The sequence below is a fragment of the Aricia agestis genome, chromosome 1, assembly GCF_905147365.1.
Source record: "Aricia agestis chromosome 1, ilAriAges1.1, whole genome shotgun sequence".
Classification (NCBI taxonomy): Eukaryota; Metazoa; Arthropoda; class Insecta; order Lepidoptera; family Lycaenidae; genus Aricia; species Aricia agestis.
The window spans coordinates 23489819-23611714 of record NC_056406.1 but is presented as its reverse complement, the minus strand read 5'-3'; the positions used below and the strand labels follow the sequence as shown (position 1 = coordinate 23611714).

Sequence of the window (121896 nt, the reverse complement as noted above, 5' to 3'; positions counted from 1 at the left end):
TATTTAATAACGTAAATAAGATTGTAGCAATCGAAAAAATCGAAAATTTGATGCAAAATGATACCACCTCTTATAGAAAGATGTTTGAGCAAGCGTCAGCGCGATGTAGGAGATGGCACGGCGCCATCTATTATGAATTTTTGGAACTAACTTAATTTGAACAAATTTACGCATTTTCATTATCTTACAACCCCTTTTTCTAGTTAAAAAGTAGCCTATGTCCTTTCTCAGGCTTTAGACTATCTGTGTACAAAATTTCATTACAATCAGTTCAGTACTTTTGGCGTGAAAGCGAGACAGACAGACCGACAGACAGAGATACTTTCGCATTTATAATATTAGTATAGATAGCCTTTTTCAATAACTGGGCTATCTAATACTGAAATAATTTTTCAAATCGGACCAGTAGTTCCTGAGATTAGCGCATTCAAATAAGCCCTTTCAAATATATTTCCTCCCGTTTTTTTCCACATTTTCCTCTATTTCTTCGCTCCTATTAGTCGTAGCGTGATAAAGTATAGCCTATAGCCTTCCTCGATAAATGGGCTATCTAACACTGAAATATTTTTTTAAATCGGACCAGTAGTTCCTGAGATTAGCGCGTTCAAACAAACAAACTAACAAACTCTTCCGTGTTATATATAATATTTAATAATAAGCATAGATATACCTACATCACTACAGAAAACAGTTTCTTGTCAAAATAGCAATTAGTTGAGTAATTAGGTAGGGCCCCTAAGCAGCATTAGCCCAGGGCCCCACAAATTCAAGATCCGCCCCTGCGTGTATAGATATGGTCACTCACACGACTAACGGCGGTTCCCAATATTTGATCTATCTCTGGTTTTGCCCTACTAGAGATAGGAATAGCTCACATTAGACATTAGATACATATATTTTATGTCAATTGTGAGCTATTACTATCTCTAGTAGGGCAAAACCAGAGATAGATCAAATATTGGGAACGGCCGTAAGGGCGCCGCGAGCTTGTAGATTGCAAGAACTATAGAGTGTAGAGTGTAGTGTCCACTGTCCAGTGTATCGTATATATATCATAGAAGTCAGTGCTTATGAAAAAAAAGTGCCAAATGTCAGATGAGGATTTTCGTTTTTGTCAAATGTCAACTGTGACTTTTTTTTTTTACTTATGCTTTTTGACAGTTGAACTGTCAAAAGCATAAGTCAAAAAAGTCAGAAGATTGAAGATTGTTGAAGATTCTCAAGATTTTCTGTGACTGTTGGTTGTTGGTTTATTTACCAAGTATTACAAGTAATTAGTATTTTTCCTTGTGCAGTTTGACCAGCGAATTTCTATATATAGATCATAAGTTTATTTGATTTGCTCACTAAACAGTTCACTTATCGTGTTACGAAGTAAAATGGAAGGATTTATCGAAGTCAATGAAATATCTGACTTTGTGTCATATATCCGTAGTGTAAGTATTTTAAAACCTATAATACCGGTCTTATAGGCATCGTTTTTGAATCCATATTCTATAAATTGTCTACTTATTTTGATTAAATTGTGTAAAAGGGCTACGACGTACCGAAAGCAATTAGATTAACTGTAGGTTAGAGGTAGGTTTAAACATATTTTGGCTACTATTACAATCTATAAGGTAGTAGGTACACCGCGTTACTATCAATAGGAGTTCAAAAATATTAAATTATTACTTTGAGTTTTCTGTTCAATGCATAGTATTATTAAACATGATATTGTGAGTTTTGCTAATTTCACGCACTTATCAATATGCGAACTTTATAACTTAAATTGTTTCTAGCAGTATTATTTTTGAATTTGTTACTTAAAGTATGATTTTTATTACTGCACTCTTAAGTTTTTTTTATAATAGGGTATTTATATTTTTACAGATTGAGTGGCAAGACCCCTGGCTAATAGCTTTGATCTCCTTCCATATTATTGTAACCATTACCTGCTTTTCAACAAGAAATTATGGAAATTTCCAAGTTATTCTCTTCATAACTTTGTGTAAGTTGTTTTCACATAATATTTGTAACTGAATTTTGTAGCAATGCTATTGAGGCAAACAATTTGACATGTAACAAGTGAATGTTATCATATTGTGTTATATTAACTAGAGATCGCTCTATGGTCGAAATTCGACCTTAGTTTCAACGACATTACAACTACTACCTTTAATTTGTAAAAAAAGTATTGAACTCTTGTCTCTGGGACTTAGCTGATCTCAGACTGGCCGTGTAAGCATTGTCTAATAGTATCTTAGATTCAATAAAAAAAACTATAATCCATTTTCAACTTGTCAACTCTGTTAACACATTGATGGACAGTAACGTCCACGGACGTTCAGATAGTAAATAATGATACGACAGAACGCCTGTAGACGTCATAGTTATTACTCGTGTCACGGCAGTACGTCTGAGGGCGTGTGATTTTCAATACTTTTACAAGGAGGAACATGTTGTAGTGTCACCGCAAAAGTAATGCGGCTTTCCTACTGTCATCGTACATAGTTCTACAACATGTCAAGTTACACACACATTGACAGAATTCCGGTACCCCTCTCCCCGCACAGTACGCTCGTGGGCGTCGTGTTTTCATACATTTAGTCACGTAGTGCGCGTCGGCGGGAGGATTAGTGTCACCTCATACTTACGCGCGCAAGTAACGGTTCGAGTGGTAAGTTATCAACGTATTTTTGTGTTTTTATTTATCGAAACATTCAAATTTAATTCATGTAACTTACGTATAAGGTAATTGTGCTTCTAATATTAGTAGTTGCTTGTTTTGAATGCAGTTTTTTGGTATTGAAACAATAATGAATTTATCTACAGATGGCGCCTGGAGATCCGTACGAAAGGGAACAAAAACGGTTGTTAGAATTGTTCAATGAAGTTGAAACTCCGGAATCTAGTGAAGATCCATATGCTGATGATGGGGAATACGGGTCCGACAAGGACTACTATCCTTCAGGCGACGAGTCGTTGAGTTCTGACGATGCTGCTGGACGCCGCCCACAAAAACACGCTAGTGACTCATCTGGTGAGTCTTCTTCGTCTAGTGATTCGGATGATAGTGAAAAAACATTTTGCCCTTCCGAGGACGAACGACGGAATGAGAATATTTCAGTTACCCAAAACCTTCATGTTTCGGAGGCGACGTCATCTGGCATTCCTTTATCGTCAAACGATCGGCTTATAAATCAAGATGATCGCCCCAATTCACCAGATATTTCTGATCAGCTTACTAGCCCAATCAGTCATGCTCCCAGGACATCTGCTGAGATACCTTCAGTAGTAGAAGGTTGGTCTGACACGGTGACCGATATACCTGATTTTAATTTTGATAACGCTGCTTCTGGTATTCAAGTAAACATTGATAACATAGAAAATGTTATGGACTTTTTTCATCTAGTTTTTCCACGGAATTTCGTTGAATATCTGGTAATATGTACTAATAATTATGGTAAATCTTTGTGCCAAACTAACAAACCACATACAAGATATAGCCGCAAAGCTGTCTTTCGTGAAACCAATTATGAAGAAATGCTGAAATTTCTAGGACTTAGCCTTCTGAAAGGTCATATAAAATGTCCTAAACAAAGGAACCTTTTTACTTTAACCAAAGCAATGTATTATTATCCGATATTTACCTACACTATGTCAGGGCGACGGTATGAACAATTATTCTAACGCTAAAAGAGTTTTAATGTTTTATTTGAATTTCAATACAGGCAAGATAAAAAGATGATTATATTAGCAACTTGTTAATTATAAAAGAGGCTGATTAATTTTGTGATTATTATTAAACAAATTTATATATAAAATACTGGTTTTATTACTATTATCTGTATAATCAACTTTACGGCTATAGGCGTGTAGTCCCTATGCGTAGTTTTCATGACATGCAACATGACAGTACGCTCATAGACGTAAGCGCCTATAGGCGTTCTGTCACTCAACAACATTGTACATACAACCGCATTGACACTACGCCCATAGGCAATGTATGAGAATAAGAAGTGTCATTTAGGAAGAAATTCTTAACTTGTACTGTCCACCAACGTGTTAACAGACTTCAACCATAAATAAAAGAGTATAATTCGTATGTATAAGCTTGTCACTCAAAAATCTGTCATTTCTCATGTGTGTGTGTTGTAGTGTGTGTAATGTTTTATTTGTTAAAAAAATGTATGATAAAAGCATAATTTCAAAATAATATTAGCTCGATGCACTCCTTCACCATATAAACTATAACTGTGCAAAATTTCATGCACCTACATTTCCCCATTTTTCGTAAAAAGGGTTACAAAGTTTTTCGTTCGCGTATTAATATTATGATGATAAGTTGCTATGTTGCTATAGAAACAATGGTTCAAAATAAAAGTTGTAACTTGTAGCTTTTAAGAAAATTATAGTCAAAAATTATTGTTACTACTTAAATTGTTATTGCTGCCCTGCCAACAGCAATTTTATAATAGTCAAGGGCGTAACGAGGTACAAGGGGGGGGCAGCTGCCCCATGGAGCGGAGAGAGTTGCAGGGTGAGAGGGAAGCCTTCAATCTTAAGTTTCTTACGCAGGGGTTCTTCTCGCGGGGTTAGTTCCCGTGTTTTTAATTTTTACTTCACAATACTATTGTGATATATTCATTATTATGTTAAAAATCACGAATAAAACAATATACTCTAGGATTTTCTTAATTTAATACCCCCTCCTCTATATAGAATCCTCGCTACACCCATGCTTATAGTTATGTAATACTATATCGTATAACAATTCTAATTAATCACATAAAGACAAAATACCTATAAATACAAAAATCTTTATATTACTAAAGAGGTTTAATTTATGCATATCAAATTTAAAAAAAATGATTTATGTGTATTTTTCAGTGCTACTAGTTTACTTCTCGGCAAACATCAATGAAATTGCTGCTAGAAATTGGAATCTTTTCTCTAGACAGCAATATTTTGATAGCAAAGGTCTCTTCATATCAGTTGTTTTTAGCATACCAATACTGCTAAACTGCATGATAATGGTGGTGAGTATTTTTTTTATGAAAACACATTTAGTGATATCATTATCTTCTTTGATTAACACTTGTTATGGTTCAAAATTGTTTGCTATCATAATTTTATAACAGAAAACAATTATTATTAATAGCTAACTTAGCATAGTCACTATAGAAACGGTTTCTTTCTACGAAATAATAGACAAAGTGACAGTTAGACAATGGAAATCCGGCATTTTGTCGATAAACATTCAGGATGACAACGACAACTTCCCAAAAATCTGTCAGTATGTCGATTCTTCCATAGAAAGAAACCGTTTCTATGGTGCCATGCTACGCAGGAAGGACACCGGTGACCGCGACAACAATAGAATAACAATAGATTTCCAAGAATACTCATAGGGTTAAGATAATGTGTAATGTTCTTAACCCTATGAGCAGTTTGAAGATAATGGCAAAAATATTTTCATTGTTGGTCAAGCTGGTTTTAAAAGTTAATTATATTTTAACATCATATCAAGTTAATGACAATTGACACGGAAAATTCTTGAACAAAACTTAATGACAGTTTATTAAAAGAATACATATTGAGAGAACCAGTTATGATCATATAATTTAAAGTAAGTACATCCTACTTCCTACTAATATTATAAAGGCGAAAGTTTGTTTGGATGTATAGATTTATGGATGTATGGATGTGTGGATGTGTGGATGTATGGATGTTTGTTACTCTTTCACGCAAAAACTACTGAACGAATTTTAATGAAACTTTACAATAATATAGCTTATACATCAGAATAACACATAGGCTACAACTTTAACCGACTTTCAAAATGGGGGGATTATGTTCGTTTTCTTATGTTCAACGATTACTCCGCCGTTTGTTAACCGATTTTCAACATTTTTCTTTTGATATATAGGGTATCATCCCAATTTGGTATTATATGCACAAAAGTGGTGATCTGATGAAGGATCCATAAGTAATCGAGGGAACTCCTCAAAATTTATAGGGAAACATGTGGTGACTTCGGTTTCGTGAAAATTATTCTAAGCATATGCTACCAACATAGCTGGGCACCGTTAATCAAATAGTTAACTTCGCTAATCGTTAATCCGTTAAAAAAAATGTTAGCTTCGTTAAACTTTAAAGCGTTACATTTCGGACGAATTAACGCAAGTTAACGTTAATCGTTAATCCGTTAATATGTGTAACTAGATGTCCCGCGCGGCTTCGCCCGCGAAAATTAGGAATTTCACAGAAACCGTACATTTTCGAATAAAAATAGCTATAAATACTCCTTTCACGTGGTCTACTCTATATAAGTACCAAATATTGCTATAAAAATTGCTCCAGTAGTTCGTGAGATAAACCCTTTCTAATATTTTCCCCGTTTTTACCACTTTTTCCTGAGTTTCTTCGGTCGTATTAGTCTTAGCGTGATAATATAATATAGCCTACAGGCTTACTCGATAAATGAGATACCTATCACTGAAATAAGTTTTTAAATCGGACCTGTAGGTCCTGAGATTAGCGCAGTCAAGCAAACATACTCTTCTGGTTTATAATATTAAGTAAGTATAGATTTTTTTTTAATTATCGCTTGACAAACTCGAGCCTCGATCTAAAAGACTATGAAAAGGCTCATAATCATGGGACGATGCATGGTATAATATTATGGTAGTGATGATGATGAATGTAATTTGCATAGTAGCATATGCTTTCCGTTCTTAAAACAACGCCGAAACTCCCAAACTTGTATCTATAAAGAATCAGGAGGTCTCTCAGCACCTTCCGAACCACGGTATACCAGGTATACCTCGGTGCAAAATCTTACTTGTTTGTAGCATATGCTTAGAATACTTCTCACGAAACCGAAGTCACCACATGTTTCCCCATAAATTTTGAGGAGTTCCCTCGTTACTTATGGATCCTTCATCAGATCACCACTTTTGTGAATATAATACCAAATTGGGATGATACCCTATATATCAAAAGAAAAATTTTGAAAATCTGTTAACAAACGGCGGAGTAATCGTTGAACATAAGAAAACGAACATAACACCTCCCCCATTTTGAAAGTCGGTTAAAATTGTAGCCTATGTGTTATTCTGATGTATAAGCTATATTATTGTAAAGTTTCATTAAAATCCGTTCAGTAGTTTTTGCGTGAAAGAGTAACAAACATCCATACATCCACACATCCACACATCCATACATCTATACATCCATACATCCAAACAAACTTTCGCCTTTATAATATTAGTAGGATTAGTAGGATATGGCCTTGTTGTAACTTATATCATTGCGTTAGTGTACATACAAAACCTGCTGGTTTAAGGTTTTGGAAGTTAGCAGGTTAGGGACAAAACAAAATACTTCTATAATTATCTAACTAAATCTAACTAGATTATCTAACTAAATTATATTGCACTATTCTTTATCAACATGCAAAATATGATTTATAATAACAATAAAAAAATCACTCTCTCTATAAGCACCGGCGCTGAGTGACAAAATGATAAAACGAAACAAATCTCTTCTCACTCGCATGCGCCTGAAAATGTATCTAGTATTGTTTTTGTTTCGCTGCTGCAATGCCGCGGCGCCGCGCTGCCGGCCCGCCCGGCACTTGTCGTTTCATACTAACTGTCTGAACCTGTTTTCGCGCCGCACCGCGGTGCCGTGCGGTAAATAGCAGGCATTGGATTAACGATTAACGGACTTCTGCATATTAACGGAAGTTAACGAGTCCGTTAATATTTTTAAAAGTTAACTTAAAAGTTAATCCGTTAATCAAAATGTTAACTTCGTTAATTAACGATTAACGGATTAACGAGTTAATGCCCAGCTATGGCTACCAACAAGTAAGATTTTGCACCGAGGCATACCTGGTATACCGTGGTTTGGAAGGTGCTGAGAGAACTCCTGATTCTTTAAAGATACAAGTCTGGGAGTTGTTTTAAGAACGGAAAGCATATGCTACTATGCAAATTACATTCATCATCATCATCATCACTACTATATTATACCATGCATCGTCCCATGATTATGAGCCTGTTATTGGTATTTTTCATAGTCTTTTAGATCGAGACTCGAGTTTGTCAAAAATCTTTACTTGTAATATTATAAACCTGAAGAGTATGTTTGCTTGGACGCGCTTATCTCAGGAACTACAGATCCGATTTAAAAACTTATTTCTAATTTCAGTGTTACATAGCTCATTTATCGAGTAAGGCTATAGGCTATATTATTATCACGACACGACGACTCAGGAAAATGTGGGAAACACGGGGGAAATATTAGAAAGGGTTTATCTCACGAACTACTGGAGCAATTTTTATGGCAATATTTGGCACATAATATGTACATATATAGAGTAGATCACGTGAAGAGAGTATAGCTATTTTTCATGGGAAAATGTACGGTTTCTGTAAAATTCCTAATTTACGCGGGCGAAGCCGCGCGGGACATCTAGTAGATCATAATTGCAACAAAACTACTTTGTCATTCAGTTATAATGTTAGAATTCCTTTGAGAATAATATGATGTTTCATTCATATTTTGGTGTCATGGACAGATGTTATGTCTTGAATATAAATATGTAATGCCTGCATTGCTATGATTGAAAAATTTAATTAAGGCTCTAGTGCACAGTGTATATTGGATGATTACGGTCTTACTACAAAAGATTTAAACACCTGTTGAACAGTTGATTAGACAGTTAGAAAAGTATGTACTGTGTACATAATGGCCTCAAAACAACTGTTCAACAGGTGTTTAAATCTTTTGCACTAAGACCAATAGATTTTATTTTTGTATATTGGCTAAAAAGATCATCAGACTTGTATATAATGTATCTAAATAAAATCCAAATATTACAATGTAATATCTTATTTACATTAAAATGGTAAGATTAGGATAAAATGAATGAAAACATGTAATATTATGTTAATCCTCAACTACTGTTATCTTAAGTAGACATTGTTTATTAGATTATTACTATTTATACAATTCTCTCAGTGTCTGTTATAATAAAGTAGGTAAATCAATAAAGATTAACAGATAAAAGCATTACCCAAATTTGTAATCTAAGATCAACACTAAGGTCATCTACACCACAATATAAATAATACACAGTAGTGAGTAGACCATTTCATACCATAATAAATAATAATGTATTACGGGCGCACGCAACATATTTAGCGTGATTTCGGAATACTTAAAGTAAGTAAGTACCAAAAATATGAGTTATTATGATATTTTACTACGTAATGGTTATTCTGAAAATGTGTTCCGTTGGGACACCTAACATCAGCGAAGTTACGTAGATAAGTAGTATCTATCAGAGAAGTTGATTCAAATCAATTTCTTCGATGGCACTATATACAAAAACTCCACGAGTACGTATTTTATTCATTTATCGACCCGTGTCAATAAGCAACGCTCGTACACGTTAAAACGTTCAGTCTAATAAATTATGCAAATGATTAAACTACTATTTCGCCTTGAACGGTAATTATGCTTAAACTTCGCTCCTAGGTGTTGTTTCGAATTCAATATGATGTTCATTGTATCATTAAATTACAAAAGTTGATTATAAGTGAAAATCGTGTCTGCGAATTATAGAAATCAAAGGAATTTTTTTCCGGGCACAAAGGAGGCCCAAATTTTTGGCCACAGTCCGCCTGAAAACCCGTTTAGCAGTTTTTTATGTTAAAAATTGCTAAAAGTCCAGGACACTAAACCCCGAAATACCCTTTAACAGTTTTTTGTGTTAAAAAGTAAGAAACATAGTTACATAATAACTTTAACAAGGATTCCGTTCCGTCGCATAAAAATTATCTACATTAAGTAAATCGATTTCTGTTTATGAGTTATAGAATTTCTCGAATCTTCTATCACTATCGTTCTGCTATTCATATCATAATTAGCTATAGTCTTCTGGTTAAAATTATCAACGAAACTGGTTACAAAAGCGAGGTCAAAGTATGATATATAAAAACTTGTTTATATGTATTGAATAAAATACCTTCGTCCTACAAGGAAACTTTTAACCCTGACTAGTTTTTGGCTACAGTTCTATTCTCTCTTATCTTTTCGTGTAGGTATGGAACTCTTTAGGAGTTGCCTGAATGTTGTTGCAAATGTTACCACGACCATCCTAAATGTTGTTATTTTTTACTGCCTTCAGCGTTTCTTAATTTTTTTTGGTGGCCCCCAGAAACAAGTTCAAGAAGTTGTTGCAAGAAATGGATATTTATCACAGATTCTACACCAAAAAACCTAGGCCGGTATAAATAGTCAGTACTCAAGATGCATCTCGGTCTCGAGACACGGTTCAGGCTCTGTGATTGGTTGGCTGTCAAAATTTGGACCAATCACAGAGCCGAATCGCGTCTTGAGACCGGATCGCATCTTGAGTACTGACTGTTTATACCAGCCCTAGAGTGGCATTGTTTTATGTGACTCTATGCTGCAGCTGGTATCTGATAAGTTAGTAAAAACCGGCCAAGTGCGTGTGGTGCCACGCGCAATATTTAAGGATTCCGTAGTACCGCTGGTTTTTTTTTATAATTTTTGTATGGTCAATGAATGAACATTTATAACACGTGTTTTACACTACTAACAATATCATCTCAGTTACATTCAAAGGATTTTGAACAAAAAATTTCCTTTGTATTTCTACGAATACATTTTTTTTAGTTGATCGACTATTACCCAATAACTTATGAAGTCTTCTTAGCCGTGATAGTTTTCACGATTTTTTCCACTTTAAAACTTCATATTTCACAAATGGATCCCTAAATCGGAAAATGATCTTTGAAAAAACCTATCCAATGACACCACAGACGCGAAAAAAAAATCGCCCCCGCATTAATGTGTAGGGAAGGTACCGTAATTTTTTTTTAAGATTTTTATATACTATTTTGTCGGCATCATTAAGATGTACATTCATGCCGAATTACAGCTTTGTAGGCCTTATAGTCTTTGAGCAAAACCGCGGACAGACAGACGGACGGACAGACCTAAACTATAAGGTCTTGGGTCAAAGGGTTGTTGACTACGGAACCCTAAAAACGATACATATATAGCTCGTGAGCCTTTGGAAGGGGTCCAAAGGCTTTGCGGAGCCGCAATAGCGCACAAGCGGCTAGGCCGCAGCGGCTATGTCGCGGCGGCCATCGAGATAGATACCATAGTATGAAACCGTCATAAACCACGCGCATCTGGCCGCGACGCGGCCAGCGGCCACACCAACGCCCGATCCCGTATCGACCGCCGCCGCCGCCACCTGGCCGCTAGTGCGCTTTGCTCGGGCTCCGCTGAGCACACTTTAAGTGTAGCTGCCTTATGCCTGTTAACGAGATCTGCAAATCCTATTAGGTACAATAATTTCTATGTACCTAAATTAAACGTATAGCAACTATAGATTCTAGAATGACTACTGACTATAGTTTGTGCGTTCTAAGATGATATGGGTGACAGTTTTCATGTTCCTTGCTACGGGTTTTTTTTACATGAAAACAAAAAAAATCAAAATGTACTTAATAAATTATATTCCATCTACAAAAACAAATGTTTCCTATAATTGTAAATGAATAAAAATGAAAAGATGCTAAATGCTAACTTATTAATAAAAATTATAAATATTAACTGTGAAATAGGAGTATAAAATATTGTTACGAAAACATTTGAAAAATGTCATTTGCATGAAACGGAACTTATGTCAATAGAGATTGACTATGTTGAATCAAAATCAAATCGATAAAAAAGGGCGGCCATCTTAAATCGCCGGCACCACTGAAATGTCAGTACGAAATCGATAATTTCGATTGCAATTCCTTTACGAAGTGATTCGATATTTTTTAAACTATCGATTAATTTTTGTTAGGTAACTTCCCTACTATTGTCAATTATAATGTGTCACGCATATCATCATAAAACGCACAAACTATAGGTATAATATATTATGTAGTATGCGGTATCTTTTGAGGCTACAACGAGGAAAAAATTTAATATTTAATTAAACTTGGTCACATTCGAAAAAACGAGAATTCAAAATTCCATTGTCTTGTTACTGGCGGGTTCGCCATTCACACTCATCTGTTATGATTCAAAAAATCATAGTAAAGAATATAAATAACCAAAGAATTTAATCTGAAGATTGTCCAGGGGCTTTAGTTATTTAGATCTCTATTCTCTATTATTATTTATATATCTACCTATTTGTTTATTTATAGCTCTATCATGCATCAAAACCATATTTCCTTTGATTATATTATACTACACTAGATAGAGCGTCGCCTAAAAATTACAGCGCAAAAACAGGCCAGCTCTTCTATGCTTGTGTGCGTGACCGCTTTGTTTTACACTCGCGTTACGTCATTCAATATGTCTATGTGTGTGTGCAAAATGTTGCCACCTATTAACATACCTCCCGATAAATAGGATAAATCGATCGGGATTGATTCGTGTGTACGATTTGAGTCGAATATTATAATTGTAAATATATTATGTATGTTTGTATTGGCTAATGTATCTAATGTATTGGCGGCGTTTAGTTGCATCTCTGTTTTATTGTTTACGTTGTAAGAAGTGTAACAAGGAGAGAAACAATTCTAAGCTGGCTTATATAGTTTATTTATATTAGGTGATAGGTCGTATTATGATTTATGAGTGATCTACGACTACCATTTCGGGCGTCGTCTTGACAGACGAGAGGTAATATGGTGGAAAATTTTCAATAAAAAAACTGACAACACTGGCAAGAAAGTCAAGTAAGAATAATTGTGAAAAATTACTTAAAACAATAAATATTTTGCTGCGAAATAAATGACTTCAGGATTATTTAACGATGATAGGTGACTTTTTTATTCGTTTTTTACCGTCCTCTGTAATCTCTGTGGCGCAAATCGCCATTTTCAATCACTTTTTTAACAACTTTTATCAAGCGCATGGCGTGCGTATTCAGTGATGTCACAAATAGCACTGACGGGCGAATCGCGGCGTTGTGTCCAACAGTTGGGCACAATTTTTTTCGACGGAATCGCGCGGCTTAGGTTCTATCTAGTGTAGTATATAATCAAAGCATATTTCAAATAATTATGGCGTCATGGTCCTTTGAGCTGGATTCCTGAACTCAAGAACTTATGGATATAATCTTGTATTTCCAGGGCTCATGGCTCTACCAATCCACCCAGCTGATGGCAAACCTGAAGAAGGCGCAGCTCAGACAGCGCCTAAAAGAGCTCCACATGAACAACGAACAGCGCCACATCAAATCCGACTAAACGCAGGTTACTTAACGCAATAGTCTGGCTAATTTTAAGTGTTGCAGTTGTGTTGTAAATATTTTGTACAGAGTACAAATTCGTTCACGGTTCGCGCCTTATATCGTGTGTATAGTATTTTTTGCAGGTGCAATAATTAATCTTATCAATCTTACCATTTGACTTGTATTAATGATCTTGACCTTAATAAGCAAAAATGCTCGACATTTAAAAATTGGCCTAGGAATACTTTTGTTCGCCTGATAACTGTTAAAAATGTCCCGAATTAGAGATACAATTATTATGACAAGTGTGTTAAGTTTAGACTCTGTTTTTAAAACATTGCTGTAGGTAGTTTTACTATAGCAAAGTCTCATGCTACGTTTCTACGCTTGCCGAGGCTTGGCAAGCGTCCACAATTCTGTAGGTATAACGTATATCCAAGCATGGCGGACACCGAACTTGAGGTCGGTTATTAACATCTTTGGGGTTCCAGATACATTTTTCGGTTTGCTAATATTCCAAAAACGATAAACTCTCTTCGTTCGACCAACTACTCATTTTTGAGTCAGAACTAAACGTGCGTTCGTCGCGAGATCACAGCGGCTACTAAGTGCGCGCCAACGTGTGAACTGTGAACGCGTCGCAAGCGCCTGCTGCAAGCGCCCTTTGAAATGGGCGTAGCGAAGTACGGGCAGGGGGGCCTAACCTAACCCCCCCCCTTACCGTTTCGCCGTAAAAAAAAATTAAAAACTAATTATTTGGACCTTTGACCTTGAATAAAAAATTTAGCACACATGGGAATTATGGGGAACTTTCAAATTTTATTCGTAATCACTTTCTTAACAATATTACCGATTTTCAGCTTGGTGCGAATTTATTCAAGGTAACAGGGGTATTTTTTTGTCTAAGTTGACTGGGGTGGCACTACTCCGGATCGGATACAAGCGTCCGCAAGCTCACGCAAGCCAGGGCCCGTACCACGAAACGGTTTTGAGACTCGTCCTGCTCTAACAACGTCATTTCACGTTTGTTAGAGTAGGACGCAACATTCTCATACGCTTGTTCGAGTCTCAAAACCGTTTCGTGGTACGGGCCCAGATACCTTCTTTACACGCTTGTGCTTATGGACGCTGGCCAAGCCTCGCCAAGCGTAGAAACGTAGCATCATAATATTATTGTATTTTATAATGCTATAGCTGCTAAGTGCTATGTAGCAACGTTTGAGTAGATGGCTTTTAACGCATTAATCACCTATCTTCCCTGCTGTTATGTTCGATTAAAAAAATATTTCATATTCCCTGCGAATATTTTGTATATTATTTATTTACGCGTATTTATATTATAAATATAAAATTGTGCCAGTCGTTGCCTTAATTATAAACTGTTTCCAAACGAGCTGCATTTATAACAATTTTTTGTGCGTATTATTCTTGCTTCACGGTCAAAGTACTTAAATGGTTAATTGTAAATTTTCAAATCATAAAAATTTAAAATATTTAAGTAACAAAACATAACGATCATATTTTTGTATAAAGGAACTTTGTTTTACATATTATTTTAATATATAAATGGGACATGGTGTAAAAAAAATATCGTGAAAATAACACCTACCATAAATCCTACTAAAACCTAGAAAACGATCAATATTTGTATGATTAGAAATAATAACAGTGTACAAAAATAGTGACGTTGTTGTACGCCTTTTGAAACATTGCCATAAACTCATCAATTATTAAGTTACCAGTAAGATAAGTGCAAATAAATTAGATGTAAAGTTAATGTTCTAAAGTCTCTTTCACCACTTCTGTGGACTAAGGCTCAGCTAAAACGTAGCAATCATTTATTTAATTGAACTTTATTTACTACACTAGAAGGTACAAGATTCATTAGAACAGCAGCGCGGTGCAGCTTGCACCTTAAAATTACTCTTGCAGTGAAAGATGTATATTGTTGTGTACAGAATAAAGTTCAGTTTTGTATGGCTATCTTAATAATGCAGCGCCGCGATGCGTTTCAATGTGGGCTGACGCTTTGTCGATAATACTGTTTACTATAAAAATTGGCCTAAATATTGTATTATTTATCTTATCGCCTATAATAATAATCAAAAACTGCCATATATTATCGTCAATTACATAATAATTACAAATTGTATCATGTAACTTTTAAGCAAAATAGTTATTATATTGTATTGCTTTTTAATATCAAGTTGATTTTAATGTTACATTTTTTTACGTACTGACTATTATAAATAAATAATTATTAAGATTTTTAGGAGGTATAAGGCCTAGAAAATCATTAAGGGATATTTTGGGAAAACGATCTACTGATCTATTTATAGTGTATGTGATAAGTGATTTATATTCTTATCAGAAAAAATATGTCCCGGCATATCAATGGAGCTAACGTATTTAAAATGCAGTAGAACATTTTATATATGAAATATCCTTTATTGTTTTTTCAAACCTTATAATCAGAGACGTTTTATGTGCAATTAATAATAAATAAGTAATGACTCAGTCACAGAAATTAAAAGCCTACTGGCCCCAGTTTTGTTTATTGCCAACGGTTTGTTTAAATGTCTATGCCTATGCCTTCCCTTTCATAAAATATGTATATGAGGCGTGTAAGAGACAACGAGATACTTAATTCTATACTCCACAATTAACTTTGTCCAGACTGGTGCTAGTACGCCTTAAATTTTTTGTAAGGTGTACAGTGTATACTGTATGATGTATATTATAATATACATCATACAGTATACAAAACAAAACTAAGTGATAATACATGGTGCTATAATAATATATCGAGTTCGCTGTGAAAGTATCAGCGGTGATAGAGCAACTTTCTTTTTACTTTTTTATGGGAAAATTCATGATGCTCGGGCGTTTGCTCATACAATTTACAAATCACAAAAAAATAATTATTGAACTTTCAGCGCTGCTACTTTCACAGTGAACTGTATATAAAGGACAAACCCTAAAGTATTAGACATCGGATTACATGCATTTGCATACTTGCATATGCAAATGCATATAATGGCACTTGTTAGGCGATATTGCATATTTTGGCAATTTTTCGTTGATAGTGCATATTTCGGTAGTTTTATGCCCTCGTAGTCTCCAAACTAGCTAACATGACACACACCGAGGCCACAAAACAGAGGTACGATAGATCAAAACACTTAAAATATATTGTGGCTCCATCCCCATTTCAAGAATGCAATACACCAAATAGGTACAATATCTTTCTAGAAACAATTTTTTTCTTTATAGTTGGCAACATTAGTAAAAAATTTGAATAAAGTAGTTACCGATTTATTAAACTTCCATGGGCATTAAGATTGCAATCGGAAAATGTTGGTAGAAAATTATTATTGGTGTTGTATAAAAAATGAAAAATCCTGCAGGATTTGATGAAATTATAAAAATTTACGCTTTTATAAATGATACCACCGGAAAGCTCTTCAAAAAATAATAAAATTTTAATAATAAGTGACTTTTGATTGTGTATATTTTGTGCATATTTCGGCCATTTATCGTGCATACTTGCATGCATATTTCAGCACTTTGCTCGTGCATATAATCCGATGTCTAATTATCACTTAGTTTTGTTGCACCTTGTATAAAGTGCGAATGCGAGCACATGCCCATTAGAGTTGTAAATTTTACTCGTACATAGTTGCTTGTTGTATAAAATAAATCTGCGCTCTGAATCGCCGATTGTGTTGCGGCCGCGCAGCCATTGGTGTAGTAATATTTCATACAAGCGCGTGATTTGTTAATCTCATTGATTTATCAGTGTTAAGACAATGACGTGTTTCGAACATTACACCTTTAACCGATTCCGTGCGAATGTCGCCGCAGAGGGTATCTTTTCTGTATGGCGTGTGACGCCCGAGAGGAGATAAAATGTTTACCTGTAAAACTATGATGAAATTACATTTTTCAGAGGTTTCCCCTCAATGAAAGTGGCTTTATTTGTCACGTATTTTACGTGTACAGTGTTAGTTTTAGGATATTGTATAAAAACTCACACTTCAGAAGTCTTAAACATTTTCAACTGGTGATTAATATGGCCGACGAATTAATTATTTATTTGGCGTTGGCGTTATATAATTTATAAATATATAACGCCAACACCAGCAAAATCTCACATTTATTCTTATAATTAACTAGCAGCCCGCCCCTGCTTTACACCGGTATAAAAGAAACATATTTCATTCAAAAACTACAACTTATACAATGTTTATTTGTTTATAAAATGCTATAAAAAGTAGATATATATATGTCGTAGGATGATTTGATAAATCCGTGTTTTCGCGAAATCCCTAGAATTTTCGCGAAAATTCGATTTATCAAATCATCCTACGATGTCGTAGGATGATTTGATAAATCGAATTTTCGCGAAAATTCTAGGGATTTCGCGAAAACACGGATTTATCAAATCATCCTACGACATATACATTTTTTGGCGTTATACATGACTAGCAAGTAGCATGTAATATCCCGTTCTACAATAAAACGAAAAGAAATTGATCAATATAGCCAAAGGTTTACAACACTGATAAAATATAGCACTTACCTTCCATTTCTGTTTGTACACGTAAATAATCACTTATAAATACTTGGAATGAACTATAATTCCATTCACGTTCGCTTTGGGTCGCTACTAAAAGAAAAGCAATTGAAAACAGACGAAACAACGATAAATTACAATGTTAGCAGACAGACGCAAAATATTGCAAATAATGACACCGCACTGAATCGGTTAAGGGGCTGTTTCACCACTTCCTGATAAGTGCTGGATAGACATCAACAACTTAACTTGACAAATAGAGTATGGAGAATCTCTCAGATAAGTTGTGGATAGCCTATCTGGCACTTATCAGAAAGTGTTGAAACAGGCCCTAAATTGGATATTTAATTACCTATCACAAATTATTCATGCAATTATTCTTATGTTAAGTTTTATTATACAAATGCTTTTTTCACTAAAATGTACATATTCTTATTACATTTATTTACTAATTTAATCACTGTATATATTCACACAGAAACAGTCTAATGATTGCCATATTAAAGTCAATTCATATGAACATGATTTTTAAGTCTACACACAAAATAATACAAAAATACTACAAAATAATTTCTCGCTACTTGACGACAACATGGCTTACGGCCGTTCCCAATATTTGATCTATCTCTGGTTTTGCCCTACTAGAGATAGGAATAGCTCACATTAGACATTAGAGACATATATTTTCTGTCAATTGTGAGCTATTCCTATCTCTAGTAGGGCAAAACCAGAGATAGATCAAATATTGGGAACGGCCAATAGTCAATGACAAAAAAAAGACTCGTCAATGAATTTATTTTAAGGTGGCAAAGTAGGGTAGAATAAAAATATTTAGATGGGATATGGAGTGCATTTCGTAGAGTGCTAGTTTTAAACGCGTAGCAAATTGTATTACTATTTATTATGTGTTACAGTAAGGAGCAGATTGAACACTAGTTATGTTCTGTCATCTCGTGATATTCACTTTTATTACAATTTAGGAATTGCAAGTATGTTAAGTATTCCTCACAGAACACAAATGGAATATTTGTAGACCTGGGCCCTGGCTCTCGATGCGCAATTCAACTCGGATTCGGAAACTTTATCGCGCGAAATCCAATCGACGCTCGCCGCGCTAAGCATAGGCCGATTTACGCACGTAAAATTTCCGAATTCGATTCGAACGGAAATGGTGTATCAGCCCGCTGGTTCGATATATCATTACGAGTCCTATTATTTACCAGACGAGTTCACATTCGTTCGGGTATTGTTGGCACTACATATAGGCGAACGCCCGTTCTACACATTGGGCCAGCGCGCCGGCCAACGCGTTTGCCTAATGCCTATATGTAATTATGTAGTGCCGACATATCACGAATAAAAAGGTTACATTCTGATTTCTTAATACTTAGTTGTAATATTTGTCTTGAACCGTAATATTTTTGTATTGCACGCGTCGGTGATGATTTAAGGAAGACTGATTGTATATTATAGGGTTAGCAAGTTGTTGAATATCCAACTACCAGGGAAGTGATGTGAAACACATTTTTTGGCTTAAATGTCGTCAAGAAATGCAGGTCAATTAATAAGGAGCAATACCTAACTGCCGAAAAAGGGAGCTGTTTTCTTTGTGTTGACGTTCTTATGGGCGAAGCCAAACGAGCGTAATATGTGAGCAGAATTTCGGTTCGGCAGAATTCTGCTGCATTCAGTTTCATACAAAAGTCCTGTTTGGTTCACACGAGCGTAATTTTGTGAGTCATGATTTGTATGAAAAGATATTTACGCACAACTCACAAATTGAGCTCGTTTGGCCCTTAAGTACCATCGAAGAAATTGATTCACAGGCATATAAAGGACCTATAATTCAGGGGTCACCAAATGGCGGATCGCGGTCCGTATTCGGACCACAATCCGGACCGCCTGCCTTATGGTGTGCGGACCTCAGGTGCGGACCATAGCATTTTTGAAAATAAACATCGTTAAAAATAAACTTTGTTCGCGACTTACTGATGAATATCTATAGAATTTAATATCAATAGCTTGCACTAATTTCACTCCAAACATCAGAGCTACTATCTTTTAATTTTTTTTTTTATTTAATACTATCTTTGTACTGCATTCTTGTGAATAAAGAATTATGAATTATAAATCATACCTTTTTTTTCATAAAATGTGTGGACCGCAAAGGTCATTTCATTTCTTAAAATTGACAACGAGCAAAACTAATTGGTGACCCCTGACCTATATGATTAAAGGTCACAGCACACATATCAACTCTGAAAGAGATCGTCACCGTATCGCCTTTCGCCTCGCCGTCAACCAGGCGTCAACCTAAGGTATGCACGTAACCAAAGCGTATAAGTAGCGCCTGCACGTCAACTCGGCTACGGCTAGGCGACGCCTCGCTTACGGCTCGGGGAAGGCGAAAGGGGCAAGGGTGGACGTAGAAACGTAAGCTTGAGTACGGAGAGACGTAAGCACGGGGACGACGAGCCGTAAAGGGGGGACTGCTAGTTGACCACGCGTCGCATCCCGGTTGGGAGCCTGTTCCGGGGCGTGGCAATTAAGTTACAGTTGCAGTAGGGAGTTTCATACAAACAATATTGAGCGGCTCGAGGCGATACGGTGCCGATCCCTTTCCGAGTTGATATGTGTGCTGTGACCTTAAGGCAATTCAATGTTAGCTCGATCTTTCGGATGGGTTTGACACATAAAGTTAATATACCTAGCGGAATAGAGCAACAATCTCGAGCTGTCAAACGAAACCGAAGTTGGTTTTCATCTGTGTGAAAAATATATGTACGTATACACTTACACAAGCATGATTGAACATGAATTCTATGAGATCAAATTGTCAACGTGCGGCACGTGCCGACTGGACGTCAAAAAAAAGAGTGCAGCTGCATGTAGGTATCACACGTCTCTTTTTACTACGCAGTGTTACTGATAGTGACATCTCTCTTGCTCAGGCCTTTGTTTCTCTATTCCGCTAGGTATATTAACTTTATGGTTTAACATAACGCAAACAAATTACAAAATCCATCATCTGCCTATGAATCAATTTCTTCGATGGTAGGTACATTTACCCTCATACTAATAAAATTATTAACGCAGCGTTTAACTATCAGAGAGCTTTATCCGATATGCCAGACAAAGATAAGCTGCAGACAGATATAAGTTTATTCACTGTGTAAATATTTTTATAAGTAATAAGGGGGTTATTGGCTAATAAGTTAAGGTATTGGCATTTACAAACTAAAGTTTCCCATTTCAATTTCCTGGCATACATGTGCCAATAAAGATACGACTTTATCACTGAGGCCCACCTGCCACTCTCCTATGCTCCACTCGGGCTAACTTGTTGCTAGCGGTCATTGACCTGTCAAAAACTTGTCATTTTCCATACAAACCGCGATTGACAATGAAGTGTCAGATATTGTTTATCGTGGTTTTATATGGAAAATGACAAGTTTTCTTGTTCTGGTTTTTTCTGTTTCATTATTATATCTTGTATTTGCATGGTCGCATGAAGTCATCACCCGTGCCCACTGCATGGCAATCAGTTTACGTTATAAGTTAATAACTGTTCACATTTTTCGCCTGAACTCTGACGCTGGCAACTCCTAAATGGGGAGGCTTACGCCAAAAGAAGAAGAAGAAGTTTTTGATAGGGAGTCAACGACCGCTAGCGACAAGCTAGCCCGAGTGGAGTATAGTTGAGATCTTAGATTAAAATATAATATCATGTCGTCTCTTTCGTTTTTCGTATTTATGAAAGAGAAGGTGTCGATTTGCGACAACTCAGACTGGCGCCAGTGGGCTAATTGCAATCCCAAAAGTTGGGAGTTCTTCACAGTCGCTTTTTATTGGCACCTGTAGTTTGTTATCCATTTGAAAGTCGCTACAAATGGAATGAATAAACCTCTAATATTTCCTTATTTACTTTTTGTATTTCTGTTGTAATCACAAATATTCATTATACTTAATAGAATAATATTTTTAAATACTAAATAATCATATTATGTACTTATAATGTTCCATCTATAAAAGTAACTTGTTGGTACGCTGCCATAATTATAATAATTATTAAGTATTGCATTTTGTTTGCAACTACAATGCTGACCAACTTAATATTATGGTAATTTAATTATTATTTAATATGAATAATCAAAATAAAAATTTAACTGCTATTTAGTGTTGGTATTGTTGTTACAAAATAATATGCTTTTTAATCACTAAAAAATTCATGATGAATTGCTTTTGTCTGTATACTTAACTTTTTTATTGTATTTGACTCATTCAATATTGTATGACGTATAGTCTGTCAAGAAAATTAAGAAATTAAAAAGTGGCAACATTGTAGTGTCATCCCTTTTTCTTAGATTAATTTGATAGGGATGACACGACGACGCGATGTTGCCACTTTTAATTTCTTCACTTTCTTGACGGACTATACTTATATATCAATTTATGAAATCGATGTAATATTTTGTTTTGCACAAAATGTTACCTTATTTGCTTAAAAGCTGTCCATTGACCTTAGAAAATATATGGATACTAATTTTATTATTGTTTTTCATTATTTCTGGTTAGCACCCATCTGTCCATTATTTGCTCTAATTGCTAATTGGGAAGTTATTCACTTACGACAATGAAGGTATTCTAGTTAGCAATACTTATTGATAATTGACCTTTGGGGAGTTATTTCTATGATAAAATTTGGTCAATTCTCTTCCTCTTTGCTTATTGAACTCGTAACAATGAAAATAAGTGGCTTATTTTGGTTACCAAGTCGTCGACGAAAGAGAGGCACAACCTTTTATATGCAGTCAGCAAGAAACCACGATACGCGATTTTTGATGAAAAGTCGGTTTTGTCCAGAGATGTCAGGTGCTACATGATAGTCCAGTAACTAGAATGATTTTTATTTAATATTTATATTCATTAAAAGTAACAAAACCACTGGAATAAATAACTTGCAAAACTAAAAATCAATGAACGCAATGGTAGCCGTTGGCGAGGATCTTCTCCTTGACTTCCCTGATCATGAGCTCGACCAGTGTGTCCAGGTCTACCCGTGGCTTCCAACTCCAGTCGCGCTGCGCCTCGCTGTCGTCGAACACCTGGGGCCACGAGTCCGCTGGAAAAAATTGAGAGATGAGTTGGTTATGTTATTCGCAATTTGAATGTTCTAAAATATTGCTTTTAAAAAAGGAATTTGAAATAAATAAAAAACAAGAATTTTACTTATTGTTCTATCGAATATCCAATAAAAACCGACAATATATTATTTAAAGTTTATGATAAAAGCCACCAGGCAAGACACGAATTAGCGACAGGAAAATGTCGCTTTAAAAATTTTACAAGGAGAACATTATAAAATATTATTACAGAACACAAAAACAATATTTAAAACGGAATTTCCTGATATTTAAAAAAAGTCTTAGAAAATAAGTAGCTGTAGGTAAAATACCAAAATTTAAACTTTTAACACTTTTTAGCACTTTTTACATTACAATTTACAACTTTCTTTAAATTATAACTTACCAATTTCCTGTCGACTATCAGGTCTGTACGTTATCTTGAACTCTGGCAGATGTTTCACCATCCTGTCTGACAGTTCTTCGGGTGTGAAGCTCATTGCTGTCACATTGTAGACTCTTCTAGTGAGTATTTCGCTGGGCGCCTCCAGGAACTCCGACAGGGCGCGAAGGGCGTCTCTGACGTGCATCATGGGTAATCTAGTGTCAGGTTTCAGGTAGCATTGGTAGTGTCCCTTACGGAGTACCTCGTGGAAAATGGCGATCGCGTAATCTAAAAATTTAGAAAAAATATGACTTGATATTAGACACTAATATTATAAACCGAAAGTGTCGCAGCCTTAGCAGAGACATAATATGAATGCGTTTGTCTGTTTGGACTTTGGAATGTCTGGTGCTTTGAACATTCCGTGTATTTTGCCCCTGAGCCCGACCTCTACGCAAATGACACAAGTGACAAGACTCACTCTTGCTTATTGAATTACCTAAGTGGTTGATGGAACTGATGATTATTACTATCAATCAAACTCAATTGCAATATTGCAGTGAAATATTAGATTCATATTAATTAGGTACTAGGTAATACTAATAATAATTATTAATGACTATACAGTAAGTATGTTATAGTGTAAGTACTCATATACAGTTTTGCTCGATCGAGCAATCATGTAGAGTAAAAACCACGGCTCGGGCTTTCGTACACACATTAAGCATTGCTCGATAGTTTTACTCCTGTTCGAAGGAAATTAGCTACGAATAATAAAAACTAGTGTCAAAAAAATTTCAAGCCGGCTCGATTTGAGCCTTGAAACTGGCTCAATACGAGTCTTCGAGCTGTGAGTTTTGCGGTCCACGCGGTGGTTTTTGCTCGATTTCGAGTAAAACTATCGAGCAAAACCGTATGTACTTAGCAATAGATAACAAAATGGCCAAGCCACCCATTTTGACTAATGTGTAGAGTTTTAAGATTCTTCTCGTGCGGCTGAGATCATAAATTATTATACTTATCAAGTATTTTGCCGCGACTTAAGTGTAAAATTAAGGTTTTTAGATTTAGGGCTGAGTATGCCACCTGACGGAAAGCAACTGCCGTCGCCTATGGACATTGTAAAATCAGAAGAGTTGCAAGTGCGTTTCCGGCCTATTTATGAAGAATAGGCTAAGGGAATAAATAGAAGAGAATAGGGACAGGGAATAAGGTATAGGGTACAGTTGGGCCAAGCGCAAGCCAAAAACAGCGCAAGCGCTGTTTCACGCCGGTTTTCTGTGAGTCTGTGGTCTCTCAAGGCTAACACGTATTTTTTAGGGTTCCGTACCCAAAGGGTAAAAACGGGACCCTATTACTAAAACTTCGTTGTCTGTCCGTCTGTCTGTCTGTCTGTGTGTCTCCAGGCTGTAACTCAGGAACCGCTATAGCTTCTAAACACTTCTAAAATTTTCACAATTTTAAGGGGGGCTCCCATACAATAAAAGTATTTATACGCGGGAGAGCCATGCTTCGGCACGAATGGGCCGGCTCGACCGGAGAAATACCACGTTCTCACAGAAAACCGGCGTGAAACAGCGCTTGCGCTGTGTTTCGCCGAGTGAGTGAGTTTACCGGAGGCCCAATCCCCTACCCTTTTCCCTTCCCTACCCTCCCCTATTCCCTTCCCTTCCCATCCCTACCCTCCCCTATTACCCTATTCCCTCTCAAAAGGCCGACAACGCACCTGCAGCTCTTCTGATGCTGCGAGTGTCCATGGGCGACGGAAGTTGCTTTCCATCAGGTGACCCGCTTGCTCGTTTGCCCCCTTATTTCATAAAAAAAAGTGATTTTTGTGACCTTTTCTGCTCTAGATATCAATAATGGCAACAGGTAGGTACTTGAATTTTTCTCAAAGTCGTAAGTTATATGTGTACTTTATCTTAATATATATATTTCTTGTGTGCGTGTGTATGTGACTGAACTCCTCCTAAACGACTGGACCAATTTTGATGAAATTTTTTGTGTGTGTTCGTGGAGATTCGAGAATGGTTTAGATTTACAGTTTGGTCTACTGGAAAATGTTTTTTCAATTAATTTCTTATTTATAAGGAGTTGTTGATTTTGGAATGTTTTACATTAGATCCGGCGGACGGCGCTATCATCGCATTCAATATTATTCTATTTCAATTTTAGTTTGTCCTGACAGATGGTGCTACGATTAATTTGAAAAAAATTTTGTTATTCAATTCATGTGCTGATTAAAATATTATATTATTTAGGCATCAGCTAAAAATGAAGTTTTCAAAATTCCACCCCTAAAGAAGGAATTAGGTAAAAATAGTATCAAAATTTGTATGTCCACGGGGAGGGCGGGAGAATCCTCATGGATTCCTTATTGGCCGGCCCATAAGGATATGTCCAATTTTACTGTGCTGTTACCCAGTAACCTACGGACTAAACTCCCTCCTGGTTACAACCTGCTGCTGTCAAATTATCCTACTAATATTATAAAGGCAAAAGTTTGTTTGGATGTATAGATGTATGGATGTATGGATGTGTGGATGTATGGATGTTTGTTACTCTTTCACGCAAAAACTAATGAACGGATCTTAATGAAACTTTACAATAATATAGCTTATACATCAGAATAACACATAGGCTACAATTTTAACCGACTTTCAAAATGGGGGAGGTGTTATGTTCGTTTTCTTATGTTCAACGATTACTCCGCCGTTTATTAACCAATAATATCATCCCAATTTGGTATTATATTCACAAAAGTGGTGATCTGATGAAGGATCCATAAGTAATCGAGGGAACTCCTCAAATTTTATGGGGAAACATGTGGTGACTTCGGTTTCGTGAGAAGTATTCTAAGCATATGCTACAAACAAGTAAGATTTTGCACCGAAGTACACCTGGTATACCGTGGTTCGGAAGGTGCTGAGAGATCTCCTGATTCTTCATAGATACAAGTTTGGGAGTTTCGGCATTGTTTTAAGAACGGAAAGCATATACTATGCAAATTACATTCATCATCATCATCACTACCATAATATTATACCATGCATCGTCCCATGATTATGAGCCTTTTCATAGACTTTAAGATCGAGGCTCGAGTTTGTCAAGCGATAATTTAAAAAAATCTATACTTAATATTATAAACCTGAAGAGTATGTTTGCTTGAATGCGCTAATCTCAGGAACTACAGGTCCGATTTAAAAACTTATTTCAGTGTTAGATATCGCATTTATCGAGTAAAGCTATAGGCTATATTATATTATATTATCACGCTAAGACTAATACGACCGAAAAAACTCAGGAAAATGTAGTAAAAACGGGGAAAATATTAGAAAGGGTTTATCTCACGAACTACTGGAGCAATATTTGGCACTTATATAGAGTAGACCACGTGAAGGAGTACTTATAGCTATTTTTATTTGAAAATGTACGGTTTCTGTGAAATTCCTAATATACGCGGGCGAAGCCGCGCGGGACATCTAGTATATTTATATATTTCTGTACTTACTAATATTATGTGACATACCAAATTTCAGATTTCTAAGACTTCAGGAAGTAGTAAGTACCCTAACAATTTTGATGATCGGTGAGTCGGGGACAAAATTGTGGGTTTTTGGACACCTATAAAATCTAAAGTACAATAGCTACGATATTCACACTTTGCGCATTTGATTATCATACTCATGTCACTATATCTTAAAAGTTTGAACTATCTAGCATTATCCAAACCAAAGTTACGAGGATTCAAAAATACGACGAAATTTTTCCAGAAAGGGTAGGTAATGCCCTTGCGCTTCGCTTGGCTCGTCTTGGCGGGGGCACTACCGTGCCCTCAGATATTATTTTAACGATATTTAACTGCCGCACTCTGTGGAACATAATTAATTACTTAAATAATATTATGTAGGTAATTACATTTTGAATTAATTAATTCAAAATTTTGACATAAGTCCCATACACTATCTGTCAAACTCTTCATTAAATTAAAGGTTAATCATAATTAAATGTCTGTGAGTACGGCGGTAAGATAGCAAAATCATATCTAGGATAGACAACAATATGTATTATTTAATAGATAGCTGCATCACAAATTACCATGATTATAGACTAGACGAGGGAAAATCCTCTTAAATATAATAATTGAACGCAATAGCTACTAAAAGAACGTAGTTAAACGTAAATAACAAAAACATGTTGACGATGAACATGTAAACACGAGCTCTACATTCCTATGTTTTAATGCTTAATGGTACGGTACAATAGTCAATACTCACAAACGAAAAGCAAAAACCTGATAGTAAACGATATCTTTTAACTATGTATAAGTAGTAACCCTAAATGCAATCGGATATAATATTATAAGTTATAAGTTATAAGCTACAGGCAACAGCCCATGTTACTCGCTTTCGTCAACAAATGGCAAATACTTATAAAAAACGTTATCTAAGATAAAAAAAATACGAACCTGTTGTGCCACCTCCTGGCGGGTCGCTGGAGATGACTCCCGGGAACCGGAGACACCTGAAGTCCAAACCAAACTTGTGATGGTAGTACTCCCCTAACAGCTCCGCGTGCACTTTAGAAACACCGTAAATAGTCCTCGGTCTTTGCACTGTAATGTTGGGGGTAGGGTTCCTCGGGGAATCGGGGCCGAAGGCTCCTATGGTGCTGGGTACGAATATCCTGAGACTGTACTGCTTGGCCAGCTCGATAACGTTGTGCATGCCTTCTATGTTCACTCTCACCGCCAGGGGCACATTCTGTTCGCCGATAGCGCTGAGTAGAGCAGAGAAATGTATGAGCCAGTCCACTCGATGGTCTACGACGATCTTCTGAAGGCCTTTGAAGTCTAATATATCAGCGAATATGTATGGGCCGTCGTTGAATATTTCCGTCGAAGGTTTTATGATGTCGGATAGTATTACATTCTCTCGGCCGTATTTAGCTCTCAGGTACTTGGCGCATTCGACTCCGAGCTGACCTAGGCCACCTGCACAAGAACGGTTGGTTAGATTTAAGATTTTAGAAAGGTCTCTTTCGAGTCATATTTTCAAGGGCCTAGGCTAGGGAATTGGTCTTGGATAGTCTCTTTGCTTTAAATTAGCTGATTAGTAAAATGTAAATGTATTATTGGAAGTATTATTATGTTAAAAAATAAAGTTGATTAACCGGTCAAAATCTTGAGAATTATTATGTAAGATTAAACAAATTTGCTAGATCAATATTATACCTAATATAAACAGGAAAATATACTACTATTTGGCGGCAGCTTTGTGTCTGCGAATTTTTAAGTACCTACAGCTTAAGATCAACTTGAGGTAGGTAAGACATCTAACAGAATCTTAGATAAAATTTTGTGACCTTGGTTTTAGCATAGAACTTTACTCTCTTGGACTGTTATAGAGAAGTTAACAGCGAGTAGTTTATAATATATAATAATAAGTGGCTAGTAAAGTGGGTCAAAGTAATATTTTTTTTTATAATAATTTTCTCGCTATCCTTATCGTGACTCGTGAGCTATGTAAGGCCTTTAGGAAGCAGTCGATAGGCATTAGGTTAACCTACTGTACGTCTTATTTTTAGCAAAATTACGTGTCATTTTATTATGTAGTATAGGTATTCATATGCAGGATTTATATTAATAGACGATTTTTGGATGGCTTGAGGCTTCTCTGTATTGTAGATGTGGATATGCTATGGCACGGGAAAAATGTAACGGAAAGCGCCTAATTCGTGAGAAACTGACCTGTTATCAAAATTTTCGGTGGGGCTTTTTGCACGGCACTCACTCCATAATTTCTTACACCTACTACTACACTGCGAATACTTCTCAATAAAGCCATGTGGGTCTGCCCTATGAGACGTTTTAACCACGTGTATCATTCAATATTACTGGCGTTGGATTCTGTCGAGTTGAGATTTCTAAACAGGTTCTCATGTTGCTCACACAGGAAACTAAACCTTATGTACATTCACCATCAAGGCTCGGCGCTGCTATTGGCGCAGAAAATGGGTGTGCGGGTGTTTTGATGAATTTCGGATAATGAACCTTGAACTTTCAGACGTGTTCTCTTAGAGGTCCAAATGGAGGTAGGGCATGGAATTTTTGGTATTTTTATACTTACTTAAATAACGGATCTGCCATTTTTATTGCATTGATGTTTCAACGCTTTATACTTGATAGGGTTATTTTTATCAAAAAGCGCATCGTAGAGGCTCTACGGTAGAGCGCAATACAAAAACGAGAAAATCAATTAAATTAACGGATAAGGTGCCTCAGGGCTCAATTCAGGGGTACGGGTAGCTCAAATACCTATAAGGAGTTATTAATTATTATGGGTATGGTTATACTTCCCAGGCATTTAAAAAAATCAGTAGGTAGGTACTTAAGTAATAATAATGGCCAGTCTGATCAAGTCATGCCTAATAGTCTAGAATCTAGATTGTTCTGTTAGGATTTTATTTAATTGAAAATTACCTCATACCTGCTTTTAAATCCTAATACCTAATTTATTTCTTGTAAACTAGTTTCTCGTATCAGTCACCTACATAATTAAAATATTTACAACACGTCATTGAAAGTACAAGAGTCTGTCTAGATTCTGTCTATTATGTAGCTGTACCTTTATTTACTTAAGTTACAACTTTTTTAGTAAATACATATTTTTATTGATTTAATTAAGTATGTACTTAATTAGAAGGAAATTGCAGTTTTCAATTATGTTTTTTTTCATGTCTAGAGGCCGTGTGACCAAACCCTTTAAATTTTGATTTTCCTCCTTAGCGACAAGCAGCCAAAAGCTCCAAGGTGAACTAGTTAACTAGTTTCGTCCATGTACTTAGACATTCTTCTAAATTTATTACATTTACATAGCTATAGGTTGTCAGCATTAAACTAAGAAACCGAATATTGGGCATTAACCATTGCAGTGATTACTTAGAACGGTACGTTACCTATTTCCACTTACTTACCTACTTAGGTACTAATAAAATATTTTATCTACTGTTTAGTTATTTCTCGTCCTTCTAGTTCTATCAAACAAGACAAAGATAAACTAGCGGTATAATTTTAATAATTTATCGTTTGTTTATTATTTCAAGCTTCAAGAATTTTCATTGCAGTTCCATTGTAATATTATGTAAGTATCTGTTTTATCGAGTTTCCTCTATTCTATCAATATAAATAAGTAAATAGCTTAGCATTTAATGGATTGGCAGACTTTTATAAGTATTGCAGGCGCAGGCATTTTCAATTTTCGACTGAGGTTCCATCCTGTTTTTTTTTTTTTTTTGCAATAGAAATATTAAAAGCATCAATTTAGTTATTTTCGCAGTCGCCGAAAAGAAAAACTGAAGAATTACATAAAATTAAAGCGAATTATGTTTTAATGGTAGAGTACAATGCGATTTACTGAAACTCATTGTTAGAGCATTTCCTAACACTCGTTACAATTTTATTGTATTGCAAGATTAGGACTTAGGAGTGATTGAGATAAGCCCGACAGGCGCACTTTCGTAACTTTACATACATTATGTGCATGCGAATTTATGGAGATGTAATAATATATTATGCTATTCATAAAATTATACCTACTTATACAATACAAATGTTTGCTGATAATCTTATACGAAGATTCGATAGCTTGGTAAGCAAGATCAATTGAAAAATTGGACAAACTTAGCGCCTGACGAAATGGATAGTCGAGCACCTTTTAAACTACTACACTAATTACCAACAACCAAGACGTGGTCTGCGCAAACAGCGCTGAAAAATGCCGTGCCCGATTACCATCATCGCGACCGATCGTAAATTACACACGTATCTGCAAATAGAGTGAGTTACGTGGAGCACAATGGTGAAAGATAAGTTACTTGGAGTGCATCGGAGCATGAACCGAAAGTGTGGAGTTAGCATGCGAAAACCCCGCGTCCCAGTCTGGTCGCGCCCACACCGAACACCGCTCGTCCAGGGTTCTTTGAAAGTGAGTTACACAATCGGACATTTCGCAGGTCGCTGGTCTTCTATGTCAGTGGCGATATTGGAGTACCGAATTATCAGAAGTGGTATGTATAAACAATGTGTTTCGTCATTATGTTGATATATTTTATTGCAACCGTTTAGTTTTATGCAAATTAAGAAAAATGTAAACATGGCCCAACTGCTTGGCGATTACTCAATTACTCCACAGTTTTTGGTCGTTCTAACTCTCCTATAAGAGTCATTGACAGGAAAACTCAATTTTTATAAATTCAAAACTCAGCATTAATAAAATTATGAAAGTCTGGCTATCGCTGGGCTCTTGGGTTAGTGATGAAATTTAATAAAGTCAAGTTAAGCCCAGAACTGCAAAAGTTGTATCTAATAATTGCACTATTAGTTTGCTATAACTTCTACAGTGTGTAACAAAAATAAGTGATAATACTTTAGGGTGGGTACGTGTTCCTTGTAGGGAGCTCACTGTAAAAGTAGCAGCTCTGAAAGACGAAAAATTTTTTTCGCTTTAGTATGGGCAAGGGCCCAAGCGTCACGAGTTTCCCTATACAAAAGTGAAAAAAAATTTTGGTCTTTCAGCGCTGCTACTTTCACAGTGAACTCTCCACAAGGAACACGTACACACCCTAAAGTATTATCACTTATATTTGTTACAGCCTGTATAAGTATTAAGTAGGTAGGTAATGGCCAATGGATCATTACCTGTAAGAGTACCAAGCTGTAGTATAAATTATAATAAGATCTAAGAGTTCATCTCAATTAAGTAGGAACAATATTTTTTTCCTATAGCCGGAGCCGTTAAAACTCTTTACCAATTAGTACCTACTATCGAGGACATAGTTGACCCACGTTAGTTTGTTCGGCTTATGTCAATTCAATGTTAGCTTAGCTCATAGCTGCTGTGAGCGGTCAGCGGGGCTAAAATGGTCGCTTTGAAGAATCATATTATCATTATGAAGCATGTTATGATTCATTCTGTTAAAATCGCAAAATGCAAGTCTGCTTGCAATTCATATCTAGTAATTCGTACTAATTTGTCAGTTTGACAGTTTTGACAAATCATTTGCTGAATTGATTGAGAGGAATTGCTAAATGTGACCATTTAAGCCCCACTGATGGGTTTGACAATTAAGCCACAGAATTTGAAATTATTTTGTTCCGTTTCTATTACATTTTTGGGAGTAGGTAGATACTGGCACAAGTTAAAGTCAAGATGGAAACTATAGGTCTACCAGGATCTGATGGCTTTATTAACGCGACCAAATTACTTAGGTCCGCCCGCGCCAACTGCCTATGAATCAACTTATCTGATAGTACCTAAAGACTACAGATAAGCATCTATTTAGGTCCATATTATGATATTATTTAAATATTTGAAATTTAAATTTTAACTATCTATTACATTGCTTAAGTATTTATATTCTATGCAATACTTATATTCTGGGTCTATAAAATTGTTATCATAGAAATAAGTCGGTTAACTATTCTGCAACTTGGTCTTCATCCTGTGATAAAATCAGAAATAATATAATCTACTCATGGCTACAGTCTGCGACATATTGTTGTAGATTTGTCAAGAATTATCTTACCGTAAAAAATTACATTCATGCCTCAGAAGATATCTCGTCTACGCATACGAGAATAATAGAAAACGGAGGATGTAGTTAGGTACTAGCACCCAAACACTAAGCGCAGTCATATGCTTTACTCTCGAGGCTCTACGACCTAATAAGTTTAGGGCCTGTTTCACCACTTCCTGATATGTCCCGGAAAGGCTTTCCACCACTTTACTTGACAGATAGAGTATGGAGAATCTGTCAAATAAGTTGTGGATAGCCTATTCGGCACTTATCAGGAAGTGGTGAAACAGGCCCTTAGGCTTTATATTTTAGAACACCTGATAAATAAGGTATAGCCGGTAACCCGGCAACTTTAAGAACAATGCAGCTTAGGCTAGTGCCTCTAGTCTAAAGAGTCTATAATTCTAGAGAATAGAGTCTTAAAGCTAGATCTCAGAGTAAATGCAAAGTTACCGTGTCAAGGTCAGGAGTTCTCGACGTCACTCGCGGCTCAGTAAGTAATTTCGGATTTACCGTACACCGACTGCACATGGTAAGAGGACGAGACAGTTATGCGCGACATAATTGCGTAACTGGAAAATAATGCTCGTCTCGATCGCTGATCTCAAATCATTTTACTGGAATTCTTGGTAGTTTTCAAAGTAGGTAAAAACAATTGATAAAGTTATTCAAGTATCCATGTATACTCTACAATGTTCTGCTGTCGCTCAAAAGGTTTAATCAAAAGAGATGTGCTAATTCAGAACATTAGCACATCTCCTTTGCCTTTTGAGCAACAGCAGCATCAATGACAGATCATTAGCTTAGGGAGCATACCCATACTACGTGACCCATTTAGGGGGGGGGGGGGGGGGGGGGGGTCTTCAAAATACTACGCTCGGTCACGAGAGGGGGGAGGGGGTCTAGAGTTTTGTCACGTAGTCAATTTCGCCGAGAGAAACGTCATACAAAAAAAAAAAATCTCGTCATTTAATACTCAACACTGGCATTTATTATGGTTATTTATAGCCAACAGCCATTAAAAAAACAAGCACTGTTGTCACTTATCAGGTATTTTGAAGTTTGGTGAAGCTGTCAAGCTTGGTGATCATATTTACTATATATTTTAGTGTTCGATTACAATTTGAACTACAGTCGTGACTAAAATAGTAGGTGCCATCGAGGAAATTGATTCCTAAGTAGTTGACATACCAACGTCATGTAGTCGGATCATGTCAATTCAATGTTAATTGTGATCTGTCGGTTGGGTTTAACTTTTAAACGCGACCAAATTACTTAGGTCCGCCATCTGCCTAGAAATTAATTTCTCTGATTGTTCTATTGTAATTTTAGACTATCACTAAATATTATAAAACAAGTTTTTCGCCCATATCCCTTTGTTCCCTTTAAGCTTTAAAACTACGCAACGGATTTTGATGCGGTTTTCTTTAATAGATAGAGTGATTTAAGAGGAAGGTTTATAAGTATAATAACATTCCTTAAATAGTGTTATTGTTGGGGTTTCTAATGTGATGTCGTAAATAATTAAATTTTTTTCCACTTACATTGCAAACGCAGGCTGAACCCTACGAGATTTATCAAAATAATGTACCAAGTACTGTACACATTGAAAAGGTCTACAGAAAACTAGCAATGGTATATGTCTACCTCTTATGGATATCCCACAATAACAGTTTTTTGTCATTTACTTTTAACGACAAAATATTATAATGGCTAATTTTCGAAGTGATTTTAACCAATACTGCATTAATCCTTATTCAATAAAACCACTTTAAATACATTGTAAATTGAATATATTCTATACTAATATTATAAATGCGAAAGTACCCCTATCTGTCTGTCTGCCTGTCTCGCTTTCACGCCAAATCTACTGAACCGATTGTAATGAAACTTTGTACACAGATAGTCTAAAATCTGAGAAAGGACATAGGCTACTTTTTAACTGAAAAAAGGGGTTGTAAAGGAGCGTTTATACGTAAATTTGTTCAAATTAAGTTAGTTCCAAAAATTCATAATAGATGACACTGTGCGTCGTCCTACATCGCACAAGCGCTTACTCAAACGTGTTTCTATAAGAGGTGGTAAGGATAACGAAAGTTTTTCGCGAGTTTATTTAAAGCTATAAGAAGATTTTTGAAGTTTCAAATAATCGTACCGCGGAAGCATTTCTGTAGCCTACATGGAAACGGGAACTACCGCACGCTACAAGCTGAAATCCACGCGGACGGAGTCGCGGGCAACAGCTAGTAGATCTATATGGCCCTTTATAGAATATGATTTTAATAAATATATTTTCGAAGATATTACAAATTTAAAAATTGCGAGACTTAGCTTTTGCGGCGGTACCGACTAATGCGGGCCACCGGCCACGGGCAGATATAGATAAGTAAAGAATATAAATCAAAACTGCTGAATCGATTTAAATCATTTTTTCAGTGGCTATATATTTTATTATACCCGGGCCGTGCGAAGCCGGGGCGGGTCGCTAGTTATTATACAATATTATACATAAATCTAAGTGATAATACTTTAGGATGTGTATGTGTTCCTAACATAGTGTTCACTGTGAAAGTAGCAGCGCTGAAAGACCATTTTTTTCACTTCTGTATGGAGAAAAAAAATTTGCTCATTCAACACTGCTACTTTCTAACAAAACAAAAATCTTAAAAAGTAGATCACGTAGTATGGGTATGCTCCCTTATGTTATGGCAATAAATGAAAAATTCGTGAAAATTAGATATGCATCTTTGTGATTTTTTTCTATCGAGAAAATTTTAAGATATCGTGTTTTTGCTCAGATCGAATTCTCGGAAATATAATGTAGTATCTAATTTTAGAAAATAAAACAATTGGGGGCTTATTTTTAAGTATAAAAATGAATTATAAAATCGACACTTTTGGGTTAGTCGCCCCCTTAAATCGACCATTTATTACATTATCAAATATACGTAACCTTCATAACTGAGGCGTCAATGACGTATGCGGGAGTTACAGATAGTAAATAAGAACAATAGCAAGTAGTGAAAGTGGCTGAAATACCGCTCCACCATATTTCGCTGACCATTGTTGTGATAACATTGTGTGCAACGGGTCCTTGACGTAACCGGATGAAAAACTATTGTCAATGAAAGGAAACACGATTATGGTTCGCAAAGTTGTACTAATTGCTGGAAAAATTATTTTCCGGCTGCCAAGAAACAGTTGCGATAGGAAAAGGAAATCAAGATTCGGTTGTATCCTATTACCTATGCCATTGTTCTAAATCGACTTGGGTAGGGTGAGGAGGGGACCATTATTATGGTGCTATTATGTTATTTTAGGCATCAAGAGTGTTAACTAGGGCCTAACTATTATTGTTAAATACTTTCATTTTATGTTTTTCAGGTTCAAAGTTCATTTTGATAAAACCATGCAACAATGTTAGTCCATAAGGAATGGATTTCAAAAGTGGAGGAACGCTTTTGTGGATAGTATGCTTCATCATAGTAGAAATATATGGTCAAACAACATGTCCGCCTCCAGAAAATATACACCCTTGCATATGCACACATCGGGGATCGGACTTACAAGTATGGTAAGGATGTCATTAAATTTAATATTAATAATATAAAAAAAAGTAACTATGGTAAATCCTTTTATCATTTTAAGAAAATAATTATCAACTTATTTTACTCTAAACTAGTCTATAAAATTAAGCTATTGCTTTTACCTAATATAATATGTTACTGTATATTTTAAAGGTGCACACACAGCGACCTGATGCAGGTGTCAAAGGGATTACAAAATACTGGGAAATTTATTGAAAATGAAGTTGATGAAGTCATAATTGAAAACAACTACTTACCGTCCTTACCTGGTAAACTATTTCAAAATATAAAAATCTTAAGGCTGATGCTGAGGAACAATGGAATAGAGCGTGTATCCGCTGCATGGTTGGAATCACAAGAAGATAGCCTAGTAGAAATATACATCGTCGAAAATGACCTGAAAAGTATTCCAGCGGAGAGCATTATGAAGTTACGAAATTTACAAGCGCTAACAATAAGATCGAGCAGCCTGAAAAGAATCCCAACTTTAATGAATATGCCGAGGCTTGTGTATATAAACGTTCAGTCCGAAAGCTTTAACGTCATAAACGAACATACGTTTGAAGATTTACCAAACTTAGAGAGACTTTATATAAAAGGAAGTCTAAATCTTCATGCACTGAAAGAAAATGCTTTTTATAATCTACCAAAACTTTCAAAACTAGAGATATCTAGCTGTGGAATTAATACGATACATATGAGAGCTTTTTCTCTTCTTCCTAATCTAAATGAGCTGTCACTAAAAGACAACAAAATTTCAGAAGCGACAATGATCAGTAGAGCAACGAGAGATTTGCCCCTGCTATCTATTATGGATTTGAGTAACAATCAAATAAGCAAATTAAACGAAGGGGCATTTGTTGATCTACCAATGTTAGAATCTTTGTATCTAACGAATAACATTATTGATGTTGTTCATCATGGCGCATTTCACCGAGTTCCTAAGTTGAGAGTAGTGGATTTAAATCACAACAGAATAATAGGAATACATCCTGAATCGTTTTTGCAACGATCTAGTAGTGGTGTTGAAGAGCTATCGCTTATCGGAAATAGGATAATGCACATCTCAGAGCTTCGTTCTATTCTTGACGCTTTGCCACGACTAAAATCATTAGATTTGAGTGACAATTTACTACAAGAAATTCCCAGAGGGGCACTCAGAGGTCACCCTAATTTAGAAATTTTACGTTTAAACAAAAACAACATTAAATTCATTCAAACTGACGCATTTATTACAATGCCTGCTTTACGAGAATTACATTTAAATAACAATTCTTTGGGTGATTTCAATGAAGGAGCTTTTTGGAACTTACCGGCCTTAAAAGGTCTGGATTTATCAAACAACTATTTTCGAAGATTGCAGCCTAAGCTTTTGCTGAATTTACCATCGTTAAGAAGAATTAATTTAAGCAATAATTTACTTGCAGTGATTGACCCTTTAACTTTTATGGAAACTCCATTTTTGGAACACGTTAATATTTCTGGCAACAGTTTAGTATCTATTCATCCGGCGACATTCAGAAATCTGGCCAATTTGTACGAAATAGATGCCAGTACGAATAGACTTATAGAGTTTATACCAGGATTGCCGAGGGGAATAGAACAGTTATATTTAAAAAGAAACCAAATAGCAAACCTCCCTATGCCACCATCTCCAGACATGGATTTGCCGTCCTTACGAACGCTAGATATTTCTAACAATGGAATTCAAAAAATCCCGTACGGCGCTCTAAAGACACTGCGCAATTTACGTCGAATGTACATGACAAGAAACGGTTTAAAACAGATCGAAACCACTACATTTAGTGACTTACTAAACATAGAAATATTGGATATTAGTGATAATCAGATTATTAGTATTCATCCTAAAAGTTTTACAGAGCTGACGCATCTCAGAGAAGTCCATTTACATGGCAATCACATACAAGAATTTTACCTGATGGCTTTTCAAAATAATGCTGCTTTAGCAACTTTGGATATAAGTAAAAATAAAGTGAAAAATTTAAATCCCAGCACATCTACATTCAGTAAACCTTTAAGTGTAAAAGTACTAAATATATCCTCAAATAATTTGTACCATTTACCGACGACACTGAATGTATTCTCGAAATTAGATATTTTGGATGCTAGCAATAATCATATTAAGCAGTTTGACGAAAATGCTATCAACAATATAAATACATTGACCGAAATACAAATCCACAGCAATAAAATAAGTGAGCTTCGACCCAGAAGTTTTCAGGATCTTACTAGCCTTAGATCTATTAACATCGAGAATAACCACATAGAAAGTATCGATCAATTAGCTATTACTAATCTTATGAGCCTCATAACGATACAATTGGGAAGAAATCACATCGTTGATATACCAGATAAAGCATTTTCCAATCTTCCAAAACTAAAAGTATTAGAACTACAAGGAAATCGTTTGCAGTTCATTTCGATGAAAGCCTTTGATAACGTTCCAATACTTCAATATTTAAATCTAAGTAATAATCAATTGAGCAACTTGGAAAACTCGGGAATAAGGCAGCTCACCTCTTTAGAAGTTCTAGACATGAGTTTCAATAGACTGACGAGAATCAATAAGGATTCTTTTCTTTACATGGAATGGTTGGTGGAATTAAATTTAAACAACAATATTTTATGTTATATCAGTGGGCAACCGTTCGACCTAATGCCTCGGCTCAAAGTCTTATCATTGCAGCGCAATAAATTAACAATTATAAGCGAAAATACCTTTTCAAAGCTAAGGAACAACATAGCTATCTTAGACATTGATGGTAAGTTAGTTTTATATTTTTTATGTAATAATAAATGTGTTAAGTCTTATAACTTATAAGTAGACATCGGATTATATGCACGATCAAAGTGCCGAAATATGCATGCAAGTATGCACGGTAAATGGCCGAAATATGCACAATCAAAAGTCACTTATTATTAAAATTTATAATTTTTTAAGAGCTTTCCGGCGGTGCCGTTAATAAAAGCGTAATTTTTTATAATTTCATCAAATCCAGGATTTTAAAATTTTTATATAGCACCAATAATAATTTTCTACCAACATTTTCCGATTGCAATCTTAATGCCCATGGAAGTAATTTTTTTTACTAATGTTGCCTACTATAAAGAAAAATTTTGTTTCTAGAAAGATGTTGTACCTATCGGGTGTATTGCATTCTTTAAATGGGGATGGAGCCACATATTTGAAGTGTTTTGATCTATCGTACCTCTGTTTTGTGGCCTCGGTGCAAAATATGCACTATCGCCTAAAAAGTGCCAATTGTTTATTTGCATTTGCATATGCAAGTATGCAAATGCTTACTTGTTTGCATCGGATTATATGCATTTGCATATGCAAGTATGCAAATGCATATAATCCGATGTCTAGTTATAAGTTTGATTATTACATCACATTACTTATTATTGTTGACTAATGAAAAGATAATGTTCTCACTGCTAGGTTAGTAAGTCAAAATTCAAAGCTAAAATTTAGGTAAAATTAGAGAGATAATAAGAATAAACACCTATTGAACAGTTGATTAGAAAAAAATTCAGTAGCGCCGCACCGCACCGCACCGTGTGGCATATCATTTATTTTTTGGACACCGCACGGCTTCTCCCTAATGGTCTCAAAACAACTATTCAATAGATGTTTAGATCTTTTGTAGTAAGACCATACATTATGTTTGGTTAAAAACCAAACACACAAAAGATTATTCAGTAACAGAATTCACTAACAAAAAAACTTTTTTTTCAGATAATCCCTTAACTTGCAATTGCCAAATTATTTGGCTCAAATCATGGTTACTGGAGTCTTCGTCGATCGGTCCAAAATGTGCTGATGGTACTTATGTTAAACAAATGCCATTTTCAAGAAATGACTGTTTAAATTATCCTACTGAAGATGTTGGAATTCAAACATGCTCACCCTTAGAAAACGAAGCCCTGCAGCAGCCTAATTTGGCGACATCCCAAGTATTCTCAACCCGGGATAAAATAAAAGAATATGAAACTCAAATAAAGAATAATTACGGTAACAGAAACAACAACAGGCCATTGCCACAGGAATCAGATTACTTCTATGATGATTATGTTGACTACCCATACAATGAAACTATTATTGATCACATGAATAATGAAATAAACCAAACCAGAGATGTTAACAAGAATGTTAATCATAATAACATAGGTAACACTCCCACTCTATATGCGGCCATCAATAACACAAATCATAAGACTGGAGTGGCTTTAAAAGTACCTCAAGCAAATAGTGGCTTCACATTCTTTGGGTATCCCCTACCTTCTATAGACATGGGTCAGTTGCTAGGTAATGGTCGCAAAATCGATTGGACAGACCAGAAAAACCCTACAGCAGTGAAAAAGTTTCCAGAAGTAGATGAACCAAAATTTGAAACAGGAGGATTTTCACCAATGCTTCCATCCACAACTAATGGTTTTACTCCTATAATTAATCCTTTGTTAAACACGTCTCGTCCAACCAAGGAAAAGAGTACAAATTTACCTCCCGTAAAATCTATTAAAATGAATGAAACAGTAATTTTGATGGACAAGAAGTTGCCGTCAAAAATAAGTCACAATACAACAATGCATAAAAAAGTACAAAGTGAGATTCATGAACTAGAAGCTTATCATGATGATAATAACAAGACACATGTAGCATATAACAAAACCAAAAATATACAGGAACAGAATGCAGATCCATTTAATGTAAGGAAATATAATTTAATGGAATCAAATATAACAATAGCTGAAGTAACCGAGAAAGAGCATATTATAACGACTGACAGTAATGATATGACTTTACAAGACTGGTTAGAGACAAGCAGTGTCCGTCCGACTACTTCCACATTTAATGAACGCAAAATTGAAAAGATTTATGACAACCAACCTTCTGTGGTATCTTCAGTGTTTGTAGCAGACGGTGATATAGTCAGTAAGAATATGAGCAGAACGGCCACAATAACAAAGGTGAACATGCCACATGCTGAACATTATGACTTAAGAAATAATAATTACTCTCCAGTCGTAAACAGGGAACCTAAAAATTTTTTTGATTTACATACAGAAAGTTCAAAAGCCAGACAAACTGAAAATAATGATTGGTATTATGAGAATTATAACAAATCAAATTTAGAACCATACATAGAACCCGGTATATATAGTTCCTCAGCTCATGCTACTTGGCACCAACATGCCCTAACTACGATACTACTTATACTTATTAGAATTAAAGTGATATAAATAAAGACCAAATTTTAATAATTCATGTGTTTATTACTTACTTTTTACACTCAAGGCAGTGCATCTGGATTTAAGAAATGTTGTCTTAATTTATCCAATGCCCTATATCTATGTGATATTTTGTTCTTCTCTTCCTTTGATAGTTCACCGTATGTCTTATTGTAGCCCTCAGGTTGGAACACACAATCCCATCCAAAATCTCTGGAACCTCGAGGAGGCACAATAGTTCCTTTGGTTATACCTTTAAATAATAAGACTTCAGAGTTAGGTTCACCAGAACTGTATGCAAAAGTACACACTGCTTCAGCCGATTTATCTTCCCAGCCTGTTAGAAGCTTGTTAAGCCCTTCGGGCTTTAATTTTTCTAGAAACCATTTAATATAAGGTCCCGGTAAACCACCTAAGGCATTAAAACACAAGCAGGTGTCTTCAATGAAGACCGGCTTTTTAAGTCTCAAGCTGGCTTCTTGACATTTTTTAATGGAAACTTCGTCTATTTCGCCTTGAAGCTCCGGTAAATCTAATTTGTGACTTATCACTTCAAAGGGAAAGGTGGTTCCCAAAATAGCTCTAACTTCTTCCAATTTCTTGATATTGCCAGTGACGAAAGTTAAAGCTGTTCTGTTAGACATTTTCAATCAATCTGCAAGTCACTTTTGAGTTCTAAGTTCTTAAAAACAGATTTAGAGGTGTATAAATGCTTGAAAAGTAAAACTTTTTAAAATAGGTTATATCATCAGTTTAACAAGATCAGTTTAACAAGGTTAGGTTAGTAAAGCATAAAAATGTTATCATTTTATCACGTAGATATATTCATTTATTGATATACTCAATAATTTAAGGATAGTGTTTATTGAAAATTTTGAAATTTAATAAAGAAAACCAAAGAAAACCAAGTAGAAAGTAAATCAACATTTGACATTGACATAGATCACAGATTTTTTTTTTTCATATAATGGCACTTCGGCTATAACCATGGCCAGTGTCGAGTATAATATTATGGCGGGAAAACAATATTCTTTATACAATTTTTTCTATATTATCGTCAGGTCAGTCAGGTCTAAAGTCTAGTCAAGGTCTAAGGTCTAAAGTCTAGTCAAAGTCAATACAGTCAAGAAGTCAAGTCGGTCGATTCAGTAAAGTGGTAGGACGCTTTACTGAAACTTTTGATGGAGTTTTGGAGGGAACACAAAAGAGCACGTTTCTGGTTATTACATCACTTTCCTACATTTGTGCACGATAACGAATATTTAATGGTTAATATCCTACCAATATTACACATTAAAAACCCAGATAACACAATTTTAGGAAAATAATATAAAAACACAACATCACTCTTTCACATTCTTCCAAAAAACCAGATCACAGATTAATATAATATGTAGCAAGCATTGACTTTTATAAGTTTTTTAAGTGGACGCGGCATAATATTGGTCTCTAGATACCAAATCCATGGAATTAATATGTACTACGTACAACGTAGTAAAATATAATATTAATTCCATGACCAAATCAAAATACTGTGGCCGGTCCGCCATTTTATGTTCCGGTTCTCCGAGGTACATAAACTGTCAAAGTGTCGTATTATTGGAATTGAAAGAAAATATCGATACATCGATACATCGATATTTGAAAAAATATCAATATCGGTCTCGATATATCGCGAAAAAAATATCGATATATCGGTCAAATTTTTCGACCAATTTGCTTTTTTTAAATTAATTTATAGTCCGTCAAAAAAGTGAAGAAATTTAAAAAAGTTTGATCGGTACGTTTATATTTTTACTAAAATGTTTGTTATTTTGCCGATGGCTTGACTTCGTATGTGCCAATTTAGTTAATAATTAGACAATAAATAAGATTTGTGATAGAATAGTAATATAACATGGCTTGATTTTCGATATTATTTAATCAACATAGAAATTAGTAGATTTGACGTTTAGTGATGTACTTTTTTATCGAATTTAAAAAATATAAGGTGAAGAATCTGATTTTAACCTTACTCTGACTTTAAAAGATTTTAACCTTAATAGCTCACTTATAACACCTTACTTATCGATATCCTCGACAAATATCAACCGAGTGTCCATCACTATAGACAATGTTTAGTTCTTGGCAATATGGCGCCGACCACACTTTTTTGTAGTTATGTCGCTTCCATCTATTTCCTTATTCATTGGTAGCAAGCTAACATAGATTCAAAAATAATATGACCATAGATGATAGAGTTGACAACTTGACAGATTGTGTTCTGAAACTGAAACTGACGACATCAAACGGTTGCATGATGCATCAAACACGTAAGGTTTGAATCAAACCGTTTGATCGTCTCGGGAGGCCTTAATAGTACATACTTGCGTCTTGACTCTTGCCAGTGAAACTGCTGCGATTTGACGAGATTTGATTGGCTACAACTCATTAGGTGCTGTACCAAGCATTTCAGATTTCAGGCGCACCGCCGCGCCCGGCGCCACTGACCTCCAATAATGTGAAGAAATTAAAAAGTGGCAACATCGTTGTATTATCCCTTTTTTCTTAGATTGATTTGAAAGAGATGACACTGCGATGTTGCCACTTTTTAATATCTTCACTTTCTTGACAGACTTATTCGGTATAAGTGCTCACTGACTTCGTGCTCACTGACATAAGTTATGTCAGCGAGCGTGAAGCACTACGCATGTGCGGCCGCGGTATTAGAAATGTCATTCGAGTTTAGAGTCTAAACTAGAAAAAAAGACGGGTTGCACTCCGGGAGTGCCGGCAGAAGTGAAAACTTGATTATTAACGTTGTGCATAACTTTTTTTAACCCATTTTTATTTACTTAAGTACGTTTTTTTTTAATGAAAATCGTTTTTTTAAAAACTGATTTTCATAAAAAAAAAGTTATAAAATACCCATAAATAAAATAAAATAAAATAAGCCTTTATTCAGACACTTACATTTGTTTCTTTTACATTTCTGTACTTTATACATTAATTTTTCTTAACTAAATCTGATTGCCTTATGGCAAAGGCCTCCCCTAAACTCTCCCACAATTGTCTATCCATAGCCTTCCTGCTCCATGTTGTACCTGCTATTGCTTTTATCTCATCCTCCCATCTTTTCTTTTGCCTTCCTCGTCTTCTTTTTCCTTCTCGTGGGTACCATAGAGTCACATCTTTGGCCCATTTGTTTTTTCTATTTCTTATAATATGCCCTGTCCACTTCCACTTTAGCCTCTTAACCGTATATGTCACATCTGTTACCCCAGTTTTTGTCCTTATTTCTGTCAGTTCAATTTTTTATTTTAGTTTGACGCTTAACATACTCCTTTCTATGCTATTCTGACATACCTGTAGGGATTTACGTTGTTTTTCCGTTAATGCCCATGTCTGGCAGCCATATGTCATGCATGGCAATATGCAGGTGTTAAAGATTTTCTTCTTGTCTGTCATTGAAAACTGGGGATTTTTCATTATCTCTTTAAACGACCAGTACCTCTTCAAGGCATTGTTTATTCTTAAATCTATTTCTTTCTGTATGTGATCTTCTGGTGAAATTATTTGACCTAAATATGTATATTCGTTTACATATGCTATTGTGTTGTTATTTACCTTTATCTCCTTCTGTTCTCCATTGGTCATCAATTTAGTTTTTTCTGTATTCATTGAAAGACCCACTATTTCGCTCTCGTTTGCTAGCTGCTGAATCATAATTTGTAGATTTTCAGGTGTTTCTTCAATAATAATTAAATCATCTGCAAATCTTAAATGGTTAAGTTTTTCTCCATTTATATTTATTCCATACTTATCCCAGTCTAACTTCCTAAATACCTGTTCCAGCACGGCCGAGAAGAGCTTAGGCGATAGTGGGTCTCCCTGTCTTACTCCTTTTTCAATTCTGAATTCGTTTCCTACTCTTTCTGTTTGTATCTTAGCTATGGCATTTTTATAAATTTTTCTTATGACCTCTATATGTATTTTTTCGGGACACCCTGATTTTTCAAAGCTTCCGATTTATATTTATGTTTTATGGAGTCAAATGCCTTGTTATAGTCAATAAAAGCCAAGTAATATATTTTGTTATACTCATTATACTTTTGTACCACTTGTCTTATTGTGTGTATAATTATGATCTAGTGTAGAGAATTCTCTTCTGAAATTCTTCCGGCCTGTTCTTTCGGTTGGTTCTTTCTAACGTGTTGCTTATTCTGTTTAGAATTACTTTGGAAAATATTTTGTACAAGTTAGGTATTAAGCTCACTGGTCTATAATTGTTTATTTGATCCTTGTCTTCTTTCTTGTGCAGCAGTACAATAGTGGATTTTGACCATTGTTCTGGTATCTCCTCCTTTTCTAAGATTTCGTTAAACAAGTTTGTAGTGAATTTGATTATTGATTCCAAACATCCTTTTATTATTTCGTTCGATATTTGGTCGTCTCCTGGTGCTTTACAGTTCTTTTGTGACATAATTGCTTTTTGAACCTCACTTTCTAATATAGCTGGAGTTTTTTCTTCTTCCGTTACAATTTCTTGACAATCGTCCATTTTACTTTTATCTTTATATAGATCTCTATAAAACTGTGTTGCTATTTCTGTGATATGATTTCTAATAGTTGTCTTTTTCTTTTCTTTATTTCTCATATTTGGTATCCATGTTGTATTTTCTTTTAGTCTTTTAAGAGCTTTCTTTAACCGTCCTGTTTTTTCTATATGATATTGAGTTATCTTTTTCCTGTTTTCTTTTTTGTGTTTCCTAATCTCAGACGTTATTTGTTTACTTATTTCTGCTAGATCTTTCTTATTTACTTTTTTGTCTTTAAGTAGTGTTTTCCTCTGCTCTATCAATTGTTTTGCTTTCATACCTATTTTATCATTTTTTCTTGCTGCACAGTTTACCTTTTTTGTTATTTCTTTCAATCTTTCTATCAATATATCGTACTTTTCTTCTATAACCTTTTTGTTATTTCTTTCTAGCTGAAGTTCTTCTTTTAAGATCTTTAAGAGTTCCTTAGGTAGTACTGACGGTATTATTTTAGGTCCAGTATTTTTTGTTATGTGCTTCCTTCCTGCTTTTGGCTTTTCGATGTGTACTTTGGCTCTTACCATTCTATGGTTTGTATTAAAATTGAGTTGGTTAACAGTATCAACGTCAGAAATATACTGTGGTTTGTTTCTAATGATATAATCTATCTCATTCTATATTTCTGCATTTGGTGATATCCAATTATCCACGTCCATTTTTTGTTTTTGACTTTTTTAAAATGCTGTTCATTATTTTCAAATTGTTTCTTTGTGCTAGGTCTACTAGTCGTTGTCCATTATTATTTCGTTTTCCTGTACTATATAGTCCCAGTATTTTGTCCTCATTTGTTTGTCTTTTTCCTAATTGACTGTTGAAGTCGACTATTAAGAATATTGTTTTATTGGACGTTTCTAACGTTGATTGTAATTGTTCATAGAATACGTCTTTTTTTTCTTCGTCGGCTATTTCTGTAGGAGCATATATTTGTATAATGGAGATTGGTTCGAAACCTGGTAATTGTATATTCAGTTCAGCTATTCTGTCTGATATTCCTTTAAGTCCAATTATGTGTTCCTTGTAGCATTTTTTAATCAGGAAACCCACTCCATACATTTCTGGTATTTTTCCAATGTGATAGAAGACGTATACTCCATATTCTTCTATCTGCTCTCCTACTCTTCAAACCTCACTTAACCCAATTATGTCCTAGTCAATTCTTTCCAAGGCATAATCCAACTCCATTAGTGCTTCGTCTGTTCCAAGGATTCTTGTGTTGAGCGTTGATCTATATGTTAGTCGGGCTAAAACTCGAAAACGGCTGGACGGATTGGGCTGATTTTAGTCTTAAAATATACGTAGAAGTCTCGGGATGGTTTTAAAGTGACACGAACTTCACCGGGACAGCTAGTATATTTATATATTTTGTTCTTTTTTCGTGTTTCTTTGATGTTAATATCGAGTTATGATTTTGATTCATTTTTAGGGGGTGATGGTCTAGTACTCCCACGGGGACCGGCCGGGTTGGGAGACAGTTTTTTTTGTGTTTTATGTTATTTATAATAGTTGTTGTCTTCCGGGTGCCTTTGCCATTTCGTTGCTATTGTTTTGATGATATTTGTGAGTTTGTCTTTGGGTGTTGCATGTATTCAAAGGCATTGGTTTTGTTTATTTTGCTTGCCTTCTGATTCAGTCCTATTCTTCCATAAGAATCTGCTGGTAGTTGGGATGGAGATCTTTTCCTCTTTTCATTCTCTCTTCCTTTAATTATTATCTTGTCGTATCTTGTAAATGCCCTGTTTCCTTTTTCAATCTCTTCCTTTACTTTTTTATTCAGCTCCTTCCTAGTTTTTAGAACTTCTTTTGAGAAGTTTTGTGTATCGTATATGTTTGTATCGTTTATTTTTATAGTATTTCTATTTTTCTCCATGCTAGGGTCAATCTTATTAATATTGGTCTTTGTTTTCCGCTGATTTTCTTTCCTAATCTTCTGACTTCGCTTATCTCCCATTTGTCAAATTCGTTTATATTTTCTTCTGTCCTTGCATCATTTAGTGTTTCTATGACTACATTCATAAGATCAGCCTTATTTTCATTTTCTTTTTGTCCTATCCCATGCAGTATGATGTTATTCTTTTTAATTTCTCTCTCAAGATATAAGACTTTCTTGTTTAATGTTATTACCTCTTTCTTCAGAGTTAAATTTTCCTCTAGTATGCATAATATGCAGTAAGTTTTAATTTATAAGTTTAATAATCCCTTAATCATGCTATATAAGGCATTAGTGATAAAAATGTCACATCAAGTAATAATTTGGCTACAAATATTGCATAGCTTTTCACGTGTACTTTAGGGATGCACCTTACTTGAAGTATATATTATTTATATCGATAAATAAATTGTCATCCAGGACTAAATGTTTTTTTTTTCAGGATTTGAAAATGCTTCAAAATAGACGACGAACAGAAATATTTAGACGCAAGTTTCATGCAAGTTTTTAATCCTTACTCCCTTATAAAGGTATCACAATATTGGGATTATCATTTCAAACGTAAGTTTGAAATAATGATTTTATTGAAATAAAAAAGTTTTAATGGAGAGTATAAATTATCAACACCTCTTACACCTCCCCCCTGTAAGTAGGTACTCAAATCGTTATTTGGATTTGCTTTTTGAAAATTTATCCTGGCATTACTCTTTTTTAATAAATTCCAGACACAATAGATATTCAGTTGTTATGCGGCACCTGAGTTCCGCTTGGGGCTTGATGGGTTAAGTATGGAAAACTTACATAAAGCATAATATTGCCCCGTATACAATATTATATATGCATAATATCTTTTATAGTATTACGTACATTTAATGACACTAAACCAACTATTTTTTAGGCTTTGGAATGCTTCTAAAGAAGAATTCAATATGATGGTGATGACGGGGAGATCTATAATGAAGATAATATTATTTTTAATTTTATATTATAACCAAGTATTCTGATGGTGAGATGGAGTGAGGAGGGATAGTCTAAGTGAGGAAAATCCCCCCTTATCACTACCACCCTCAGGAGACCCCCCCCCCCCCCCCCCCCGTTAAGGAGACTGTTGTCAACTGTTTTCAGTATAATTTTCGAGGCATACTAAGGTTAGCTAAAGTTTCTATTTTTATAATATGAATTTAAGTATTCAATACTCGTATACTCGCAGTTAAGCATTAATTGTGGACCAACCCACATTTTTTAAGTTATGGATGCCATTTTAAATGATCTAAAGAACATGACTGAATTCATATCTCAATATGTAATTTTTTGTAGCATGATACACAAATGCAACAAATTAAACAGAGTCTAATAATTATAAAGCAGACAACCTTCCCCGTAAACCATATTTAAAAATTGCTAATTTCATATTTTTTCATTTAAATCTTGACATGTCCAAATTTTGTAATGTGCAAAAAATGGAATAAATACTTTTTGAATATTGATACTAAACAAAATATTTTTAGGTTAAAGAAATGTTCCTAGAGAAGAGGTCAATGTGATGATGAAGACAACTGAGAACCTATATGGAAGTTAATATTATATTTACTTACTTCAAGTGTTAATTGTTGTTATTTTTCAAAATTGTTGTTTAATAGTAATTAAGTATAATAAAGTATTTTTGTTCTGCTGTTGTTTTTTTTTATAAAAACTGTTGATTTTATTGATTACACCCCGGACAAGCCTTCGTGGCTTATAGAGTATACATAATTATTATGTATATTTTAAACTATTTATGTAATTATATACTTAAATATTTCATTTATATAAAGTATTTTCATATTATAAACGTGAAACAGCGCTTGCGCTGTGTTTCGCCGAGTGAGTGAGTTTACCGGAGGCCCAATTCCCTTCCCTATCCTCCCTTCCCTTCCCATCTCTACCCTCCCCTATTACCCTATTCCCTCTTAAAAGGCCGGCAACGCACCTGCAGCTCTTCTGATGCTGCGAGTGTCCATGGGCGACGGAAGTTGCTTTCCATCAGGTGACCCGTTTGCTCGTTTGCCCCCTTCTTTCATAAAAAAAATAAAATACTTTTGAATATGCGGGCCGAATTGACAACCTCATTTTTTTGATGTTGTAAAAATCTATAACATAAAATTATGACTATTGGCCGATAGCTGTAGTCTAATTTTATATTTTTATCGATATACGCCCATCCCTACACGCACACTACGGCAATTGCACACAAGCATAAAATGGCCACGCGCTGGCGAGCTTAGAAGCCATCTACCTATATCCTTAATCTATGTGTCTTGTAATGCAGAAGATGCCCTAGAGCCTAGACTCTAGAGTCTTGATTCTAGAACGAGGGTCGCGATTTTTTTATCTTATGTTTGTAACGTTAATGTCCTGCGTCAGAAGAGCAAAGAAAAAAGAAAACGACTTTGGTCCAAATTAATGGTATGGCCTATCGACTAAGGTAATAATTATCGTTTTACCCACGAACATCTACAGAAAGTGCTAGAAACTGCAGCTTCTTTTTTTCTTCTTCATATTCTAGCACTAAACAGCTAAGCGGGTTTGATCAAACGCGTCGTAACCCATCAAACGGCGCGTCAAACACAACGAAAATATGAAATTTCATCAAACAAGCTTTAAACACGTAAATGTTTGACAAACCGTTCAAAATAGCTTTGTAAACGATCAAATCGGTTTGAGTCAAACCAAAATTTACGTGTTAGAGTCAAACCAGTATATATTAAGTCTATGAGTCAAACCGTTTGATCGTCTTCGGGGCCCTTAAGACACCAGCATCAGCATGGAAAAAAAATGTATTCAAACTTCAAAGTCTTTTAACAACTTTCAAGTTTCAACTTTCAAGATTGAAAATCGCTGACACAGCAAGCAACAGGCATGTTTCGTGGCTTGTTGTATCACGCCATGCCCACAACCTTTTTTTAAAAAAAAAAAAAAACCATCAACAAAAGCGGGAATGACTGTCAAAAAATTCGTCTTGTCATCCGAAATCCGAATCACAAACGAGTTCAAAGAACTAATTTTTGTTTAAAATTAAAATCGTCTTCTAATTAAATCTTGGTTAAAATATAAACAAAACACGGTTGTAAAAGTATTGAAATCATAACAATACAACTATTTAGAAAAAATGCCGGGCCAAGAAGTAGTGACTACAAAAGTTGTGGTTCATCCATTGGTTCTTTTGAGCGTTGTTGATCATTTCAATCGAATGGGAAAAATTGGGAACCAAAAGCGTGTGGTTGGAGTTCTACTTGGTTGCTGGCGAGCCAAAGGAGTACTTGATGTTTCCAACAGTTTCGCGGGTATGTTCTTACTTCTTACCTACTGCATTATTTTTTCATATTTTTTCGAGTTTCCTCATGCTGCAAATTCCAAACATTCCAAGTCATTTTCCTAACTAAAAATAATCTTCACCAATTAAATTATTAAATTGTGATTAAAATATTAAAGTAGGATTGCCTTATAAAATACCTATTTTATAATAATATGTTTTTTTTATACTAATCATGAACTCTTAAATGCTAGTATAGTAGTCTGGCACTATTTAATTTTAGATAATAATTTAACAATTTTTGTCTAGTGAACTTGGCTTATAAGGTAATCACTAATCAGTCACATAAAAGGTTGGGTTAGTTATGGTTCCAGATTTTTATTGTTAAAGCCTTTACAATAAAATTCTGGAAAATGTTCAAAATCTTTCAATTAATAAATTAAAAAAAGTAATTATTAAAGAATGTTTGTGATTGTGTGCCAAAGCCTACCAATTATAAGGTCAATGATTTCCTAAACTATGGCACATCTTGAGAGTAGTAGGCTGCTTGTAAGGCTACTTCTATATATTTTATTATATTATGTTACTTTTTTTTTACTAAGTACACTTATTTTATTGAAACTTCATAAATTAAAATGAAAAATGTCAAGTATAATTTATCAAATCTAAAAATATAACCTACAATAAAATTATGTATTCATTATGTGTTCACGTTGACTTTTTATTATGTATAGATTAGTTATTTACATTGTAAACTTTACTTTTTAAAAGACAAAAATAAAAAGTGGCCCGTGTGAGTTTCTTGGTCCTTCTCGCCGGGTTAGTTCTCGAACTGGTGGTAGGCAATGTGTAGTACAACATTCTGAAAACATTTGCTTCAAAGGAGTATGTTTTTAAAGGTATGGAGTCTGGTCCAAATTTCCACCACTAACGAGACCTATATAGTAAAATTGTCTACTAAAAACTGAATCATTATAACCAGACCGCAGTCAAAAATACCCTGTCAGTGAAAAGTTATGACTGAATGAAAAGTCGCGTATTGATGATGTTATGTTAATTTTCTGAAATGTTTGATTTCAGTGCCTTTTGATGAAGATGACAAAGATAAGTCTGTGTGGTTCTTAGATCATGATTATTTGGAGAACATGTATGGCATGTTTAAAAAAGTAAATGCCAGAGAAAAGGTTGTTGGCTGGTATCATACTGGGCCAAAATTGCACCAAAACGATGTGGCAATTAATGAATTAATAAGGCGGTACTGTCCCAACTCTGTTCTTGTTATCATTGATGCTAAACCTAAGGACCTGGGGCTGCCCACAGAAGCTTATCAGGCAGTAGAAGAGGTTCACGATGATGGCAGCCCAACCACAAGAACATTTGAGCATGTACCAAGTGAAATTGGAGCGGAGGAGGCTGAAGAAGTTGGAGTGGAACATTTACTGAGAGACATCAAGGATACCACTGTCGGAAGCCTTTCCCAACGTGTGACTAATCAGCTCCTCGGTCTAAAGGGCCTCCACTCCCAGCTCAGCGAAATAAGGGACTACTTAATCCAAGTAGGTGAAGGGTCATTGCCTATGAATCATCAAATTATTTACCAATTACAAGACATTTTCAATCTCCTGCCTGACATATCTAGTGAAAATTTCATTGATAATCTTTACATCAAAACCAATGACCAATCCCTTGTTGTATACTTAGCTGCCCTTGTACGATCAATCATCGCATTGCATAACTTGATTAACAATAAGATTACAAACCGAGATGCAGAAGAAGGCAAGAAAGATGAAGCAAAGGACAAAAAAGAGAAGAAAGATGATAAGGATGACAAGAGTAAAACAGATGAAAAAACAAAATCAGATAAGAAAGAAAAAGATGAAAAGAAGAAGTAATATTGAGTAACATAGCTTTAAAATATAAGTTTTGTAATGCAAAATAACTTAAATAAATATTATTAATTAAAAATTATTTTAATTGCCATTGTTATAGTTAGCGCCGATAATGATATTCTTTATCTACAAATTATAAAACTGTAGTTCTCAAAACATGTAAGTATGGTATTAATGTAAATAACTCCCAGTATTGGCCAAGTAACACTATCTATGATTTTGATAAGTTTATCTATCAAATACTGATAAATAACCTGTCTACAATAAAGATAAATATAGCATTCAGCATTCTACATTTGGATGTTGTGTTTGTAATGTAGTGCAGGAAATGTTCAGGTGTAAGTGAATCTCTGTTTTGCAACATGGCTGATCGCATACATTTATCTGTAAGTCTTTCTTTATGTAATAAATTTCTTTGTAGTGATATATTGTGTTTTTATTTTTACTAACAGTAATATTATGATAAAAGTAGACACAGTAGACTAATATTATGATAAAATTTTGTAGGAATATGTTTGGTTGAAGCCAACAACCAACAATGAATTTGATGTTCCATTTGCTGTAAAAGTGTTGAACAGCTCCGGAAATAGGATACAAGTGAGAGATGACAACGGGGAAGTGTTTTCTACGGATGTTACCAACGTCATTAAACCATTGCATGCCACTTCCGTTACTACTGTGGAAGACATGATAACTCTGGGAGAATTGCAAGAATACACAATCCTACGTAATCTTAATATTCGATACAATCAACAGCTAATATATGTAAGTCAGTATCCTGATTATTTGAAACCCTATTTAGACAACATTAAACAATGTTATGTGTACCTTCATCTGTCCTATGTGTGAATGACGTCATTGTTTTATAAGTAATGACTAACAATAATTATTAATGATGTATTTACTGATTACGAATAAATGATAAATATTTTCTTAGTGTGAATGTAATATTGTCGCTAAACTGTGATGAAGGGGATTTCCCTATTATATAAGAATGTGAACTAAAGAAACTCTTTATTAATAAGTATAGTTATCTGTATAATGATAATATATACCTATTTAGGATTAGGTTCCATAGTATTTATAAATTATAATCCGATATTATAAATACCAAATAGCTAATTATTATAGAGTCTAAAATAAAAATATGTATTTTTCAGACTTACACTGGAACAATGTTGATAGCAATAAATCCATATGAAATTCTACCGATCTATACGATGGACCAAATTCATTTCTATCAAGGCAGTAACATAGGAGACATTCCCCCACACATTTTTGCGATAGGAAATGATTCCTACCGAGAATTGCTGAAGTCAGGATCAAATCAATGCGTCGTAATAAGGTGGGTCTGCAGATTTGGTTTCTTAGCTTTCAGTAATCCTCATGTTCTCACTCGTGACAGGTGGCGCCACCACCGACAGCAACGGTAAGTGATAAACCGAAGTTCTAATAGTAACATCTAACCTCTACCTGTGCGCTATCCATCTAAGCAGTAGAGCCTACAGGTGTTAGAGTCTAGTGTCCTAATAAGCATGGGGCCTAAGTCTTAAAAAATACCATACAGCCACACTCGGAGAGCTTTATTACTTTTTTATTTATTTTCAGAGCCACATCTACAACATTACTTAACTTTAATTTGAAGTTTATGACATAAACATATTTTTTTCAGTTTAAATCTCCATAACATTAAAGTTAAGTAATCATAAAACCTCAATAAGTGTGGCCCATAAGTACTATGACCATAAAAGTATAATATTGAAAATTACGATAAAGATCAGATTACTAAATTTTCAGTGGAGAGAGCGGCGCTGGAAAAACTGAAAGCACTAAACTATTGTTGCAATACCTAGCGGCGGCCAGCGGCAAGCACTCCTGGATAGAGCAGCAGATCCAAGAAACTAATCCAATCCTGGAAGCTTTTGGGAATGCCAAAACGGTCAAAAACGACAACTCATCCCGATTCGGAAAATACATAAATATTTATTTTAACACTAAAGGCGTCATAGAAGGCGGCAACATCGATCAGTACCTTTTGGAGAAATCTCGTATCGTCAGACAGAGCAACGGCGAGCGAAACTACCATATATTTTATTCACTCGTAAATGGTTTATCAGCGGATGAAAAGAAGAAGTTGGAACTCTCGCGACCGGCCGATTACGAGTACCTCAACTCCGGAAGAATGCTCACATGCGACGGTAGAAACGACGCTCTCGAGTTTTCGGATATAAGGTCGGCCTTCAAGGTACTGAATTTTTCTGACGACGACGTTTGGGGAATGTTCAGCCTCCTAGCTGCGATACTGCACTTGGGTAACATGAAATTTAAAGCTGTCAATGTTAATAACATGGAGACATCGGAAATTACCGATGCGAACAATGCCACCAGGATTGCCAATATCCTCGGAGTTAACAGAAGCAAGCTCTGCGATTCCCTGACCAAGAAAACTCTCGTCGCTCAGGGAGAAAAAATCGTTTCGAACATCTCCGTATTCGCCGCGGTCGAAGGCAGGGACGCTCTAGTGAAAGCGATATACGGCCATATATTCGAGTTTATTGTGGATGTAATAAATAAAACATTAAACAAGGGAAGTCCACTCTCCAGTGGCTCAGTTGGAATTTTGGATATTTTCGGTTTTGAGAACTTCGAATTGAACAGTTTCGAGCAGCTGTGCATAAACTATGCGAATGAAAACTTGCAGCAGTTCTTTGTGAGGCATATTTTTAAGCTGGAACAGGAGCAGTATGAAAAGGAGGGTATATCTTGGACGAATATAAACTATGTGGACAATCAAGATAACCTTGATTTGATAGGACAGAAGTCCATGAATTTGCTTTCTCTAATCGACGAAGAATCCAGATTTCCGAAGGGCACAGACCTGACGTTGCTATCGAAACTGAACAGTAATCACAACAATAAAAGCTGCTACTTGACACCAAAGTCTACGCACGATCATCGCTTTGGTATAAAGCATTTCGCTGGAGATGTTCTGTACAACGTTAAGGGTAAGTTTTTGTTATGAATACTGTTTAGTTTTTAGATTCGTTTTAAATCCATAAATTACTTACAGGTTTCCTGGACAAAAATAGAGACATGCTTACGATGGATATAAAGGAAATGATAATGGATTCCAGCAACGAGTTTTTAAAGAGCATATTCCCGTTGGAAGCAGTCACGCCGCATAGCGGAAGTCGCAAAGTTGTCTCCCTCAGCCACCAGTTTAAAACTTCTTTAGAATCTTTGATGAAGACTTTATACGCTTGTCATCCATTCTTTATTCGATGTATTAAACCGAATGAATTTAAGAAGCCACGGGTAAGCTTAACATTCCTTATCTTTTGATACTTAATTTTTACTTACGATAAATCACAATACAATATTTATTGTCCTTTCTAGCTATTCGATCGGGCGTTATGCGTTCGTCAGCTGCGTTACGCTGGACTAATGGAAACTGCTAAAATAAGACAAGCCGGGTATCCCATTCGATACACCTACTTTGAATTCGTAATGCGCTATCGATTGGTAGTCCCAGGTATACCGCCACCTGAAAAAACTGACTGCAAAAGTGCCTCCGAAACTATCTGCACCGCAGTGTTAAAAGATCAGGAGTTCAGACTCGGTCATACCAAAGTATTTCTTAAGGATCACCACGATGCGGTGCTGGAAGAGTTACGTCATAAAGTGCTGATAAAGGCGGTAGTGTATGTGCAGGCGAACGTCAGACGATTTATCGCTAGAATAAGATATTTGCGGCTGAAGGAAGCGGCTATCGTCACACAGAAACACTTCCGAGGCCGAGGTTACAGAAAAAGATTCCTCGCGATGCGAAGAGGGTACCTGCGATTACAAGCTGTCATTAAATCGAGGGAGCTGAAAAGGACTTTCCTGCACCTCAGGAATTTCTTCACAAAATTACAAGCCCAAAGCAAAGGCTACCTAATACGAAAGCTGATTAAAGACAAGGGCCCAATAATCAGAGCGAAGTTGGAGATGCTTAAGAAGGAAAAACGGGCATCCAGAGATGACATTAAAACTGCTGAGGACTCGTACGAGAAAAAATATACGGAGCTAATGGCTTCCATATGGATTGTGAAAGATGTGTGCGCAGATAATGATAACCAAATAGGTGTAATAGAGGACAAATATGTCGACGATGTTTTTGGCTTTTTGAAGGATTCGTCTACGCCTGCTGGTACGGTTAGAGGTACCGGTTTTGGAGTGGTAAGTTGCTATTTAATGCTAATTATATTATGCATTATAGTATTATATTTAATTATGATAATAATTACTTATCTTAAAACGTATTACTGTCTTTCTGGACTGTTTTATGTGCTTGCTAAAAATTTAAAGCTTTGCACAATTTTCATTTCTTTATGTATGAGTATTTGTTTTGGTTTTAGACTTCGACCGCTAAGACACCGGTGTCTAAAATAATACCGTTACGACAAGAAGAAGAGGAGGAGTCATTTGACGAATTTAATTTTAAAAAATTTGCAGCTACCTACTTTTTAGGGAATACGAGCCATCAATACTCTAGAAAACACCTCAGACACTCGTTACTAGACCTTCCCTCGCCGATCGACAAAATGGCGTCCCAGGCTCTGTGGATCACTATACTCAGGTTTATGGGAGACCTCTCGGAGCCGAAATACAGCGATGACAAAATCGACAACGTGCCGGTCATGACCAAACTCTATGACACTCTAGGACGCGCCTTCCAGAAAAGCAAAGAATTTGAAGTACGTTAAGTATTCGAATAATTACATAATATTATCTTATGGGTATCTAACATATTTTACTTCCCTAATAAAATATTTAGAGTCTAAACACACCATGCCGAAGTTCCGCGGCGGAAGTTCGGCATGATTCCGTCAGCAATCATGCCGAACTTCCGCCGCGGTATTTCGGCATGGTGTGTTTAGACATTTTCACAGTGAAACGTCACATATGATAGACAAAAACAACGTAACTTAAATAGTTATACTACAATGTACAGAACGAACCAGTAGGCTGATTTAAAAGAATTATTATTCTCGCAATTTATACGTTTGACGTATAAATTATACATATCGGCCGGCGCGCGCCTTGACAATGTGTTGCTCAATGCTCTGAATCCGTTCGTAGCATGCTTACAGCGGACAGCAGTGCGGCGGTACCCGCGCCGATTCGTCAGTTTTAAGTTGGCCTACTGGTTACTTTGTCTAATTTGGTTATACGCAGCCTTACGCAGCGCAAATACTTTTATTATTAAGGGGGTTAGAGTTTTGTATAATTTTGCATCCCCTAATTTAGTTGTTATTCTTTCAGAATCTCCTACCAAACGAGACTTATGATGGGTACGACAAAAAAAGCAAAATGATTCAGAAGACGCTGAAGCGACACACCAAACTGAACGAAGATTTTCTAAAGAATTTAGTCAACGACGAATTAACTAACGAAATGTATAATAACTGGCTAAATGCCCGACGCAGTTCCAATTTAGAAAAGCTTCACTTTATCATTGGACATGGAATAATTCGCAAGGAATTAAGGTAATTATATTTATCACCTACATTAGTCTCACTTACCATAACAATATAAATAATCATTTTCTTGATATTTCAGGGACGAAATATATTGCCAATTGTGTAAACAACTCACTAACAATCCTTCAAAGGCATCATACGCGCGTGGCTGGATCCTTCTATCTCTGTGCGTGGGTTGTTTCCCGCCATCCGAACGTTTCGTTAAATATCTCAGATCGTTCATCAGAGACGGTCCGCCAGGGTATGCCCCGTACTGCGAAGGGAGGTTAGTGCGAACCTTCAAAAATGGACCTCGAACGCAACCGCCGAGTTGGCTGGAATTACAAGCGACGAAGACCAAGAAACCTATCCTACTCACGATCACACTCATGGACGAATCCCTGAAAACGACTCAGTCTGATTCGGCCACGACCGCCGAGGAGATTTGCCAACAGATCGCCGATAATATAAATCTCACCGACACTTTTGGATTTTCGCTGTACATCACGCTATACGACAAAGTCCTGTCCTTGGGCAGCGAGGGTGAACACATCATGGACGCGATATCGCAATGCGAGCAGTTCGCGAGAGAGCAGGGCACGCAGGAAAAGAACGCTCCTTGGAGATTATTCTACAGAAAAGAAGTTTTCACGCCGTGGCATAATCCGATGGACGACCCCGTCGCTACGAATCTAATATTCCATCAGGTCGTTAAGGGCGTGAAGTTCGGAGAGTACAGGTGTAGCTCCGAAAAGGATTTGGCGATAATTGCAGCGCAGCAACATTATATAGAGTATGGAAACCGCATCGATCCTAATATACTGAGAAAAGTTATAGTCAATTACATACCGAATCAATTCATACAGTCCAACGATGCGGCGCTGACAAAATGGGAGCATCTCGTCACGAAAGCTTTCGAATCATCGAAAAATATACAGTCGTCGATCGATCCTCTGCGATGTAAGGAGGATATAGTGATATTCGCTAAGATCAAGTGGCCGATGTTGTTCTCGAGGTTCTTCGAAGTGGTCAAATTAAAAGGGGAAGCTATCAACAAGGAGCTCGTCATAATAGCGGTCAATTGGACAGGAATTTATATAGTGGACCAGTCGGAGCTGATACTACTGGAGATATCATACCCCGAAGTCACCTACGTCGCCTACGAGGAGGACACGGAGTATGAAAACTTAGGACGTATAACGATAAGAACTATACAGCAGGAGGAATTCGTTTTTCAGAGCGTGGATGCGCGCGAGATGAGTTCCCTCGTAATATATCTGATAGACGGTCTGAAGAGGCGGTCGATTTATGCCATAGCCCAAAGTGACTCCGAAGGTTACAGCGACGCCGCGTCCTTCTTGAATTACAAGAAAGGGGATCTCATTACACTCCTTCAGGACGCTACCGGAGAGACGCTGATGAACGCGACCTGGGGCCACGGCGAGTGTAACCACCAGGAGGGCCTCTTCCCCACCGAGCAAGTTTATATTTTACCGACGCTGACGATGCCGCATAGCGCCATTTTAGAGGTGTTCAAAAAAGGAGACATTAACAACCAGAAGAAATCGCATTCCAAGTATAATACCATACAGAGAAAGAAAATGCATACCTTAGAAAATTTCGCCAAGGAGCATTTCCGAGAGAACTACGATATAAACGCGACAGTTTCCAGACACGCGACTCTCAACACAGCTAAAAAATCTGTTCTCGGCGACTTGTGGGCGCATACTCGTGAGCCTATTCGAAAGCCTCTGCTGAAGAAGCTTTTGGATGACGAGAGACTGTGTAAATCGTCAGTAGCGATATTTTATGCCATTCTGAGGTACATGGGGGATATGCCCACTCCTAAAGTTCGGTCTGCGACGGAATTCACGGACGAAATATTCAGACCGGCCCTAGCGGACTCCGTGTTGCGGGACGAGGTGTACTGCCAAATCATGAAGCAACTGACGAACAATCGTATACAGTTGAGCGAGGAGCGGGGATGGGAGCTGATGTGGCTCGCCACGGGGGTGTTCGCTTGTGGGCAGCTACTGATTAAGGAGTTAGTCGAGTTTTTAAAGACGAGACCGCATCCGATCGCCAAAGACTGCCTGAAACGCGTGTTCAAAATACAAAGAGGCGGTTCGAGAATGTATGCGCCGTACGTAGTCGAAGTGGAGGCTATTCAACATCGAAGCATGCAGATCTACCACAAAGTTTACTTCCCCGATGACACCGATGAAGCGTTCGAGGTCGATTCCTCTACGAAGGCGCGAGATCTCTGCGAACAGATAACCGGCCGGTTGAATTTGAAAAACAGCGACGGTTTTAGTCTCTTCGTGAAAATAGTCGACAAAGTATTTTCCGTTCCCGAGTCGTACTATTTCTTCGATTTCATACACGAGCTGGTAGAATGGATGAAACAAACCCGACCCGTGCGAGGAGGTGAGTACTCAAATTCTTGTAACACTTGTATTACTACTGATTATATTATCGATTATCGATGTCTAATTTTGATGTTATCTTTTATCAGGAAACCAGTTACAAATGAATTATCAAATATTCTTTATGAAGAAGCTATGGATTAACACGGTTCCCGGAAGAGATAAAAATGCCGACCAAATATTTTATTACCCCCAAGAATTACCAAAATATTTGCGTGGCTATCACAAAACGTCTAAGCAAGACCTAGCGGAGCTAGCATCGATTATATTTAGAGCGAGATATGGCAACGATCAGTCGCTCCTGCCGCAGATTTCGCATATGCTGAACGATCTTCTACCTCCGGATATGATAAAAATACAAAGTAGTTCTCAATGGAAGTCGTCTATCAGTAGTGCTTATTTACGCCAAGGGACAATGAGCGAGGAAGACGCGAAAGAACTTTTTCTTAAGAAAGTTTATCAGTTCCCCACATTCGGTACAGCATTCTTTGAAGTGAAACAAACCTCTGACCCCTCGTATCCAGAAATGGTAGTTATTGGGATCAATAAAAATGGAGTTAGTGTTATACATCCTCAAAGTCGGGTAAGCAAAAATAGGTTTTATTAAAAAAACAACGTAGGTTTTATACTATTAGATTAGTTAAACGATACTTTTTTCGTTTTCAGGATATTCTGGTCACCTATCCATTCTCACAGCTATCCAATTGGTCATCTGGCAATACATTCTTCCACATGACGATGGGCAATTTCTTCCGAGGGACCAAAATTCTTTGTGAAACGTCTTTAGGTTACAAGATGGATGATCTTATTTCCTCCTACATTGCAGTGTTACGGCAAGCGTTGAAAAAGGAGCAACGGTCTTAAGGCAGAGAGTGTTTTATGAACAAGGCTGTGTTTCCACCAGAGATGTGTTGCGAGGAATGTGTTTTTGAGAACCAATAAAATAGCTTCATTGACGATAGCTTAAGCCATGACATCGCTCAGCGCGGCGATGCTATTGGATCTTAAAAACACATTCCTCGAAACACATCTCTGGTGGAAACGCAGCCTAAAACTGGTGTATATTCTGACCTTAATAAAGTAATAACAGGTTACCTAAATGTTTTTATAATTGCAACCCTTATCTATTATTATGTAATATAAATGCGAAAGTGTCTCTGTCTGTCTGTTACCTCTTCAGTCTTCACTGTGGCATAATATGCCAAAGTGAAGACTGAAGAGGTAACAGACAGGACAGACATTGTATTATCGTATGGAAGTTCTTTGAGAGTCGAGAAAGAACAAAGAAAAAAATTTGTTGCAAATAAATTTACGGTTCCCGCAAGGCAAATTAATTTCAGTGTCACGAATAAATAAATAAATAAAAACCTTATACCTTAACCAGAGAATATATTTTTTTTCAAAAGTTGGAGATAAAAAAAATTAAACTCATGATTTATGGCATATTTTAGTGACAAATTGGCTTTCAAATATATTTTTCTCTCCAACGTTTGAAAAAAATAAAACTCTCTGGCTTCATACTAATCTGACCTATACTTCATAAGAAAATCGTTATAACTTCTAAACTATCTGACTTAGAGCATTGAAGTAAAGAATGTATCTAAGATGAAAACCTTCCCTATCTTTTTAAAATAAAAAATAACCAGTTTAATGCCACATTTTTTTTTCTTAAACTTTGATTTTTCTGTTTAATTCCACGAAATTTATAACATATTGCCTATGTAAGCGTAGTCCACAAGTTTAGTTATCAAATGAGACCTTTTTTATCTTCATACGATATTTACATGAGAAGTGCTGGTCAGATTAGTGTGAAAGTCCGAGAAAAACTAAAATGGCTGCCATTTTACAACCGTGAGAGAGAGAAAAAATTTGAGAGCCAATTTGTCGATAAAATATGCCATAGATCATGACATTAAAGGATCGTACACCGGTGTCGGGACACATTGTATAATTATTCAAGTAAAACATTCGTATACTGGATAGTATTTGGCAAAGTACACTACCGGATCCCGGTGTCAGTGCCAAAAGTAAAAAAAAACATGATTGTCATATTTTGACATTTTTGATTTTATGACGTACCGTGATCATTGACTTTTACGCGGCATAATGGTCTCTACTACCAAATCAAAATACTGTGGCCGGACCGCCATTTTATGTTCCGGTTCTCCGAGGTACATAAACTGTCAAAGTGTCGTATTATAGGGATGTCGAAATTGAAAGAAAATATCGATATATCGATACATCGATATTTGAAAAAATATCAATATCGGTCTTGAGATATTGCGAAAAAAAAGTGAAGAAATTTAAAAAAGTTTGTCCTTGTATCGGTACGTTTATATTTTTACTAAAATTTTTGTTATTTTACCGATGGCTTGACTTCGTATGTGCTAATTTAGTTAATAACTAGCTGTTGCCCGCGACTTCGTCCGCGTGGACTTTAGTTTATAGCGCGCGGTGTCAACAAAATGTGTGTCTTTAAAAACTTTTTAAAACCCTGGTAAGTGGTACCCCTCTTAGGGCCGCGCTACACCGGAATGGCAGCGCTGAAAGTGCTCGCCTCACCGCTGCCATTCCGGTGTAGCGCGGCCCTTAATCAAAATACCCAAAAACAGCTGTGCAGTGTGCACATAATTTATACTAATATTATAAATGCGAAAGTATCTCTGTCTGTCTGTCTGTCTGTCAGTCTCGCTTTCACGCCAAACGCCAAAAGTATCTCTGTATGTCTGTCTGTCAGTCTCGCTTTCACGCCAAACGCCAAAACTACCGAACCGATTGTAATGAAATTTTGTATACAGATAGTCTAAAGCCTGAGAAAGGACATAGGCTACTTTCTTACTGGAAAAAAGGGTTGTAAGGGGGTGAAAATGCGTAAATTTGTTCAAATTAAGTTAGTTCCAACAATTCATAATAGATGGCGCCGTGCGTCTTCTACATCGCGCTGACGCTTGCTCAAAAGTCTTTCTATAAGACGTGGTATCATCTTACATTTAAGTTTTGATTTTTTTCGATTGTTATATCTATTCTACGGTATTAAATAAGTCAGTACTTTATCTGTGCAGTGACGTAACCTTAAATCTATCAATGATAAATAGTTTATGGGTAAAGTTGTGTAATTGGAGGGCTAAATAAGCTTTAAAATTTGGCATAAAATATAAAGTTTAATATAAAAAAATGAAATACTTATCGTGTGCACACTGCACATCTGTATTGATTTAAGGGGTACCAGGGTTTTTTTATAAAAGCTTTTGACACCAATTTTGTTGACATCACGCGCTATAAACTGAAGTCCACGCGGACGAAGTCGCGGGCAACAGCTAGTATTATACATAAAATATGTTTAAGATTTTTGAAATTTTATTTTAATACACATCCAAGACCCAGGAAAATTGAAAACTTTTTGTTCCGCCTGCGGGACTCGAACCCAGGACCCCCGGGATGAGCGCTGGCCACGCGCAATGCGAATTCATTTTCATCGAAATTTTCATGGAAATAAGATATTTTCCCACATCAAAATGTAGCCTATGTCCTTTCTCAGACTCTAGAATAACTGTATACAAAATTTCATTGCAATCGGTTCAGTAGTTTTGGCGTGAAAGCAAGACAGACAGACAGACAGAAGACAGACAGACAGACAGACAGAGATACTTTCGCATTTATAATATTATAGTATGGATTAAACATCATATTCTAACGTATTAAAAACTATAAACAAAAACATACTAACTAATAAGTATGATTAGTTCTATGTTACAATAAAGTAAAAAATAAAACGCCATCTGTTGAATCGTATTAGAACTAAAATGTTCATTCCATCGATATATTTCTGGATTTTTTATAATATTATACATAAAATATGTTTAAGATTTTTGAAATTTTATTTTAATACACATCCAAGACCCAGGAAAATTGAAAACTTTTTGTTCCGCCTGCGGGACTCGAACCCAGGACCCCCGGGATGAGCGCTGGCCACGCGCAATGCGAATTCATTTTCATCGAAATTTTCATGGAAATAAGATATTTTCCCACATCAAAATGTAGCCTATGTCCTTTCTCAGACTCTAGAATAACTGTATACAAAATTTCATTGCAATCGGTTCAGTAGTTTTGGCGTGAAAGCAAGACAGACAGACAGACAGAAGACAGACAGACAGACAGACAGAGATACTTTCGCATTTATAATATTAGTATGGATTAAACATCATATTCTAACGTATTAAAAACTATAAACAAAAACATACTAACTAATAAGTATGATTAGTTCTATGTTACAATAAAGTAAAAAATAAAACGCCATCTGTTGAATCGTATTAGAACTAAAATGTTCATTCCATCGATATATTTCTGGATTTTTTATAATATTATACATAAAATATGTTAAAGATTTTTGAAATTTTATTTTAATATACATCCAAGACCCAGGAAAATTGAAAACTTTTTGTTCCGCCTGCGGGACTCGAACCCAGGACCCCCGGGATGAGCGCTGGCCACGCGCAATGCGAATTCATTTTCATCGAAATTTTCATGGAAATAAGATATTTTCCCACATCAAAATGTAGCCTATGTCCTTTCTCAGACTCTAGAATAACTGTATACAAAATTTCATTGCAATCGGTTCAGTAGTTTTGGCGTGAAAGCAAGACAGACAGACAGACAGACAGACAGGCAGACAGACAGACAGACAGACAGAGATACTTTCGCATTTATAATATTAGTATGGATTAGACAATAAATAAGATTTGTGATAGAATAGAATATAACATGGCTTGATTTTCGATATTTAATCAACATAGGAATTAGTAGATTTGGACGTTTAATGATGTACTTTTTATCGAATTTAAAAAATATAAGGTGAAGAATCTGATCATATAATTAAAAGATTAAAAGATTAATAGACATCTTACTTATCGATATCCTCGACAAATATCAACCGAATGTCCCATCACTATAGACCGCCATATGGCGCCGGTCACACTTTTTTGTAGTTATGTCGTTTCCATCTGTTTCCTTATTCATTGACCAATGACCGTGATTCGTGAACCGTCACCAAATATATACTAGTAACAGCGCCTCCAGATTCACTGTAATTACAGTAGATTTACTGTATTTTGGACTTTTCTACTGTCTACTGTAATGATAAAATACAGTGTAGGATTTTACTGTATTTCAATTCCGATAAAATATATTTGCGTTAAACGAAACGCAGACATGGTTTTTGACCCGGCCTTTGACCTCGAAAGTAGTCTTTTGATGGGAGATGGGAATTCCCCGAATCAAATCTGTATACAGCAAAGCAACTAACAAAAACGTGTCGTCTCTGGACTCTGTCTGACATAGGAAAATACGAGCAGCATACGTATCATGAAGCTGTAAATAATTTTAAATGTAATTTAAATAAAAAAGTTCTAGAACATTTCAGCTTTCAGCGTTAATTATACTACTTGACACTAGAATCTAGATGGCCAAACCTTTGAAAGATAATACATACGTAAATGCGTATAATTTTGTGGATTTCAAGCCCACAAAAGAAATGATTTCTAAGATGACGTCCAAAATATTATATCAGAAGCATGAAAATATTATTTCTGAATAGGTACATGATTAATAAATGAATAAAAAGTGCTATAAATATTGTAGTAAATCAATCATTGTTTTCTTTTAAATCTGTAAAATTTTACTGTAATTCTACTGTATTTAGTAAGTCTAATTTACTTCATTTTTTTAGGATTCCCTGTATTTTTTCACTGACAACACTGTAATTTCACATTTTGAATCTGGAAGCACTGACTAGTAATCTGTGACCGTCACCGACATATACTAGTAATCTGTGGTCACCGATTAGGAAAATAAATAAGAAAATAATGTTTTCTTGATTTATTTTGTTTTTTTAGTATAAATTTAAATAGATTTCTCGCTTTTCAATAAAATAAATACTTCAGAAATCATCAAAATGTCCTCAATAGCTTTGGACAATCCATTAGACCTGAGGTATATGACTTATAATAATTAATAACTTTCTTAATATTTTTTAACTTCAGCCTCACTAAAACATATCAATTGATTTTAACAGAGAATTATTTACAACTGGGTCTGTACTAGAAATTAATGAAGAATACGACAATGGAGAACATCGTATAGAAACTGAAGATACTCATGAGAAGAAGATTGATATTTTTGGAGAACCAGTGACTTCGTTAGAAGACTTGGTGAAACAGTTGACACCTGTTGATGAGGATGAATATGTTAAGAAGAAAATAATGGAAGAAGGTGGAGGGCTACCATTACACAATGGATGTACAGTCTCAGTAATATATTCTGCATATTTTGAGGGTAGTTCAGAACCCTTCGATGTAAATTGTGGCAAACCACTGGTAACGTTTTTTCTGTTTTATAACATTCAACAAGCTAGTAAAAACATTCTGAGTATGTTCACATGGTAAAAACTAAAAATATTAAACTAGATATGATGTTTCAGGTTGTTAATTTAGATGATTCAGGTCTGTTACCTGGCCTGGAAATAGCTGTAAAGTCAATGTTAGTTGGAGAAGTGGCAGTTTTTGTGTTGAGCTATCAAGTTATGTATGGAGAATTGGGAGTTCCACCAAGAATTAAACCTAAAGCTGACTGTATATTTTACATAAAATTGATCAAAAGCTTAGTAACTCCAGAGGAAGGGTAAATTTAAGTGATTAATTTTTGAATTATTATTTTGAAAATATTTTAACAAATACTAATTTATGACGTATTTTAGGCCTATTAATTTTTCAGAACAAAATATATTTCAAAGGGTTCGTGCTGAGGTAACAACTTTGTTCAAGTCGGGATTAGTATTACACAAAGCAAGAAATTATTCAGTTGCTGCACAACTATTTAGGAAAGGAGTTGCATTGCTACATAAATGCAGATTAGCCGATGAGGAAGAAGAAAAGATTCAGCAAAAGTCACTTTTAAGATTATACCTAAATTTAGCTGTTTGCTACAATAAATTGAAGCAGCCATTAAAAGCTTGCATTTCATGTAACGAGCTAAACAGACTAAACGGTCTATGGAATAATGGTAAAGCTTTGTACCAAAATGGTATGGCCTTGAGAATGATTGGTCAATTTGATGCGGCAAGTAAAAGATTACAAAGAGCATTAAAGTTAAATCCTGATAATTCAAAAATTCAAGAAGAAATCGCCCTAGTTAACAAATTACGAGACTCTTGTAGTCAAATACAACTTATTGATAAGAGTTCTTCTACAATAGGAGAGGATTTTAAACAAGAAGTTGAAAGGGTAGTGAAACAGTTTAAGGAAAATCCTAATTTGTGCAAACTAACATTACCTGCAGGTTTAAATGAATCTGAGATTGAATATATAAAAAGTGTTTGCGAAAAAGAAAACTTGTTTTGTAACAAAGTCCAGAAGAATTATCTTTTAGATAAGGAAACAGAAAACCTTCCAGTGGAGACTGATGTTGATATATTTTTGTAATCCATACTATATGTAGTATTAGTGGAACCATGTTGAATTATAAGGAAAATAAAATGTTTCTTTTTGTAGGTTTAATATTATAGTTAACTTTTCTTTAAAGGTTACTGTAAAACTCTGAACTACAATCAATTGAATGATTTACTAGTTAAACTTTAGACCGTTAAAACTTAAGTTTTGAGAATTAAAACCCCAAAACTTTTAATTGGCAAACTCAAAATTTTTAGGGTTGTCTACCCAAAAGTTAGAAACAGGACCCTATTAATAAGACTTCATTGTCTGTCCGTCTGTCTATCTATCTCAAGGCACTATAGCTAGACTTCTGAAATTTTCACAGATGATGAAGATGTAGGGGGGGGGGATCATACAACAAATTTAATTTTTTTGGCCTTTTTTGCTCGTAATCAATAATGGCATCAGTAGCGGTAGCACGGCGACCAGCGGAAATGCGAAAGTATGGACAAACTGTGGAAATAAACCTAAGGTGCCGTTCCGATCTTTTTTCGTTCCGAAAAATTCAATTAAAATGCTACTTTATGACACACTATAGTATATGTCATAATGTAGGATATTATTTGAATTTTTAGAACTATAGTCTGTCAAAAAGTGGCTTTTTAATTGAATTATTCGGAACTAAAAAAGATCGGAACGGCACGTTAAGTTTATCTCCACAGTTTGTGACTATAGTCTGTCATAAAGTGGCATTTTAATTGAATTTTTCGGAACGAAAAAAGATCGGAACGGCACCTTAGGTTTATTTCCACAGTTTGTCCATACTTTCGCATTTCCGCTGGTCGCCGTGCTAGCACTACAGGTATAGGGAATGCAAATCTCGCGAGATTCGGGCTCAAGAGAGATCCCGCGAGTTTATGAATACAATACCGCGAGATCTCGCCAATTTCGAGATTTCGCGAGATTAGCTTATTAGTTTGGTAGGTTTTTATTGCAAATAATCACAATATTTGAATAAATTACGAAAAAAGTAATAAATATGTATTATAAGTATTATAAGATTAACATTCATTTTCACGATTTTTGCAATATAATTTTATGCATCAAACATTGTTTGATGTGTCTGTCTATAATTTTGACTTTTGAGGTAGTAAACTTTGACATACGTATAATTTTACTCACTTTTACTATCAAATTACAAATAGAAACAGTCAGTCTTCTTTTCTAATGCGCTTTTATAATTTTGGACGTGGCGGTAATATCGTTGACGTCCACGGTAAAACGATAACATAGGGAAGTAACATGTATGGAAATATATGGAGATGCTTTTAAATTTTCGTCGACGATAAGTTTTTAACGTGCACGTTAGAGGACATCACAACGTTTACACTTCTGAACCGCACGAAACGTCCGCTGTGCGTAAAATCAAAAGGGCATTTAACCCAACGTTTTATCGTGGACGCCGGCGTCCCATTAACGTGACGTCCAGAATTATAAAAGCGCACTATCAAACACAAATCTTTTAGTAATAAAATAGTTCTTTTGTAACTAACGAAACAACGGGAAGTCAAAATTCAGGACCTAGTTGAGAATCACAGTGCAGTTGCTTAGGCCAGCTCCTCTTTGTTTTGACTCCGTGATCGCAACTCCGTGCGTGTCAGTCCGCGCTTCAAATAAGACGTTTTTATGCTCAAGTGCAATCTCGTCAAACTCGCGAGATCTCGCCTTTTTTTCGTCCGAGATCAATCTCGCTAAAAAAGGCCGAGATCTCGCGAGAACAAGATTGCATTCCCTAATAAGGTACCAATATAGGCAGTTGAAAATTTCACAAAATCCTGAATTACCTATATCTGTACTTTGATTTAAAATATAATAATTCATATTTAACCTATTCTTACTCCAATCCAATACGGAATAAATAGTGTGCCATGTTATTTGAAACCGATTCATTTATTTATAAATTCTTAATTTGCATTATAAACAATATAGAATAACAAAAACAACATTAGGCAAGGAACATAGCAAATAGGCGGCCTTACCGCTTTCAGCGGTTTCTTCCAGGCAACCAAAATATGGTGGCAGAAAATAATGTTAAAGTGCTAAACTTAAACAAAGAAAAAAAATATATCCTGTTATATTTATAAAATATATATGTACCTATAGTACTTAATATATTTATATATTTTATTATATTATGTATATATATGTATATACAGTGTGTAACAAAAATAAGTGATAATACTTTAGGGTGTGTACAACTCGGGCGAGTTAACTTGACACCTGGCTTAAATTTTACCCCTCCCTCGCTTCCCCGCGCAGCACCCCGCTCTCGTCGTACGCGTCCAGTAGCGTTAGCATATTATATCTGTTACCGTTACACGTGTGTTATTGAGTTTGCGTTTCGGAGTTATTTGTTAGTAGTTAATGGTTATTGTTTTTGGATTTTTGTTGAGTTTTGTTGTGTTATTTGTTAGTTGTTACGTTTGAACGTTAAATTTGTTAAGTTTTTGTTATTCGTATTAACGTTTGAACATTGCCGTGCGTCTGTGGTATGAATTAGCTACTCACGGAATATATTAATATGAAGCTAGATACAAATTATCGGACGCATCCATAAACCTCGTATTCCTGCTGGGGAACCCTTGGACGAGTCCAACTCGTACTTGGTTAATACTGTGATTAGTGTAGCCCTATAAAAATAACAAGTTCCGGTAACGTAATTTTTTTTTGAATTATCTTAAAATAAAAAAACTTTTTTTGCACTCAGTACTTAAGAGAAACGTCAATTGAACCAGGTGTCATGTTAATTCGCCCGAGTTGTACGTGTTCCTTGTAGAGAGTTCATTGTGAAAGTAGCAGCTCTGAAAGACGAATTTTTTTTTTCACTTTTGTATGGGCAAGGGCCAGAGCGTCACGAGTTTCCCCATACAAAAGTGAAAAATTTTTTTGGTCTTTCAGCGCTGCTACTTTCACAGTGAACTCTCTACAAGGAACACGAACAAACCCTAAAGTATTATCACTATTTTCTGTTACACCCTGTATATATATATATATATATATATATATATATATATATATATATATATATATATATATATATATATATATATATATATATATATATATATATATATATATATATATATATATATATATATATATATATATATATATATATATATATATATATATATATATATATATATATATATATAACACTTTAGGGCGTGTACGTGTTCCTTATAGAGAGTTGACTGTAAAAGTGATTTACTGGAAATACACAAGCTTTTACAATAACATCATATCATAGATTTTTATAAAGAAACTAGCTGTCCCCGCAAAATTGTTTTGCCATATAAAGTATTTTGCCTACATTATTTTATTGAAGTGACGTAAGTATAGCACCATGCGTAGTTACATATGACATTCTCTTTACACCATGGCAACGCCCATCGCACAATGGTCACCATTTTTTTTACGTCCGTGACCATGACATTCTCTTTGGTCACCGTCAGTCTTCAGTTGTAAAAATTTACTATTATAATTTATTCAACAAATGAACTTATCAATATAAAAAGGAGCCAGCAGCCGATTCTCAGACCTACTGAATATGCATATAAAATTTGGTAAAAATCAGTAAGGCTGGTTTTATAGTTAAGCGTTTCGGCAGCGCCGTTGGAGCGCCGCGCGTTCGAAGATGTATGGGGGTAGTAGTAGCGTTTTAAAGTCGCGCGCTTGAGCAGCGCCGTTCGTCCATACGTTTGTTACAGCTTTGAACGCGCGCGCTCTAACGGCGCTGCGAAACGCATAACTATAAAACCAGCCTAAAACCATTTCGGAGGAGTATGGTAACTAACATTGTGACACGAGAATGTTATATATAAGAATAAATGGTTTACTTTGTTTGAATTGTTTTATTTAATTCAAGCCATGATAATATCATAAAATAACAACCAATTGCAACAAATTATACTTTATTGTTTAATTACAACTTCCATAAACCTAACTCTTGACTACTGTTATTGGAACCGTACCAAGTCTCAAATGCTGTTCTCTTAAAATTAAGTAAAAACAAATGCATTTCACTGAACCACTCCTAAAAATATATTTTGTGAATAATCATATTCAGTACAGCTTAGTTCTGTGTGGGTAAGTTTAGTAGGACATTCTGGCCTTGTGGCAGGTAGGTTACATTGCGTGACTTGGCTAGTTGGTATGCAATATCCTCGGCAGCCTCAATTCTTCTCAACTCTACGAGGCCCTCGCCAGCGGTACCAAAAGATTTGGCTAGTAAGATAGCTGCTTGGGCGTCTCCCTCTGCAGTGATGATGGCAGCCTTCTTTTGTTGCTCAGCTTTCTCCACTAGGAATCTGGCTTTCTCCGCATCCTGTTGAGCGACTTGCTTCAATTCTACGGCCTGCGTGAATTCCTTGCCAAAGGTTAAATGTGTGATGGAGATGTCGTCAAGGATAAGTCCAAATTGGGCAGCTCTCTCGGTAAGGTTCTCACTCACTTTTTGTGACACTACCTGCAAGTTAAAATTTACAAAATTTTACTAATAATATTCTAACCAAACAAAATAAAGAACTTGTTCTAAATCAGTGTTTTCCAACCTTCTTTATGACGCGATTGACGACTTCCTTGCTATGAAAAAATATTTCACAACCCCCAACCATTCTTTTTTTTATATATTTATAAATATATCCTTCTGTTAACATTTTCCCACTTCATATATCAATCTTTTTAATCTTTATTGTTTCTTTTACTGTAATAGTTTTTTCGACCTCTGGTGACCGTGACTAGCAGAACTCTGGTGAGCCCCAGGAAGACGCGACCAACAGGTTGAAAAACACTGGTTTAAATGATTTACAATTTATACCTAGTAAGAAACAAAGTTCTGATTGATATTTTATACTACAAATATGTATTTGTTCCAATTTTGTGAAACAATTTATAATTTTATTTCTCAGGTCTTTTAGCACTAGAAATCTATATAGTTCTATCCTAAACAAGGGAAATGTCTCAAACGATACAGTAGAAAAGGTTTTTTTTTTTCATTTGTCAAACAAGATTTGAGCAGTAAATATCAAGCAAATGGTCATTTTGTCCTATACCTCTCTCTGTGTGATAAGTTCTCCAGCGTCAAACTGTGCGACAACTGCCTTTAGAACTTCAGATGTGATCGAGGGCAGCACTCTCTCATCATAGTCTACTCCCAGAATTGTGTAGATCCTAGGTAGCTGGTCAGGGATAGGTCTGAACAGGATACGGAGGGTGATGTTTACATTCTGTAGATCTGAAAAGTTATTAATTTGTAAATTAGTAAACAGCAGGTAAGGGCTAAGTGTATTTTCTTACTTTCAATAAATTACTTTATTGTTTATAGTTTGTTAGGTATGTAAATACCTAACAACAAGGTTACATAATTAAGTAGTTATTATATTATAGCTAAGTTTCATAAAATATATTTATAAATAGAGAATATTAAAATACAATTTTAAATATTATAATATTTAAAACTAGCTGTCCCGGCAAAAATTGTTTTGCCATATAAAGTAGAAATCATAAAAGTTTATTGTTCGGGAACCATACATTTTTCCGGGACAAAAAGTATCCCTTGTTCTTTCCCGAGACTCAAAGTATCTCCATACCAAAATTTATCAAGATCAGTTGAATAGTGTACGCGCATATCATAAAAGTATATTGTGCAATAACTGTACATTTTTCCGGGATAAAATGTATCGTCTTCAGGACTCAAAGAATCTATATGCCAAATTTCAGCAAAATCGGTCCAGCCGTTTACGCCTGATGTTGTGACCACACGAAAATGCATTCATTTTTATATAATATATAGATTGTTATATTATTGGCCTTGGATTTCCACATGGATTTTTAAATGATTTGAAAAATTTTAACACACCTTTACTTCCTGTGACTGTTGGCACATTCCTAGGTCTCGATCTAATGTCAAAGATGATGGGTTTCTGCACCCACGGAATGAAGAAGTGAGTACCTTCACCAACCACCAGATTTTTTACTCCCGCAAATCTATCAAAGATTACTGCTCTGTTGCCACCATCAACTGAAAAATTGTATAAGAAATGTTTAATATATAATATTTTCATTAAACACAATATAATGAAAACTACTTTTTACACTCCATTCCATAAAATATAAATTAAATACTTTAAAGTATGTGTAACTTAATATAACTTTACCATTGTAAAGAGCCGAGTTAACAACTCCACCTACAACTGCTACTCCTAAGCCGAGTTGCCCAATGCGATTAAATAATTGTGCGGCCATCTCTGAAAGGGAAACATTAAAAATATTACTTCCTGGATATTAAGTATGTATTTGGAAATTGTGATTTGTTTCCTTTATTTTTTTAAAACAGACTGTATGCAGTGCCGTTAATGTAAGCAGTTTTGATTCAAACTTCTTAAAGATACAGAGGTCAACAAAGGTATGAAGTCTGAAATTGCATTACAAGAAATTTTTATCTAAAATGAATTGAGCCGGTGTTTGGTAGGACGGTCGCAATACTATAAGCTCTAGAACTTGTAATCTATTTCATTGTCAAAATACTAACTTATGTCTGATAAGAATAAGTGAAAAACTAGTGAATCTATTACTGAAATTAGTTAATTAAGTATTAATTATTATGAACAACAATTTGGTGTCAATGTTTCGTAATAATTACAGTAGTTGTAACTAGTAGTACATAGTGTGAACATAACCTCAAATGATGAGGTCAAGATACAATGGCTCGACTTGTAGAAACTAATAATTGTAACATACCGTCAAAAACACCCTAAAGTAAAGACACGTTATTTAAGGAAAAATCTGAGTCTCAATTTACTTTTATAACGTGCAATTTATTAACTTTTCGGCTCACGTAATATTAAAATTTATTGACTTTGTGCACAATTTGACCATAGAGTATAGACTTTTTATCTGTTGAGATGTCATTTGTCACAGACTAAAGTCACGTTGATAGATTAAAAAAAACCGGCCAAGTGCGTGTTGGGCCACGCGCGATATAAATAATATATTACGTTCCGTTGTACCGCTAGTTTATGATAATTTTTGTATGGTCAATGAATGTACATTTATAACGTGTTTTACACGGTTACGGTTAATGGAATTTTAACGAAAAGTTCCTTTATACAGTCTGCCAAGAAAGTGAAGAAATTAAAAAGTGGCAACATCGTAGTGTCATCCCTTTCAAATCAAAGAAAAAAGGGATGACCATGGGATGACACTACGATGTTGCCACTTTTTAATTTCTTTACTTTCTTGACAGACTATACTTCGCCGAATATTTTTTTTAAGTCGATCGACTATTACTCAATAACTTTCCTTTTAAGAGGAGTCCACACCGCCCTTTTTTCCATACAAACGTTGTCCCCTGTTTCCTCCCTGGATAATGGTAGTAAAGTTATAATTTTTTTCCTGAATATCTACGGCCATTAATACAATGTTCCTATGTTTTCTTTTTTTTCATAATTTAATTATTAAATAAAATATGAACGTTCAAAAACCCAAAAAAATGGCCAGATTTTCCGCTGTGTTCAAACGTCCAGAAAACAGATTTGGCTAGATTATACAAAAAAAGCAAAACATAGGAACACAGATCAAGCCTTTCTTTAATCTTTAGTGAAAAAAGTACTTAAGGCGAGGATAAACCCCAATTTGTTATTCCGCGACTCCCGGTTTACCTAGTTCCAATATAATAACGAAGTGTTAAAAAATATGAGATATAAAGCACAATATTTAAAATACCTTAAACCATAAACATTTTAATAAAACGTAATACTTTGGCTGTAATTAATTTACAAACTCACCTCTGAAAAAACTCTATTTCGTCGAAATATAAGTATTAACTAGGATAATTATACATTTTATTTGAATAAATTGTTAGTAAATCTATATTAAAACTTCTTTAACCGAACAATTTTATTTCTTAATATTTATTTCCAAAGATATTTAAAAAAAACATGAAAAATAGCGAAGATCCGCCAGAGTTGTTACAGTTTTATGCTAAGCTAAAATGAATCTTATTGCGATGCGTATACGCTTGGTCTTTGGTTGTGTGCAAGGTTATCGTTTTTGATTGAGATTAATCCCTGCCTTAAATCGGTTATGTTTTGGAGAAGGAATCAGGGGACAACGAATCGTTGATTTTCTGGATTTTCTGCAGTTGTCTCTATCGCGTTCTGCGGTATAGGCTTGAGGTAAGGGAGACAGCTATAGATATTACACGCACTTTTTATTCATTTCTCTAGCCCCTGGTGTATCCTCTTAAATCCATACTATTGTGCCGTAAATAGCCTTTTTTGCGCCCTGTGCGAGCTTGTATAACTGCACTCTTATTTTTTAAGCGAATTTCAAAAAGAAGGCTGTGGATATTTTTAACTGCCGATCCACACTCGCGCGCGACAGTGCGCCGCGTATCACGGCGCGGATCGCGCATTCTGCCAAATTTACTGATCCACACTCGCAAAGTTCGCGACATGTTCGCAATGTTGTCGCGCACGGTTTGCGCGCGAGTGGGGATGCGGTCAGGGAACCAGCCACGAAGTGCGAAAAATATGCGAACCGGATCCACACTCACGTTTCGCGGAAATTCCGCGGCGTCGCGCGCGGTTCGCGCGCGAGTGGGGATAGGGCCTTAGGGTTCCGTACCCAAAGGGTAAATACGGGACCCTATTACTGAGACTTCAATGTCAGTCCGTCTGGTCTCCAGGCTATATCTCAAAAACCGGCTAAGTGCAAGTTGGATTTGCCCATGAAGGGTTCCGCAGCAGCAATAAGGTTTATTTTTATGAAATTTAAAGGTTTTTGATTTATTTTTATATTTCAGTTGATTTAATGGAAGTTAATTTATGGTTTACCATTTATGGCGTATAATAAAACTACTAGCTAGATCTCGTTCAAACCAATTTTCGTTGGTAGTTTTTATAGTAATGTATATCATATATTTTTTAGACTTATCATGCCCCTACTTTAGAAGTTAGAGGGGGGGGAGGGACACAAATTTTACCACTTTGGAATAGTCTCTCTCGCAAACTATTCAGGTTAAAAAAAATGATACTAGAAACTTCAATATGAATTTTGAAGACCTATCCATAGATACCCCACACGCATAGGTTAGATCATAGACTTAATATATTAAGTCTATGGGTTAGATAAAAAAAATTTTTTTTGTTGCTTTTCGGCAAGAAGTTTACACCCTAATGGAGTTTTCCTACAGAACAAAAAAGTGAAGATCAAATATTTGAACTCTGTTGACCTTTTTGTTATGTCCTGTTCTTTTCTTTTGATAGTTCTCACTCGCTCACTTGTAAAACACAGAGTTGCCAAAGTGTTTTATATTTTCCCTATTAACAAAATCAATTTTAGTTTTTAAGCCTAAAATACGTCCCATATTATACACGATTAAAAAAAACCTTACAATTAAATAAATAATACTTCAAGGGTGTTTTTTGGTTGCATAACATCAAAAGCAAAAAGAAAAATAAACTTATGTTTTTTCTTATTCACATTACCTACTCCCATTTTATGTTAGTTTTTTTTAATAGCAACACAAGCAAATGTCAGAACGTAGTCAAAACATTATGGCTGCCGATTGTTGACAGCATCTCTGTTCGATTTTTTACATAAAGTAAATAAAGCATATTATTTTTAATACAAAATACAATGAGTTGTGTACTTCGAGGTTGTAAAAGTGTATGGTATCCAAATTGTGGTGTGAAATTTCACGGGTAAGTTAATTAAATGAAATATTTTTTACATTTCGCTAGGGTGACCATTAGCTGTACTTTGGATTGGATTGTCCTCGTAGTTCGTACATATAACTACAAATGATTTACTACCCGACAAAGGTGTTATGGACAAAAGTTTTATATATTAGGCTAGGATGACTATTAGTTAGTTTGGATTGGATTGTCCTTGTATTTCAATGGTAATACTTTACTTAGCATTTTACATTTATGGCACCTATTTTACGTTACAGGTTCCCTAGTGACCCTGACCTGAGGCAAGCTTGGTTATCTAAAATACCATTAAAATCAAATTATTATAAATCTGCCAGAATTTGTAGCCTACACTTTCGATCTGAACTTGAAGACTATGATGTCAATAGACCTGACCGCTTATTGAAATCTGCTATACCAAAGATTTGTGGGTGTTGCGAAACATTGGTAAGTTCTAATAGTGAATTATTTTACTAAATACTAGAGGTATCTTGCGGCTTCCTTGTGGCAAAATTAGGTTGTACCGTTTCCCATGGGAACTATGTATTTATACACAATAAAAGTAACCTATGTCCTTTCTCAACATCTTATCTATGTTTATGCCAAATTTCATAAAAATCGGTTCAGTTGTAAAGCATGCAACAGACAGAAAGACACACAGACGATGAAGATAGTACATTAGTATGAATAAAGAAATGAGATTACTTCAGGTAATTTTATACGTGGGAGAGCCATGCTTCGGCACGAATGGGCCGGCTCGACCGGAGAAATACCACGTTCTCACAGAAAACCGGCGTGAAACAGCGCTTGCGCTGTGTTTCGCCGAGTGAGTGAGTTTACCGGAGGCCCAATCCCCTACCCTATTCCCTTCCCTTCCATAACCTCCCCTATTACCCTATTCCCTCTTAAAAGGCCGGCAACGCACCTGCAGCTGATGCTGCGAGTGTCCATGGGCGACGGAATTTGCTTTCCATCAGGTGACCCGTTTACTCGTTTGCCCCCTTATTCCATAAAAAAAAAGGTAACTAATCATTTAAAGTTGTGTCTTCTTCTTCTTAATATCACTTATTTTTTTCAGGAATGTCTTAATATTCCTTCAAGCTCACAAGAAACTCCTTGCGCTAAAGCGTCAGCAATGCCGATACTTGAAAAATATGTAAGCATTAAAAATTTATGGCTGACTTTGGGACTTAGATTATCATTTACATTTTCATCTCACATTGCTACCTCTTTCAGCTCGATGAAAATGAACCACCTAAAAAGAAACAAATTGTGGAAGTGCAAGAAGCTATCGTTTTACCTGTTTGCTCATTATTTAAAAATAATAGAAATATATTAAAACCAATGTTAAAAAGGTTTGAAATCAGATGATCAAAGAGATATAAAATGGAATTTGTCAGTAATTTATGTAAGTCAAATTGTGATAATTACCATGTATTAATGTATCTAAGAATGAGATGTTTATTTTGTAATAACTATTTAAGAATCTTGACGTTCATAAGTGTTACCGTGTGACCTATATGAATAAATTATTTTGATTTGATTGATTTGATTAGAATACTACTTAAAACCCATCAATCCCCAATTTTTTGTTTGACTTTAATATAAAAAATCTTTCATATGAAGCTGTCTTTTAATTCTACTCCATTTCATATACAAAGCCAAGAAAAATATCTTACTTCATACCAATATTCTAAAGTGGAAAGATTTGTTTTTAATGGATAAACTCAAAAACTACTGGGCTCATTTTAAAAATACACATTGGGCGTTTTGAAGCGCGCGCCTAACGCGCGCTTCAAAACGCCAAACTTGTCAAAAAAGTGTACCTTATAGGTACACATTTCAATACATTTCCAATATTTAGGTGACCTTGAGCGGTACTAGGCTGACGTTACATGACAGATCAAAAGGAACCAAATTTAAAACGGTAATAGTATGGGAGTTACGATTCCTTAGTATTTATTATTCGTAGTGTATGACTAATGCCGCGGCCGTCAGGGCTGTAGCTAGAGTCAAATTTGAGGTAGTGCAGCGTCGGTTACAGGTAGGGCGGAAGCAAAAAAAATCGGTCAAGTGCGAGTCGGATTCGTGCACGAAGGGTTTCGTACCGTTATAGATAAAAAATAGGCCAAAATTGTGTTTTTTGTAATTGAGCCCCCTTTAAATATAAATGTTATTTTAATTGTATTATTAATTAATTAAGTGATTTCGCAAAAATGTCCAGTGCCTACTGTTGCCATTAATATCAATATGCAGCAAAAAAGGCCAAAAAACACGAATATTGATTTTATTTTGTTTTTAGTATTTGTTGTTTTGATTTATCTCTAGGTCAATGATGTATTCAATTCATTAAATAGTTATTCTTAGATACTTAAAAAAATTCTGTGACAAAGCATGAGCACTATATCTAAGAACTACATATTATTAAATCCTCAATTACGAAGAACAAGCGAAAAATATGGTTAAACTTCTGGATGTAGCGATCCACGTGTGAGTGAGAGTGAGGAAATAATAATTAATTGTTGGGTTGGGACTTGGGTGATACGAGTCAATAGATACGACTAAAAATATATTTAGATTATTATTGTTTCTGCAAACTTATTAAAATAATAATTTATAATAAAATAACATAAAATATTTAAAACAGCTAAATTCTACGATTCGCCATATTATTAAAAATGCGAAGAACTTCGTTCAGATCAACTTTTTTTGTTCTTTTTTTTTCAATGGCCAGAAATACCATACCAGCCATTCTTTCGTGACCCATTGACAGTCTTTGAGGCCTATTAATTGCAGTTAAAGTTGAAAACGTGGACTCGCACACTGCAGTACTACATCTTTTTTTTTCATTAAGATTATAATTAAATGGACGCATCGCTTCATGTAATCGTGATTCAAATGCCATCTACGAGTATACACAGAACAAAGAATTATTATCGACGACCTCTGTGGCCCAATGGTTGGGCGTGTGGCAGCTTAATCCGGGGGACGCGGGTTCGAATCCTGTTGTCTAATACCTGTAATGCAAGTCCTTTAGGTCTTCCTTTTTAGGGTTCCGTACCCAAAGGGTAAAAACGGGACCCTATTACTGAGACTTCGATGTCTGTCCGTCTGTTTCCAGGCTGTAACTCAAGAACGGTAATAGCTAGAGAAATGAAATTTTCACAGATTATGTATTTCTGTTGCCGCTATAACAACAAATACTAAAAACAAAATAAATTAAATATTTAAGGAGGGCTCCCATACAACAAACGTAATTTTTCTAACATTTTTTGCTTAACTATCAATGATGACAACAGGTAGGCACTTGAAATTTTCACAAAAGCCTTTAGGTAGGTAGGTAGGTCCCATACTATTTTTACTCTATAACGGTACGTGCGCGGTATAACCCTTCGTGCGCGGGTCCGACTCGCACTTGGCCGATTATTGGTATTTTTAAGGTAGGGCATTGTGATTTTAAGGTAGGGCATTGCCCCACTATGCCCCCCCCTAGCTACGGCCCTGGCGGCCGTACATGCGTCTATCGTACGAATCTTTGTGCTATGATTACGATACACGCAGATCGTCCTGGATACGGTATCGTTTTAAGCACGAAGCACTACACAGGTGCGGCCCGGGCATTAGAATAATTAGTAAATTATAGCAAGGTTCTCCCCCTGTATAGTACGGAAGCCCTAGAACAATTATTTTTTTATTTGTTTGAAAGTTTGTTCTAGGGCTCCCGTACTAATAGTTAAGGCTACTTGTTTGTCCTAGAATATTCAAAACTTTGGTTACCCTAAAGAAAAGGGATAGCACATAACAATGACGTCATCCAAGGACATATTTTTTATCTTCAATCTGTTGTTCACTATGATACCTCCATTAGGGTGTAAACTTCTTGCTTTTCGGCATTGAGGTACTATAGACTGGAGAGAGCCTTATATCGGTGTATAAGCGTCAAGAGCGTGTAATGTTATGTCCTACTTAGTAGGACATAACAAAGGAGTCGGTCTGCATATTTCATGTAATAAAAGTGTTAATAAAGGTTTTTAGTGAACATTTAATGCTAGCTATTGTTGAGTTTTGTGGTTCCGCTAAATAATAAACCATAAGAATGGTCAAAGAATGCCTCAAACACGTGGATTTAACATTAAATACGTAAGTTTTGAACATTGTTTTTGGGCTTTTCAATCGGTATTTTTGTAAGCTAAGAAGATAATTTATAAGTTTATTAATCCCTTATTCGTGCTATATATGCATCTATAATATAATACTTTATCTATGGTTTTAGGTGTACCATTTATGATGTATAAACAAAACTAGGTACTTGCTATATTTCGTTCAAACTAATTTTCATTGGCAGTTTTTATAGTAATGTACATATTTATTTTTTTAGACTTATCATGACATGACATTACTTTAGAAATTAGAGTTGGGGGGGGGGGGGGGGGGGGGGGGCGACAGACAAACTGACAGACTCGCAAACTATTCAGGTTAGAAAAAAAATATTTAGAAACTTCAATATGATTTTTTAAGACCTATCCATAGATACCCCACACGCATAGCTTAGATGAAAAAAAAGTTTTTTGTTTCAGTTGTACCCATATTAGATGAAGTATATACCATACATGGCTGCGTTCCAGAAGACGTTAATTTTAACCAAAACGCTCAAAACGTCCCCTTCTGCCGTTCCCTTTGGCGACCGGGGTCGTTTAGATCGCGGCTATGACGTCACTCATGACGTCGTCATTTTCGCTCAAAACGACCCTTGACGAAGATGGGTCAAAGTGGTCGTTCTAGTTTTTTTTTTTAATTTTAACGTAACTATAATCGCGAAAGCCATGTTCGGAAAGTTTTCAGGAGAGAGTAGAGACAAAAAAAATTTATATTATTTCATTACAAATAATATTTTAATTGAAATACATATTATATTAAATAACATTTAATAAAATATTTTGATTGGAAAAGAAATTATTTTAAATAAAAGGTCAAATGATTTCTTATTTTCATCTCTCCTGTAGGTACCTGTTGACTTAGCATTACGCGGTATTGTTACCTAACGTTTATGTGACAATAGTCAATAATCAATATTCAAAGCATGTGGTTTTGTTATTATAATATGATTCAATGTGAAAACTGAAATAAAATAAAAGTTTAACTATCTTAAAATATGATTACTTCAGTAAAAAAATGTAATACTAAAAACGAAACAAATATTATAATATGTATTTTATTTGTAAAATAAATGTAACTAAGTATAAACAACTATATACTTTTATTTACGACGTGAAGAAAAGGATCGTAATATCCAAGTTCTGTTCAATGTAAGTACTTATGTATAAAAAAAATATACTTAGTTCTTTTTTTAAACTTTTCTCAAAACGCTCAAAACGATCCATAATCCGTTCCACTTGGGTTTGTATCACTGACGCTCACAAGCTAGTGGAACGGGAAAAACTACGGTCTTGAGCGTTAGCGTTTTTACCTCATCTGGAACGCGGGGCATTAGTCTTAGCCCGTCATCGCGTGGCCATTTTGTGCTTATTTTCATACAAGTAGTGTGCGTTTATTTTCTTGAATATTTCTATTTGTCGATTATTTCGAAGCACATTATGATACAGGAAAGAAAGTCAATTAGTTCATGATATCGATTAACTATAGTTCAAGTGATGAGAATCAGTAAACACACGTTAAAAGCTATGCAATTTTTATAGCCAAATTATTAATTGATGTGACATTTTTAGCACTAATGCCTTATATAGCACGAATAAAGGATGAATAAACTTATAAATTACTAGATGTCCCACGCGGCTTCGTCCGCGTAAATTAGGAATTTTACAGAAACCGTACATTTTCCCAGAAAAAATATTTCCCCCGTTTTTCCCACATTTTCCTGAGTTTCTTCGGTCGTATTAGTCTTAGCGTGATAATATAATATAACCTATAGTCTTACTCGATAAATGATCTATCTAACACTGAGATAAGTTTTTAAATCGGACCTGTAGTTCCTGAGATTGACGCGTTCAAGCAAACATACTCTTCAGGTTTATAATATTAGGTAGGTATAGATTTTTTAAATGATCGCTTGACAAACTCGAGTCTCGATCTAAAAGACTATGAAATGGTATAATATGGTAGTGATGATGATGATGAAGATGATGAATGTAAATTGCATAGTAGCATAATATGCTTTCTGTTCTTAAAACAACGCGGAAACTCCCAAACTTGTATCTATAAAGAATCAGGAGTTCTCTCAGCACCTTCCGAACCATGGTATACCAGGTATATCTCGGTGCAAAATCTTACTTGTTGGTAGCATATGCTTAGAATACTTCTCACGAAACCGAAGTCACCACATGTTTCCCTATAAGTTTTGGGGAATTCCCTCGATTACTTATGGATCAGATCACCACTTTTGTGAATATAATACCAAATTGGGATGATACCCTATATACCAAAAGAAAAATTTTGAAATCGGTTAACAAACGGCGGAGTAATCGTTGAATATAAGAAAACGAACATAACACCTCCCCCATTTTGAAAGTCGGTTAAAATTGTAGCCGATGTGTTATTCTGATGTATAAGCTATATTATTGTAAAGTTTTATGAAAATCCGTTCAGTAGTTTTTGCGTGAAAGAGTAACAAACATCCATACATCCACACATCCATTCATCCAAACAAACTTTCGCCTTTATAATATTAGTAGGATATTAGTAGGATAGGATCTTTTTAGCTTACAAAAATACCGATTGAAAAGCCCAAAAAACGTCGTTCAAAACTTACGTATTTAATGTTAAGAGGATTCCACACCGCCATTTTTTCCATACAAACGTTGTCCCCTGTTTCCTCCCTGGATAATGCTAGTAGAGTTATAATTTTTTTCCTGAATATCTACGGCCACTAATACAATGTCCCTATGTTTTCTTTTTTTTTTCATAATTTAATTATTAAATAAGATATGAACGTTCAAAAACCCAAAAAAATGGCCAGATTTTCCACTGTGTTCAAACGTCCAGAAAACAGATTTGGATAGATTATACAAAAAAAGCAAAACATAGGAACACAGCTCAAGCCTTTTTTTATCTTTAATGAAAAAAGTACTTAAATCGGTTAAGTTTTGGAGAAGGAATCAGGGGACAACAAATCGTTGATTTTCTGGATTTTCTGCAGTTGTCTCTATCGCGTTCTGCGGTATAGGCTTGAGGTAAGGGAGACAGCTATAGATATTACACGTACTTTTTTTTCATTTCTCTAGCCGCTGTGGTATCCTCTTAAATTCACGTGTTTGAGGCATTCTTTGACCATTCTTATGGTTTATTATTTAGCGGAACCACAAAACTCAACGATATCTAGCATTAAATGTTCACTAAAAACCTTTATTAACACTTTTATTACATGAAATATGCAGACCGACCCTTTTGTTATGCCCTAGTAAGTAGGACATAACATTACACGCTTTTGACGCTTATACACCGATATAAGGCTCTCTCCAGTCTATAGTACCTCAATGGTTGTACCTATGGGGACCCCTAAAATTTTTAATAATTTTTCCATTTTTGTATCTAAATCTTAATGCAGTTCACAGACTACATCTACTTACCAAGTTTCAATAGTATAGCTCTTATAGTTTCGGAGAAAAGTGGCTGTGACATACGGACGGACAGACAGACAGACAGACATGACGAATCTATAAGGGTTCCGTTTTTTTACCACTACGCGTTTGGCTACGGAACCCTAAACTTCTGAAAATTTTCAAATGTATTTCTGTTCCCCCTATAACAACAAATACTAAAAATAAAATAAAGTTAATATTTAATAATTATAGGTACAACGTACAACAAACGTAATTTTTTTGGCCTTTTTTGCTCGTAGTATATTAATATCCGAGGGCAAAACCCGTTGAACGGAGTTGAGACTTTTTTGGACCCCCAGACGATACAAGGTCATAATTTTTTAGAGGTACGGTACCATGAAGCTAATAATAGCTTCATGTATGGAACCTACTCTCTTTAAAATCATAATTCGTTAATCCGTGCGATTTGAAGACTGGAGGGTCGCGTGGCTCATGGGTGGCGCAATTACGCAATGAAGTTCAATAAGCAAATTATTAGTTGGAAGTGCACGACCAAGTTACCTTATTAACTGTAATTGGAACATGCAAACGATAAAAACAGTACCAAGATTACTGTGTCCTTTTTACTGGAACACCGAAGACACAATATCCATTAAAAATAACTTCATTTATTGTTCTGGAGTTTTGTTAAATTACTTAGGTACTTTATACTTAGCAATATCAAACGTAGCTTTAAGTGTATCAGCCATGTCGTAAAAAAATAAGTAAGTATTAAACATAAGCTACGTTATTTCGTTACCACTTGATGTTATAATAATGTACGTTAATATTGTAAATTCGTAAGTATAATACATCTATGGACGCTTCACACCACGTCAGTCTGGCCCCGTGCTAACTCTGCTAAGTACCTGAAGGACTTGTGTTAACTGTTACGGGTACCAGACAACGGAAATATATTTAATACTTTTATACTATACATATATTTAAGATTTTTATTATATTAAACACATATTTTATACGTGGGAGAGCCATGCTTCGGCACGAATGGGCCGGTTCGACCGGAGAAATACCACGTTCTCACAGAAAACCGGCGTGAAACAGCGCTTGCACTGTGTTTCGCCGAGTGAGTGAGTTTACCGGAGGCCCAATCCCCTACCCTATTCCCTTCCCTACCCTTCCCTATTCCCTTCCCTTCCCTAAACTCCCCTATTAGCCTATTCCCTCTTAAAAGGCCGGCAACGCACCTGCAGCTCTTCTGATGCTGCGAGTGTCCATGGGCGACGGAAGTTGCTTTCCATCAGGTGACCCGTTTGCTCGTTTGCCCCCTTATTTCATTATATATATAAAAAAAAAAAACAACATCCATGATCCACGAACTTTGAAAACTTTTTGTTCCCTCGGCGGGATTAGAACCCGCGACTCCCGGCTTGAGCTACCAACAGCCCACAAACTGAGCCATGACAGAGGTCGTCAAAGTATAGGTCTGTTATCTGTCTGTGACCTCTTGGCGCTCAAATTGCTGAACCGAATAACCAAATAACAGTCAACAGTCTTTATTGTGAGAGAGAATGTTTCCTAAATCTATGAATAACTAAAGCAAAGCTCAATCACCCGTTATTATGTAAACATTACGTTATTTTGACTCGATTGATAGGAAAATAATTAATGACCATTAACTTAATAATAGCTTTCGATAATAGGAACGTCGCAAAAACATCTGAGCGTTAACCTCCTGTATCTATATTTTATTTAGTCATTGCCAATTATACTAGACAGTATACAATACTAGACAGTAGAACAAGCATGTGGTAGAACTTACTGGTTACTACTTACTAGTTCACACTTCACTGTGGTGGTATCTCAATACTTAGAAAATGTTTGTGCCCCATGTGAAACGGTGTTGTTTCTGCCTACCTCTACGTTCTGGAATAATTCTTTTCGCCTACGTCAATATTGTAAGTTATCTTGATTTTATTATAATATTTTCGATGCATATTACATATTATATTATTATAACTCGACTAACGGCCATTCCCAATATTTGATCTATCTCTGGTTTTGCCCTACTAGAGATAAGAATAGCTCACAATTGACATAAAATATATGTCTCTAATGTCTAATGTGAGCTATTCCTATCTCTAGTAGGGCAAAACCAGAGATAGATCAAATATTGGGAACGGCCGTAAGAGCTTGTTCTATTATCTATTCTGTGCTACGAGTGCAGGGTATTAAAGTCCATATAAAAATTCTAAAAATGTGTCAGTAGTTAAGGCCCTACTATAGAACAAACTTAATAATAATATATAAATATATACTAAATATAATATTACATTATATTATTATAATTATTAAGTAGACGTATTCGTTACTAAGTATTTTACGACTTGTAACCGCTCGATAAACTACTACTACATGTAGTATACAATATACATGTAGTATATCGCGCGGAAAATGTAAATAAATAATCGGCCAAGTGCGAGTCGGACTCGCGCACGAAAGGTTCCGTACCATTATAGAGCAAAATTAGGCCAAAATTGTGCTTTTTGTATGGGAGCCCCCCTTAAATATTAATTTTATTTTGTTTTTAGTATGTGCTGATATAGCGGCAACAAATATACATAATCTGTAAATATTTCAACTCTCTAGCTATTACCGTTCTTGAGTTACAGCCTGGAGACAGACGGACAGACGGACAGACAACGAAACCCTAAAAAAGGAAAACCTACCTAACAAAAACTGTCCTACGTTCTTTCCCCTCCCCTTAAAGTCCAAATTGTCCGACAGTCCAGTCCATGTCAAAATTTCATCTAATAAATTGCTTCTGCCGTTGAGGCGTAAAGAGGTAACAATCAGACATATAGACACACTAATATGACATTAATTGTAAAATATCTAAGTAAAATTATTATTAGACTTAAACACAGTTTTTTATCCTATCCAACAACACGCAAAAATTAAGTTGGTACCAGCTTCTACAAAGTTATCTTAGAACTTCTGACATGTTAATTTATAACACTCAGAAGCTAATTAAGCATTTTGCTGAGGTTTTATGATTAGTTTTTTGCCTTTCAGATATTTTCGGTGTTGTCAGTGGCATGCCTGGTGATGACGACGGAACTGCAGAAGGTGTCGATCACCAACGACGCCTCCGTCGAGGTGGTCACCTCCACGGTTCTGTTCAGCATCCTCGGCATGGGAGTCATACTTAACTTCTTACTCCTTATTGCTGGGTATCAGGTATCATCGACAACTACTGATTGTCTCGTTTCGATACTTTGCATAATATTCTTCAAAATATAATCATCTTTTACAATGGTAGAAAACTTTTCGAGCGCTTGCAGCTAATTTTTGCAATTAGCAATAATTAGCAACAGCTGCAGCAGACATTTACTGCTAGCCTAAGTTATCACGTACTTTTGTATGTAGCATTTAGGAGATGGGATACCTACGTCATTTGTTTGGGTTATGTCAATGAGGGTTTTCTATATAATATTATCATTTGCCACCAGAGGGACGGTAGGGTCTTTCGTGTCATTACATAATAATATAACGCTAGTCGTAATCTGTCGTCTGGGTTTTACATAACGCGACTAAATTACGTAGGTCCGCCATCTGTCTATGAATAATTATTAATTAACTTCTCTGCAATGATAGTTCTAGTCAACTTTTTTCAAGTATCTTATAAATATATAAATTCCTCATTAAAAGTTGCTTATATTTAAGAAGTTGATTCATGCAACGTTTTAAAAAGATATTAGTTGCAACTTGCAAGTTGCAAGTACCTTGTTTAGTGTTTACCCTTGCCCCATTACTTCTACCGACTACCAAAAAAGAGACAGCTGTTTTATTAAACTTTTTAATCGGGACTTAACGCGACTTATTTAAGTAGTAATGCTACTACGAGTACATACTTACAACACGGCCGAAACGTCGATAAAAAGTATGTACTCGTAGTAGCATTACTACTTAAATAAGTCGTGTTAAGTCCCGATTAAAAAGTTTAATTATAATGCAACGCAAAGGTTTAAATTGTTAACAGCTGTTTTATGTTCGGCAATCGGCTGTATATCTTTTTTAAACTACCTAAACAGTTAAATAAGTTAACAATCATATATCATTTACTCACTCTATAGATACGAGTAAGTACAATGTATTTACAATTTAATCGTAGAATCTCATTGTATTTCAGAAGGACATTTGTATGCTGCGCCTGTACATTGCGTATTTGATGGCGACAATGCTGGCGGCATTAGTGCCGATAATAATATTGCTGTCGCGGAAGATTTTTATCGAAGTCACTATCGCCTTGATCGCTTTAGGTAATTTATCGCTTGGCAATATTATCAATCGGATCCTCTGTGTGGTAGACCTTAAGACCTCCCTAAGGACTGTAATTTGCTGTAAGAAATAACCTTCATCATTAACCTGCAGGGGCACTCTGTATGTCTTATATCTTTAAACGAGCAATTCTTGTGTATAATATGTATATTATATATAATTGGAATTTCGGAATCGGCTCCAACGATTTTCATGAAATTTAGTATATAGGGGGTTTCATTGGCGATAAATCGATCTAGCTAGGAATAATTTTCAGAAAATTTCATTTTATTCGTGTTTTATCGAATACCGTGCAAAGCTCGGTCAAATAGCTAGTTAGTTATTACATAAGAAATTAAGGTGACATATTTTATAAAGATTTTTCTGAACTGAATTGAATATAAACTGAACTAATATATGCTTACCTACATAATATAGCTTACTAAAAATAGCTAAGTAGAGTTTAAGTACAATTTGAATTTGAGAAGTCGATCTATAGACATAATATGGTGGCCCTTTGATTTTTAGTCAGTACCTAATTTGTGCAGTGTGTGTGAGACTAGGTCTACCGGTTGTGCTTGACATAACCTGACCAAATGACATAGCCCTGCCAATCCATAGCCAAGTTCATCAGAGAAATCGATTCATAGGTTTAATTAGGTTTAAAGGTGTTTGGTTTTAATAGAGAGAAGACATAATAATATATCACAGGGCCATGTCATGTCTCAGTTTCAATGTAAGGAAGGCGACTAACGCAAAAATTAGCGACAAAATGGTTTTTGTCGGGTAATTTAAAAACCATAAATATATTTCATATTTAAATCTATGGACAAATTATAGTGCATGCTTGAACTAATCTGTGTTCAAATTTTGGAAGCTTAAATAACTCTCCTCTGTTGGCAAAATTAGTATCCCTGTTTGTATAAAGGTATTTTTGATTAATTATTCTGTGTTATATAAGTTGACCAATCGTGTGTAAATGCTGGTAATTCAAAGCTAAAGACATAATAAAATACTGACAATGAACTTTAATTTCTTAGCTTTAAAATAGTCAGTGTTGAGAAAAATCGAAATTATCAAGGCTTCGTGAAAATTAGATGCAACTTTGTGATTTTTTTTAATCGAGAAAATTTTGAGATATCGTTTTTTCGCTCAAATTAAATTCTTCAAAATATTATAATGATTAATTTAGTATTTATGTTTAAAAAATGAAACAATTCGGGGCTTTCTTTCAAGTATAAAAATTAATTACTTAATCGACAATTTTGGGTTAGTCGACCCCTTAAAACTTTTACATTAACAACTGTAACTAGTGTAACTTTTTACAGCATTACAGTTGTACGTAATCATCCTGGTGAGGAGTGAGGTGATCAAGTTGGAGGAGGAGGGGACTGCCCTGGACGAGAGACCAGTGGACTACCAGGACCAAGTGGAGATACAAGACTGTGTTACGCTGTTGTAAACTAACTCTATCTGTCAAGTTAAGTTGTGGATAGCCTATCCAGCACTTATCAGGAAGTGGTGAAATAGGCCCTTATTGTTTTAACAGCCATAACCGATTTGCCATTTATGTTGTACGTAAATGTTGTATGTAGTGCGTCATGTTAAGTTGTTTTATTATTCTTTTGTTTTTATACTTTAACTGTGTTTTGCCCCTTGTATGTTTAATAAAATATAAGTTTTTATTTATTTATTTTATACGAGTAAGTTTTCATTTTTTTGTTTTATTTTATTTCATATTTTACAAAAAGTAGAGGCATTAATTAAAGATCTAAGAATTTGACAATTTGTAACTGAAAGCTGGCAAATTAATGTTAAATTAGTTTCCTAAACTTAGTTGCTTAAAAAAATATTTTTTCAAGAGGGACCAGGCAAACGAGCAAACTTATCCCCTGATGAAAAGTAACACGGTTGCCTTGCCGGTATTTTAAGAAGTAATGTGTTCTCGGAGGTTAAAAAAAGGTGTGTTGAAATATTAAAACGTATCATATAGCATATAGCACACTTTAACAGCCGTCATTTGCCAAACTTCCTCATACCACGCATAATAATTTCGTGAAAAGAAGTATTTATCGATACTTACATGAATTCCGTAGCGAACCGCTTTTACGCAGTCACGAATTCTGTAATGATGTTTAAAATACTGGCAAAATCGGCCCAGGTGGGTGCCCGCGGGTCGCCGGTCGTGACTTACCCTCCTCCATTGTCAGAGACAACTAATTAGGGAATAATTGTGCTCTAAACGGCCGCAACCCGTAATATACCACCATAACCACGCAATACTTTCGACGTTTACGACGATCGGTAAAGTTCTAAATGTTATAATTATTGTAAATGCATCTCAACACGTCAGTAAATGCTTTCATTTTTGGCGATATTACTGATGTAATGGCATCTTCACGTGGGGACTGGGGCCATGATGGGTAAGTGCTAACCATGATACCAGTAATGCTGCACAATCTATGTGATCATCATTATCATCATCCTATTGCATTCTATTACTGAACGTAGGCCTCTCGCAATGAGCGCCAACCATCGCAATCTTGGGCAGCCCTCATCCACTCGCTGCCACTTTCTGCAAATCGTCGCTCCACCATGTTGCGGACGACCTACGTTTGCCTAAGCGTGTTCTCCACTCTAGCAGACAAGTGCTCCATCTACCGTCTTCCCGTCTGCTTATATGACCAGCACACGGAAAGATGTCGGTGACTTGAGTTCTCTGGCGAACGACACAATCCATATGGAGTGTGCTGTGTCATGTGTGGGTAATCATACAGACGAAACACAACCTCTCTACAGTCTATATACCTGCGTTCGTAATCATTGTCTAACATGATTGATGCTAATGAGACGAGACTATTATCCATTTCTCGCTATAAACATTCCAAAATCACTTGCAATGTTTAATAGTTGCTATTCATAATACTTTCAGAGAAATTGCTTTACATGATGGAGATGGCGATTGGCGAGCCTACATTATTTGGTCGGGTTAAAGCAGTCAGCTGATATTGACACTTATAACTAACACTAGATACCACCCGCAACTCCGTTACACCAAATTTTGTTTTATCGCGCGTGAACCGTACATTTTTCTGGGATAAAAAGTTCTCTATGTCCTTTCCCGGTACTCAAAGTATTTCCATACCAAACAGCAAAATCAGTTCAGGGGTTTGGGCGTGAGGATGTAACAGACAGACGGACAGATAGACAGACTGACAGAGAGACATACTCAACCAAATAACGTAGGTCGACACCTATCAATAAATTTTCCCGATTGTTCAATCACAAAATTCAAAGCAGAGCCGTTACAGGCACTTTCAGCTACCACAGTGTCATTACATAAACGCCTCCCGTTGGTATGTCGAACCATTACGCTTGTACATGTCTCATTATGTACATAATATCTGAAACGTACAGTACAATTGGCGCGGTTATTACTATAATTTGGCGGTAAGCGGAGCGGCAGGTGGTACCCGAGTGAGAAAACCCTGAAAGCCACAACCGCTGTTCGGTCCCAACAAGGTCAACCTATGCTACCTTTTAATTACTGTTTTTATATATGCAGAAAACCGAGTTCATGTTTCGTCAAGGGTTAAATTCCTCATATTATTTAAAGAATACAATTATCCTCTACTACTATTATTATAAATGCGAAAACACGTGTGTCTATGAAATGTTCGCGCTGAAACCACTGAAGGGGTTTTAATGAAATTAGGCAGTGTTCAAAAAATGCAATGCAAATGCACAACGAAACTGCAGGTCACACTTAGGCAAATCCCAAATCTATATATTTCTAAATCTTATATCTTGAAACGAGCAATTCTTGTATATAATATATATACAAGAATTGCTCGTTTCATTTCTAAATCTTATATCTTGAAACGAGCAATTCTTGTATATAATATATATACAAGAATTGCTCGTTTCAAGATATAAGATTTAGAAATATATAGATTTGGGATTTGCCTAAGTGTGACCTGCAGTTTCGTTGTGCATTTGCATTGCATTTTTTGAACACTGCCTAATTTCATTAAAACCCCTTCAGTCTATAGGGGGTTTCGGGAGCGATTAATCGATCTAGCTAGAAATTATTTTCAAAAAATGTCATGTCTCGGTCAAATGGCTAGTTATTATTTATTTGATAAAATGCAATTTTCATAAAATGATCTATTATAGAGGCACGTTGATAGAGGCATTAATACAAGACATATGTGTACCTAACACATAACTAGGTGTGCAAAGTAAACGATGGCATAATTCAGTGGATACTTTCGAAGTTGAGCGGACGTCCAGTGTCCAAGATAACTGGGCTCGCCACCCACGCCGCCGCTGACAGTTGTTATTCAATTGTGCGACGAATTCATCCCACAAAACTCATCTTGCGGGCGAGGACGTCACACGGAGACCGCGCGCCATTTGTTATAGAAGAGACACACGAGTCTTTTCGAACAATATTATAAAATCTTGCAGATGAACTTAAATTAAAATATCTTCAGCTAAGGTCAGTTAATATGTTGCAACGTGGAATGGTAATTCATATAGTGAACTGACCCTAGGATTCAACATCAAAGATGCTGCTTTGCCAGCTAAGATCAATGATAATAATAATAATCTAAGTAGTCTAAGAAAATTAGTTTCAAAATCGTCGATCAGACCAAATAATTCACGTAGTTTTGAAAGTTGGTACAGTTATTCCTAAAGGTGTCCAGATAAATATACTAAAAGTTCTCGAGGGAGGGACTCGAGCCGGCGGTGGGGGAGGGGGGGAAGTCTCTTTTTTGATTGTGACTCGAAAATTATTTATAATATCTCATAAGTGACTTCTACATTAAATTTCCTATAAATTACGTCAAAATTTTTACTGTACGATCATTACTTTAGGAAGTACAGAGCATTAAAGGTGAAGGTGCTTTCAAAACTACATGAAATATTTGGTCTGAATTCCTTAATTTTCCCAGGCTAAAGGTATAAGACAAACTTAGATTTTTTATAATAATATAGTTTTTTGCGTCTCCCATTTTAATAACTTTAGAGGACATCATTTAAGCTGCAAATACACTGACAATAACGTGCAAAACATTTCCGACATTTGGTTTACCTTCGCTGGAAACTCTGCCTAACAACCTTGTATTTGTTCTATTTTCACCATATTCTGTGTTAATTATTTGAATGTGGAGTGCCGTTTCTAGTCATTCTAAATTGTACCGAGCGGCGGCGACGCGTGCCCGGAAGCGTCACGGCCGCGTGAAGACCGGAAATGGGCAGGATGACCGGATCCTATCTCCGCGCAGCCTACCGCTGCCATGTTGTGACGTCAGCGCTGACAGCGTGTCCAGTCGGCGGATATATTTTGGACTCGGGCTACCTATGTTTCTTACTTGACAGCATCCTTGATATACCCGTGTCGGGAAGACGCTAAGGAAAATACTGAAGGAATTCTGGTAGATACGTGAAGTGAGTACAAAACAGATACACATTGGCTAGATAGCCAATGTCAAATGTGTATCTGTTTTGTGTACTGTGTGTGTACAGTTAGTGGATACTAACTGTACGCAAAGCAGTAAAAATTTAACAAGCAGCCTAGATATGCTACAATAGAGATAAACGTAGCTGAATATTACATTCAACCGGAAAACGCAACAAAGAAATCCTATTAGAATTTTTAAGAAGCAGGTAAAATGCAGTTTTAAATCTCCTAATTTAAGACGGCGTTCCACGGTTTGCGGAGCATCAGCCGCCGGTTATCATTGTAGAGTATATAATTGTTGGCAATTTTATGTCTCCATTCAACCCATGAATGGTAACCATTAGGCGGAGCTCTCAGCGCGCCCTCCTCGGCTAATAAGTGCATTTCGCTTTACAGGACTCCTTAGTGCCATTTTTAAAACCTCGTAGTTTTTTAAAATGTCCGGGGAGTTCGTAGCTAAATTGTGGGTAATTGGTATTGTTTAATTGACGCCATTACGCAATTTACTTAAGTAATTAATTAGTGACTTGGACGCATTACGAGCATTTGCGTGGTTTTTCGCAGAAATACAGATCTCCGTAGAGTGTACCATGGTGCAGAAATATTACTATCAATTTAGCGTTCAGTAGGTACTTATATACTTTGTAGACAACGCGCGCGAGCTCCGAGGAATCATGGCCTAACTCCTGAGGAGCGGACGATTATGACGCGGAAACTGGGTCATTAAACCGCATTCAAAATTTTTGACAAATTACGCACAGACTTTTTAAATACTTAGGTGCGCTCGCACTCTGAAACATTTAATGATTTTTAAATTTAATTTAATGAATATTTTTCCAAAAATTCCATACCTTTTTGTGAAACCCTTTATTTAAGTAAGTTAAGTAGGTACCGGAAAATATTGTCACTGAGTGCGTTTAATAGACTCAGAGTGACCTACTTAATTAAATAAACTTGTGCTGCTACGAGAAATTGACAACACTTTTTTGGCAGGGGTTAAATATTTGAATGCTTACTCTACTCGACTTAAGTTTCTTTAATCTAAACTAGTAGTTAACTTGACTTGGTACGCGCGAAATAAAATATCGGAAAACCGTGCATTTTCCCGTTATAAAAAAAAAGAAAAACCATTTCTTTTTAGGGTTCCGTACCCAAAGGGTAAAAACGGGATCCTATTACTGAAACTTCGATGTCTGTCCGTCTGTCCGTCTGTCTCCAGGCTGTAACTCAAGAACGGTAATAGCTAGAGAGTTGACAGATTTTGTATATCTGTTGCCGCTATAACAACAAATACTAAAAACAAAATAAAATTAATATTTATTTATTTATTAATATTTTTATTTATCCCATACAACCAACTTGATTTTTTTGGCCTTTTTTGCTCTATATCAATAATGGCAACAGGTACCTTCGTGCGCGAGTCCGACTCGCACTTGGCCGCTTATTTATATTAGCGCCAAATTTTATTATCTTTGGCGCGTGAATCGTGATGCATCGAGCAAGAAACATACTTTTTTTATTTTGACCAATATGAATTGAAACACCATTTTTAAACGCACCAGCTGTATTTCCGGATTAATACGAACTGCAAACCTTTAAGAGGATACCACAGCGGCTAGAGAAATGAAAAAAAAGTACGTGTAATATCTATAGCTGTCTCCCTTACCTCAAGCCTATACCGCAGAACGCGATAGAGACAACTGCAGAAAATCCAGAAAATCAACGATTCGTTGTCCCCTGATTCCTTCTCCAAAACTTAACCGATTTAAGTACTTTTTTCATTAAAGATTAAAAAAAGGCTTGAGCTGTGTTCCTATGTTTTGCTTTTTTTGTATAATCTATCCAAATCTGTTTTCTGGACGTTTGAACACAGTGGAAAATCTGGCCATTTTTTTGGGTTTTTGAACGTTCATATCTTATTTAATAATTAAATTATGAAAAAAAGGAAAACATAGGGACATTGTATTAGTGGCCGTAGATATTCAGGAAAAAAATTATAACTCTACTAGCATTATCCAGGGAGGAAACAGGGGACAACGTTTGTATGGAAAAAATGGCGGTGTGGAATCCTCTTAAAAATCTGGCAACGTACCTGCAGCTCTTCTAATGTTGCGTGTGCCCATGGACGACGGTAGTTGCTTTCCATCGGTTGACCCGTTTGCTCTTTTGCCAATTGCCCCCTTATTTTTAAATATAATTGAGCATGGCCCCCTTTTATTAAACATAATATCATAATCTTTAGTCTTTACACGCATGCGATAATCAATAAAATTCTTTAGGATTTAGATGGATCTTTTACGAGTTTTATACGAGTTCATATCACAAAAAAGTAATCTTACAAACTACTCCGCGTACCAATATTGCTCCATAAAGCAGTACACATGACAATTCGAATAATATAACCATTTGTTAGCATATTCTGAATTTCATATAAATGTTTAAAATATAATTTTATTAAAAAACATTTTTATCGTAGAGACAGGTGCCCATTCGATTACCTGACAGACGCGTCCACATGCCGCTCCTACTGACTCCGCCGCACGCAAACTTTTTCATTTCCCATTATAGTAAAATTGTTTTTTAAAAAACACGCATTGTACACTGCTGCTAATGTAAACGAAAACTTCATTTGTGCTGCTGCAACTCGGCAATGTACCGAATTCGTCCGGGGGGAAATACACACGGCAGAGCGGAATAAAACTTTTATTTTAACTGTACGCGGTAGTTATAAGTAATTAAAGTCGCATTCATTTTTACGCCCTCTTAATTTGACTTTCCTTTGTAGCGCCAAACGACATGTGTCTAGTGGTTACAAGTCATTAGGCCAGAATTTATGCCTCCCCTACACGTCTACCTCTACTAATTTACTTATTTAGGTTACTGTTACATGTCATTAAGTAGTTATCTTAATATGATGCTTAGTATGCGAAGCAGAATAGTTGTTTTTACACATAGTTCGTAATTTATACCTACTTCGGTAAGCGTTACACTTACATACACATGAACCTATAACCTAACTACTATTGTCTATTATCAATTGAAAGAGAATATTTCTCTTAATTTCTCCTTATTCTAGTTTTTTCCTTAAATATATTTACAGCTCTAGCAGATCATACGCCCGTAATAATACCTCGTAATACCTCGATCGTGGAAATCGCAGACACAATAGATTTTCAATTGTTATGCGACAGCCGGGTGCATGCCGCTTGGGAATTGATGGGTTAACTCTACCTTTTTACCAACTTAAAAAATTAGATTTTCAATTTAAACCCAATTTTCAATGTGCCTCAAAATTGTATGTATGTATGTTTCTATGTTTGTGTTCTCCTGAAATACAAATCCAATAATTTAAGTAGTATTGTTTAACTTAGGGAATATTGCAAGTTTCATGAAAATCGGTGTAGTAGTTTTTGAGATAGGGAATTTTGAAGTCGTTATTATTTTCTCTACCTATAGTCTATAACCATTAACCATACCCTGCATATCATTCATCACGCTTTTTATCACCATCCAAACTTCCTCACATTCAAGGACGAAGCGAAGCGCTGACAACCGTGTCAAAAATATTTTGTTTTACCGCGACCTGACCGACCCACATGACGTCCGGGGACAGGCCCGAGACTAATTCCGCGTCCTTTGCCAAGTGATTTATGAAATAACAACAATGTTAGAGATTATAGTTTATTTTCTGATACATTTTTGGAGATCTGCACAATTCAGGAAGTATATTGAGCTGCAGCAACCTGTAACAAACAAATATTATTTGATTTTTTTAATTGACTTTATTTTACACAGACTAGTAAGCAATAATGATCTAATTCACATAAAAGCATAATTTGCAGCTAGCTCACAAAAATGCAGCTGTGAACTGATTTAGCTCTGCTTAGGGATTGCTTTAAATGGGAAAGTTGCTTAGGACATTAATTGTTGTCTCGTCCTATAAGTATATAAGCTTTTATACGATGTTAGCAAACCATTATCAACTTTTATTTTCTAACGTTACATATATTTATTGACTTCATTATGAGTAATCGATTATTAGTTACACCTAGCATCTTCAAACCGTGTACCCAGGTAGATTATTAATAGATAAACAAATCAATTTCAAAGGGATAGTTTCCAAAGGGTAATTTTGGGCTCCTTCGTCCGTTAATCGGCTGATTGATATCGGCATATGTTTGATGATGGATGTGATTTCCGTCCCCCGTCCTTCATCCCCCGGTCGTCCCCTGATCGTCCCCCGATCGTCCCTCGTAACGCGACGTATCTAATGGGTTCTTATATTTGACTATTTTAAATAATACCAGCGCGAATGGATAATTTTACCTATTTTCGTGTTTATAGTTTCGATGTGGCAGTTTTGGGGGCGATAAGTGGTATCTGAGCCTGTTCTGCGCAGCTTTAGAAGCACTTAGGTATTACTTACAAGCTCTGAGAATAAACCTACTCGATTGTAATAACTCAAAAGGTACCAACATACTTAATATTATTGTAACTAGAGATCGCCCAATGGTCGAAATTCGACCTTAATTTCAACGACATCAGGACTCCTACCTATATTTTGTAAAAAATATTAACTTTATCATATTTTTTTCAACTCTCGTCTCTGGGACTCAGGCTCTGATCTCAGACTGGCCGAGTAAGCATTATCTAATAGTATCTCAGATTCAATAAAAAAAACTATAATCCATTTTCAATTTGTCACCTTGTTGTCAACAGACTTCAACCATAACTAAAAGACTATAATTCGTATGTATAGGCTTGTCACTCAAAAATCTGTCATTTTTCCTAGTGTGTGTGCTGTAGTGTGTGTAATGTTTTATTTGTTAAAAAAATTTATGATAAAAGCATAATTTCAAAATAATATTAGCTCGATGCACAGCATATAAACTATAACTGTGCAAAATTTCATTCACCTAAGTTTCCCCATTTTTCGTCAAAAGGTATACAAAGTTTTTGGCTCACGTATTAATATATAGATTTGTAAATATGCGTTTACCTACAATAATTATTGTATAGACTATAAGACTACATCTAAGTACAGTTAACTCTTGCAGACTGAAATCCTATAAATAATAATATCTTATATGGACGCTTCACACCACGTCAGTCTAGCCCCGTGGTAATCTGAAGGATTTGTGTTACAGGTACCAGACAACGGATATAATATATTTAAGATTTTTATTATATCATACACATATTTTAACACATCCATGACCCAGGGACATTGAAAACTTTTTGTTCCGTCGGCAGGATTCGAACCCGCGACCCCTGGCATGAGCTGCCACACACTCTTAACCATTGAGCCACAGAGACCGTCAAATGTAATTTTATAATTATCTATCTTAATTCTATCGTTCATAAAATACGCCTTAATACACTCATACCCGTTGAACCGTCGAGTAGCATTGAGCTCCTAACTTAGATCGCACGGTAGGCATGCAAGGCACGTGGCATAAAAATATTTGGAATCACGTTTAATTACAACTTTTAAACACAATAATGTGTCCACGAGCGGGGACTATTAGCGACGTAATTGTGGTAATGGCGATAAATAAGTCACGTTAGCGGCGCCCACGGCGACACAAACATTGTTTTACGAGATTATGACATTTTGGAAATTTGAACTATGCAATTTTCCGTGCTGCATTGATGTTGATTTCACGTGTTTTGGCGGTAAAAGTCGCTCTTTTGAAGCTGTTGTATTCGATAGTTTTATCTAAGATACAAAGTGTATATTATTTTGACATAGAGTTTCGTCTCATACTCTACATACTAAAGCACAATTATATTTTTGATTTCTTACTTTCCTGTCAAAATTATTGAATGCTATTAAACTAAATGCTCTCTACTTAGATAATAACAGTCAATAAAGGGTCAAGTTATTTTTAGTACCGATTGATTGAATAAAATTATAGGAATATTTACCTACAGTAAATCTATTAATATAAAATAATAGGCAGTTTACCAGAATTCCATTTCTATCGGAAATTACATTATATTCGCGATCCGCGGCCGCCACAAAGGCTTCTAATGGCGGCCGTTGTTGCCACGTCACGTCCTTTAACGAAGTTCCCATAAGACCACACTTGGCGAATATATACATTTACACTAAATAATGACCTGTCGGGTAAGCTAACCGAAACCACGGACGCGATAATTTTAGTGATGCGAATTTGAAAATTGAAACAGAGAGGTTACGATAGGGGAGAGGAAGAGCAGCAGCGAGGACTTTTCAAATTCATAGGACGAAGGTAAGTGTTCGAAAATTTGGCGTAGTATTTCAACTACAAGTAGATCTGGTAATATTAAAGTAGCATCCATACTAATATTATAAATGTGAAAGTACATAATATTATGTCTGTCTGTCTGTCTGTCTGTCTGTCTGTCTGTTACCTCCTCACGCTCAAACCGCTGAACCTTGCTAAACTTTGCTGGGTATGGAGATACTTTGAGTCCCAAGAAAGGACATAGGATAGTTTGTATTCCGGGAAAATGTACGGTTCCCACGCTATAAAGGAATTTTGCGGCAACGGAGATGCTGGCGTCAGTATTTTATAAGTATCTAAAAATCAAAGAAAATCTACCCTCATATACAGAATGTAACAAAACTAAGTGATAATACTTAGGGTGTGTATGGGTCCCCTATGTAGAAGAGAACGCTGAAAGAGTAATTTTTTTTCACCTTTATATGCAAAAGTTCATGACGCGGGGAGCTTGCCCAACGCCCACGAAAAGTAAAAAAATTGCTCTTTCAGCGCTGCTACTCTCACACTGAACTCTATATACAGGGTGTAACAAAAATAAGTGATAATACTTTAGGGTGTGTACGTGTTCCTTATAGAGAGTTCACTGTGAAAGTAGCAGCGCTGAAAGACCAATTTTTTTTTTCACTTTTGAATGGGGAAACTCGTGACGCTCGGGCCCTTGCCCATACAAAAGTGAAAAAAAAATTCGTCTTTCAGAACTGCTACTTTCACAGTGAAGTCTATACAAGGAACACGTACACACCCTAAAGTGTTATCACTTATTTTTGTTACACACTGTATATATATAAGGGACACATACACATCTTAAAGAATTATCATTTAGTTTTGTTACACGTATACCAAGGTGCTCTATTAGCTTGAATGATTTATAACGAAGTCACCTCCGATAGAGCATGGGGCACATACCGATGCACTATTTGTGCCGTAATAAACTACTAAAGATACACAAACGTCATTTCGAGAAATTAAAAAGTAATAAAAAGTTTGAATAATACGAGTAGAGTATCTTGCGCCATCTCTAGGCAGGACCCGTATCGCGTTTCACATAAAATATTTATTATTTATGGCGGGTAATTAATAAAAACACAGGCGGAGTAAAAACAAGTAGCCTAACAGGAAGATATAATAACTCAATCGCGCGTACAGCGCCCGATGCGATTTGTTAGCGTCCAGATTTGATCAGGGACTGCACACAGATGAATGTTAGGCCGCGCGCGCACTTGGGATACTAGAGGATTAACATAATTTTAATATCTAATTGATGAAATGTACTCTACAAAGAAGTACAAAGAAAAACTTTGCGAACTTTCAAAAGTTTGAGGTATTTTCACACTTGTGATTTGATCGTATTTCTGTTCATTTTTCCTGGTTTGAGAGTTTAGGAAGATTACTTAAAGAAACAGTTAAGAAGTTTGCAATACTTTCACTGTTATATAGGTTAAGGGCAGGTGGAAACTGTTTTTAGGACATCGAGTGTCAAGGACGTCCAAAGGAGTGTTTAGAGATTTTAAGACTACGACGTAACACGTGAAGTATTAGGGCTCATTTCTTCTGTTACAACAAATATGCCGATTGCATTCTATGCACTTCATCTGCTAGCCCATTTCATTACAAAAAGTACTTCTGTACTCAAAATCCTCCAGTATGCGCAGACCCTAACCAGAGATCGCTTACACGCATACAGTAGCTTAATGTCTTAACACGGTATCATGTGGCCCGTGCACCGCGCTCCAAGCGGCCGTCCTATATCATGCGTGACACTCCGCGCCTGCCGCTCTATCGCGCAGCACATCCATATTTCACTGCTCCTGGGAGATCTCGGATTTTCTACCCCGTAGACCAAATATGTACGCCTAAGCTTGGCGGAAGAGATTTAGGGTCTTCTATGGTGGATAAATGTTTCATAAAGTGCCAAAAAATATTAATACGTGGGTCGTGGGACTTTGCTTGCGTACAATATTATAAAAAGTAACGAAAAATTGACGTTCTACACTACAAGCATTTTTAGGACCAAAGCTATCTTCTTCTTATTTCTATTTTGTCATTAAATTATGCATAATCACATAGCCTATGTGTTTACATTACATAAATCCTAAATGCATAAAGTAAATCAAACAAATGGATTTATCGTAAAATATTATTAAAATTCTGGGCATCTGGCGCGGAGGCCGGACAGTGCGTAGGTTTGAAATACTGGCGTAATGCAGGGAGAGACTTTAATAAAGTTCTCATGAAAACGCAACAATGGCGGACGTAGTAACTTAATCTAAGAGAATGAATCTGCAAATGAAATCTACGAACGGCTGGTTTAATCTGGCTGAGCCGGCGCGGGTATTTTATATTTCTCTGTCGCAAAACAAAACGTATTCTAGTGTTTATTTCAATAGAATGCACTCGCTGGAATAATTTTGTAAGTCCACAATTGAAGGTGGTTTGATGAAGGTATTAATTACACTAGAGATCGCCCAATGGTCGAAATTCGACCTTAATTTCAAGGACATTAGGACTACAGCCTACCTATATTTTGTAAAAAACATTAACTTTATAATTTTTTTTTCAACTCTTGTCTCTGGGACTTACTTGAACTGGCCGTGTAAGCATTGTCTAATAGTATCTAGATTCAAAAAAAAAAAACTATAATCCATTTTCAATTTGTCAACTTGTTGTCAACAGACTTCAACCATAAATAAAAAGAGTATAATTCGTATGTATAGGCTTGTCACTCAAAAATCTGTCATTTCTCATGTGTGTGTGTTGTAGTGTGTGTAATGTTTTATTTGTTAAAAAAATGTATGATAAAAGCATAATTTCAAAATAATATTATTTCGATGCACTCCTTCACCATATAAACTATAACTGCGCAAAATTTCATGCACATGAGGAAACGTAGTTCCTCATTTTTCGTAAAAAGGGTTACAAAGTTTTTCGTTCGCGTATTAATATTATGATGATGATAACGATTAACGATAGAAGCAAATTATTTATAACCAAATGACGTCCGCAACTCTGTTGAATCAAAATTTATACTCCGCGGGAATCGTACGATTTTCATCAGAAGTATTCTATATCCTTTCCCGGGACTCAAGTATCTTCATGCCAAATTTCAGCAAAATCGGTTTAGCGGTTTGGGCGTGAAGAAGTAACAGACAGACCCACTTTCATATATTTTATAATATTAAAAAGTATGGATACATGGCTATGGCTTTACATTATAGAAGTATCTTATGTCTTTAAACGATATATATAATTAACAATAACGATTATATATAATTGGAATCTCGGAATCGGCTCCAACGATTTTCATGAAATTTAGTATATAGGGGGTTTCGGGGGCGATAAATCGATCTAGCTACGAATCAGTTTTAGAAAATGTCATTTTATTCGTGTTTTATCGAATACCGAGCAAAGCTCGGTCAAATAGCTAGTATATATAATATGTCTTACAAGACACTAGCTGGCAAACGATAGTAGCTGAATGTTGATGCCAATTGGCATGAAAATGTCACTTGGAGGCTCCTCACTAAAGTTTACTGGCATGCCACGGGCCACCGAAAAAAGTCTTGTCTCATGAATGAATTGTTTATTAAATGAGTTCCCGATGCGCGTCACATAAATATGCTCAGGTTTATGACTATCTGCCCACCTGCCATTGTTCTTACTTTATGTCCAGAGCGTAGACGCACCATTTTTAGGGACGTAGCATTATTTGGAAGTAGACATTATCCGCTACTTTATTGGAACTTGGACCCAAATCAAACTAAGGTAAAAGCACTAATGGCAGACGCTTTAAGGAAACATGGAACATTTGAATGTTGTAAAATATATATTTATTAAAATAAAGGATTGATAACTTCTTCCGTGTCTTCAGTAACTCTTACAAAATAAAACTATTATGATTATTCACTGACAAATCAATTAAAAAATATATTATTGGTCTTTTTGTAAACTTGGTCATAACAACTAATATATGACATCACAGAAAACGAACATCACTAATAGTAGACACCAATATGAACTAATAGTTGACATAGAACATTACATTACATTTAACATTTTTCCTATTATTAGGTCTTTATTTGACGTTTTTTCAAAAGATTTCATTTACTTCATCATAGTAACTACATGCATATGAAATATTATCCACGTTATCTCCAGGTTCTATCCATTCTTCCATGCTAAAACTATCTTTCCTTTTATTTATTTTTTTCATATATTTTTTCCTAGCAAATTTATTTTCAGTCTTTAGTCTCCATGCTTCTCTTGCCTCTTCTTTTTTCTTCTTTCTTTTCTCAGCTCTCCTTTTTCTTCTTTTTACTGCTAAAAAACTAAAGCAATCGATTTTTAGATCAGAGGAAGGTCTAATATGTAAATTTTTAGGTACAGTAGTTCTAATTTGTTAGCTTGTTAAAAGAATTATATTTTCAGAGAATATTGATGATATTTGCAGTGGAATAAACTACAAAATAACTTTAGTATGTATTGCAAAATGATGATATGAGTTCCATGTCATCTATTAGGTTTTTTAACATTTTCAAGAACTAATAATAGACACCCTTTATCAATATATAGGGAAAATGGATAAATCATAAATAAACATTAATTAGTGTAAATAACATGATCATTAATCCAATGAAATCAATAGAAATTACAAAAAAATCAAATAAATGTATTCAAAACTTACGTGCAAAATTTCGCCTTCCTTAACCTATTTGCTAAGAAACTGCCGAGCGCGAGTTGACGCGGTCACATTTTTTACGAAAACTGATCCCATTTTAAAATTTTGTTCCCGAAGGCGTCCCTAATATATTTTTTCACGTCAACAGATAGCTTGAGAAGCTTATAAAATTTATAGTGTTGAGAAAAAATTAGACTAATTCTTATTTTTATGGTATTTTTGTCGTAAGTGTCATCTATTAGTTCCGAGTCTACCATTAGTGCTTTTACCTTATATCATAGAAACCGTACACATTTAAGGCATAAAAATATCCTTTGTCTCGGGATTCAAAAGATCTGCGTACCAACTTTTATCCAAATTGGTATACCGCTAAAAAGGTAATGCACAAACAGATAGATACACAGACATACTTTTGCATTTATAATAATTATTATGAAATTCAGTGCTAGAAAGAAGGTAGTTTGACCGTGGAAAAGACTTTTATTCGGGTAGGTACCTACTGTTTTTAGAGTGTTCTTAAAAATTTGCTAATGTGCTTGTTGCGCAGTGTGGCATATTAAATGGAGCGATATACCTAAATCTCTTGTAAAAAAGGTCAACGTACATTTTGGCTAGAAAATGGCTAACAATTAAATTTCAAAATTTCTTAAAGTTCTGAAGGTTTCATCAACTTTTGAGCTATTGCATTTTATCATATTTTTGATTTGATGCGACATTCTTCATTATGGTACATCGAACGTCCAGAGTAAAACAAATAACGATATTTGAGATAAGCACTTCGTGGGTGATTCCTGCGCGTAAATCACAGGACGCTGAGGAGAGACATAAATAAGGAGATTTGGCGGACCTAGCCGACACTTTGTAGCTAATACTGTTACAGGTTTACATTCAATTTAATGCGAAAAGACCTAGCTACCAGAAGCACATAACGACCAGTCTGGATCTCGATCCATGCACGCGGGTTCTTTTCTGTGGGCTAAGGTTGAACTAGTGCTAGCTTATTTGAATGATTTTCGGAAATAAGTTATAATTTAATTTGGAAATATTATTATCAGTGATTCAAGAAGACCTACGAAGTCAGCTTAGATCATTGAAATAGCGTAATCTCTCAAACATTGAAGAAGTATGGGAACGGTTAGGAATTGGTTACTTTTTTGGAGTCACTAGGGATTTGTAGCTATTTAGATACATCGCAAATGGACCGGTCATTTGTGATAGATAGAAAGATTATAAACAATTGTAATTTACAATTGAGTAGCAACTAAAAATGTTAAAGTAAAACAAAGAAGCTACTAACTACCCAGTAACTAGTCATAAAATAATCTTTACATCCGAACCCACCGTTATGGAACTCGAAAAAACATTTAAATAAAAATAAAACCATAATATATCGAGTTTGGATTTCCTTCCTGTCCAATAAAAACCGGTAAAGTATCATATGTCGGGGCGCGCGGGCAGGTCGTCATAACTCTAAGCAATATTATAATTTCCGAGTGAGGTATACCACTAATGTGACTAATACTGTAATACTTGCTTCCATCTTGTCTGTTCTAGCAGGCCGAAAGATTTAGGTGTTGCAAGGTGTGTTTAATGCGGTAAGCTCAATGCAAAGTAAATTTTTAGTTTTGATGCGAAACCGTCTAGAGACTTTAGAGTTTAGACGCTCTTTACCTTAAACCAAAAGTTAATGCGGGTTAAAAGTATACAGACTGCATATAAAAGTTGTATTGGTTTCGATAAAACAGAGCAATCTGAAATAACAACACCAAGCTATTGATAAAAACAGTGTCTTCCAAACTTATTTACAATATCCATTTAGCAGTGTGATGTACTCGTAATTCGTGTGTAGTTTCATGATCCTGAGATTTTTTGAAAGGCTTTAGAACACACTTAATGTGGTGTGTGGTGACGGTCGACGGTATGTTGACACTAGAAACGGTTCAAATCCTATGTAACAACTAACAACTATGACATCCTTGGATTATCTTAATAGATACACCCTGTATATTCCTGTATCAGTACAAAGTTTTCGCCAAATTGAAAATTAATATTCAAATAAGTAGTTCCAAATTTAAATTTTCCTCAACATATCGCGCATACCGCGATCCTCCTAATGCCAGGCGCTCGTAAACCGCGGACCACACGCGGCCGGAGGTGTGAAGGCAGCAACCGCGCCCCGGGAGCTCGCGCATAACTCACGGCCAGCGGGGTGCCGATACCGACCCGATAGCGGTCCGATACCGACCCGAGAGGCCCGGTACCGGCCCGACAGCCCTAGATACCGCAGCCATACTGTCTGCTACTTCACCGTATAGCATACGTATTCTATCAATTATAATTTGTAGTAATATAAGCTAATTCGAGGAAACGACTATTCGATGGTTATGTGTAAGTAATTGAATGTCAGGGCCCCCGTAAGGGATAATGGCGCCTCTGTGAAAAAAAAGGACTTTGGCGCCCCTTAAGGGATTTCGAATCTTTTTTGTGGTAGGTAGGTGAAATAAAGCAGATAATAATCGGCAAAGTGCGACTCTGACTGGCGCACGAAGAGTTCCGTACCAATAAAGTGAAAAAATAGACCAAAAATTTTTTTCTTAAAAAAAAAATTCTCCCTTAATTTTGGCGATTTGGCGCCCCTAAAGGGTGGCGCCCGTGTGCATTGCACACATTGCACATATGGTAGCGGGGGCCCTGTTGAAAGTGTTGCCAAAAATTAACGATGGTGATGTACATATTGAATAAGATGTTTCTCTAAAGAAACGGAGTAAAAGAAACAGAAAATTGGGGAACATACTCGTACAATGATATAACTATGTTATTGGTATACGTAAGTTGTTTCTGAAGAAATACGTGAAACACCGAATACCTACCTAAATTTCTGTGGTATATGAGCATTAGCTGTGGCATCTTCTCACGTCCGTCAAAGCCACAAATTACGAGTAAAAACCAATCGCACGAAGCGCACGTCAACGTTATGGTTCATATTTCCGAGTTTCGTGTAATTTGTACTAACGATGCCCAAATGGCGCAGCCGGCAGGATTCGTGGAGGATCCAAATTAATACCAAAAACGATGCACGCCACGGCTACCGATACCAAAATAACGGGTTACCTCTAATTCGGAACTAAATTGTGGACCCGCGCGTGTCTAAGAACCTGCTATTAGATTCCGAAATTCCTTTTGTACGACGTATGTTCCGCGGTTCCAAATGAATGGGTATTATAAAATTTGGGTGTGTTCCGAGCGTATCTCTTTGATGGGTTTTAAATATGTTTATGATCAATGAGTATGATATTTTGTTGGTTTACAATAAAATGTCAACGACAATGTTGTAACTGGTGATTAAGTAAGCATAAATACCCTTTAAAATTAAAAAAAAATATTGAATAGTAAGAGAGACGCTCCTTTAAAAATATTTGAATTGTGCATTATCACATAAAAATATCAATTGTTAAAATAATGTAGTACAAAGTAATAGCTAAACCGTTATAACTAGCAGTGAGTTTAGTAAACCGGAAGTACGTGTGACGGCGGACTAGTTTGCGCGCGCGCAGCCTCTCCCCTGACGCGGAGCTTCCGTTTCCGATGTCCGTGTTGCTCACTCGCGTGTGGTTAATGTAGCGGCATTTACTGCATGTCTATTTTTTAATTTAAAATCATACGGGTACAAAAGTCTACTTACTGATTATAGTAGCTACAATATGTGGATAGTAATTAGTACGGGAGGACGAAGAAAAGAAAACCCTATGAGTACAAGAAAAATCTATTAAGACATCAGGTATCTATCATAGGACAAGATAGAGGAGGACGAGGCAATATAGGGTACATAAGTTTCAGAGCAGACGACGCTCTTGTCTTTGTAGAGCTTGATCGTGTGACCACACCATACTGGTAGAAACTTTCATCTAACCCTCTACTACCAAAACCATATTAATTATAACTGGTTTTGGTTTTTGCAAACCGCATTAATATATTATGAATGATTCATTACGACAAATGAAATAATTAGTGAACGAATTGACCGCGATGTGATCTGGTGATACATGGTGTCTATCAGCAATCTGCGTGTTTGGGCGCCACGCACCGGCGGCCGAGCGTTGAACCTGCACAGGAAGTGTCACAGGTAGGAGATCCAAAATGTTTTAATGTGTTCCAAATTTAAATTTTGTTTTGATTATGGTGGTGAGTATCGATATTGTCTCTAGGTAGAGGTTGGAAGTTGTAAGTACAGATTTGGTCTCTGGACTCAAGGGAGAGCTTGAAGACAGTTTTGTCTTTTATTTGCTTTTTTGGAAACAAGCTTTATGATAAAAGGAAGAAAGAATTAATTCATTGATAAGAATCCCTTGATTTAGAAAATACAGTAGATATTTTTATGGCCACATAAGAATCAAGCTTTTCGCAAAAGTATTCGCGTCGTCATAATATTATCCCATTTTGCATTTCCTAGCAAAAATATATCTGTATTTTTTTAGTTCCTATCTAATATGTATTTAATGTTTCCATATACATAAGTACAAAACATTACCAGTCAAAGCGAAATTATTAATAGCAAAGCCATCGCGGCAGAACTAATCCGGCCACGACTGAATGTGATAGTTATGTACGTTCTCGTATAACTCATAAAACGTATTTTAACATCCATCCGATAATCAATCTAACACGTCATAACTTTGACATCCAGTCCGCATACACCTAACCCGATCCTGATACCACAATCGAATTTAAACTCTATTTTGATATAGAAGAGTTAGTTTTAATTCAACCAGTAAGTAAACAAAGAAAAAATATCGGATAAGATGGCCAAATGAGCTTCAGTATAAACATGTTAATTTTTATAAAGGCTTTCTGGGCTTCATTTTATTTCTTGATACTTGTTTGTAGCGACTGCGTGTAGACAAAGTTGTGTGGATAGTGGATCTGAATTCTGAAGTTGCAGCTATCATGTATAGAGTTACTGACATTGGTAACTATTTTCTACCTTCCCAGATAAGTTTCAAGTATAAATTCTTGTTACATGCTGTACTTATTTCACTTTACTCAAAGGCGGTTCTTTCGCAAGTTTCTTACGCCGCGTTGATTCTTCTTGCCGGGTTAGTTGCCGATCCGGTGGTAAGTCAACATTAGATGAAGCAGGTAAGTAATAGTAAAACAATTGCCGTTTTTTGCATACATAGAGGCTTTAGGCTTCTGGAAATGTGAAAAAATTCACGGGAGTATGAATTTAAAAGGAATACTATCACAGCTAAAAAGACTTCATAAGCTGTTATTGAATAATAGATAGTCGATCAACTAAAAAAAAATTATTCGTAGAAGTACAAAAGTTTTCGTTCAAAATCCTTTGAACGTAACTGACATGAAATTGTTAGTAGTGTATAACACGTTATAAATGTGTATTCAGTGACCATACAAAAATTATAAAAAACTAGCTGCGGTAGGTACTACGGAACCCTATATTGCGCGTGGCACGATACGCACTTGGCCAGTTTTCTTAGATTGATTTGATAGGGATGACACTACGATGTTGCCACTTTTTAATTTCTTCACTTTTTTGACAGACTATAATATATTTTTTTATTTTGTTTAGTTTTTCATTCAATATTTTTTAGAATTGTTCTCCTCATCATCATCGTTATCATCACTCATTTCTGCTTAAGACTTATCTTATAATAGAAGATATTACTTACAAAGGCATTTCTAATAAATTGACATCAACAGTGATAAATGTTTGATGTTCGTTAAAAACAAAGGTGAGTTCCCAAAATATGATGGCACAAACCGCACCGTCATCGACCTGCGTCCATCCCGCGCTCGCCGCACATGCATTATTTTAATTTCATTATTTTCTGCTAATTTGCTAGCTTAGAAGTTATTTATTATAATGTGGACTAATTTCGAATTCTTTGTGTTTTTGATTTGAGACATTGTGAGGAAAACTGATATGAAAGAAAATGTATTATATGTGTTTATGTGTCTTGAAAGAGAAATATATTTTCATTAATATTTTAACTTTCACGGTTAATATAGGTACAATTTAGTAAGAAGATGACCGTATTTGTCGGTCAGATATGTATAAAAATTTAAAATATGACCTCTGTGTTGTTAGCTATCTTAGAATTATTAAAAATTAAACTAGATTTGATATTTAAACCTAATGATTTGTTTCACTTAGCGATATTATTTGATCGATAGCTTCAATATTTTAAGTATCGGCCGACAAAGAGAGGGCACATTTTCGCAAGCGTATTAGAACACAATTGCGTATTAACACACCTATAAGGCTTTAAAAATATGATCGTGATGATGCGAGGTGAAAAGATTCTCACTTTAGATCACAACTGGCTTAACCTATACGTGTTGTGAGTCATTTATTACTGCTACGGTGACCATATGAGCTGAATATTGGGTATGTTTCTCATTTTTGCGATATCGCATATTTTTTCAAGCAGAATTATTCTCACATAATAATATAATCGTAGGTAATAGGTATTGAACTTTATCTAAACCTCCAGTAATTTACTGAACTTGTTAAGCTTGGGAGATTCCATTTTACTTAGTTCGGACTAATTTAGGACTGATTTGATTCACAAGCTAAGATAGATCACTACGAAACAGAGGTATGTTTTACTCAGAGGTGATGAGTTAAAAAATGTTCTACATGGTGCCTAGTGCCTACCACCGGTTCGGGAACTAACCCGGCGAGATGAACCGGCGTAAGAAACTCGCGCCCACTTTTTACCAAAAAAGTGAGAAAAATTAATCTTTTTAAAATAAAGTTTACAATTTTGTAACTTAATAATGTTAAATACAATATCAACATACATAATAATTTTAAGTCATATAATAATGTAGAAGTAGCCTTGCAAGAAGCCATCCTACTCCCAAGATGTGCCATCGTTTATGAAATCATTGACCTTTGGCACAGAAACATTATTTGACTACTTTTTAAAATGTATAATAGAAAGATTTTGAACGTTTTCTGGGATATTATTGTAAAGGCGTATTCTTCATTGACCTTAAAAAGATTTACTGACTTTAATAAATCTGATCACCGGCATATCTAGCTTGTGCTTATTTCTGGAATTTCTACCGTGAATGTCACTTTTAACTTTAAATTTACTTATATTTTTTATAACATAAATATTACACTAGCTGTCCCGGCAAACGTTGCTTTGCCGTAATATAAAGTACCTATTTCGCCCATATTATTTCATAGTAAAATGTTGAAGCGACTAAATAAGTATGTTACCATAGCAACGTCCATCGCTATCCCGTCGCACAAACGATGGTCGCCGTCAGTCTCGAGTTGTAATAATTTACTATTATTTATTCAACAAATGCACTTATCAATATAAAAAGTACCCAGTAGCCGATTCTCAGACCTACTGAATATGCATATAAAATTTCACCAATTTGTTAAAAATCAGTAAAGCCATTTCGGAAGAGTACGGTGACTAACATTGTGACACGAGAATTTTATACTTATATAAGATTATCCAAAATGTATTGAGAAGCAACAGTTAATAAACCAATGTCTTTCAATTTATCTCTCAGATATTCTAAAGCAGACATTTTATAAAGACGATAAAGGATATTGTATAGTTTGTACTATGCCATTACATACGACGACCTCTGTGGCTCAGTGGTGAGCGCGTTGGTAGCTCAAGCCGGGGGTCGCGGGTTCGAATCCCGTCGACGGAAAAAAAAGTTTTCAATGTTCCCGGGTCTGGATGTGTATTAAATATGTGTATGATATAATAAAAATCTTAAATATATGTATAGTATAAAAGTATTAAATATATTTCCGTTGTCTGGTACCTGTAACACAAGTCCTTTAGGTACTTAGCACGGGGCCAGACTGACGTGGTGTGAAGCGTCCATAGATATTATTATTATTACACACCTACGTATTCCTGGACAAGGTGTACAGCTACATAGTCCTGTGTTTTCCAGCATACCTGGCGAACCTAGTATTAATAAATATAAATAACTTCATCTGTTATCCATAACAGCTCGCGAGGCGAGTGACGGCCGCGAGAGGCGGCGAGTCGGCGCGGAGGCGGCGCGTTTGAGGGATAGGTCGGCACAGGTGCGCGCGCGCAGCATTTGTCACTGTTCCCGGTGATTATTCATCTCATTGAAACATTAACGCTCGCGAGAACTAATCACGTTGACTAATGGAACCCCCGTCGGTTTCATACTTTAGTTATGAAACGCGGAGATTTCAAGATTATCTAATCTCGAACTGAAATGCGATTAGATGTAATGAGGGTCAGAGTATCTAGTACTTCTAAGTAGAATACTAATTATGTTCAGACTGCAAGTAAGTACCTACGTGAAGATTTATTTTCATGTTAACGGATAACTTGGAATCGCCAGTAAGAATAGCAGCGCTGAAAGAGTAACTTATTTTTTTAATTTGTATTGGCAAATTCATGTGGCTGCACTGGGGCGCTTGCCCATTCAAATCACAAATATTATTTTTAACAAAAAATTAAAACCGACTTCCAAGGTAAAAACAATAATAACATCCTTATAATATGAACTAAAAAGTATTAAATAATTTTTCCTATCTAATAGTGCCTTTTTCCGAATTCGGCTAAACCTCAACTATTTCTGTACTCAATCTTCATCATTTTGAAGTCGGTACCAGATAGCTGAATCTTTAGTTCTCTGACAGAATATTTGACACTTTTGGAACTGGCACCGACTTCAAAATGATGAAGATTGAGTACTTACAGAAATAGTTGATTTTTAGTCGAATTCGGAAAAAGGCACTATTAGATAGGAAAAATTATTTAATACTTTTTAGTTCATATTATAAGGATGTTATTATTGTTTTTACCTTGGAAGTCGGTTTTAATTTTTTGTTAAAAATAATAATTTCACTCTTTTTAGTTATCTACTAACCATCGCGTAAGAAACTACTTCAACCCCTTAATATTATCTTAATCTTGGTAAATGTTTACAAACCTTCCCCAATTTATTTGACAAACTACTACAAAAGAAAGTCGACGGAGCCCCGCGTAGCGGGGCTCCTATATCTGGGTGTTGTGGTCTAAGTTCCAACCTAACCTAACCTACTTTTGGGCTTTCTAGATTGTGTTTGTTTTTGTTTTGGCGGGGGGCTGCGCCCCCCGTTCGTTCGTGTATTCGTGGCTGAGTAGTTAAGTAAGACCCACTCATCACAGCCTTGAGATGCCTTAAAAATACTTCCTAAACATCAGAAAACAGATGATCTTATCTGAAGATTACGAAAATCCCAAATGCGAATTTCTTCTAAACGGAGAGATTACTGGCGGTGGAAACGGTAAGTAGGAGTTTATCTCACCCAAAACAATCCTCTTTAACCCATGTCACCAACATTTAATTGACGTAGGTTCCTAAACCTTAGCCAAATTTTTCTAAGTATTTTCGCCATACTAACAAGGGTCACATTTCAGCCTGTCATTCGACAGGGGTTGATTTTTGAGAAAAGTTTATCTGAGCTTTTTTGCTTTCCTTGGCACCCCCTATCGATTGGTATAATAAAAAGGGGTGGTCATAAAGGGTTGTATTTTTGTCGTCAAAATTTTTCTAAAAATTTAACAAATTTATTTGACAAACTACTACAAAAGAAAGTCGACGGAGCCCCGCGTAGCGGGGCTCCTATATCTGGGTGTTGTGGTCTAAGTTCCAACCTAACCTAACCTACTTTTGGGCTTTCTAGATTGTGTTTGTTTTTGTTTTGGCGGGGGGCTGCGCCCCCCGTTCGTTCGTGTATTCGTGGCTGAGTAGTTAAGTAAGACCCACTCATCACAGCCTTGAGATGCCTTAAAAATACTTCCTAAACATCAGAAAACAGATGATCTTATCTGAAGATTACGAAAATCCCAAATGCGAATTTCTTCTAAACGGAGAGATTACTGGCGGTGGAAACGGTAAGTAGGAGTTTATCTCACCCAAAACAATCCTCTTTAACCCATGTCACCAACATTTAATTGACGTAGGTTCCTAAACCTTAGCCAAATTTTTCTAAGTATTTTCGCCATACTAACAAGGGTCACATTTCAGCCTGTCATTCGACAGGGGTTGATTTTTGAGAAAAGTTTATCTGAGCTTTTTTGCTTTCCTTGGCACCCCCTATCGATTGGTATAATAAAAAGGGGTGGTCATAAAGGGTTGTATTTTTGTCGTCAAAATTTTTCTAAGTATTTTCGCCATACTAACGAGGTTCGTATATCGGCCTGTATATTCTGGCCGGGGGCTGATTTTTGAGAAAAGTTTATTTGAGCTTTCTTACTCCCCTTGGCGCCCCCTATCGATTGGTGTATTCAAGGGGTGGGTTAAAGGGGTGGTTATAAGAGGTTAAAATTTTGACGAAAAATTTTTCAAAGTATTTTTTCCATAGTGCCCCGTTTCCTTCAGTCCAACCCAAATGTGTGCCTTACGCTCTGGAGTAAAGGTTGAATTTGTTACTTATGTTCAATTTTGTGGTACATGAAATATTATGTATTTTGAAACAACATTAAGAAACAATATTAAGTATATTTTTTTATATTATAATCGCTTTGAAATATACCAAATATATAAGGAAATAACGTGATGACTGATGATATTTTATGGTGTTGTGTGTATATTGTATCCATATACAACCATGTGAGTTGTGACATTGGTGACCCTGACATGGTAGTGATGATGATGATGATGATGAATGTAATTTGCATAGTAGCATATGCTTTCAGTTCTCCAAACAACGCCTAAACCCCCAAACTTGTATCTATAAGGAATCCGGAGTTCTCTTAGTATATTCGGAACCATAGTGATCTGATGATGGGTCATCAGATCACCACTTTTGTGAAAATGGGACCAAATTGGAGTGAAACCTAATATAACAAAACAAAAATTTAGAAAATCGGTTCACAAACGGCGGAGTAGTGATCGAACATACAAAAAAAAATCCACAGCCGAATATATTTTAACCTCCTCGTTTTTTGGAAGTCGGTTAAAAATGCTCTGTCAGTGCTGCTACTTTCACAGTGAACTGTACAAATACAACATAAAGGTCACATACACACCCTAAAGTATTGCCACTCTGTTTTGATACAGCCTGCGCCCTGCATAATATAAAATTTTAATTTTGATGATCGATTGTATAATTAATAATAATAATAACTCCCATACGTTTTCGGTGACAGTGGCTGGTTTAATTGAAACCAGGCAAGTAACGCAGGAGTAATTTCATAGTGCTCAAGTGTGTGCGCAGTACACAAGAGCACTCTTTATTCCTTTACTCTCATAACCCAGTGGGACGGACGACCGATATCAGACAATCAGGTGATCAGCCTGCATTATCCTAACCAATCTTGGAAATTTAACATGTTCCAACGTGGGAATCGAGTCCACGATCTCCGAGTCAAGAGCCACGCTCTAATACGTAATGTTAGGTGAATTTAGAATCAAGGAAGTAAAAATGTCAAGTACTTACTCGTTATGAACAATATAACATTTAGAAATTTGAAATTTCAAAATTTTATAGTGGGAACTGGGCAGTAATGAGTTGTCTTTTTATGTGCGCTTGTCCTGACGCCTGTACGCATGCAGGCTTAATGACACAAATTAATTTAGAACAATAACAGTTCGAAATTTAAAATTTCAAAATGTTATGTAGTGGACAGTAATGAGTTATGTTTTTATGTTCGCTTGTCCTGTACGCAGACGCAGGCTTGACGGCACAACTGGCAAAAAAGTCCATCATAAACACGCCGTTTATGGCGGCAAATAAAGCTCGCATCTTCCCCGTAGTCCCGTGGTGAATTATTGCTTTATAGCCTCAGAAATATTTCCCAAACAGAAAATATTTTATGATTCTCCTGTTAAGAGCGGTCGTATATCATTTTAAGCCATAGATAATAAAATTCGTAAGTCACCAAGTGCGAGACAGAGGTGACCATCAGAGACAACTTTCGTGCAGTTCAAACGCGAAGATCAAAAGGACATATAAATACATCTGCCAATTTTTTGCCGAGATAAGCATGGACTATAAAATTCAATAGCTCCTAACCATTTTTGACAGTCAAAAGAAAGAGGCTTACATTAGAATTTAGATATGTATCGAGCATGTCCAAGAGATCTCGTTGTATCCCCGCGGGTGACCGCCTCTTCTGCCCACTCCTGTCATATATTTCCTTACTTCTACCGAATAACCAGGTCTATATTTATGTACATACATATTTTCTGTATTTCCTTTGTCAATTACAGCATTTCCAAAATTTATTTTCCTTCACAATTGACTTGTAAGTTGTAACTAAATAATATTAATACCTGTTTTCTTACGGTCGACAACATAATAGTTACGATGGTATATTAATATGTATATATTATAATATATTTTGTAATGCTGTATTAAAGTCCGTAACTGCTATCAGACTTCAGACAATTCATAGTTATTACTACTGACATTAAATAAAAAATAAAAATAAAACTTTTAACTCTAGTAAACTAGTTAAGGTACACTCTAGTTTCAGTTGTCATCTCTTGACACACAAAAGCTTCGCCCTACAAATTAACTATACGGCTAAAAGCTTATACGCTAAAATTAAATTCTTATGGTTCGGGGTGCTCGGAGGACTCGTATAATTATGTTTCAATATTTATTATTTGAAAAACATTAACGCGAGGCATTTCGCGTCCGGCGCGCGCATAAAAACGGAATAGTTACTCTCGGAATCGTTAAAACGAGCCAGGGCTGTAATTGGGAGACGTAAATGTATCGAGTCGGTTATAGCTGACTGTTAAACTGGACATTAGTACATACTATCACTTACAATGTTCGCATTTGAATCAATGTTACAATTTTTATGGGCGCAACGCCCGCTTCATGTAGATTAGGGTTGAGGCAGTCAGTACGAGATTTCACTGACTCTGAAAGTTATCTGGTCTTGAGCAACGATATCAAAATACTTAGATACGACGAATGCCGTCAAAACTGTAGCAATGTTTTTGCATGCAAAATGTGTATCGAGAAAATATTGTCGTCCTTTTTTGTCTTACAGTAATAGCATATACTACTTTCTCTTTCGCTCATTTTACGCTTTAATCAAATCGATAAAAAAATATTATCGTCCTTTTTTGTCTTACAGTAATATCATATACTACTTTCTCTTTCGCTCATTTTATGCTTCGCTTTGATTTTTCTCTTAAAATGGAAGACAATAATTTATTATTAAAATCTTAGTAATTACGTGTGAAATATTACACCTTTGGCTTTATTTGTATTCCTCGTTTTGTTACTGTACTGTCGGAAGGCACATGACGGCATTCTGGAGCGAAATGTAGCGAAGAACAACGCGGTAATTAATGAATTAAATACGTCCGGCTGTTACCGCGTCCTAAGGCACACTGCTCTCAGATGAGTGAGCTCACTCATTTCGAGGGTGACACATTTTAGCGCTGACGATTATATGGAATGCCTTTTCTAACGTTCTAATTCTATGGTCTTGAGATCGACGAATACTTGAGTCTTAATTACGTTACTTTCTAACTAGTAAAAGTTCAAACTTATCAAGTTCTAACTTGATAAGTTAGAACTTTTAAGGTCCTCAAAATCTCTTCAAATTACTTTCCAAGTCTATGTTGTTTTATGTGAAGTACTTATAACAACCAGTACGAAATAATAGTACTGATTTATTAAGACTAAATGTGATCATCAACATGTTGATTACAGTGGCCAAAACAAGCAACACTTACCTCACAAAGATCACAATGATACAGTGGCATCACTTACATAGAAATAAAACATTTTAGTATTTAGATGACATTATAGTTTTTGTTTACACTCAACAACTCGTCGTCCATTGATTTACGCCTAAATTAAATTTATGGCCCAAAAAGCAGACAAAGCAATGTCAAAACATGTGTCCAATTCGCTAGAGAAAATAAATAGAGACGCCAGCGATTGGACTCGCCCCGTGAGATTTTCGAAACAAAAGACTACGTACAGTTCTTTCTAAGGCCCAGAGTACAATATAGTTTCATTTGCTACAAAATATGAAGTAAAAGTGTGTAAGTGGCATTGAAAATTAAGTTGTTAAAATAGATAGAAGTGATAGAGTGAAGGTCTTTTGATATTGTATAATATTATAAATCATTATTGCACAATATTACTCATAAATCATAGTAAGTACAGTATTGTTAGTAATTAAACTAGCTAACTTTTAAAAGCACGTATAAACGTTTAAACACTTTTTTTTATTTTAAATGAAAGTATCTCTTTATTATACAAGATCCGTATGGGTGTGAAGACGACATTTTTTTTTGAGTTCCCAACATTGTTCTCATAGAAAAAGTTGTTCATTTTGACGGGCTCATTTCATGGTTTCAATGATAACGGTATTTACACTAACACACTGTATACTATAATATATTGCAAAGTATTTCGTTTTTAATTTCAATATTAATTTTAATTATTATACTTAATATATATTTCTTACATTCAGTACGAGAATAGTTTCCATTGACATCAACATTGATAGTTTATAGTGTGCGCTACCATGCAAGTGTAAAAATAGTGTCATACAGCGTCCAAAGGCGTCATACTTCTCGGAAGGTTCGGTAAGGTCGACGTGGACCATCACGTAAATTAAGGCAGGAATTGCGGTGGAAATTCATCACGAGCTGACATAATGCAATCACCGCTCTGTGACAAATGGGACGCATTTGTTAAAACACGTAATGCGCATATTAGGACGTGTCGTGCCTGCAACGTTCGTGCAGAAATATAAACAAGTAATAAAACTAAAAATACAAAAAAAAAATTGCCTTTGTTGCCCGCGGCGTCTTTATCAGTTTAGGCGACAAGTAAGTTATGTACGAGTAACTTCATATTATTTCATTAAAATCGAACTATAGGTCTACCAGAATCTGATGGCAAAAAGTGAGAAAATAAATCGACTCTAGCAATACCGGGGTAACAGGAATAAAACATTTTGATCCTTTTTTCTTCCTTTACTTTAGCGGCTTATTCTGTGTGTGAAACATGCAAATATGTATAAAAATTAATCCAATGAT

The 121896-nt window shown here is 35.7% G+C and overlaps 10 protein-coding genes across 13 annotated transcripts; 7 read left to right on the top strand and 3 right to left on the bottom strand.

Annotated features, from left to right (window-relative positions):
* The first annotated feature begins 1224 nt into the window (after window positions 1-1224).
* Window positions 1225-13675, top strand: LOC121728827 (transmembrane protein 18). The gene is made up of 4 exons (XM_042117136.1): window positions 1225-1436; window positions 1873-1990; window positions 4873-5021; window positions 13167-13675. The coding sequence occupies exons 1-4, from the start codon at window positions 1380-1382 to the stop codon at window positions 13281-13283; spliced, it is 441 nt and encodes a 146-aa protein (XP_041973070.1). The 5' UTR covers window positions 1225-1379; the 3' UTR covers window positions 13284-13675.
* A 9061-nt stretch (window positions 13676-22736) lies between these two features.
* On the bottom strand, window positions 22737-29411 carry LOC121728796 (L-threonine 3-dehydrogenase, mitochondrial). The gene is made up of 4 exons (XM_042117092.1): window positions 29101-29411; window positions 27820-28344; window positions 23373-23639; window positions 22737-22965 (listed from the first exon to the last, which is right to left on the bottom strand). Exons 1-4 carry the CDS (start codon window positions 29195-29197, stop codon window positions 22817-22819), a joined length of 1038 nt encoding a protein of 345 aa, XP_041973026.1. The 5' UTR covers window positions 29198-29411; the 3' UTR covers window positions 22737-22816.
* LOC121728813 (inosine triphosphate pyrophosphatase) lies at window positions 28216-42539 on the bottom strand. Of its 2 annotated transcripts, none has more exons than XM_042117116.1 (2): window positions 41821-42539; window positions 28216-28344 (listed from the first exon to the last, which is right to left on the bottom strand). In XM_042117116.1, the coding sequence occupies exon 1, from the start codon at window positions 42409-42411 to the stop codon at window positions 41830-41832; it is 582 nt and encodes a 193-aa protein (XP_041973050.1). In that variant the 5' UTR covers window positions 42412-42539; the 3' UTR covers window positions 28216-28344; window positions 41821-41829. The 2 variants fall into 2 exon arrangements, with proteins under 2 accessions (XP_041973050.1, XP_041973058.1); XM_042117124.1 differs by lacking the exon at window positions 28216-28344 and adding an exon at window positions 41435-41576.
* LOC121728791 lies at window positions 39908-41802 on the top strand. Its single transcript, XM_042117079.1, has 2 exons — window positions 39908-39977; window positions 40275-41802. The coding sequence occupies exons 1-2, from the start codon at window positions 39962-39964 to the stop codon at window positions 41777-41779; spliced, it is 1521 nt and encodes a 506-aa protein (XP_041973013.1). The 5' UTR covers window positions 39908-39961; the 3' UTR covers window positions 41780-41802.
* An 8811-nt stretch (window positions 42540-51350) lies between the features above and the next one.
* LOC121728805 (26S proteasome non-ATPase regulatory subunit 7) lies at window positions 51351-53523 on the top strand. Its single transcript, XM_042117104.1, has 2 exons — window positions 51351-51594; window positions 52644-53523. The coding sequence occupies exons 1-2, from the start codon at window positions 51420-51422 to the stop codon at window positions 53453-53455; spliced, it is 987 nt and encodes a 328-aa protein (XP_041973038.1). The 5' UTR covers window positions 51351-51419; the 3' UTR covers window positions 53456-53523.
* Window positions 53524-53750: 227 nt separating this feature from the next.
* Window positions 53751-62396, top strand: LOC121728785 (myosin-VIIa-like). The gene is made up of 11 exons (XM_042117066.1): window positions 53751-53838; window positions 53960-54217; window positions 54613-54797; window positions 55250-56457; window positions 56523-56767; window positions 56849-57673; window positions 57853-58191; window positions 58760-58983; window positions 59057-61383; window positions 61472-61965; window positions 62049-62396. The coding sequence occupies exons 1-11, from the start codon at window positions 53815-53817 to the stop codon at window positions 62244-62246; spliced, it is 6327 nt and encodes a 2108-aa protein (XP_041973000.1). The 5' UTR covers window positions 53751-53814; the 3' UTR covers window positions 62247-62396.
* Window positions 62397-64449: 2053 nt separating this feature from the next.
* Window positions 64450-75751, bottom strand: LOC121726906 (protein l(2)37Cc). 2 transcript variants are annotated; one of them, XM_042114561.1, is made up of 6 exons: window positions 75608-75750; window positions 75025-75114; window positions 74727-74888; window positions 73921-74102; window positions 72939-73334; window positions 64450-64460 (listed from the first exon to the last, which is right to left on the bottom strand). In XM_042114561.1, the coding sequence occupies exons 2-5, from the start codon at window positions 75110-75112 to the stop codon at window positions 72942-72944; spliced, it is 825 nt and encodes a 274-aa protein (XP_041970495.1). In that variant the 5' UTR covers window positions 75113-75114; window positions 75608-75750; the 3' UTR covers window positions 64450-64460; window positions 72939-72941. The 2 variants fall into 2 exon arrangements, with proteins under 2 accessions (XP_041970495.1, XP_041970487.1); XM_042114553.1 differs by lacking the exon at window positions 64450-64460 and having other exon boundaries at window positions 72764-73334; window positions 75608-75751.
* On the top strand, window positions 67274-68913 carry LOC121726890 (inactive peptidyl-prolyl cis-trans isomerase shutdown-like). Of its 2 annotated transcripts, none has more exons than XM_042114542.1 (4): window positions 67274-67370; window positions 67453-67753; window positions 67858-68057; window positions 68151-68310. In XM_042114542.1, the coding sequence occupies exons 1-4, from the start codon at window positions 67333-67335 to the stop codon at window positions 68179-68181; spliced, it is 570 nt and encodes a 189-aa protein (XP_041970476.1). In that variant the 5' UTR covers window positions 67274-67332; the 3' UTR covers window positions 68182-68310. The 2 variants fall into 2 exon arrangements, with proteins under 2 accessions (XP_041970476.1, XP_041970469.1); XM_042114535.1 differs by having other exon boundaries at window positions 67276-67370; window positions 68134-68913.
* A 2654-nt stretch (window positions 75752-78405) lies between the features above and the next one.
* On the top strand, window positions 78406-79935 carry LOC121733132 (THAP domain-containing protein 2-like). Its single transcript, XM_042123298.1, has 4 exons — window positions 78406-78573; window positions 78825-79011; window positions 79643-79720; window positions 79801-79935. Exons 1-4 carry the CDS (start codon window positions 78509-78511, stop codon window positions 79933-79935), a joined length of 465 nt encoding a protein of 154 aa, XP_041979232.1. The 5' UTR covers window positions 78406-78508.
* An 8043-nt stretch (window positions 79936-87978) lies between these two features.
* On the top strand, window positions 87979-91900 carry LOC121730749. The gene is made up of 4 exons (XM_042119911.1): window positions 87979-88075; window positions 89193-89357; window positions 90310-90439; window positions 91766-91900. The coding sequence occupies exons 1-4, from the start codon at window positions 87995-87997 to the stop codon at window positions 91897-91899; spliced, it is 510 nt and encodes a 169-aa protein (XP_041975845.1). The 5' UTR covers window positions 87979-87994; the 3' UTR covers window position 91900.
* The last annotated feature ends 29996 nt before the right edge of the window (window positions 91901-121896 follow it).

Excerpts from the sequence above, each read along its gene's own strand:
- LOC121728827 (XM_042117136.1), top strand. The coding sequence starts at position 1,380 with ATGGAAGGATTTATCGAAGTCAATGAAATATCTGACTTTGTGTCATAT. Across the intron at positions 1,991-4,872 it reads TATTCTCTTCATAACTTTGT|TGCTACTAGTTTACTTCTCG; the intron begins GTAAGTTGTTTT and ends TGTATTTTTCAG. Across the intron at positions 5,022-13,166 it reads TAAACTGCATGATAATGGTG|GGCTCATGGCTCTACCAATC; the intron begins GTGAGTATTTTT and ends TTGTATTTCCAG.
- LOC121728796 (XM_042117092.1), bottom strand. The coding sequence starts at position 29,197 with ATGGCTTTATTGAGAAGTATTCGCAGTGTAGTAGTAGGTGTAAGAAAT. Across the intron at positions 28,345-29,100 it reads ACCGAAAATTTTGATAACAG|GTGGCCTAGGTCAGCTCGGA; the intron begins GTCAGTTTCTCA and ends GTTCTTGTGCAG. Across the intron at positions 22,966-23,372 it reads TGATAGTCGACAGGAAATTG|CGGACTCGTGGCCCCAGGTG; the intron begins GTAAGTTATAAT and ends AATTTTTTCCAG.
- LOC121728813 (XM_042117116.1), bottom strand. The coding sequence starts at position 42,411 with ATGTCTAACAGAACAGCTTTAACTTTCGTCACTGGCAATATCAAGAAA.
- LOC121728805 (XM_042117104.1), top strand. The coding sequence starts at position 51,420 with ATGCCGGGCCAAGAAGTAGTGACTACAAAAGTTGTGGTTCATCCATTG. Across the intron at positions 51,595-52,643 it reads TGTTTCCAACAGTTTCGCGG|TGCCTTTTGATGAAGATGAC; the intron begins GTATGTTCTTAC and ends GTTTGATTTCAG.
- LOC121728785 (XM_042117066.1), top strand. The coding sequence starts at position 53,815 with ATGGCTGATCGCATACATTTATCT. Across the intron at positions 56,768-56,848 it reads ATGAATTTAAGAAGCCACGG|CTATTCGATCGGGCGTTATG; the intron begins GTAAGCTTAACA and ends TGTCCTTTCTAG. Across the intron at positions 58,984-59,056 it reads ATAATTCGCAAGGAATTAAG|GGACGAAATATATTGCCAAT; the intron begins GTAATTATATTT and ends TTGATATTTCAG.
- LOC121726890 (XM_042114535.1), top strand. The coding sequence starts at position 67,333 with ATGTCCTCAATAGCTTTGGACAATCCATTAGACCTGAG. Across the intron at positions 67,754-67,857 it reads TAAATTGTGGCAAACCACTG|GTTGTTAATTTAGATGATTC; the intron begins GTAACGTTTTTT and ends ATGATGTTTCAG. Across the intron at positions 68,058-68,133 it reads TTAGTAACTCCAGAGGAAGG|GCCTATTAATTTTTCAGAAC; the intron begins GTAAATTTAAGT and ends GACGTATTTTAG.
- LOC121726906 (XM_042114553.1), bottom strand. The coding sequence starts at position 75,112 with ATGGCCGCACAATTATTTAATCGCATTGGGCAACTCGGCTTAGGAGTA. Across the intron at positions 74,889-75,024 it reads TAACTCGGCTCTTTACAATG|TTGATGGTGGCAACAGAGCA; the intron begins GTAAAGTTATAT and ends ACAATTTTTCAG. Across the intron at positions 74,103-74,726 it reads AACAGTCACAGGAAGTAAAG|ATCTACAGAATGTAAACATC; the intron begins GTGTGTTAAAAT and ends ATAACTTTTCAG.
- LOC121733132 (XM_042123298.1), top strand. The coding sequence starts at position 78,509 with ATGAGTTGTGTACTTCGAGGTTGTAAAAGTGTATGGTATCCAAATTGT. Across the intron at positions 78,574-78,824 it reads TGTGGTGTGAAATTTCACGG|GTTCCCTAGTGACCCTGACC; the intron begins GTAAGTTAATTA and ends TTTACGTTACAG. Across the intron at positions 79,721-79,800 it reads TGCCGATACTTGAAAAATAT|CTCGATGAAAATGAACCACC; the intron begins GTAAGCATTAAA and ends TACCTCTTTCAG.
- LOC121730749 (XM_042119911.1), top strand. The coding sequence starts at position 87,995 with ATGTTTGTGCCCCATGTGAAACGGTGTTGTTTCTGCCTACCTCTACGT. Across the intron at positions 88,076-89,192 it reads TTTTCGCCTACGTCAATATT|ATATTTTCGGTGTTGTCAGT; the intron begins GTAAGTTATCTT and ends TTTGCCTTTCAG. Across the intron at positions 90,440-91,765 it reads TATCGCCTTGATCGCTTTAG|CATTACAGTTGTACGTAATC; the intron begins GTAATTTATCGC and ends AACTTTTTACAG.